Genomic DNA, 116,079 nt, shown 5'->3' on the forward strand with positions numbered 1-116,079 from the left:
ATATACCCATGAATGTGCCGCCCTCAGCACAGCCAGGGGTGAACCTGGAGGGGGGGGGGGGCGCGGAGAGGAAGGCAGCGAAAGATTAAAGAAGACAGACCAGAGAATAAAGCTGGTGCTAGGTGGGACACTGCTTTCAGATGGAGAGACAGTGCCACAGCCTGCAAGCCGAGTCTTTATTTTATAGCCAGACTCCATGAGGCAAAGCAAGGGCGTGGTCAAGATGTTTCCAATGTTCTTGCGGGTTTTGAATCTACTCAATTACATGCACCTGAACTCTATCAAGCTTTGTTTTGGCAGCACTTGCTGCACCTCCTGCGGCCCACATCACTCAGCCACCTGCACCTGGGATCACAGGTTTGGACCATATGGTCAAGCTTACAGCCATAGCCTTCGGCTGTAATTGTGCTGGGAGGGCTTTGTCTTCCAAGCTGGGACCTGCACGTGGCTTTGCCATGAGAGGACTATGCCCTCTCATTAGTCTGAGGCTTAAACCTGTCGAAAGGTAGCCGCTCTCCACACCTGAAATTCTACGCGAGCACACATCTCAGGAAACTCCTCCCACAGGTCCATAGGAGCCATGGATGAGGGAGTCCATCACGGCCCTCTCTGTGGTGCCTGCGAGAGGAGGACCTGGGCCTCCATCCCCAGGGAGTGAATGGGCACCACGGAGTCGAGTTCCATAAAGCAGAGGTGGTGGGGGTACACATAGCACCACGGGCAGGACCTAAAACCCAGTGCTGAGTGGAAAAAGCACGTGAAAATGTATGCACACGAGTAGCACTTTGCGAGAACACATATAAGCAGAAAATACACATGATAACACATTAGAGTGGTGGGAGGGGCTGAGGAGGGTTCTGGGGCATAAAAGGGAATAATGGAAAAGAAAGAGTGGCAGAAAGCTCACTCTAAGTGGAACGAAAGGACAGGCAGAGATGGTGGGGGGAGGAGTTGTGTGGACAAGAGCACAGGCGGGGAGTCCCGACCAGAGACTTCAGAGAAGGGCAGGGGTGCCGGGCTGCAGTGTGAGATGAAGAGGGTGAGCAGACGTGTGTGAGGTTAAGGGTAGAGAATTTTCAGAAGCTGGTGGTTGGTGAAGGAAGGGCAGGAACAGCAAGGTGCTCAGGTTTCTGGGTGGATGACTGGGTCAGAGGTGTCCCCGAACTGAGTGGTCCTTCATAGCAGGAGCAGGTTTGGGGAGAGGTGAGTTCAGGCTGGACCTGGTGAGCTTGATGGGCCTGTGTGCCATGTTAGCGGAGATGCCCACCAGGTGGCTGGCTGCACAGGGGTGGAGCCCAACAGAGGATCTGAGCTGGAAACAGACCTGAGACTCATCTGTGTACAGGGGTGAGGTGAGATCCCCGGGGTGAGTGCAGAGTGGGAAGAGACATAAGCCCGAGGAGCACCTATATTTAAGCTCCTGTTGCGGATAAGGAACCCAGGAAGTTGACCACACGATCACCCTCCAATAAATGGTAGGCTAAGGCCATCAGGATACTGGGCTAAAGGGAGAGTGGGAAATGGGATGGTTCTTTTCCATTGCCAAGAATGTTCACAAGCATGGCCTCCTTGGAGTTTCATAGCAGCCATACAAAGTTATGGGGAAGGTAGACGGGCTTCATTGCCTATAGTCAACATATGAGGGCGGGGCTCAGACACTGGGCCTTGTCCAAGGTCACAAAAGGGAATCAAAGCATGAGTCCCAGAGTTCTCCTTCCCATGCCTCAGCCCTTTCCTCCCGGAGACACCTCTGCTTTCACTGGCTAGAACCCAGGCTTGGGTGTGGCTTTGACAAATGGCAGCGACCATATTCCAGGTCTAGGTGGCCCCGAAGCTCAACAGAAGCTAATAGGCTCAGTTGCTGGCCAAAGCCCCCAAGTGGTCTTGAGTTGGAAGGGTCAAAGAGCACTGGGAAAGTCACTTCCCTTCTCCGAGTCTCCCCTATCAGCACCTTGGTTTTATAAGGATCAAATTTAAAAGTGGAAGCCAAAGGACTTAGGCTCTGTACTCAAGAAGGGAAAAGATAATGAGAAGGTCGAGTATGGGAACCATGGTTAGGGAGCAGGCTGCAGGAGGAAGTGTGGGAAAGATCTGGGTCTGGAGGAAAGGGACCAGGTGTTCTGTATGTGGGCAGGTTAGAAGGGAAAGACACAGTCCTGACCCTGGAAGGCTCATGGCCCTCCATGTGTCATCCTTAGCCCTGCTGTTTCTTGCATCCTCTCCTACTGGTTTTTAGATCTCTTCTCTCCCCTGGGCTCTCACTAAAAGTCTCCTTCTCAAGCTCTTAACCCAGCCTCCCCTGTCCATCTGTCACCTGGCAACCCAGGCCTTCCTGAGACAAATTTGCCCTTAGTTTTTTCCGTGGTTCATTATCCTCTGCAGAATGAAGGCCAATGTGCAATCAGGCCCTCCAGCCCTCTCCCATCTTGCTGGCCTTCCTCTCCCCGTATCCAGTATGCTGGCTGCTAAATACCTCCATGCCTCTCTGCATCCGGACTCCCACGGCCTGAAATGGCCAACTTTCCCTCCACTCTCCATCCATCTGCAGAAACCTTCCTCATCCCTTCATCGCCTCCTCTGTGAAACCTCCCCGAATCTCCCTGGTACCAGAAAGGAAACCTGGTCCTGAGTGGGTCTGCCTCTGGCTGGTCTGTAGTTTGTGGGTTCTTCATGCAGGAAAGATTTTGCAATACAAGCCCAAGTGACTTTGAGAGTACAGTATGTTTATTAAAGCTGGGCCTGGTGAAACAAGGAAGGGTCTAGGGTAGAAGAAGCAACAGGAGAGAGAGCCTAGGCTCCCTAGAAACATTATAGGAAAGAAATGAACGTAGGTGGGCTGCTTTGTCTCACTGGGAAGTCAGAGAAAAGGTGGCCTTAGAGACAGGTTAGGGGTAGCCCGGGACAAGCTGCTGCTGCCCATTGCTCCTCTGGTTGCAAGTCTCAGGGTCCCTTAGAGTCTGGGAGACGTGTGTCGGTGAAGGAAGAAGAGGGGGAAGGGAAAGATGCAGGTGTGCTCCCGGGAGGGAGAGCCTGTGCTCGGTTCTCTCTTTTGAGGATTTTTTAAAAAAAATATATTTTATTGATTTTTTTACAGAGAGGAAGGGAGAGAGATAGAGAGCTAGAAACGTCAATGAGAGAGAAACATCGACCAGCTGCCTCTTGCACACCCCCTACTGGGGATGTGCCTGCGACCAATGTACATGCCCCTGACCGGAATCGAACCTGGGACCTTTCATTCCGGCAGACCAATGCTCTACCACTGAGCCAAACCGGTTTCGGCCTCTTTTGAGGATTTTTAAAGGCTGGGAATTTAGGGGAGGATTTCAATAGAATATTCATCAGCTTTTCTAGGCGAACCCTTTCGGGTTGTGGTTTCCACTGATTGGTCATTAGTCATAGTAGCTGGTCTTGGATCACCCACCTGGTTTTGCCACTTTTTAAAAAAATCTTTTTAAAAAATATATTTTATTGATTTTGTACAGAGGAAGGGAGAGAGATAGAGATTAGAAACATGGATGAGAGAGAGTCATAGATCAGCTGCCTTTTGCACACCCCCTACTGGGGATATGCCCCAACCAAGATACATGCCCTTGACGGGAATCGAACCCAGGACCCTTCAGTCCCCAAGCTGACGCTCTATCCATTGAGCCAAACCGGTTTCGGCAAGTTTTGCCACTTTTCTGGGTCTGTTTGGAATACAACGGAGGCCTAGCTGTTACCTCTATGGAGATGACCTTTGGCCAGTTTGTTCAGCTTCCTGTTTCCTGACTCCCCTTGTCAAGGAATTTCCCTAGCTTCTTACTATCCTGCCTCACCCCCAGGTAACACCCACTCCTCTGTGCCTCCATGTGCAGGCTTGTAAGCAGCTCCCCTTGCCCTGGGATGCGGCTGCGGCTGGGCTGCCTTTCCTTCAGGGTTGGAAGCCATTTGCTGGTAACCCAGTGGCTGCAAGAAGGCTCACCTGGCCTGGAGACCTGCTTTCCATCTCAGCGGTGAGGATACGAGGTGGTTAATATTGGAAATTGACACATCCGATCACATCACTTCTTTTCCCCAAACTCTCCAAAAGGTTCCATTGCATTGAGGAAAACCTGGTCCTCAGAATCAGGGCCCATGATCCTCTCACCTCTCCTTTTTCATTCTGCTCAAGCATCCCGCCCCCAAAGCTCCCCTCGCTGGGGCTCCGCCCTGCCTCCGTGGGGAATAGTCCTCTTCCTCCCGCCCCCCCCCCCCCCCATCCTTTTCACTCCAGGCTTCCTCCTTTGCTTGAGTGACTGCCCACAGGTTTAAAACTGTTCGCCCATAGATTTTGCTACCACATGATAAACTCTCCCACTTTATTTTATTGTCTGTCCTCCCCACCACCTTATCACCTTCTACAGGGCCGGGATTTTATCTGCTTTGTTTCCCCAGCCACTGCAACAGGCCTGGAGCTCAGCAGCTCAAGAAATATGTCAGCCGGCTACACAAATGAGCTAGTGAAGCAGTGAGCTCGGCGGGTAGCTGGGTCTCTCCACCACCCAAAGCCTTGGGGGCGGGGCTGCGGCACCCGGAGGGGTGGGCGGGGCGCGCAGGTGCGTGCGCGGGGGGTGTGGCTGAGCCGGGCAGGCCACGCCCCCGGCGCCGCGGAACCCAGGCGCGCGGGCCGGCGCTGTCCAGCCCGGAGGACTTAGGGGAGGGCACCCGCCCCGCCGGAAGCCGCGCGGGGACCTCGGGGCCGTGGCGGTGGGGTCCCGGAGGTGCCATGGAGCAGCCCGAGGCGGACGCCGCCTCCGAGGACGCCGAGGACTCGTTCCTGGAGAAGTTCCAGAGCCAGCCTTACCGTGGCCGCTTCCGCGAGGACCGCTGGGAAGAGGTAGGCGGGCCACGGGCTCCGCGCACGTGTGGGCGCGTCGCGCGGGCTCCCGCCTCCCCCAGCCCCGGCCCCTGCGCTGCCGGCGGACGGTGGTCTCTACCCAGTGTTAGAAGTCAGCCTCGAGGGCTCGAGGGCCTTCTTAGCCTGCCAGTACATCTGGGAGTCCAGGCCTCGGAGTCGGACAGACAGACCTACCTGTGGCTCTGGTCCTGGGTCAGTTATTTAAGTTCTGGGAGCCGGCCCCCGGGTTATCAGATGCCGGGACTGGAGCACCAGCCTCCGAGGCTGGGGGCGAAGATGGAGTGAGGGCGGCGAAGCGCCGGGATACCGAGCGCTCCGTGAGTGAGTGAGGGTCACTACCGCGCTGGTAAGAATGTGGTAACCGAAGAGGCTTTAGAGATCATGATTCTACACGCGTTTTACAGTTGGAAACCGAGGCCTGGATAGGGAGCCATACAGCCAATCGTGATGCTTTGCAAATCATGATAAGTAAGAACATTTGGATGTAGAGACTTAGAGTTGGATCTGCTCAGTGGCAAATCCCGTGTGTATAGTTCATTCTTCTCTTAACCATCTCCAGGAATTTGAAAAGATCCCTCTCTTTATGAAGAAAGCACCGTCAGAAATTGATCCCAAGGAGAATCCTGACCTGGCTTGCCTCCAGTCAATTATTTTTGATGACGAGCGACCTCCAGAAGGTATATTCCATGACTCTTACGTTTGTTTTGTGTCTCCATAGAAGGGAGGTCAAGGGTGAGTCGTTCTGATTTATAACAGGTAGTAGTTAGCCTGAGATAACTTGTCACTACTTATTCCACCTACCGTTTCTTTTAGATACCTACCAAATGCTAGGCCTTAGGGATAGAGGGATGAAGACGACTGCCCTCAAAGGTCATGACCCAGTGGTAGCCAGATTGTCCTAAACTTTAGGACCTAAAGAATTAGGACAGCCGAGACCGGTTTGGCTTAATGGATAGAGCGTCAGCTTGGGGACTGAAAGGTCCCAGGTTCGATTCCGGTCAAGGGCATGTACCTTGGTTGCGGGCATGTACCTTGGTTGCGGGCATATCCCCAGTAGGGGGTGTGCAAGAGGCAGCTGATTGATTACTCTCTCTCATCAATGTTTCTATCTCTCTCCCTTCCTCTCTGTACAAAATCAATAAAATATATATTAAAAAAAAAAGAATTAGGATAAAACGTGTGTGGTAAGTGCTAACATGTAGCTACATCCTGGGTGCTGCTGGAATACTGAGGGCAGAGGTAGGAGTGGGCTCACAGTGGACCAGAAATTGGAACTGAATCTTAACAATTGTGTAGACTCTTACTAGGGTGAGGAGGGAATTTGTATTCTAGGTAATAAAAGAACATAAAGCAAAATGGGGGGGAGAAAGAGTATAATTTCCCCCCATTTCTTCTGTAACTAAAAAGAAAGTTCTTTAAGAGGTAGTTCTTTTTATATGCTTCTTTTTGGGTAAGCACTTAATAATAATCTCCCTTGTAAAATATTTGGAATTGATTGTAGCATGACACACACATGACTATTTTTCCATGTCAATACCCAGTTTTATAGGATTTAATTTTTGAGTTTTCTTTCCCTTTTAGTTTCTTTTATTTGGTTTATTATGTTTCATTGTTGCGTGATTTAGAATATTTTTAACATGAGCCTTTTAAAAAATAAATATTATTTCTTATTTTCTTTGCAGAACAAGCCAAGACCTATAAAGATGAGGGCAATGAATACTTTAAAGAAAAAGACTATGAAAAAGCTGTGATTTCGTATTCTGAAGGCTTAAAGAAAAAATGTGCAGACCCTGATTTGAATGTTGTTCTTTACACCAACCGGGCAGCAGCACAGTACTATCTGGGTAATTTATTTCATTGTTGAGTGCTTTCAAAAGAGTTAACTTATGATAAAGCTATCATGATGGCTAGCGGAGAGTTTGAGAGTGTCAGGGAAAAGGGCTACTTATCCAGATACCTTGGGTTCTTTACTCTAATGCAGCGGTCGCCAACCTTTCGGACATCACGGACCACCAGTGGTCCGCTGCATGGACCCTGATCTTCCAGGTAGACTGGTGAAAAGAGAAACCAGATAGAATGCATACTTTTTGCTATCTGAAGCAAATGAGTGGCATCAAATATCTTAATATGAGTTGATATGATCTGGGATTTTTTTTAGCACACATGCTTCTATTCCCTCAAAAAAATGTCTCCTCTTCCTCCTCTCTGGTCTGGCCTTCCCAAGGATGCTAAAAGGATTGAGATCTTTGTATGAAACCATATTATCTAAGGGAGAATTTCTCAGAGTATTCTGTGGGACTCTTGGGGGAAAAAATTCTTTGGAAAAGTTTGGAAAGTGCTGCTTCTCTGAGGGGGATTTGCAGTGTACATTAGTATGTTAAGGCTCTGAGGCAACTTACAGCAAAGAACTTTACCTTATGATTCTCAAGTTTTGTAAAGCCCATCTTCAAGTAACACTAATATGCAGTACTGTTCTGTAGGTGTGACTTTGGGAAATACTGATTATTTGCTGGTGGCTAGTCTTGGTCATTTTAAACCCATGTAAATAAGAGGACCGAGGAATGAAACCAGGCACTTCTGAGGGGATGGGAAAGAATAAGCCTTATAATATAGCTGGGATGAATCTGTTGGGACTCATCACCGTTGAGCAGTTTCTCCCCAACCATCATGTACTCAAACTATTTTCTCATTTAGCCTCTTTCATAGTAAGAGTAGTGCCCAGCCAGCATGGCTAAGTGGTTGAGTGTTGCCCTGTGAACCAGGAGGTCATGGTTCCGTTCCTGGTCAGGGCACATGCCCGGATTGAGGACTCGATCCGCAGTGTGGGGTGTGCAGGAGGCAGCCGATCAATGGTTCTCTCTCATCATTAACGTTTCCCTCTCCCTTCCTCTCTGACATCAATAAAGATAAAAATAAAAGTGGTGTAGAACTTTAAAGATTAGTTGGGTAGCCGTTGCCCTCAATTTGCATAGGCCCAGAGAGGGACCCTTTCTTCAGTGCCAGAACCTGGACCAGAAACCCAGCCTTCTGATTTCTGGAGGAATACCCTTTCTGCATTCAGTGTTTAATACTCTGTGCCAGGCACTGGCGTCATAGAGATGAGACCTGACTGTGTGTGTTAGGCACTGCACTGTGAAGAAGAGCTACATAGTTCTTTTCTTTGGGGAGCTTAAACGATGCAATTTATAGGGCTAATAAGAACAAAAGCCCCTTGCAAGGAAAAGAAAATGTGTGTGTGAGGACACCAGAGGAGCAAATGGATAAATATGACACCCATTCTTTAATATGTCACTGGTATGGCTTACAAAGCACATTTCACATTTAATTTCTCTAAATTTGTTACCCCTCTTGGCCTCATAGCAACTATGCAAGGTGTAGGATAAATTCTTAGAAGAATATTATTAGGTCACAATGTATCCACAAAATGCATGCTAACTTGCTCTGTAATTTACTATTAGAGTGCCTTTTTTTCATATCTGGATATTACGTAACTTCATTTTTACCAATTTCATGTTAATCTGAATTTCTCTAATTCCTGATGTTGAGCATCTTTTCATGTGCTTACTAGCTAGCCATCTGTAGTTGGTGAGTTAGTTGCCTGATGTTTTAAACGTTTCTAAGGCTTTTGATGAGCACAATTATATATTTTTTTCTAAAAACATTTGCTTTAACTATATTATTCAAGGTTGTACAAGAGTGTCTTTGTCTCTACACATAAAATTTTGAAAATATTTTGATGTTAAACCATGTTATTTTATCAGGCAATTTTCGTTCTGCTCTCAATGATGTGACAGCTGCCAGAAAGCTAAAACCCTGCCACCTTAAAGCAATAGTAAGAGGTAAGTCTTGTAGAATTATGATAGTAATTAAGGAAAAGTTAGCACTATGGTACCAGAAGTTGAGACATTTTAAGGTTTGAGACATTTTGTAAGGTTTGCTAAAATACTAATGAAATTACCTTATTTTTGGAATCTTGATGTTAAGTTCCTAGTCCTTATCAATAGCAACATGCCATTTAAAAAAAAAAAAAAATTCTCCAGAAAATAATCCAACCCTTTGTGTTTTAAGAATTAGTAGAGAAATTGAAATTCCTCATTTCGTATTAATAAAGAATAAAATTAATTAAAGCAGTTCCAAAAGTCACATTCTAATTTTTTTCCAAATTAGTTGATTGAACAGTGAAATCTTGAAATGTCATGTTAATGTTAATTAAAAGATAAGTTATGGAACCTTTGCTGATAACTCTGAGGCTGAGATGTTCCCGATTGTTTTTTTTTCTTGTAGTCTGACCTTTCTATGTAATAATAGTGCTTTTTATTACTTTTTATACTTAACCTTTTTAAAAAGAAGCTCAAAGGTGCTTTGCAAACTTTTTGATTCCTCAAATATTAATTTTCCCTGTATCTTCATGGACCAACTTAAAATGCTTTATCGAAGTTATGCTTCTTTAGATATTTATGATTGGGGGTGATAGATAGATTCATGTTTCTCAAAGGGAAAGAAGGTACTGAACAAAAATTGGCAAGTAAATTCAATGGAGTCCTGTGGGACTGTCATGTTGGAAGTCTATAATCCTCGATTGAATGTCAGTTTTACCTTACTATGTGACCTTGGCAAGCCACCCATTCTGAGTATCAGTTTATCTTTGGAAGATGAAGTTGGATCCTGTTGACATTTCAGCACTTATTGTTCTCATATTTAGAAGTTCTGTGGAAAGCCTAACTGGCTAACTGGAGAAAACTGAGCATGATTAAAGGAGAAGCAACTTAAACTGGTAGCCATCAAGAACAATTTTAGGAGAGACCTAATGTCTTTGGTCTTGGCACTGCTTTGACTAGTGGCTGAGGTAGATTCTGCTTTCTGACTCCATTTAGAAAAATGACCTGAGATGGACTTTATTCTCATTTGAACTTGAAGCTCAGAGTGCTCAGTCCTTTGTGTAATGCCTAGTTGGTAAATGACTGAGCCAGATTTCCAGCCAGATCTGATTCCAAAGCCTGTGCTTTTTGCCACTAAGCTGCAGCCTTCCCCACTTTGAGTCCTTAAGACTAGGGAGTCTCACAGGAGTTTTGAGGTGAGGGCCCTACAGACCTTTTGATCTAAGATACAAAAATGGTCTTCTAGCCTTGGGAATACAGTACAAGGGGCTTATCAGTTTTCTCTTCAGGGAGCTGGCTAGTGGCTGGTCGAGGTAGGGATTCTTCCTCAAGGGGCCTCTTTCCCTGCATGTTGTCCATGGGTCCTGAGAGTTCTGGGTTCTGCAGGTGCCTTGTGCCATCTGGAACTGAAAAACTTTGCTGAGGCTGTGAACTGGTGTGACGAGGGGCTGCAGATAGATGCCAAAGAGAAGAAGCTTCTGGAAATGAGGATTAAAGCAGACAGACTAAAGGTTGGTGGCAGACAGACTAAAGTAGCCACTTGGCATTTAATTAACATTAATAACAAATTTGCATTCTCCAGGTTGTGTCTTTTTGGACATTGTAAACTTTTTCTTCTTTAAAAACAAAAATCAAGAACCAAAAAGTTTTGACCAAGACGTACGTACGAACCCTCATCAGGCAGGTCTACCTTTCGGACCTCCATACAGAGACCCACTAGCATTCCTGGATGATAAACCACAGCAGGTGTTGACCCAAGGCCTATCTTTAGCTGCCATAGAAACAGAAACAAGGATGGAAGGAATGTCAACATGTACTGACTCTACAAATGACAAGAGTAAAAAGGAAGAAAAAGAGCCTCCTGGAAGTGAGTCAAGTGAAGAGACCAGAGATATATTAACTGATATAAAGGAAATCAGAGATCAGCTACTGGAGAGAATTGATTCTATCCTAAGTGCAATTGATAGGTTGGCCAAATTAAAGGAGGCTAAGTATAAATCACTAGAGACAAAAGTAGATAAGTTATAGACTGATATCTTTCATGTGTTCCAGAGCAAGACAAGGTACTCCTCTAACTGGGAGGTGGTATCCAAGTCTTCCAGGTGTAAGCAGCCCTCTGCTTGCTGTCACCATTCTTTTTGCTCCTCCTTCATGCACAAAGCAAGCCTCTTAACAAATGGGATGATTGGTAATCGTTCAACAAACAACAAATTTAAATGCCTAATAAGACACTATAATATCTTTACTTTAACTGGACAGTATCCTGCCATGAGATTATATCACCACTACATGCTGTGTACAGTACCACTATTATGATCAATAAAGTAAATAAATACATAAATAAGTAAAATAAGAATACATTGGAAAAGGAAGAACTAAACCAAGAGAAGAAAGGTGGCAGTTTTAAAAGGCCCATAGTGGTATGCATTTGATGTCAGTCTCTACCGAGAATGGTCTTTCTCCTTCGTCTTTTTCCTCATATATCTAAAACCACCTCCTCAAAAGGGCAGAGTCAGTTACTCCCTCTTCTGTGGTTCATAGCACTTGGTTCACGTTGCCAGGGTAACACATCACAGATCTTTTACTTGTCTGTCCACCACACACACACACACACACACACACCACACCCCTTCTCCCGTGAACTGAATCTTTGGGTATAGGAACTGTAGATTTTTAAATGTTTATTGAACATCCATCTTAATGTGCACCACTGGTATCCCTTGACATAGGAGCCTGTATTGGATAGAGAACAGAGGTAGTAATTTTATGAGCAGGCTGGGATAACATAAGGAAGCAAGTTCCTTAGAGCTGATGCATCTGAGTTTATTTTCAGCGGACTCAACAGAGGGATATAAGGAAAGCAAAGCTGAAAGAGAAGAAGGAGCAGAATCAGAATGAGGCTTTACTCCAGGCCATCAAAGTAAGTTCTCAAACTTGAGGCCCTTATGGTCTTGCTAAACCCAAGAATCCTGAAGTCTCTTGGGATCCTTCCTTGGGATGCTTTACCTGAATGGATTTGTTCATTTTCTTCCTGCTTTGATAAAGTTTCATGATGAAGGGGCTCTGGAGTCCGACTCCAAGTGTTTAGTCAGCTCTCCCACTTGTGTGCATATGTTGGTCTCGGGTAACCTATACTGAATAGTTGCTATGGGTTAAGCATCATTTAATCTTCACAGTAGCCTTCTGAGGTAGGACTTGCTCTTGCTTTGCTAGCTGATGACATAGAGAAACATCGGTCAGCTGCCTCCTGCACATCTCCCACTGGAGATGTGCCCACAACCAAGGTACATGCCCTTGACCAGAATTGAACCCAAGACCCTTCAGTCCACAGGCCGATGCTTTATCCATTGAGCCAAACCGGCTTTGCTCTTCACTGTGTTTTAAATGAATGTAGTCTGATCCAAATCCTGCTTTTACCTGGTGAGCAAGTCACCTGCTGAGTCTTGGCTTGCCCCTCTCCTCTTTCTTCCTTCCTTCCTTCCTTCCTTCCTTCCTTCCTTCCTTCCTTCCTTCCTTCCTTCCTTCCTCCCTCCCTCCCTCCCTCCCTCCCTCCCTCCCTCCCTCCCTCCCTCCCTCTCTCTCTCTCTCTCTCTCTCTCTCTCTCTCTCTCTCTCTCTCTCTCTTTCTTTTTCTTTCTTTCTTTCTTTCTATCTTTCTTTCTTTTTCTTTCTTTCTCTCTCTCTCTCCCTCTCTCTCTCTCTCTCTCTCTCTCTCTCTCTCTCTCTCTCTCTCTCTCTCAAGAACCTGAGTTTCTGAAGATATAATCATCCAGTTCTTTTAAAAATATATATATATTTATTGGTTTCAGAGAGGAAGGGGGAGAGAGAGAGAAATATCAGTGATGACAGAGAATCATTGATCAGCTACCTCTTGCACATCCCACACTGGGGATTGAGCCCGCAAGCCGGGCCTGTGCCCTGAGTGGGAATCAAACCGTGACCTCCTGGTTTATAGGTTGATGCTCAACCCCTGAGCCAAACTGGTGGGCTTCACTGTGTTTAAATGAATGTAGTCTGATCCAAACCCTGCTTTTTACCTGGTGAGCAAGTCACTTGGTGAGACTTGGCTTGCTTGGTCTTGGTCTTCACAATGGACATAACCCTGCTTTGAAAAGTGTGGGGTAGGCTCTTAGTTTCATTCTTTGGTGATTTGAATTGTGCACCCATTTAAATGACTTCTTGACTTTGAGAACTTCACACTATTAACCCTTAGCACTCCGCTGTCCCCTCTCAGGGGATATCGGAATTCTAGCATATCACTCGGATGTCCCCTCTCAGGGGACATTGCAGTTTATTAGTGATTACGGGGAATTGAGTTAATTCAACGCACGTTTCGCAAAGTAGCGTCGAGTAGCCGGTAGCCAATGTCCAGAATGGTTCGGAGTGCAAAGGGTTAAGATGCACTCCACTAGTCCCTCCTCACAATAAGCAATCTGCTAACATGTATTAACAGGATAAACAAAATGGAATTCTCCTGATTTGCGATCTAATCTTTTATAATGAGGGATTTTTAAAAAATACATATCTTTATTGATTTCAGAGAGGAAGGGAGAGGGAGAGATAGAAACATCAATGATGAGAGAGAATCATTGATTGGCTGTCTCCTACATGTCCCCTGGGGTTCAAGCCCACAACCCAGGCATGTGCCTTTGACCGGAATTGAACCCAGGACCCTTCAGTCCTCAGGTTCTATCCACTGAGCCAAACCAGCAAGGACCACAATGAGGGATTTGATCATTTTTTTTAAAAGTAGGATATTGGAATGCCCAGATATTTGTACACAGACCTTATTTTGGTTCTCTCCTTTAGTCTAACTCTGCATCTCAGAAACTTCACTGTACGAAAGACAGTTTATACACAAAGCCATACATACTGTATTTTAGCAATAGCTTAAAGTAAAGGTCCGCAAACTGCAGCCCTGTCTGTTTATGTTACCTGTGGCTGTTTTCATACTACAATGCCAGAATTGAGTAGTTAACTTCAACAGAGACCATTTGACCCACAAAGCCTAAAATATTTCTTATCTGACTCTTTAAGGGAAAGTTTGCCAATCTCTCATTTAGGAGATAGCATCAAAGGCAATTTGAATTGCATGTAATTTTCCCCTCCTTTGTAGTCTTAGGAATCTCCACACACACACACACACACACACACACACACACACATATATAAGAGGTGACCCCACTATTCAGACCTTAGATTTATCCTTATTTCCATAAGACAGTCAAGATTATTGACTCATTATTTTTAGTATTCCATGCCCTGGCTAAACTGAAGCACATGCCACACTCTTCTGCTCTTGATCTTTTCTGTGCACCTGTTCCTTGGGGTGGGATGCCCTTCCACCTTCCCCATTTCTACTTCTCTGCCTTTCAGGCTTTGTTTAGGCCTAGCTTCCCCCAATCACCTCCAGGCCCAGACGAATTAATTCTTCATGGTCTGCAGTTCCAAAGCTTTACCTTTTATTGTATATTGTTCTTATTTCCATAGCTAGCTCCCCACTAGACCCCGAGCTGGTCTTGAGGGCAGAAACCCTCTCTAGCCCATCTCTGTTGTTGGTAGATGTTCAGGGAAGTGCAGTTAAAACAAGTGATGCCAACTATGTGCTAGGCCTCAGGGATAATGACAATGCGTCAGGAAGCTTGCAGTGTTATGGTTTCCCTTTTTGTGAAAGGGGTTTGCATCCTTCCACACAATAAGGTTTCTGTCTCTACCCCAGGCTAGGAACATCAAGCTAGTCTCTGAAGCTGCCAGTGAGGATGAAGATTCTGCCTCAGAAGGTCTGAATGCACTCCTGGATGGGCTCAGCTTTGAGAACCCCTATGGCACCAGGCTGAGTATAGATGACCAGGGCAGACTGAGCTGGCCTGTGCTCTTTCTGTACCCGGAGTATGCCCAGTCGGACTTCGTCTCTGCTTTTCATGAGGACTCCAGGTACTTACTTGCCAGGAACCCTGTGCTCTTGCTTGCATGCTCTTTTCCTGTAGTCTGCAGGAGGGAGATAACATTAAAGGCTTTTTGGTTGAGGGAAGAGAGTAGTATAGAGGGTTTCAGTCTGGTTTGGCACAATCTGAATCCTATAGCTGATTTCTCCCTTTGCTAACTAGCTTTGCAATGACAGACACAGTCTCACCACTGTACTGATGGGGCTAATAAGTGCAACACCACAGTACAGTGTTTGAACGTATCTGGTGCGATATGAAATCATTGTAGGTATAATAGTACATGCATAGTAACTTAAGTGTATATTTATTAGAAAAAAATATAAGTAGCAGTTATAACATGTGATTTCCTAGGGTTAATGCTTAGAATGTGGCTAAATGTGAGGAATGTTGTTAAGCTTGAGTCAGGCTTAAATGTAAAGAAAATTAATTTAAAGAAATTTACTATGTCATATTAGGACAAGTAATACACATACACTTTTTGGGCACTGTTGTCAGAACGGCTTGCACCTGCATTTTGTGCTTTATACATTCTTGGTATCTTTGATTTGATGTGTGGGGACTGTTATGTGGGAAAGTGGATCATGAGTTATTGATACCTAGAAAGTGCATGTTATATCCTTAGGTTTATTGATCATCTAATCGTGATGTTTGGTGAAACACCCTCTTGGGACTTAGAGCAAAAATACTGCCCTGATAATTTAGAGGTAAGAGAAATTTTATTTTGTTCCTCTATGGCAGCGGTCACCAACCTTTCGGAACTCATGGACCACCAGGTGGCGACCGCTGCTCTGTGGGATGTTTTGAGGGGGAAGAGGGTTTCATTGCTCTCTCTCTCTCTCTTTTTTAATCTTTATTGTTGAAAGTATTATATATGTCCTTTTTAAAAAAATATATTTTATTCATTTTTTACAGAAAGTAAGGGAGAGGGATAGAGAGTTAGAAACATCAATGAGAGAGAAAAATCAATCAGCTGCCTCCTGCACGCCCCCTACTGGGGATGTGCCAGCAACCAAGGTACATGTCCTCAAACCGGGACCCTTCAGTCCCCAGGCTGATGCTCTATCCACTGAGTCAAACCGGTTTCGGCTATATGTCCCCTTTTTTACATTCATTGCTTTTTTAAAAAATTGTAAATATACAGAACATAAACTTTATCATTTTATATTCCATATATTTACCATAAAATGCCATTTTTAATTTTAGTTATTAAATTATATATGTAACTATTAATCATTATAGTTCAGTAGCATTAAGTACATTCACATTATGCAACCATCACCACTATCCATCTCTATTTTCATCATCCCAAACTGAAACTTTGTACCCATTAAACATTAACTGCCTATTTTCCATTCCCTTAGAAACCACCATTCTACTTTGTCTCTATTAAATTTGACTACTTTAGGTACCTCATACGAGTAGAATCCTACAATACTTGTCATTGGGACTGGCTTATTTTACTTAGCATATTTTCAAGGTTCATCCATGTTGTAGCATGTGTTAGAATTTCCTTTTTAAGGTTGAGTAATATCCCACTGTTGGGATTAAAAAATAATCACAAACGACAGTATAAAGAGTCTGACTTCTAACCATTTCAGAAAGATTCCAGCTCATCCCCCTTTACTCCTGAATACTTCAGTGTCCGTTTGTCACAAACAAGGACATTTTCCCTCATAATCCCAATCAACCATCAAAATCAGGAAATTAACTTTGATACATTGAATTGTTAGGGTAGGGAAGGCTTGTAGGCCTGTGCTTAAGTCTTGGCTGGTCTGTTTATTGTCCGGGTTTCAATGGTGAGTTATTTCCCTTCTCTGAGCCTGGTTCTATCTTTGGAAAATGGAGCCAGTAATACTGTTCTTCGTATCATTGTGCAGGACTGAGCGCTTTATATTGCACAGTTCTGTGCAGGAGGCATTCAGCTAATAACAATCACCATCTCTTTAACTGTTCCCTAGACTGGGCCTGAACATGCCTGGTGCTGCTGCAGCCATTGTTTGTATCTCACTCCCACTCCTCCGTTAATCTTGCAGGTCTACTTTGAAGATGAGGACAGGGCAGAACTGTACCGGGTGCCTCCTAAGAGCACCTTGCTGCAGGTGCTACAGCACCCCAGGTGAGTCTTCATGAGGCTGAATAGAACAGGGAAGATGCTCACCCACCATTCCAGGGATCCAGCCAGGATCTCATTCCACTGCTAATTAATTGCCTTGTACTTCCTGCCTTCTGCCCTGGACATAAAATGGTGCGATAGCAACCATGGAGACTGGTCCAGCCATTTGCCAAACCGGTGGCAGTGTGATACTGAGTCATTGCACTGCAGCCATGGCGCCCTCAGACTGGGACACCTGAGTGGGACTGGTCTGAGGAGGAAAAAGCTGTGTCGTTTTTGTATCTGAAGATAGCTGGGCTGGCCCTACTGCTCCCAATTGTGCCTTGTCCCCTCCCTGATTTTGTTGTAAGGAAAGAGCATTAGCTCTTGAAGTCAGACACCATTGTTTCATGGCTGTGTGATTCTAAGCACACACTGCCTGGGAATAATAACTCTTGCCTACGTACTTACAGGTATTTCAGAGCTGATGAGAGAGTAGGAGACAAAGTGCTTTTGTAAACTGTAAAGGACGGTCTTGCTCTAAAAGAGCACCTTCCTTAGCAGTGGCAGCCAGTTGGATTTGGCAGTTGTCGCTTTCTTCTGCTTTGGGGTGTCCCTAGACTATAAAGACTGCCCTCGGTAGATGTGTAAGTTGATTTTTGGACCAATTTCCCTGAGCTTTGAGTAAATGCTCTTGCATTTAGGTTCAAAGAGCCCGATGTGTTAGGGGAATGAATGTGGTTGGGTGTGGTGAGAAATGAGGCTGGAGAGCTAGGTTAAGGCCATGTGTGAAGGCCTTGAATGTTCTAAGGAACATGATCTCTATTCTGATGATGGTGTATGGAGCCACAGGGTAAAATTTATACAGGAATGTACAAATTTTTAAAAAATTTATATTTTTATTGATTTCAGAGAGGAAGGGAGAGAGAAACATTGATGAGTCATCAGCTGCCTCCTACATGCCCCCTCCTGGGGATTGAACACACAACCCAGGCATGTGGCCTGACCAGGAATTGAACCATGACCTTCTGGTTTATTGGTGATGCTCAACCGCTGAGCTACGCTGGCCAGGCAAGTGATTTATAGATTTTAAGTGTACTATTGATGGTGTGACCTGAAATAGAGGATGGATTTGAGAGAGGTTTAGGAGGCAGATTGGATGGGAATTGCTGATGTGACTGACTCAATAGGAAATATCCAGCTGCTCTTTATGCTTCTGTTTTGGGTTGACAAGCAGGAGGTGAATTAGTGACTTCTCTTGGCAATATTTTTTCTGGCCCTAAATCTCCTTTCTATTTTATTGACAAATTCTTAGCTGTTTTTTTTTTCTCTTAATTGTTAGAAAATTACTTAGATTCTTTAAAGGCCTGAGTTCTACTCTCCCCTGTCTCCTAAAGAAGGCAGGGGCGGGGTGTGTGTGTGTGTGTGTGTGTGTGTGTGTCCCGAAACAGAAAACAGACTGATTTGTGGAGAAGACCAATTTGATGCTTCTCAGAAAATGTAAATGCTGTTGGAAGTCATTGCTTTGTAAATGACTGGTATAGACAAGAGGCAGGACAGGTTTCCGGAAATTTTAGTCCCTGGACTGGAGCCAAGGTACAGGCCCCTCTGTCCAAATCCAAGCACAGTGGGTAATGCTAACACCCCTCAAGCTGGGAGGCCAAGGCCTTGCCTGTTTCTCCTACCTGCCCTACTGTTTGCTTTATGCCCAACAACAGCATTCTAGTGACCCACACTGCCTGGCTTTACGCCCCCAGCACAGCCCCTTATCCAAATTAAAGTCAGGCTCAGACGTGATATTTCCAAGAAACCTTTCCTGATTCCTCTTTCCCATAGAGGGAAACACACCTCACCAGTGCTTCCACAGTTGTTTCTTGCTGTCCTGGATTGATTATCTCCCTCCCTCTTGGGCTTGAGGGCATGGACAGTGGTTTTTGTTTGTTTTTTAATCTCTGTTTTCAGCACAGTGGCCTGGCTTAACCTGGGTATTCACTATTGAATGAATGTAAGATGTTCTTGTAATTTTTCTGTCATGTTTAGCCACCAACACCAATGCTAGAGGACTAGCCGAGGTTCTGGCTAGGTTATAAGGGGGCGGAATCATGCTAATTTGCCAGGTTTTTAAACAACCCAACAAATAAATACGCTAAACTTTCATTGTAATGTTGACTCACATCCAAAGGTTCACCGTGAATGTGGTTGAGAAAGCCCTTGGATGATTATGATTACAATTCAATTCACTCCTCTCTTTTATTGTATTCACTGCAGGTACTTTGTAAAAACCCTGACACCAGCATTTTTAGTCTGTGTGGAATCCTCTCCTTTTTGTAGAAATTATCTCCAGGGGAGAAAGGTGCACCAGGTAAAGTGACGGAGCCAGGCTGCGGAGCCAGGCACCTGCATCTCCTCCCATATCCGCCTCTGCCCGGAATACAGCATACTTGAATCAGCTGGACATAGTCCTAGAATCCAACACTTTTTTCTGTTACCTTGGAGACCGTCCTTCCTCACGTGGGTGGCGAAGAGCTGGTGACTTCCTTGAGCTGCAGCCGCTCTGATCAAAGTGATGGACCTAAGCTAGTCTTCATTCTCCTCTGTTGATACAAAACTGTGCCTTGGTCATGGCATCCTTAAGGACTCTGAGCTGTGCTAACTACCAGCCTCCCTCCCTGAAGGGACCGTGTGTTGCAGTTACCACAGCAACTGACCCATGGAACTCACTGGACTGACTCAGGATCTAGTGACCCGGTCTGAACCTTTGCAGAGTTAGAGGCTTTGGAGAAGCTACCCCTCAAACTGCATATATACAAACCATGTCTGTAATTTAAGACACTAAAGCTGAGACTGACCTCCAGTTATTTCATGAGCTTGGAGGGTTGCTCTGTGGGAATACTGAAGATACCTTGGAGTAAGATGGGGCCAGGAAAACTGGGTCCTGTTTCTACATCTGTAAACACCAACAATCTGGCATTCTCCAGAACCCCTCAAAGGTTTGCCAGTTTTCCTGATCTCTGCAGGATGGCGGACTATGATACACTTGGACAGTGAAGTCTGAATTCTTCCCCAGTTTTTCACATTTTAGGATTTTGTGCCTTTTAAACTGGAAAACCTTTTGGCATGTTGAGTCACTGTCATAAGTTGTACCTAGAGGGCTTTATATGTCCTTACATGTAGCCATGGGACTTTTTGCAGTGCCCCCCCCCCCTCCCCCGGGAGGAGTGTACTCCCCTGAAGAGCCATGGTGTGAAAGGTTCATGTTCTTTCTCCTTCGCCATGAAAACTTATTTCCCAGATTAGGGCTGTCCTTCAGCTTGGGCACCAGAATGGTAAGACAGTGGAGCAGAGCTGCAGCAGCTGCCCTCAGCCACCGATTGTAAAATGGAAGAGGAATAAATGCTTGTGGTAATGGTACCGAGATTTGGGGGTTTGTTACTACAGCAAGGCTAACTAATACATCATTAAACTGAAACCAGCTGCTATCCCTAAAATGAACTAATGTGAGGTTTTGTGCCATGTGCTGCCTTGTCTTTGAAGGGCAACTTGGTGTGGATTATTTACAAGGACTAGGCTGATTGTGGCCAGGAAGCTGATGTTCAGCTTCCATCCTAAGCCGGCTGAGGCCATGTTGAGCCATTCTTCCTTGCTTCCCAGCTAGAGGCTCCTGCTTGGTTCTCTCTGTAAGAGCTCTGCACTTTGTGGAAGAGGCCCGACACTCAGCAACAACCCATGGAAGCTCACAGAAGCCTTGAGAGCTGCTGGCCTAATAGGAGTGGGCACCAAAGTGGTGTCTGAATGTGGGGAGCCTAAAGGTGCCACCCCCTTCTGCCGGCCCACATGCGCTACCCACCCACCTACCATATGCAAAGGGCTAACTGGCCTAACAAGGACAGCTGCCACTTACTAACTGTTAGCCAGACACTGTTGTCTTCATTTTACTGACCAGAAAGGGCTGGGAGTATGAGGAAGGTCATACTTGCACAAGGTCACATGGCTATCAATTGGCCCAGAAGTCTGAACTGAGTATGGGTCACTATGCTATAAGCCATTATTTTAAGTCAAGTAAAGAACCTTGATTTTCTTCAGCTGTTCCCTAGATTTACAATAACATAAAAATATTTTCCATATTATCGAAAACTACCCATAATTATAAAAACTTTAACTTTAAAACAAAGCTTTAAGCACAGCTGGCGTGCCCAGTGGTTAAGCACCAATCTACAAACCAGATCACGGTTTGATTCCCAGTCAGGCCACATGGCCCTGGTAGGGGGTGTGCAGGAGGCAGCCAATCGATGATTCTCACCATTGATGTTTCTATCTCTCCTCTCTGATATAAAAATATATATTAAAAAAAAAAACAAAACACTTTACATACCCTTGGATGCATAATAACCCATTGAAAAAGCATTCTGGTGCCTTGGTGTAGAAATGGAAGGTCTGGCACTCAGGTGGTTAAGGAAATGATAATTTCAACATTTCTGCAAAGCTCTTTATGGAAAGCCCAGCAGGTGACTCTTCCATTTAAACACAGAATAATGGAGCCCTTGATTTACATCCTAAGCTTGATTTACATGATGGTTTTGTTATGCATCAACCTTTGTCCCCAAGTATTAATTCTGCTAAATATTTCCCAGACAGTTGCTTCTAGATCTCCCCAAGGAATGAGCAATGATAATACAGCCGGTACCTGTTATTTTGCCAGCATTTCCATTTCATCAATTTATGGTAAGCGGTAACACTGGCAACTTCAGGGAGGAGAAAGGTACACAATTTGAATATTTCAGTCTCTCCTCTAAGGAGAACAGTTCCACAGGTGCTGCTTGGTTCTGGCTGGCAGCATTCCCCAGGAAGCTTGTAAAGCATCACATCAAGAAACAAGATCCAGGTCTGGACATAAAGTTAACAGCTGCACTTGAGTCCCCATTGGGGTATTTCCTAAGTCATCTGGTGTGAGCGAAGTGTTTCCTGAGAGCACAGTAAGGGTTAAGCATTTCATAAGCTCAGCCAGACAACATGGGGAGGTAGGTACCATTATCATGAGGGCATCTTTCAGATGAAGAAATCTTGAGACACGCTAAAGGCAAGTAATTTGTCTAAGGTGCTAGAGATGGATCTAGGATTATATCTCTTTGGAACTTTCAACAAATTATACTGCTCCTGGCTACTGCAAGAAACACTGGCTTAGGAATCAGGACACCTAGGTTTCCAACTTGACCTTGGCAAATCACTGCATTCCCAGTTACTGGAAAGCAGAAGACAGATACCTACTTCATATCTACAAGGCTTCTGTAGCTCAAAGGTTGATCCAATCAGACCTCTCGTAATACAAAAGATCAACGGGGTGTAGCCTAACTTAGGGGATGTAGCACCTGGCCTGCAATCAGGCCTTTGCCAGTCAGATGGTATGTGGCAGGTGAATTTCTACTTTGGGCCTGTTCCCATCTGTTAGGTTCAACAGGCAGGTTCCAAGTGCTCCTCCCACTCTAGACTTCCTGAATTCTCTATCATCCTCAAATCATTCTATAACTCATACACTTAATGAGAGTTTAAAATTAATTGGTTTTAAAAAGTGCTTACAGCTGGTACCGGTTTGGCTCAGTGGATAGAGTGTCGGCCTGCGGACTGAAAGGTCCCGGGTTCGATTCTGGTCAAGGGCATGTACCTTGGTTGCGGGCACATCCCCAGTAGGGGGTGTGCAAGAGGCAGCTGATCGATGTTTCTCTCTCATCGATGTTTCTAACTCTCTATCCCTCTCTCTTCCTCTCTGTGAAAAATCAATAAAATATATATTTAAAAAAATAAATAAAAAGTGCTTACATTTGGCTAGCCTTCATTATAGAGTACAAATTTAAATATATATGCAACTTATAAGTACAACCAATGGACATAAAACTCTGGGGAGGGAGAGTATGTATGGGAGGGAGGGAGGGAGGCAAAAAAAATCAATAAAATATATTTTAAAAATAAAAAATAAATATATACTGTATGCATCTATTTGCACGAATTCTAATTTCTCGTTTATTTAGGCTAACTTGATTAGATATAAATAATTCAGCTTTATTTACTGAAACCACTTTTGCACAGGCAGAGGCCATGTGGTATGGCTGAGGGGCATAGGTTTTTACCAATATTTGGATTCTAGCTCTGATATTTAAGAGCTGTGCATCCTTGAGTAAGTTGCTTGAATTTCAGGTTCACTCCTCGGTAAACTGGGAGTAACAGCACTGCCCCTGCACAGTTTCAAAGACTGAAAACGGTGTATAAAAGGCCTCACAGCAAAATGGCACATGGAAAGCCCCCCAAAAAATAAAAACCAGACCATTTAAAGCAGTGAGCTCCCATCAGTCTGATAATGTACAACCGAAATGATTTAAAGAAATGCTCAACTACAAAGTGGGCTCAGAGAAGGCAGCTCCCCGCACACCAGGAGCTCTCAATGGACTTGTACATTAGAACCATCCAGGGGCTTTTTAATTCCTGACACCTGGCCACACCCTGCCCCACAAGCAGGACCTCTGTGTAGGACCCAGGTGATTCCAGTGTGTAGCCAAGGGTAAACTCCAGTGCCTCACAGTCCAGCCTTTCTAGGTTTGCTGTCAGAACCCGCATCTCCTGACCTACATGCTGGGCCTGAGCTCCGTGGTAGGCCTGGGAGCCATCAGGGCTTGGCATAGGCTTTACTGAGGGAACCTGCTGGTGTGTGCTTAGGGTGGGTTACTCCTGCAGTAACAAGCTGCTTGGAAGTTGTAGGACGGGTGGAACAGCTGGCCAAGACAAGAACTGCAGTGCACTTGGAATCCGCCTAGGACAGTGGTCGGCAAACTGCGGCTCGAGAGCCACATGCAGCTCAAGAGCCGCGGTTTGCTGCTCTGTTAACTAAAGAGTTTGCCAACCACTGTGATAAGGGCTTAATCACAAGGAACAACAACAGCCTGTGATTATTGGAATGGAGAGTCTAGGACCCTAGCCTCAGGGAGCTGACCATCAGCTATAGGAGGCTGGCCCACCAAACAAGAAGGGCTGAACAGAAGAATGCTGGGAGCCGAGGGAAAACCACTTCCAGATGTCAGGTATGCTTTCAGGCGGTGGTGGCTTTGAGCTTGTCCTTGTCAGATTGTTTGATTTGGACTCATAGAGACCCTAATCTGGTGAGCAGGAGCAATGGGAGCAGGTGGCTCCGCGGTAGCCGCTCAAGTCTGCTCCTCGTTCTCCACACAATTCACGCAGAGGCCTTAGTGTTCACCCCTGCCATGGCTCTAGGATCTAACTCTGCACTGAGGATAAGGTCATAATGGCACTCAAAGCCTGCTCTCCTTTATTTGTGAAAGAAAAGTTTAAAACATACTTTCCCAGGACACCCTCCCCCCCCCCACCCTTTTTTTTTTTTTTTTTGGAATGGAATGTAGACATAGTAGAAAAAGAAGGGAAAGACTCTCAAGACAAGGTACCGCATAATACTATTAAGATGGCAGATGTCACCATTGTTTCAAATGAGCATGTGCGGCTCATCCCAATAGTTTGACTTTATTCAATTGTCACAACATGATCTCCGTGCAGAGCCACCTCAATAGAGGAGATCTACTGGGGCCATTAGCTGATTATATCAACTTTCTGTGTAATGTAGACTAAAGGGGATCAGAGCAACCAGATCTGTCTGTCATGAACCTCTCGTGGAACCAGCCAGTGACAGACAGCTGTTAAAGACTTTACCGACCTATTCCATTTTCTCATGGCCTGCTCTCCAACTGTATGCAGCAAGCGCCCTGTGGTCAGACAATGGAGCCAGGAGGGCCTTGGCCATCAGCCACCCCCACCCTACACATGGGAAACAGCTGAGAGAAGGGAAGTGACTCGCCTCAGGGCCAGGACAGGAAGTCTGCTCTTTCTTGCCTCCCTGCCTCCTAACAGAAGATATCAAAGGAATGGTATGTGGCACCATGGCCAGTACAGAGAAAGGGGCCAAGTTAATGATTTTAAATACGAATAGTACCAAAAATGACTGGATAAAAATTGGTTTCCCTAACATGTGCTCATCATCCATGAGCTGCCCCGTTTCTGAGAGACCAGCCCCAGAAAGGAGTGCAGGAAAGGCAGCAGCGTTAGAATGAACTCCAAGGTGCCAAAACCAGTTTGGCTCAATGGATAGAGCGTCGGCCTGCGGACTGAAAGGTCTCGGGTTAGATTCCGGTCAAGGGCACGTACCTTGGTTGCGGGCACATCCCCAGTAGGGGGTGTGCAAGAGGCAGCTGATCAATGATTCTCTCTCATGGATGTTTCTAACTCTCTATCCCTCTCTCTTCCTCTCTGTAAAAAATCAATAATATATATATATATATATATATATATATATATATATATATATATATATATATATAAAGAATGAACTTCAAGGCGTGACATGAGGAGGGTGTGGCTGGGGCATTTAGACAACCTGCACGTGGCTCAGTAATTCTATGACTGCTTCTTTGGTGAGAAAGACCACTTCACTGGCGTTCTGGCACCAAACCTCAAAATGGGCAGGGTCCTCCAAGGCCCTCTTGCCAGCGATGATCACGAAGGGGTAGCCAAATTTGTTGGCATCCTTCAGTCTGTTCCCAATGGTCAGATGGGTCCTGTCGTCCAGTAGGATCTCCCCACGAAGCTGCGGCACGGCCTCTGAAATGTGGTCATACAGCTGCCCTGTGAGCTCTGCAGCCGCCTCTTCCTTACTGCCCTTCTTCGGGGGGATGAGGCAGACTTGGTAAGGAGCCAGGAGGCTGGGCCAGCGAATGCTGTCTTCTGTAGAGAGAACCTCAATAGCAGCAGCCAGAATCCGTGTCACACCTAAGCCATAGCACCCCATTTCAGCCAGGGAGGGTTTGCCATGGACGTTAATAAACTGGGCATTGAAAATGGAAGAGTACTTGGTGCCCAGGTAAAACGTGTGCCCCACCTCAATGCCTTTGGTTTCAGCCAGTGGTCCCTGGCAAGCAGGGCAGTTCATTTGAGACGAGTCTAGCGTCTCCACGTTGGCCGAGAAGCTGCAGCTGGTACAGACAGCAAACCGGTCCTCTCCGATCTCCCCTGGAAGCTGAAACTCGTGAGACATCGTGCCCCCGATGCTGCCCACGTCTGCCTGCACCTTGACACACCGCAGCCCCAGCCTGTCAAACAGGCTGCTGTAGGCATCACATACCAGGCTGTAGGTCTGCCGGGCGGCCTCTGGGGAGGAGTCGAAGGTGTACATGTCCTTCATGTAAAACTCTCGGCCACGGAGAAGACCAAAGCGGGGCCTGGGCTCGTCCCGAAACTTCCTTGTCACCTGGTACAGCAGGAATGGGAGCTGCTTGTAGGACAGTGTCTTCTGGGAGGCAACCAGGGCTGTGATGGCTTCCTCGTGAGTCGGTCCTAGGCAGTATTCCTTGCCGTGTCTGTCTCTAAGTCGTAGCAGCTCCTTGCCCATCAAGTCCCACCGGTCGGAGGCTTGCCAGAGCTCTGCTGGGCTGAGGCTGGGCATATTGACCTTCTGCCCGCCAATGGCCTGCATCTCCTGGTCTATCACCCGCACCAGCTTCTCCATGGCACGGACAGTATAAGGCAGGAGGTGGTAACAGCCGGAGCTTGCTGGGTGGATCAGGCCCACCTGCAGCATCAGCCGCTGGCTCTTACAGGTCAGGTCGCCAGATCTGCCATCCAGTGGGAGCACCTGGTCTTCCCGAAGGTTCTGGGGCTGGAACATGCGGGACAGCACCAAGCGCTTCCTTCTCCCTGGGGCGCAGTGGGGAAACCTGCGGGGAATGTACCCAGAGAGCTGGTGGTGGCAGGTGGCCAGAGCGGGCAGTGCTCTGCATCTTGTCAGCAGCCCTTCCATGACACCCCGGCACAGGGAAGCACTTGTGCCTGGAGAAAAATGAGCGGTGCAGAAATAAGTGTTAACTGACTATGAAGTAGCCAGCTCAGTTTGGCCTCCAACAAACTTCTAAGACAGCCACTGATTCCGCAGATGCAAATCCTTTCATTTTGAATACCCTAGCATAGGGGTGTCGAACTCAATCAGAGAAGGGGCCAAAATCTAAAATCCAGCCTAAATCGCGGGCCGAATGGTTTACTGAACAGTCATAAACTGACAATGTCATAAACTGACAGCGGAGTGCAGTGATGACAGCGCGGTGCGGGCCACATTGCAAGGCCTGGCGGGCTGGATTTGGCCCGCGGGCCTTGTGTTTGACACATGTGCTAGCAGATCCAAGTATACTTCTCTTCCCTCTACTGCCATGTAAAAAGTATACATGTTTTCCCACTTACAAAAATACAGTAGTGTACTGTGAAGAGAGCATGCACAGGTGGCGAACGCACAGGCTCTGACACCAGGCAGCCTGGATTCCAGAGGGCTTCCCACTGATGATGCCCTGTGTAGGTTTCTCTATGATTTTACCAAATATTGACATACTTCTAATGAGAGTACCACATTTCATCCATTGATTCTATTAAGAATGATTCTCCTACTACCAGCAAGTTGTTGGTTTTCTCCTTTATACACAGTCTATAATAAACAAAAGGTTTTATTTCGTAATATATTTGGAAGAGAGTTTTCAGGAATGAATGAAATTACTGAGTCAAGGGGTATAAACTTCCAAGGTTCTTGATTTCTATTGTCAAATGTAGTGAGCACCTCTGATTTTCAGCCCTGGAGCAAAGCCCTCCTGATCCCTCTTAGCACTGGGAAGCTGGAATTCTCACGTGGTTGCCTCCCGCTGGCCCCTCCAACCTCAGGCAACTTCATCCATTTCCCCTGCGCACCTGACAGATACTCTCGTTTTCTATGTGGCCTATGGCCTGAAAAAGGTTGGGAGGCGCTGCTACAGAGTCCTAATATGACTGCATGGAGAAGCGTGGGTCCTGAAGGCAAGAAGCGTGTGGTTCACACCTGACTCCATCATTTGAGATTCCACCTCAGGCCAGTGGCCCAGGCCAGAAATGCCTTTGCTCTTGGCTCCTCCTAAAGCAAGATTTCTCTCCAGTCCACCCCCTCCTTTCTGACCCTTACTGCCTCAGCCTTGAGTTAGCCTGTCAATACCACTTGTTACATTACAATAGACGAGCGGTTCTGAAACTTTACTGAGCATCAGAATCACCTGGAGGGCTTGTTAAAACACCGACAGTGAAGCCTCACACACACAGTTTCTGATTTCGTAGGTCTGGGGTTTAGGCAGAAAACCTGTAGTTCTAGCAAGTTCCCAGGTGGTGCTGATGCTGCTGGTCCGGGGCCACAATGGGAGAACTGCAGAAACCTAACTGTTCACCCACTCTGACTTAGGCTGTGAACTCCAGGTGGGCAATAACCATGTCCATTTGTCCCAAGTGATATTGCAACAGCCAGCATGGTGCCAGGATACAGCGGACATTCAATAAATGTCTATCAATGAGTGAACTGAACAATTCTTGATTCCTATCTGTCCAGTCTCCATATTTCAGATATACTGATTCAATCTCTCCTGTTTATAATCTATTATTTCTCCCCATCATAATGTTCTCAGAATGGTGCCAAAGCCTCTTCATATTTTGATCCCAACGCATCTCTTCCAGCTTCTTACCCTACCACTCCCCTAACATGCCCCAAATTGCTCATCATTCCAAGAATAGGCCAACTTTACCGCAGCAACTCCAATTCATCAAGATGCACTTATTGCAAGAAGCCTTCTCCAACCCTTCCAAATAGACATAGTTTTTCCTTCTCTGTGCTCCCACCACACACAGCTCTTCATAATAGACCACATTGGAACAATTTTCAAACATGGTTTTGAGAAGATGCTGTGTGCCAGGATTGGGAGTGAACAACGCTTCATGCTCTATTCCTCCATTAAACCACGAGTTCATAATGTTTTTTTTTATCAAATGCATTAGTAAAAGATCAAAGTGAAGGGGTGCTATCTGGACAATTTAAATAAGAGCCTTGCCAAAACCGGTTTGGCTCAGTGGTAGCGCGTCCGTCTGCAGACTGAAGGGTCCCAGGTTCGATTCCGGTCAAGGGCATGTACATTGGTTGCGGGCACATCCCCTGTAGGGTGTGTGCAAGAGGCGGCTGGTCGATGTCTCTCTCTCATCGACGTTCCTAGCTCTCTCTCTCTTTCCCTTCCTCTCTGTAAAAAATCAATAAAATATATTAAAAAAAAAAAAAAAAAGAGCCTTAAGCCCTCAGTCCCCAAACCCCTCAGTTTACACCAACAGGAAAATAATTATATCTCAATTTTTCCACAGACAATACAGTGTTTCTTGCACCCCAGACTCTGGTAGAGAGGCTGAGTCTTTGGATCATCCCATACATTTTCATTGAGCACCTACTCTGTCCGGCACATGCCTTTTTAAAGGTCCTCTGACTCACAATGGCCTTGCAACCCAAGCAGGGAAGTTATGCATGAAGTGGGTATAACAGTGCTTGGTATATAATAAGTGCATAAAGTGTTTGCTATTATCATTATGCCCAATTCACAGAGAGGGAGGCTCAGAGGTGTGAAGCCACTGTGTCAAGCAACCTGGCAGAGGAGCACAGGGCCACATCTGGAGGCTACGTCCCTGCGTCCAGTTTCCACGAAGTCTCCATCAGGGGCCGTGCTGCCTAAAACAGCCATGGAACCCCAAACCTCATTCTCAGAACTGGCTCAGCCCAGGCTGGCTGGTGATCGGGTCAAATGACTCCACTTTCCGGGCCGCAGTGTTCCCAGATATAAAACGGGAAGACTGGCTCAGTCACCAGGTGATCCCTGAGGGTCTCTCCATGACTGGCATATCTACCGTGTTTCCCCCAAAACAAGACATCCTCCGAAAATAAGACCTAGTGCATGGAAAGATAAGACATCCCCTGAAAATAAGACCTAACGCAACTTTGGGAGAAAATATTAGTATAAGACACTGTCTTATTTTCGGGCAAACAGGGTAGAGACACCATGACAGTTACAACAACCTGAGGCAGACAAGGGAGTAAGTCCTGACCTCAATTTTCCACGGAGGAAACTGAGACCAGGAAACAAGTATTAAAGGCGGGATGCACAAGGGAAAGCGGACACCAGGATCCTAGGTGTCCGCGCCCAGAGCCCTCTCCTCACTCGGCCGCCTCCCGCGGGCTCCTCGGTCCTCGCTGTCACCCACGCTCACCAATTGCAGGTCCAGCCAATTGCGTCCTCAAGACCGCCACGCCGGACCAGCCCACGTGAGCCAGGAGCGGGTTGGAGCGGGTTGGAGGTGGTGGTGGTAGTAATGGTGAGGGGAAGTGTCCTCCCTAGCCCCGCCTCCCTCCTTTCTAACCAATCACAAGGCGAGCTCATGGAACTAGCCCCACCCAACTTGTAGACAAGTGAATGGCTTTCCGGAAGCTCGGCTAAGGAGACATCACCATCCCGGAAGTTTCTCTAGGATGTAAGGAGGTGTAACTCTATGGTCAAAGACTTTTTTTTTTTTTTTTTTCTTCTTCCAGGTTTTGAATCTGGTGTTTCCTCCCCTGCCAGGACTCGCCCCATTCTCAAACTGCGAGAACCACGGGCAAAAGTGTAACTGAGGCAAAGTGTAACATTGTACATGTAATCCGTATACAATGGACCAGGTTGTTTCAAATCTACCTTATTATTTTACACGCTTTCCATTTAAAGAATTTTAATTTTTTTAAACAATTGGGAAAAGGCAGTCTTTACGACACTAAGTCAAACTTTCACTCAAAGTATTTTTTAAACTATATTTTTTATTGACTTCAGAGAGGAAGGGGGAGGGAAAGATAGAAACATCATTAATGAGAATCATTGATCAGCTGCCTCCTGCACGCCCCCTACTGGGAATCCAGCAGCAACCCAGGCAGGTGATCTTGACTGGAGTCAAACCTGGGACCCTTCAGTCTGCAGGCCAAAGCTCTATCCACTGAGCAAACCAGCTAGGGCACTCAGAAAATATATATATATTTTTTAATATATTTTATTGATTTTTCACAGAGAGGAAGAGAGAGGGATAGAGAGTTAGAAACATCGATGAGAGAGAATCATCGATCAGCTGCCTCTTGCACACCCCCTACTGGGGATGCGCCCGCAACCAAGGTACATGCCCTTGACCGGAATAGAACCCGGGACCTTTCAGTTCCCAGGCCGACGCTCTATCCACTGAGCCAAACCGGTCCCGGCAGAAAATATTTTTGAGCAGCTACCATGTACCAGCGACTGTTGTAGAAACTGGGAATAGTGAACAAAAACAAACAAAATTCGCTTCTCTAACTCTTCCAAATAGAGATAGTCCTTCCTTTTCTGCGCTCCCACTGCACACAACTCTTCATGGTAGACCATACTGGAACAATTTTCAAACATGTATTCAGTGTAGATCACATTCCAATTGATAAGCAAATACAGTGAAACTTAAGGGAAGGCCAAAAAACAGTAATCAAGAGAAGTGGTATTTTAATGCAATTAATTTAAAAACTAATGCAAAAAATCCATGATGAACAGCTTATCAAAATTTTATTTGAAGAGAGGATCCACCAGTGAGATGTTGTCAAATACTCTGGAGAAAATTTAATTAGAGAATGGCAGAGGTTGGAGGTCGAGTGGTTGCAATTTAAAATAGGATGATTAAGAAAGCCTCATTGAGAAGGTCTCATTTTAGCAAAGACCTGAAGGAGATGAGAGAGCTTTGCAGAAATCTGGGGGAAGAATATTCCAGTCACTGTGCATAACAAATGCAAATGTACTGAGGTGGGACCTATATATCATCTAAATAATAATGGCAATAGTTTATTGAGTGCTTAAAATGTACCAGAACCAATGCAATACTCTGGTGATTCTGATAGAGGCTCCGAGAACCTCTCAGCTCACCCAGGATCTGCCAGGAACAACACAATGTAATCAATGGTGTAATGGGAGCTGATAAACCGCCTATGGGAATGCCAGGAAGGAGGGCTTCAAGGAGGAGGTGAGCTTGGAGCTGAGCCTGAAGGATGAATGGGGTTTACCAGGACAAGAATGCCAGCGGGAGTGGAGTAGAATGTCCAGGCAGAGGGACCAGAACACTCACAGGCACAGAATCAGGAGATGGTGAGCAGGTGTGAGGTGGGCTTTACATCTTCTTCCCCACCACTCCTCCTTCAGTGCTTGACACATGGGCCAAAGCAGTGGTTCTCAACCATGTCTGCCCTGGAATCACCATATGCACCCAGGCCCAACCCTGAGAGGCTGGGTATTGATCTGGGTGGGCCTGGGGATCAGTACTGTATAGTCCCCCGGGTACTAGTGTGCAGCCAGGTCTGGATTTGCTGGCCTCAAGAAAAGGCACTAAGCAGCCGGGTTGGGGGATAGCAGAGATGGCGGAAGCATGTTATCATCTCAGTCTTACAACTGAGGAACTGCTATCGGTCCAGCCGGTTAGGAGGCTGGGACAGAGTTGGGCTAGACCTGAGCTCTTTTGAATGTAAGAGTGTGCCTCAGCCTCTGCAGCCCTGCACTGTGGTCGAGGCTTTCCCCAACGAGTGCAGTCCCAAAGGTTTTACCGAGGCAGTATCCCCCACACTTCCGCCTTGGAGGCAGGAGATGAATAATCTCTGGTATATTTCGGGATGCAAAGTGGCCCAATAGTTCTCCCTGCTCCCCGTGCACATTATTACAGCCCTTCCTATCCTGGAAGAGCCAGCATCCATCCTCTGCACCCTGAGGTGTTAATTATGTCTCAATTAGCAGTTCCCGGGCAATGGAGCATGGTGGTGCGGAGAAGCCTAATGACTGGCTGTGTTTATACACCCCGCATCTTCAGAGCACTTTACCAGTGGTGACTAATTAATGCTCACAACCCCCTTGGGAGAACGACTGCCTTTTGCTTCAAGTTTTCAGGAGGCTTTCCAGCCTGGAGCTGCAGAGCCTGCTCAGGCCAGCCGTGGTCAGAGGAAATTTGTTGCCCCCTGAGGAAGTCCAGGGTGGGGGAGACTCAGAATGTAGCCCTATCACTGCTAGCAACTGCCTGTGTGACATGTCAATCCATCAGTGGATCAGTCATTTATTGTGTGCCTTGATTTACAGAGTTCATTCATGGTTAAAACTCCACACGCTCCCTAAAAGAAAAAATAAAATCCCACAGAACAAATTATTCATGATCATTTAAAAGAAAAGGATCCTACACTTGCCTTGGTTTTCCCCACCCCCCTTTCACTTCCTCCCCCAGCCCAGCCCTGGGGGACACATCAGGCACTTAATGGTTTCCCTTGGCTCCTGGCCAGACAGGGAGTCCCTGGAACAGGCACAGATTTTGCTCTTTTCTGTACCTTCAATACACAGCCTGGTCCAGATGGGGGATTAGCAAAAGGTTTTGCTTTTTGCTTAATCGACAAATGAGTGAATAGTTTTCTCTCCCTCAGACTGGAGCTCCTCTGAAGACACCCTGAGTCATTCCGGCACCCAGAGTCCATGCCTGCCATGGAGAGGCTCTAAGTGTGTGCTGGATGAGCAAGTAAAGGCAGAGTTCATGGTGAACTCCCTGACCTCTGATCGCTCCGAACCTCCTGGAGAGGCTGCCCCTCAAAACGGCAGTCCCAGCAGCCTGAGGCCCGAAGCTGTGAAGAAAGGAAAGCAAGATGCTGAGGGAGTAGCATTCCAAGGATGCAGGTCCGGTGAGATCAAGGAGGGCTTCTTGGAGGAGGGGGCACGAATTGGACCTTAGCGAGGAGCTTCCCAGGCTGAAAAGGGCAGATAAAAAGACATTCTAGTCAGGGGGAGTAAGTTACAACTGGCTGTAAGTAAGAAGGCTTAACGGTAGCTCTGGCTGAAGCACAAGAACACTGGGTGTTGGGAAAGCACCCCAGTGTGGCGGGCCTGCTGGACCAGGATGCAAGTTTGTTTTCATCTCTGAGGCCAGTGAAACCTTTTCTGTGAAGAATGTCACTCCCCTCCCCACCAGCACACACAGTAGTAAGGAGGTCACTGGGCAGTGTGAGAAGCAGGCCTGTGGGCAGTGGAAGGGTTTTACACGAGGGAAGGACATGGTCAGCTGTGTTTGTCTATCTGAGTGAGGCGTGAGTGTGAACTCAGGAGGGAGGAAGAAGAAGAGGAGAGTCCCAATAGGAGCCTCCTCAGATGGCCTAGACTGGGGCAGTGTGCCCGAGAGGAGGGGACCGACTCCAGAGGGCCACTGGGACAGTCCATCTGATGGACTTCTGAGCCCAACCGCACCCAGATAGTCCAGCCAGGCCAAGACAGACTGGACTGGAGGTGGGAGGGTGGCTTGAACTGGAATCCTGCCCAGCTACACTCTAGCTATGTAACCTTGGGCCAGTGACTTCATCGTTTCTTCATAAGTAAGACAGAAACTATAATAGCACCATGTAGGGTGTTCCAGGGAGTCAATGAAAGATGTAATTGAAAGCAACTTGCCCATTCCTTAACCTGTTCTAATTCTGGGGACCACATGGCTCCTCTTGCCCACCCTAAGTGTCACCAGCAGAAGGGTTCTTGCTCTACCCCTCAGGATAGAAACCAAGAAAGTAGGTGAAACAGATTCAGAAGAGAAGAGGTTTACTAAAAACTGGATGAGAGGGAAAAGAGAAAGGGAGCTGGATGCACCAAGGGCGTGCACAGTGACAGAGAGTATGGCTCCCACACTGCGCTGGGGTCTGGCTTATAAATCTCTGGGTTTTGCTGAAACCGGTTTGGCTCAGTGGATAGAGCGCACGCCTGTGGACTGGGGGGTCCCAGGTTCGATTCCTTGACCGCTGGGCACATCCCCAGTAGGGGGTGTGCAGGAGGCATCAGAGGGGGTAGGCCTCTTTTTTTGTCAAGATTCCTCAGAATTGAAGTCTGGCTACCAGTCATCGTCATCATCACTGTTATAGAGCCCTTGCTATGTGCGAGGGGCAATGTTAAACACTTAATACCCATGTTTGATTAAATCCCTACAACAACCCCATGAGGTATAAACATCAGTCCTGTGTCCATATTACAGATGAGGCACCAAGGTTTGGAAAGGTTGGCTCTGACATGTCTGTGGCCAACACCACTAGTAAAAGGGGAGAAAGGACTCATCTCTGAGTCTGTTTGCTGCACAGCCTGACCGCTGCACTCACAGCCCCCAGGGTAACTTACTGTATCACACATGTGTGACCCGTAACCAAAACTGTGGGCGCCGTCCTGCCACAGTCTTTCTTGTTGGGTCCCCTCTGTCTGCAGGCCTGATCTTTAGAGCCCAGCTCAATGGCACCTTTAAAAAAAATTATTGATTCTAGAGAGGAAGGAAGAGGGAGGGAGAGATAGAAACATCAATGATGAGAGAGAATTATTGATCAACTTCCGCCTGCATGCCCCACACTGGGGATCAAGCCTGCAACCCAGGTAATGTGCCCTTGACCAGAATCGAACCTGGAACCTTCCAATCTGCAGGCCGATGCTCTATCCACTGAGCCAAACCAGCTAAGGCAATGGCACCCTTTTGGTAAGCTTTTCTTTTCTTTTTTTTCCTTTTCTTTTCTTCTTCCTTTTTTTTTTTTTTTTAACATATTTTTATTGATTTTTTACAGAGAGGAAGAGAGAGGGATAGAGAGTTAGATTCTCTCTCTCTCAGAGAGAATCATCGATCAGCTGCCTCTTACACACTCCCTACTGGGGATATGCCCGCAACCAAGGTACATGTCCTTGACCGGAATCGAACCTGGGACCTTTCAGTCCGCAGTCCCACGCTCTATCCACTGAGCCAAACCGGTTTTGGCGGGAAGCCTTTCTTGAAGTCCTCACAAGCAAGGACGCCCCTCTCCTCTGAGTCTCTCAGTTGGCCCATCCGCTCCCTGAGGAGTGTGACAGCTGAGTGTGTACATTATATGGGACAAACACACCTGATTGAAAATCCTGGTTTTGCCACCCACTGACTTTGTGCCCATGGATGAGATCCTCAGCAGCCCCCACCCCCCGGAGGCTCAGATGCCACATCTGTACAGTAGTAGTGACAGCTCCTCCGGGTGGTTGTGATGAAGATGCAGAGCTGGCCCCTGTAAAGGGCTCAGCACCGGGCCCGGCACACACTGGGTCCTGCAGGACACACCCCTGCAGACTGTGAGCTCTCTGAGGGGAGGGCCATCTCCAGCCCTGCCAGAATAAACCTGTTTTCTATGTAAAAAAGATTTTGCCTATGGTAAACCTCAAGGCCTATTTGCTGAATTAATGGCTTTCTACTTAATTTCCTCAATTCTTAAGAATGATTTGCTGAAAATGAAACCAAACGAAACCGCAGTAAAAAGAACAAAACGAAAGCCTCGGTAATGGTTCATCTGGAGACAACTCCCTTTCGAGCACCTGCTCTGGGTGAGCTCGGCGGAGCGCTGGGCACAGCCAGCAGCAGTCACTGATCATCAGGAAATGGTCAATGTGAGTTCTGGGCACTGTATCTGGAAGGATGATGGAAATTGAGTTCCTTTCAACACGACGTTGCCTTTTCTCTTTGGTGCAGGATTTGGGTGAGGTCTGGATGGAACGAGGTGGCATCCATTGCCGTCCAAAGCTGGTGGTTCAGAGAGAGGAATACGGCGTTTGGGTCCAGACAGACCTGGGTCTGCTTTCCGGCTCCAGCATTTACTGGCTGAGTGATTTGGGGCTAGGGACTTGACCTTCCTGGTCTTTGGCTACACTACACTGAGGCCAGGAACCTCATCAAAACGCTGTGAAGGGCAAGCAAAGGACATTAGAAAAGGACTTTATAAATGAGAAATTCTGTATGAATGTTGGAAATATATTCAGACTGTTCTTTTGTAAGATTAAGTGTATAATGAGATGAAGACTTTTAAGTAATTAAGTGAGATTATGCATGTAAAGCACCCGAAGGGCGCCTGGTACTTAGTGCTCATTATAAGATTAACTTGTTAATACTCCAGGATGGCTCTCACATCTGCCATTCTTCTACCTGGAGTCTCTGCTCTAAGGTCACCTTCACAGCCAGGACTTCCTGGCACTAAACTTTTCACATTAATCCCCACTCCTAACTGCCCTTTGCCCTTAGCATTCCTGATACTCCCTACCTGCTTTATTTTTCTTCATAGCACTTATCATTGTTTAATATACTAAATATCTTACTTAGTTTTGGGTTTATTGGTGTTCTCTCTCCCCCAACCCAAGAGGAATGCAAGCTCCATCCAGGAGGGTGGGATTTGTGTTTATTTTGTTCACTGCAGCACGCCCAGTGCCCCAGACCAAGGACCAGATAGTTATATTTTATGCTTTGCAGGACATACAGTTGCTGTCACAACTACTCAACTCTGTTGTTATAGCCTGAAAGCTACTGTAGAAGTATGTCAACAAATGCTCGTGACTGTGTTCTAATAAAACTTTATTTACAAAAACAGGTGGCAGGCTGAATTTGCCAACCCCTGCCACATTGTAAATGCTAAGTAAATATTTGTTGAATAAATTGATCAGTGATTAAATGGGTGAATGAGCACAAGATACCCGGTACAGTGCCTGGTGCACAGCTTGTACTCAATAAATGCATATTCCTTTCTATTTTATACTTGTCAAATGAACTAAAAAAAAAAAAAAAAAAAAAAAAAAAGGCTTTACTAGAAATAAATGATAAAGACTTATTCTAGGGTCTTATAATTTGCAAACTATGAACACAGCTAGGCAAAATCCTAGAAGTGTTTTGGAGAAGAAAGAGAAGAGTTCTTGTAGTAAAAAGGACATTTTTGAGAATTATCTGTCCTGCACTTTTAGCCCTAAGATTGGTCCACGATGGTTATCAGTCAGATGCCAGGGGTCTGGATAATCAATATCAGGTGGACCGGATATATGAGTCCTTCAGGGAGTAACCAGAGGTTTATCTGGAGGTCTGGCGTATGTCCAGATGTGTATCCTGGCATCGACACAGGATTGGAATGTCCAAAAAGTTTATGTTCCCAAGCTAGTTAGAACAAGAATAGGATAGCTTCCTCATCACTAACCTTCATATTTTAGCAGCTTGGCTAAGCGACTCAGTTTAATGTATTTCCTATATTCACCCTTTCCTCATACTTACTAAATACAACAAGATAGACTATGATGTATTGTATTAGAGTTGAAAGAAAGTGGCCAGGGAGTACTGAGGTGGGGTAGTCCTCCTCTTGGGACAAAGGACTCCAAGGCTGTCTCAAGCTGGGCTCCCCCAGAAGCAGACCCTGAATCAAGGATTCCAAGGCAAGCAGCTGATTTGAGAGGAGATCCCAGGGAACATCGATAGAGGAGTGGGGAAGCGAGAGAGGGAAGGGCCAAGAGTAAATACAGGACGTGACAATGAGCAAGCAGGTTACTGCTGTGGGCAACCGGCCTCCGTCCCAATGGGACCTCAGGGAGAGTGTGGAATTTGCCTCAGGATGATCCTATCTTCCCAACTCTCCAGTGAGGCTGGGCTGTTCTCCGAGGTCCAGCCCCCATTAGTCGAAGGCTGCTCTCAGGGGCATCAGCTCCCCAGTGCTTCCAGTCAGGTGGGCAGTGGCGGGTGCTTGCAGTAGGATGCCTTCAGCAGGCGCCTGGTAGGCGAGGGGGCTGGGAGATGGGCAGGCACTAACGTAACACTTGAGCTGCCTCACAGGATAACCTGCCATCTCCTTCAAGTTACCGTTTTCAGGTCTTTGATGAAGGCGAAGCCTAATCCTAATCGGGGCAGCTGCTAATAGCTGTTTTGGCAGACAGAGCATTTTCTGTCCCCGCACCCAGTTGGAAGACTCTCTGGGAAGGACTCATTTGCCTAGCCTGGGGCAGATGTCAGCCCTTGGGGTCTGGGTGTGGGTGGCAGCCCGCCCCTTCTATGCTGGTGGGGAAGGGGCAGTTCCCAGCCCAGGAAGAAGAGGGGCGCGGTACCCCACAGGGAGGGGCTCTGGGCAGGTGAAACGATACATCTCCCCCATACATATCGAGGTGCTTTTGTTTGTTTCTTTTACTTTGTGGACAACAAATACACTCACAGAGGAGCTGCAGTTTAATGAAACCATTTACATGCCCAAACTGAACAAGCCCCACCACCGAGCTATTGCTGGGCTTGGAAACATAAACATGAAAAATACATTCAGATTTTTTAAAGTTTATACGGCAACATATGTGGCAGAAGAGAAAGCAATCTAAGCCCCAAATAGTTAAAAAGCCACTCCTTAGTACTCTTTCTCCTGCCTGCCATCCCAGGCAGTGTGGAGAGACCTCAGGCAAGTTCCGGAACCTCTCCCAGCCTCAGTTTCCTCACCTGTACCGTGGAGATAACGCTGGATACAACATCGCTTATGGGCTTATGAGGTTAAGCGAGGTAAAGCTGGCTCATGGCAACTTCTTTTTTTTTTTTTTAAATATATTTTATTGATTTTCCACAGGGAGGAAGGAAGAGGGATAGAGAACTAGAAATGTCGATAAGTGAGAAACATCAACCACCTGCCTCCTGCACACCCCCTGCCAGGGATGTGCCCTCAACCAATGTACATGCCCTTGACCGGAATCGAATCTGGGACCTTTCAGTCCGCAGACCGATGCTCTATCCACTGAGCCAAACCGGCTTTGGCTCATGGCAACTTCTCGTTAATTGCTGTGATGGTGATGACGATGAGGATGAGTTTCTTTGTCCTCCCTGTGGGAACTTCCCCGCTCCGTCCAACTGTTCTTCTGTGGCCACCTAGAGGCCAGCTGGAGCTTCCCGCAGCTCCGCCGTTTTCTCTCACCACTGAACATCCCTCTCCTCCTCAAAAGCAGAGAGGCCACTTTCCAAGCAGACCTGGGTGCTTGGACTCCGGCAGGTGGACTAGGACATGGCCTTGCCAGTGACTTCAGCCTCCCAGAGCCAGGGGGGGGTCTCATGGAAGCATGCCTGCCAGGCTGGGGGTCGCTTTCCATCTGCCCATTTTGTTACTGAGTTGTAAAGTGCTAAACGTCATTATCCTCCCTTTCCTTAAACAAGAAAAGTTAACAGTCTGAGAAAAGGAGATATTTCACTTCATTTGGCATCCGGCCACCAACGTCCACAAGGGGCGCTGCTCCCTTGGCGCCCGATTAGGGCCGGGAGAGCCCTGTTCTGTTCTGCTTTCAGCAGCTGGCACTGAAGCCAGGTCAGAGCTGGGCCGGGCCGTCGGCAGAGGAGCCAGCCACCTTCTGAACAACTCAAACGCTGCAACAGGTATCACAGCAGAGAGAGGATGGGCCAGGCATAAGTAACTTGTTCAGGTCACCATGCTTATCAGGGTCTGTTCGGTGTGGCCTCAGCAGCTGAACTTGAATCAGAAGATAGAAACGACAGAAAAGAGGATTTCAACTAATAATAAAAGGACAAACTCAAAAGATAGGCCTGTTGAAAAATGGATTGGTTCCTTCAAGAGGTAGGGAGCTGTCTGCCAGAGGGTGCACGTGGCTTAGACCCTCCTTTCACGACAATCACTGCTTTATTTTTTTTTAAATGTATTTTTTATTGATTTCAGAGAGGAAGGGGGAGGGAGAGAGAGATAGAAACATCAAGGATAGAGAGAATCCTTGATCGGCTGCCTCCTTGCATGCCCCACACTGGGGATCGAACTTGTAACCCCGGCACGTGCCCTGACCGGGAATCCAACAGTGACCTCCTGGTTTATAGGTCAACACTCAACCACTGAGCCACACCAGCCGGGCAAGGAGTCCCGCTTTAGATGGAGAAGCTGGAAGAGGCGATGACTAAGGTTCTTTCCAACTCTGAGATTCTGGAACCCTGCAACTGAAAAATCTCACCTGCTTTCCTTCACCACGCCTGGCTCACACTGGCCCCACGGGCGTTTCTGGCTGCCTGAGGTTGGTGCTAGACGCAGAGGAAGGAGTGGGCAGGCAGCGCGAGGTGTGATTTATCTTCATGACTCCATTATGGGGTCATTAAGGCTTTTACTCTGCAGCGCTCCCCTAAGGAGCGCCTGCTGCTTCAGTTGTGTGACAGGCAGTTCCCCCAGCTGCCCAGTGGGCAGGGGTGTTTAACGTTGTAATTAAATAAAGATCACCCACCCACTAGCCTCCCCCAACCAGCCAGAGTCCTGGAAGCACAAGGTCTGGCGTCAGCAGTGGCTTGCTGGAGAGGGGTGGCCAAGGACCAGGTCCCGAGGCCCAGGGACAGCCCTACTCTCCTCCCAACTGGGCTGGGGAGAGGCTACTAATACGGGAGGATGCGTATGACTGGTGTGGAGGGGGAGGGCAGCCAGCTCTGCCAGCTACCATCTTCCACAGCTTCCTGTTCGTCTCCACAAGTTCACTGCAACCCACAAGGCATGTGTAACCTGCTGTGCAGGGTCCAGCCTTTGAGCTCCCTGAAGCTCAGCGCAGGTCTGTTTTGTTCTCATCTAGAGCCAGAGCTTGGCATTATGCTTGGCACTGGGCTGGTGCTTGGTATGTGCTGGTTGAGTGAAGGAATGGAAGGCCGGTTGTCCTTTAGACTTGGCAAAGGAGGCAGCCCCGAAAGGGCAGAGAACACTGGCCCACAAGTCTGGAAGTGAGGCTCCAGTCTGACTCTGTCATCAGTTCATGGCTTGACCTTGGCCAAGTCCCTGCTTTCTTGTCTCCGTTTCCCAGTGGCAGAACTGGATAACTGGCCTAAGGCTGGAGAGGAAGAGGAAAGAAAGCGCATGCTTTCTGGTTGGATTCTGGGCCTCAAAGGTCTTTGGGCTGCAGACCTGGCCCCATTCTCAGCCCTGGGGACCTAGTGATGGAAGCACCTGTTTGCAACTGAGGTAGTTACATCACTGCTGCGAGCTTACTCAGTCCAACCACCCAAACTGAGCCTGTCTCGTGTACCAAGCTCAGCGCAGGCCCTGGGGCTGAATCAGTTATAGTTCCTGCTGTAAAGAATCCAGAGTTGGGGCAGGGTGGACGACAGGTGTATTGGCACAATATGACCCCAGGAGAAGGAATAAACGCCACGCAGTGGGACACAACACCCCGAGAGCTCGCCATGCATAAAACGAGTGATTAATGAGAGCTGGGAGGGTTTGGTAAGACTTCTGGAGGAGGCATCTTTGAGCCTAGAATTTGGGATAGAAATCAGAGGGGAAAAGCCAGTGGTGGAAGAGGATGGACAAGGTCACAGAGGGAAAGCAGTTTGGGAACAGAGAGACCAGGGCCCTGGAAGAGGTTTGGGACAAAGGGACAACTCTAGACACAGATGACACATCTCCCAGGAAGAACTATGTTCCAAGAGGCAGCACAGAACTGGGCAGGTCTGGTCCAAATTCTGGCTCTTCCTATACTTACCCGAGACCTGGGTCAGTATCTCGTGTCCTCATCTGTAACATGAGGATTAGAATGTTACTCCCAGGGCTGTTGAGAGAATTACATGTGTGAAGTGCCGAGCCCATAGGATCTGTCCTAGAAATGGGGTTTCCCATCTCTTTTTGGCTTTTGGTCAATATGCAGATACCCTGAGAGAAGCTACACTAGTTAGCCGCTCGTATAACTGGTGTGAAAGAGATGATCAGAAAGGAAGTTTATTGAAAAAGTTTGACAGGAGGAGGCCGTGGGGGGAGAAATGCATTACCTCGGGGACAGGAAAAGCAGGGAAGGAAACAAACAGGGAAGCCTGGGGAAGCAGACAAACTGCACCAACTTTCCAACGGTGCCAGCATACTACTTTGGATTCAGTGTGCCTGCCTGAGGAAGCAGGAGAAGAAAGAGATGGTTTTCCATCATGGGTGGAGAAGGGACGGAGGAGGAGTGGGCAGGGCTGAACCTCTCAGTCTGTTCTCCACCTGCCACTGGACACATGAGAAGCAGTGTAGGGGCTGGCTTATCCCTGCTTAACATCTGAGGATCAGAGATATGAGGGAAGCGGTGAGTATAACTTTTTAGTAGGGGTGGGGAACCTTTTTTTTTTTTCCTGTCAAGGGCCATTTAGATGTTTATAACATCGTTCACGGGCCATACCAATTTAAAAATTAGCCTGCTGTATCTGGTCAGTCATTAATTAACTCACCCCTAATGCTTGGCAGGGCCAGACCAAGTGATTTTTGTGGGCCTTATATGGCCCTCCAGCCAGACGTTCCCCACCCGTTTTGAAAAAAGGAACAAATGCAAAACAAATCACAAACCATTGTGGGGGTCTTGCCATTGCAGTTATGTACAACTGGCTTTCCTGGGGTCTGGCAAGAAATCAATCTGGAATTTTAGGTTAAGCAGTTCTTGTAGGTAGGTCCACAAAAATCCAGGTTGGCCATTCTAAGATTTGGTGGCAATCAGAGTCTAAGTCTTTGACAATAAAATCGCACACCTAAGATTCCATGCCTACGATTCTAAAATTCTAAGACATTCTTCATTCTCTAGCAGAAGGCTCAAGATTGAGGGCGGGTGGTGTTTCCTGATGGGTGGGTCCCTGAGTTCTCAGAACAGGAAGTCAAGCGCAGGCGCTATTGATGGGCTTTATTCCTTGTCTGGGAGCCTGCAGACCGCTCTGTGCAAGGATGAGGCCTGCTGGAAGACTGCTAGCCAGGCAGTAAGAGCCCTGAGCACCCGGGCGCAGACCTCGGCCCTGCCCCTTTACTGCTCACTGTGCAGCTTTGCGCTCTGCTCCAGCCACGGCTTTTCTGGCTGCAGGACCCCGGAGACCCACTCCACTCAACCTGAGTAAGGGCTTCATTATAAGGACAGACAGTTGCTCACGGAAATCCAAAGACTCAGGGATTGTACCGCGAACTAGAGAACCCACAAAACCGAGACCATTTTCTTCTGCATCTCCTAGGTCCGCAGCCATCCTATTTTCTCAGCACATTTGCCCAATTTTGTCCTTCAATTGGCAAACTCTTGAACCAGATCCTGCCTCCATGGGCATAGTCAATCTGCCCTGCAGCCTCCCAGGCCCCAGTCCAACTCCTGAGAGAGAATCTGATTGGCTCTGTTCAAGCAGGGCCCAGACGTGGTCCAATCAGCTGTGGGCAGGGCCTCGGGGGCGTGGCCTCAGAAGGAGAAGGCCCGGCGGCCCGCGGCGCCCCGGCCCCGGCGCCGGCGCCGGCGCCCTCGCCCTCGAGCTCCATGGTCTCGAAGAGCAACCGCACCAGCGCCGGGCGCCCCTGGGCCACCAGGGCCCGCGCCAGCCCCAGCACCTCGCCCGTGTGCCCGCGCCACACGCGCTGCAGCTCCTGCCGCAGGCGCGCCGCCGGGTACTTGCCCTGGGCGCGGCGCAGCCACGCGTCCACCTCGCGGCCCAGCTCGCCGTCGCTCAGCTGCGCCTGGCTCCACTGCGCCAGCAGCGCCTCGAGCAGGCAGCCGAAGCCCTCGGGGTGGCTGCAGCCCGCGTCGTCCAGCTCCACCACGCGCTTGAAGCAGGCCGCCGCGTTGGCCTCCTCGCCCTTGATGCGCAGGCACTTGCCCCGCAGCAGCTGCAGCTCCGGCAGCGTGGCGCCCAGCTCCAGCTCGCCCGCCTTGGCCAGGAAGACCAGCGCCTGGTTCAGCGCCGCCTCATCCACCGCCAGCAGCTCCCGCATCGCGTCCACGCCCATGTAGTAGTAGACCTGGGGTGGGGTGGCCAGGGTGAGCCTCTCAAACTCCCATCCCCACCCTCACCCTCACCCCACCCCACTCTCCCTGGCTGCTCCCAGCTTCCACCGTTATTCACCGCCAATGTTGGTCCCTCTTTCCTGTGAAAGGAGAGGCAGCATTCTGATCCCAGTTCCAACCCTACCACTCTTGGCCACATAACCTTGAGCAAGGCAACTCGTGGGCCTCAGTTTTCTTTTCTTTTAAAAAAATATTTTAATTGATTTCAGAGAGGAAGGAAAAGGGAGAGATAGAAACAGTCATGATGAGAGAGAATCATTGATCGGCTGCCCCCCTGCAAGCCCCTCACTGGGGATGGAGCCCTTGACTGGAATTGAACCTGGGACCCTTCAGTTCGCAGGCGAGCGCTCTATCCACTGAGCCAAACCGGCTAGGGCCTCAGTTTTCTCATATATAAAATATGATCTTGCCACTTTTTGGTAATCATCCCCTGTGCACACTTCCTGAGTGCTTAGAATGAATCAGGCCCGGTTCTAAACGATGTACGTGCATTTAATCCTCACCCGTAGGAGGTGGGTACTGTTATCAGGTAGGGCGATGCCCCCTGTTACTCCCTGTGCCCCAGGATCCCAGGCTGGCCTGGCAGAAAGTAAATAGGTTCTGAGTAAGCCATTGACTAAGCAAGCAAGCCAAGAAGCTGCCTTACCTGGCCGATGTCCAGGTAGGTCTTGAGGCCGGGGCATACCTTGACCACTTCCTCCAGGTCTGCCTTGGCGCAGGCCAGGTGGTTCCTGTCTGGCATGCCTCCGAGCCCCATCTTGACCCGCTCCAGGTCATGAAGGTAGGCTCTGACATGGACCTGCCCGCAGAGAGTCAGCTCAGGAAGATGCTCCAAGCAAGGGCCCTCGGCCCGCCTTTCTGCCCTAAATGAAGCCAGTCTCCTTATCCACAGCAACTCGGGGAGCTTCTGTGGTGTAACAGAGAGCCCCGGAGGTTGGCACCCAGCAGTTCTAAGTTTTAATGCTGTGCCAACCTGGGCTCGCCACTCCCCTTCTGAGCCTTAGTTTCCCTGTCTGTGCAATGACGAAGAGCCCTTCACTCATGCACTCATTCATTCAACGTATATGTATTGAGTGCCCGCCATATGCCAGGCCCTGTGCTAGGCAGTGGGGGTGCAATGGTGATAAGACAGAGGAGGCCCCTGCCCCGGTAGAAGGTAACATTCTCGTAGGAAGATGATCACGAACAAGTAAACAGCGTCCTTTCCCTGATAAGTGCTATTAAAATCTGAGCACGGGGATGGGTCAAGGTCACTGGGGAGAGAGCTCTGATTTACTGCCTTAGGCTACCCCTGATCTACCCTACCACCTTTCACCAGCACCTCCCGTGCTCCAGGCCTGGTGCACTGGATGCTACCCCACTTAGTCGTCCTACCACCGGTCCCAGAGTGATGAGTGGAGATGTCAGATTTCAACCCAGGACAGTCTGACTACACTGGGTACCAGTCAAGAAGAGGCTGCAGGCCATTGACCACGTAGGTTATTGTGGAACGGATGCCTGCAGTGGGTGGGTTGGGTGGGTTGGGGGGGGGGGGTGTTCTTTATTCTTTCACTCAATGACTATACAGACCCTAAACCGTGTGCCTCGTGACTCCTAAGCTCCTTTCACCATGAAGGCCTCGTTATCTCTGAGCTCCGTGGCCCCGCTGTCTGGTTCCCACAGCAGGAGGAGGTGGCGCTGAGGGGTGACTCACCTTGGCCCTCGTGCAGTACGCCTGCCAGTTGAGCTCCGGGTCACGCAGGATATCCAGGGCCATGTTGCAGGTGCCAATGGCCATGTCCTGCTTCCCTAGGAAGTGGAAGATTTTGGCCAGGCGATTCAGGATCGGGGGCTGGTCCTTGGCAATCTCGATGGCCTGGGTGGGTAAAGGGAGGAGGGCAAGAGCAAACAATTGGTCTGTTTGTCTGCAAGAACTAGCTAAATAGTGCCTGACCCTCAGGAACCCCAACTCTGGACAGAGCCCGGTAGTCACAATGCTCATTGCCCACATCCACCCGCCGGGAAGCTCAGTCTTCTGGAGCCCAGCACTGGGGTTACAGCTCATTGCTGCCGTGCTCTCTGCCGTGATCATGGGTCGTGTGCAGTGAACCTCTCCAGAACCCAAGCAAACCCCTTTTCCTCAAGGCACAGCCAGTGTGCTCTTCCCCGTTTTCTCAGGGCAGCTGGCGAAGGGGCGAGAACCAGCCTCTGCCTCCCGTACCCAGTGCAGTGTTTCTAGCTCGGCCACAGCACTGAGCCCCCGATGTTACTGACGGCTGCCGTTGTGGGCCCTGCTGCCCTGAGAGGTGAGTTCCTGCAGGGCCAGGCCCGCTGCCCCAGCTCAGAGTAGGCACTCAAGGCGGGGGGGGGGGGGGGGGGGCGTGCTTTTGTTAAAGTGGACAAACTCTCAGAACACTCACGAGCCAGTGCTAATGCTCTGTCCTGAGATCTCTCATCAAGAAATTGCTCATCACCCACCAGCAAACAATAGGGCACAGTGCTCGTGCCCAGGGGAGTGGTAGCACAGGGCCGGCCTCCAGGGAAGACTTCCACACTGAGCTGAGCATAGAAACTGCCACTTACACAAGGTGCCAAGAATAAGGCTTGAACAGCACTTTACAGTTCATAATGAACAGTTTTGTCCACTAACTCCTTTGAGTTTCTCAATCATCCAGCAGGCAGTCAGGCCACATAATTAACAGATAACGAGCCTCAGAGATGGAAGTGACTCTTAGGATCACACAGCCTGTGGGCACAGCCGGCACTAGACCCTGGCTGAACCCATCCTCTTTCCACTAGGCCAGTGGTCTGCAAACTGCGGCTTGTGAGCCACATGCGGCTCGCAAGCTGCTGTTTGCCCCTCTCTTGACTAATGAGTTTGCCGACCACTGACCTAGACTCTTGATTCCAATAATTACTGGCTGTTGTTGTTCCTTGTGATTAAGCCCCTATCCCAGTGGTCAGTAAACTCATTAGTCAACAGAGCGGCAGTTTGCCGACCACGGCACTAGGCCTCTGGAGGTGGGAGGGACAACGAGAACCAAGGCCCTAGAGCAGGGGTCCTCAAACTTTTTAAAGTGGGGGCCAGATCACGGTCCCTCAGAGAGCTGGAGGGCCGGACTATATGAACTACTAATTCCTACTCTGACACCTTGGCTGCGCTCACTGCCCAAAAAACCTGGCGGGCAGGATCAGACTCCCCTGGGGGCTGCATGTGGCCCGTGGGCCGTAGTTTGAAGACCCCTGCCCTAGAGGAAAGGCCTGAGGGTGTATCTGGGAAGTGGTGAAGAGCATAGGAGACAAAGCTGGACACAGGCTTGGGTCACAGACTTGGGTCAGACTGGGTGTGTGTGTGGGGGGGGAGGGCCTGATTCTTCGGCAAAGAGGATCGATGACAGGGAGCCCCTCTGTTTTGTTTGGGATGGAGGGAAAGGCCTGGAGGGAGGGCACTTCCTGGGTGGGCACTCAGGGGGAGGTGAAAGTGGGGGATGACACCCAGAGATGCAGAGGGTTCCAGAAGAGGAGGACGGGGTGGTGGGCTCCGTCCCAGTTTGGAGAGCGGGTGTGGCTGGGGGCACATACCTTGCCAAAGCAATCCAGGGGGTCGGTCCCTGAGAACCCGCAGTCGTGGACGCCCATGGGGGTGGTGGAGAAGGTGTGCTTCCTCTCCAGCAGCATCCCGAGGTAGCACCAGGCCAGGGCTGGGGGGAGGGGGAGGGACAGGAGTCTCTAGGAGGCAGCAGGGAGGAGAGAGGGAGAGGAGCCACGAGGACGGAGGGCGCCAGCTGCACCCAGATGTTGGCTCCCAGAAAGACAAAGGGAGGGTCAGCGGCATGAAATCCCGGAGGGCCACTCAGGGACCCACCGAAAGGAACAGAGGCGGGGAGAGGGGACGCCTGAGTGAATGGATGAGCGCACGGTGGTGCCAGCCAGTGTTTACTGCGTCCCTCGGGGGACCTTGAAGGTGACAGTCTCTCCGGCTGCAGCTCGGAAGTTCTGGCCCCGGCTCCAGCCCCGTGGCCCTGGGACAATGTCTGCACTGCTCTCCAGCACGGCCTCCGGCCCTAGCCAGAAGCTGGGCTCAGAGGCCGAGGTAGAAGCTGTTTCTCCACGTTAGGCCTGAGACACGCACCTGAACACGTGCGGGCGTAGTGATTTGTGATGGGTGTGTTCACCTGTGCAAGGTGAGTGAGCTCTCAATGAACAATGGACATATTAGAGGGCGAGGGAGAGAAACAGGGTCCAAAAAAGGGAGACGGTGAGGGGGGAGGAGGACAGAGAGAGGCCGCTCTCCACCCTCCCCATGCCCTACCTCGGTGGTGGGGGTCCGAGGACTTGAGGACTTGGCGGAGCAGGGCCAGGGTGCGGTTGAAGGCGGGCAGCCTCGTCTGCTCCTCTCTGCCCAGCTCCAGGAAGATGCCATCGAGCCTGTGGCCGAGGAGGGGAGGCAGCTGGTTGGCACCCCCTCCAGGCTGCCCCCCGTGTGCTGTGAGTCCTCCCTTTCCCTGGCCACGGGCAGGGAGGGGGGCGTGGGGATCCCTTGCCATGCAGATGGGCTCAGCCACTTCTCCCCTGGGCTCCAGGCCACACCCCCCGCCCTCCACCCCGTGCCCCCTTCCCAGCCTGACCTGATGAAAAGCGTTGCCATGGTGAAGTACCAGCCCCTTTTCTCCTCCATGGGGATCTGGGGAAGCAGAGAATGGCCGGTGATGCTGTTACTGAGGTGCTCAGGCTACTGTTCGTAGGTCCCCACATTTCCCCTGAACCCCGAGACGCAGCCACTCGTACAGGGGCTTTGGCCTTAAACATTCCTGATCTGGTCCTGGCTCTGCCATTGACTGGCCGGATGACCTTGGGCAAGTCACTTCCCTCTTCTGGCCACAGAGGATCTGACGAGATGCCCTGTGCAAATGCCCTGCACGAGGAGCCCGGCACAGAGCCCGTGCGGGAGACTCTCCCTCCCTCCTGTCCTGCTCTCCAAGCTAAGCTCCCCTCCCTGGCCCCCAGCCTGTGCTCTGCACCCCCCACCCAGGGGCCCACACTCCGCTGGTCGCCTCTCCCCGCCGTCCACCTGCTCTCCCCCTGGGCGCCCCCCTCAGCTCCCACCTTCCTGAGAAAGCCCCTTTGGGCCTGCTAAGTGAGCTCAGCTGAGGCCCAGGACCCCCCGGAACCCCCTCCCATCGTTATTCTTGCCAACCCTGCCGTGCATTTAGACTGACTTGGGCACCAGATAAAATATTTATGCTGTTATTTATGGGAGTAGCTGTTCCTGCCTCGGGAAGGAATTTTAATGAAAACCAATAAAACCCCCGGTGCATGTCAGCAGCTCCGCTCGGGCTCCAGCCCCTCCCTCTGCATTCATCTCCTGTCGACGAGCTCCAGGCTCCATTCTGCACTCACCCCCACCCCACTGTGGCTTCCTCCGCTCAGACCCCATCCTCCCTCTCTTCTCCCCCGGCTCCCAGCAGCTGGGGGGAATGCATTCCGTGCAGCCAGCATCTCTGGGCGTCTGTGGTGGGAGGCCCGTGCTGGGTGCGGTGGGACGTGGAGCTGAAAGGGAGCCGCACCCTGGCCCAGATGGGCTGGCAGCCTGGCCGGGAAGCAGACCCAGGCGTAAATAACAGCGTGCGGGTGTGGAGTGCCTGCCACGTGCCAGGATCCTATCCCGATGACCTCAATCTCACAACGCCTGGGTGTCATCCCATTTTATGAAGGGACATGGTAAGGCTCAGAGAGGTGCCATTACCGGTTTGGCTCAGTGGATAGAGCATCGTTCTGTGGACTGAAAGGTCCCAGGTTCGATTCCGGTCAAGGGCATGTACCTTGGTTGCGGGCACATCCCCAGTGGGGGGTGTGCAGGAGGCAGCTGGGTGATGTTTCTCTCTCATCGATGTTTCTAACTTTCTATCCCTCTCTCTTCCTCTCTGTAAAAAATCAATAAAATATATATATAAAAAAAAAAGGCTCAGAGAGGTGAAGCGACTTGCTCACGTTCACACAGCGTGCGATGTCAGAGCTGGGATTTGAACCCCTTTGGTAGTCTCCAAAACCCATGCTCCCCTCACCACACCAGGCTACCCGTAATGATAGTACAAGGCAGAGTGTGACCGAGGCCCTGAGAGGGATGCAGACAAATTCAGCAGGACGGAGACAAAGTCTAGCAGAGGATGGGCCGCGGGGTGGGTCTTGAATGGCAGTGGTATTTCAGAGGGTGGGGTGGGGGACAAGGCATCCGAAGGAGGGCTAGGCATGGAGATGTGTGGACAGCCTGGCGAGCGGAGCATGGCGTGTGGAGGTGTGGTGTGGGGGAGCTAAAGCTCGCAGTTACGTTGCAGCTGCTCCGGGGAGGCCATGGATGAGCTTGGAGGGAGGAGAGGAAGGGAACCTGTGAGTCAGATCCCAGTGAGAGAACCAAGACAGACAGACTACCAAGAGGAGGGCCCACTGCGTGCATTTCTCAGCCACTCCTCCCCAAGTACCTTCCGGTGGGGCCCAGGCTGGGCCATGGGGATGGGAGAGGAAAGAGGCAGGTCCTGCCTTTAGGAGTTCCTGGTCTGTGAGGAAGTCAGAACCAAAGACACAGAGTAAAGGAACATCAGGGGTGTGGGAGGAAGTACCCTACAAGATCCAGGGATACCCCCAAGGCTTCCAGAGGAAGGCGAGCTAGAGCAGGGTTCCCAAGGACAAGTAGGAAGCAACCCAGCGGATGTGATGTGAGGAGGCATTCCGGACGGAGGGGGCACATTTGTGCAAGGGCTGAGATGAGTGAGCATGGTGTGTCTGGAGCTGCATGCAGCCCCAACTGGCTGGAAGGAGGGTGGTGGTGATGAGCCAGCAGGGCTACACCAGGAGGAGCCTCTGAGTGCCAGGCTTAGGACCTGGGGCTCATTCACAGGGCAGCAGGGAGCCATAGAAGGAGTTAGAGCTGAGACTTCCAAAATCCAATGTGTTTTTACATCCACCTGGAGAGTAACCCTGTTCTGTATGAGGGGATATGTGTAGGGGCTTGAGCTGGAACAGGGCTGTCCGGAGGGGAGAGAAGCAGGTCTCAAGTGGTAAAGGGCATCCTTGAGAGCTCAGGGGGGAACACTGGCCAAAGCCACAGCTGAGGTCAGCTGCTGGGTAACCTTGCCTGCGGCACCTGCAGAGGACCTGGGATGTGGGACGGGACCTCGGATTCATGGGGACAATGACTGTGGGCCAAGCTGGCTGAAGACCTGGACATCAGATCTAGTCCTGACCATGGAGAGATTGAAGGCATGTGTGCCTCAAGCTCCCTGGCTGCTGGAAGGTATGACCTCATGACCTCTGACCCCAGGCCCACTTTGAGGTTGGCCAAACTGAGTCATGGCAGGTAGAGACAGAACCTGTTCCCCGTATCAGGCTCCTTATAAGGAAGTGTGGTCACAAGCGAAAGCAGGGGTAGTAGACATGGGGGCTGTAACACCAAGAGCCGAGGCCAGGTGGCCGTGGCTGGCACTTGCCTGAAGAGTTATACCTCGGGCTGTGTCCTTATCAGCAAAGGAGGATAATAATACCAACCGCAGAGGCACGTGAAGCCTAGCCTGGAGTACTTGCTCCATTAATGTTTGCTCCCTTTCTCCTGGTTTGGGTTAAAGCTGAATGGAGCTAGGGGTATAACTCATGTCTTCATAGTCCTAGCCTCAAGCCTTGTCCACAACACTCAGTTATTTTGATCAACCTCCTTATTATATCTTGGAGGACACTGAGACCACAGAGATGAAGCAACTTACCAAAGGTCACACAGAAGTTAGTGTCAGGGCTTAAAAACCCAGTGGTTCGCCACCATTCCGATATGCTTGAGTAATTCAAGAGCCTGGTTATGGTTTGAACTAAGCAAGCAATACTACCACCTGGTGGCAGGATGCCTGAATTGCAGGGACAACTCAGGTGACCCTCCTCCCCTTCAACCAGAAGGCTGATTTTCAGAAAAGTAGCTGGATGAGTGACATCTGTACGACACCACAAAGACAGTCCCTTCTTAGATTCCGGCTTATGGAAGATACGGAATGGAGTTAATTGTTTACATGGATCTGGTCTGAAACCTTGCTGTGCCTGAGGTTTAATCCTCCAGCTCTGTGATGAAGCTGGCAGATGCCACGCGCTCTGCTGTGCAATTCTGGCCCTGAAATGGGCTGTCTCTTTAAAAATTCTTCTGGTTGTAACTGAAGCAGCAGCTGAAGCTGTTGCCAGGGGCAACCTGGCAAGCCATCTTACGTTAAATTAAATTAAACAGGCCTCTGACTGCTCCCTCCCTCCTGGAGGAGGGAAGGGCTGTCCTACCTCTCTCCTGGAGAATAAAGTTGCTGTGAAACCTCTTACGCTGCAAGGAATTCACTTCCAGAGTTGATGGCTCCCAGAGGCAAGATGTTTGCAGGCAGCCGGGGAGGGGCTGTTTATGGAGGGCCTGCCTGGCGTGGGATCTGGGCAGGGCGGCCCACCCTTTCTCCTGTCACAGCCTTATCACGCCGGGGCTTCTGGGGCCTAGAAGAGGGGGCTGGCCGATGTGTGAGTCAGCCCAGGCTTCAAGCTGGAGGGCTCTCCAATATGGCGGCTCCTCGGGGCAGACCTGTGGGAGGGGACTGGGCAAGGTGCAGGTGCCAGCACTGAGCCTGATTTGAAATCCTTAGACCCTGGTACTCACTGAAGGTGAGAGTGAGGAAGAGACCGCAGGAGAGGGGTTCTCAGGACATCTCCCAGCTCCTCCGAGGCTCTCACTATCCTGTCCCTCATTTTAGAGATGGAGAAACCGAGCCTCAAGGAGGCAGAGACGCTAGGCCAGATCTTCAAGTAAATTAACGTTTTCCCGTAACACCTAGCTGCAAGGGTTCGTACAATGCCTATCGTTTAAAAAGGGCACGCACACAGATCCCACCCGATCCTCAGGACGCCCTGTGTGGAATGGAAAGTGGGTTATCACTACCCTCTTAGTACAGATGGGGAAATGGAGGCAAGATGATGTCCTTAAAGTCACACGGCCAGTAGGAAAGCCTGGACTGAAACCCAGGAATGGTGCTTTTTTTTTTTTTTTGTCATGCTGATGACAGCATGTTTTATGGAGCACTTGCCATGTACCGGACACACAGTCTGCATGTGTTAACGCTTCTCGCCCTCTCCAGACTCACCTACGAGGGAGAGACTGCTATTATCCTGATTTTATAGATGAAGCAGCTGTGGTGCAGAGTGGCCCCGCTACAAGGCAGCAGAGCTGGGAGCTCAGCAGCTTAGCCCCAGAGGCCCTGCACCCAACTTCCCTAGACTAACGGTTCTCCAAGTGTGATCCCGGGACCCACAGCAGCAGCCTCACCTGGGACTCTGATAGAAGTGCAGATTCCTGGCTCATGAAATCAGAGACTCTGGGGGGGGGGGGGGGGACCCAGCAGCCCATGTCTTAACAGGGAGAAACCTGGGCAGCCTGGTGAGGACAGGCTGGCTGCCGGGTCTTTTGAAAATGAGCCAAAGGATCAGAAGCTGTAATCCTCTGGAAAGCCTGAAGACCCTGCCGTGTGATGGGTGAGTGACAAAGGTGGGTGGTTTGGGAGAACCTACAGAGACTAGTAGGATGAGGATAAGCTATTAGAGAGCAGGTTTGTGTTAACTCGGGGGTACAGGATGGATCTTAGCCATCCTATTGGCTTTGAAAGGTGGCCCTCCAAAGAAGGAAATGCAGGGGACTAGGCTATTATAAAGGATCTCAATAGGAGGTCGGTCAGTCTACCAATGGCTTACGATTCTATGGGCATCTGAATAGGCTATAGAGGGACCTTGTTGGTCCTTAAGGGAAATATTCGCCTTGCACTTTGAACTTTGCCCCTGCTGGCTGCTGTACTCTACACCTGCCAGTTCGTTCTTGACAGCTGACTCACTTTCTCTCGGGGAAGGGGCAATGACCAGGAAAGGGAATGAACATTTCTTGAGCGTGGACTATCCACCGGGCATTCGGTGCATCGTGGCCCCGGATCCTGCAGTGCATCCTCCTCCTCTTACAGGCGAGGAAGCAGAGGTTGAGAACAAGCCATGGACCAGCCCAGCCCCGCAGCCCAGACAGGGCAGAAGTGTCAGGATCCAGTTCAGACCTGCCTCCCTTCCATGTCCCTGTTCTTTCCGCCTCATCAAGCCAACCCTGTGACAGCTGACACGGCAGAAAGAAAAGTCACAGCAAGGTGGCAGGACTCGGGAATGTGTTCTTCCTGCACAACCGGAAAGTCCTCTGTGATGACACAGAGCAGCCTCCCTGATCTGCACACCGAGCCCTGCCCCCCTCCACCTGGGTCTTCCCTGCCACCTGCGGGGCGTGCACAGGAAGGCAGAGCTGGGGTCTCTCCCCTTCAGTGAGTGTGGGGAGCAGGCAGAGGGAGGGGACTGGAGGCCACCCCTGCCTAGAAAAGCTACTGGCTCAATCTGGGCCTCAAAATCCACCTTTACAAACTGGGATGGTCCAGTTGGCTGCCTGACCACAGGTGTGCTGGTGGTGGTCAGTGTGACTGGTGGAGGGGATTTGCAGGATGGATGCTATGCCATGGAAGTCACTTGTGCATCCCTGTCTCGTGTTCCCTGGAGGGTTCTGTGTGAATCTTAAGGTCCAATCAGATCAACCGCAGCTCCCTGTTGTCACCCTTTCTGGTCCTACCCAGGTCTGTCCTGCAAACCCAGGCCTATGGGTCACCAGGACTTTGCACTGGTCCCCCAGACTTGCAGAACTGCCTTGAGCCACTTCTCTATTTCACTTTCCCTAGAAAAGGGATCCTGTCTAGTCCTGGGTCCAAATCCCGCTCTGGCACCGGTAGAGGCTGGGTGGGTCTAAGAAGAGCCTTGCCCTCTATAGGGATGCCTGCATTTTCTCAGCTCCTCTCATCGGTCCCATAGTGCTGTGTGCAGCCTTAAATAACTTTATCATTTCTCCTGTAAAAGAGGCAGTTGGGCCAGATGATGCTAAAGCTTTGGCCCCGGGTCCTGAATCAATGAGGAGGGGAGACCCAGTTCCCAAACATTGCCCGGTAAGCAGGGAGAGAAGCCAGCAGCAAACTCAGAATATACTAATATGCAAATGTGAGTGACAGCAAGGCCATCCGAAGGATGGAGCTAGGAGCCTCAGGAAAGCTGTCCCTTGGCCTGGGCTTTATGTCCCAGAGACCTGAATCCACATCTTTCTCGTTGCTCGTCTATAGAATGGGGTTAACACCAGTTCCGATTTCCCAGCTAATCTGTGAAAAACACACGAGTGCAGTGCCTAGCTCTTCACCCAGCAGTCATACATCTCCTTTCCCAGTGGAACGAAATCAAACCACTCAGATTTATGGAGTGAGTGTGTGTGTGTGTGTGTGTGTGTGTGTGTGTGTGTGTGTGTAGCTGAGGTCCCATCTTTGCAAGCACCGTGAGAGGAGAAACCTGCCCATGAGCTCATAAGTTGGAGATCAACTCTTAAGCCCTCAGAATACTGTCCCCACATTCCCTAAGCTGAGGTTTCCCACCTCCTTGTGTGTTCATGCATTTTCTTCTGCCAGGAGGTTCATTCCTTCCCCCACTTCTGTGCTTCTCAGAGTCCTTCCTGTCCCTGAAATCACCTACCCACTACCTTAGTCCAGCCCCTCATTCGACAGAGGAGGAAACAGAGGCCCAAGGAGGCGAGATGACTTGCCCACTGTCTCACAGCCAGGGCAGGGCTGGGGCAAGTACCCATATCCTGGCTCCTGACCCCTAGTTGGGGGGGGTCTTCTCTAATATCTTTGTCCAGGGCAGGTTCTGGGCCGGGATGAGGGAGGCCACAGGAAGGGCAGGAGGAAGCAGAGAGGGAACAGGCTCACTAAGAAGCAGAGTCTGTGGCTCTCGTGTGTCCTCCAGGCGGCCCCTTCAGGGATGAGAACAAGCAGCCTGTGTCCCTCGATGCTCCCCGGGGCTGGGCCTTCCCTCTGTGACCCCAGCTGTACCCATTGGGCTGGTACCACTGTCTCCAGTTCACAGAGGAAGACACAGACTCCCCTGCAGCCTGCAGACTCCCACACTGACTGAGGTCACACCTGCACCTGTTCTGCAAAGAGCGTCAGCACCTTTGGGGCAGCTCTGATGTTGGGGGAAGAGGGGAGAGTGAGAAAGGAAGACTGGAGTAGAGAGAGGGGCAGAGCTCTGTGTGTGTGTGTGTGTGTGTGTGTGTGTGCGCGCGCGTGTGTGCGCGCACACGCGCACGTGTGCTGGGGACCTTGAGATTGCTGACTGGCTGTGTCCTTGGCCTTCCTGCTGGGTTCCCACCCGCTGGGTGTGGCGATGGGAATGTCCACACCTTTGTTTGTGAGGCCAGCCTGCCCGCACTGCCTGCCTCCCCACCCGCCCCTGCTGGCCAGGTGAAATCTCCTACAATGGGGTCACCTTGGGCAAGTTACTTCCATCCCTGATACAGTGGGAACCACAGTACTCAGCTGGCAGAGTGTCTGTAAGATTTGAATAAAAATCAAATGCACCAGCCGAAACCGGTTTGGCTCAGTGGATAGAGCAGCGTTTTTCAACCGCTGTTCCGCTGCACACTAGTGTGCGCGAGATGTTGCCTGGTGTGCCGTAGGTGCAGACAAGACAAGAATTTTATAATTTTTCACTATTTTGTTTACTTAATATTTCATAATAAAGTAATTATAAAATACTTTCTTTGTGTTTATTTGATTCCTATTCAAGAGAATTACTTTATATATAGTCAATATAGGCACAGAGTTAAATTTTTTAACATTTTCTAATGGTGGTGTGCCTCGTGATTTTTTTCATGAAACAAAAAGTGTGCCTTTGCCCAAAAAAGGTTGAAAAACACTGGGATAGAGCATCGGCCTGCGGACTGAAAGATCCCCGGTTCCATTCCGGTCAAGGGCATGTACCTTGGTTGCGGGAACATCCCCAGTAGGGGGTGTGCAAGAGGCAGCTGATAGATGATTGTCTCTCATCAATGTTTCTGACTCTCTATCCCTCTCTCTTCCTCTCTATAAAAAATCAAAAAATACATATATATTTTTAAAAAATCAAATGCACCAGTGAATGTAAACTTCTGAGCTCCATGCCTGGGCACAGGCTGGGCGGAGGGCACCCACTACCGGGCGGGCCTGCCCTGAGCTGGGTGCAGGGGTGGAGAACCTGCAGCCCTGCACGTGTGCATGTGTAAAGGGAAGGGAGACATGTGCATGTGCAGGGGAAAAGGAAGAAACTCAAGTAGCTGAGTTAGCTTGGGATGGGGATATTATTATTTTTTTTCTTTAAAAAAAAATATATTTTATTGATTTTTTACAGAGAGGAATGGAGAGAGATAGAGAGCCAGAAACATCGATGAGAGAGAGACATCGACCAGCTGCCTCCTGCACACCCCCCACTGGGGATGTGCTCGCAACCCATCGAACCCGGGACCCCTCAGTCTGCAGGCAGACACTCTATCCACTGAGCCAAACAGGTTTCGGCGGGGGATATTACTTCTTTAAAAATTATGAGTTTGAGTCACCTTATTTACAAAAAACATATTTACAAAAAATAGGGATTTTAAGACTTAAAATTCAGTTATTGAACTATATTAAACTTAACAGCAGTCACAAACTGCTTCTGGGGGTCCAGCTCTGTGCTAGACGGTAGTTGGTGGGGGAAGATAGAGGGAGGCACAGGGGGCAGATCCCTTGGAGATAAGCCAGGGGCTGGGAATGGCTCTGCTCACAGCAGCAGCAAAGTGCTGTGGGGCCAGAGGGTGTGTGGGGAGGCGGGCTGGGCCCCTAATCTGCATCCTGCCTGAGGCCTTTCATGTTCTCTCACTTCACCCGCACAGCAATCCTGTGAGACAGATGTTAGAGTCCCATTTTGCAGATAAGGAAACTGAGGCTTAGAGAGGTGACATGATTTGCTGATAAAGACAGAATTTTAACGTGGTCTAATTCCAAAATATTCTTAAATATATATATATTATTGATTTTTTACAGAGAGGAAGAGAGAGGAATAGAGAGTTAGAAACATCAGCTGCCTCTTGCACACCCCCTACTGGGGATGTGCCCGCAACCAAGGTACATGCCCTTGACCGGAATCAAACCTGGGACCTTTCAGTCCACAAGCCGACGCTTTATTCGGCCAAAGCATTCTTAATACCCACTCAACCTTGAGATTTGCCCCCCCCCCCCAAAGAATCCATCTGTGCCTCTGTGTGTGTGTGTGTGTGTGTGTGTGTAGGGGGAGGGGAGGAGGGGAGGAATGACAGATGAAAGCAATCTGCCTGATCATATTTTTGTAACCTGAGAAAGAGGGAAGGGAATGAAGAGCTGGGGAAGGAGGTCATAAACACTCACCCACCCGCACACACTCGGCTTGTTTTTGGATTATGGGCCAAATTATTAGCTTTTGTAATGTTTTCTCTTGCAATTTTCTTAGCAGACGAGCAGCTGTTCATTGGTTCTTCAGCTGCTCTTCATCCTTTGAGCGGCAGGGGCTCCTCCTGCCGGGGACAGCCCCACCCCCTTAGGACGGGGTCCCTTGGAGCTGCAGCCCTGGTGGGTCAGACCACCAGCTGCTCACCCGGCGGTGCTGCTGTGGGTGGTGACCCTCTCAACGGGGTCCCATAATGCTGCTCTGTGGTCCCATCTCCTCCTCCCCGGGCCCCAACTCTGACTTCATCTCTGCCCTCATGCTTCCAGACCCCCAATGATACATGGAAACCCACCTTTTCTCCCTGGATACTTCCTCCACCCTAGATTCCCAGTGTTTTTTTTTTTGTTTGTTTTTCTTTTTGTTTTAATATATTTTATTGATTTCTTTACAGAGAGGAAGGGAGAGGGATAGAGAGCTAGAAACATCGATGAGAGAGAAACATCGACCAGCTGCCTTTTGCACACCCCCTATTGGGGATGCGCCCGCAACCAATGTATAATACATGCCCTTGACCGGAATTGAACCTGGGACCTTTCAGTCCGCAGACCAACACTCTACCCCTGAGCCAAACCGGCCTCGGCTCCCAGTGGTTTTTAAGGGGTCACGCTCATGACCCGCCAGCCATCTGCACGGCACTCATCACCCCCGCTCCTGCCCACCCCCCAACTTCTCTGACTTCTCCAGAAAGAGCGGAGGCTTTGAAGTCAGGCAGAGGGAGGTGGGTTCACCTGCCACTAACAGTGACCTGGCGCAGGTTACCTAGCCTGGCTGTGCCCCAGTTCCCCGGCCTGTACAAGTGGATCGGGGTTCTCGTGAGGACGGCCTAGGATCACGTCCGGAAGGCACCCACAGATCTTCATGAACCTCACTGTGCGGAGCTGTGTGGGAGGAAGGAAGGCTTCAGAGGGGTGATGTTTGAGCTGGTCTTTATGGGCAGAGTCTGCCTTCTATGCAGAGGGCACCTAGCTGTGCAGGGAGGGGTGAAACAGCGCTGCGTGTTCGGAGAAGGATAAGAAGTTTAGACTGGCTGATAAGTAGGTTCCAGGGGAGTAGGAGGAACTGTGGCAAAGAGGAGGGCGGGACCCAGATTCCAGGGACCCAGATTCCTGGGAGCAGGCTGTCCTGTGCTCCTCCCCCTGAAGCTTCTGGCTGCCCCTTTCCGGGCCTCCTCTCCTGCTCCCGTTTGGGTGTCACCAAAGCCCTGGGGCTCTGCAGGTCCCCCCTATGCCCTCTGCTGGGCGTGCCCTCACCTCCTTCCTGCCAGTCAGCCCACTCCTGCCTGTTCCCAGCGGCCCTCAGCCACTGGAGCCGAGAGGGAGTGCTCCTCCTCCAGACGCAGGCACCCGGACTCTCAGGGCACTGCTGACTCCACATTGGCCCCATGTCCCCCGAGGACACGTCCCTTGTCAACCTGGGGGCCTATTTTTGGTTCAGAAACTGTGGGCTTTGGCGTACAGCACTCGGAGATGACTGTCACCTGGCCCAGGCCATGTCATGAGGCCTGTGACCTCAGCCAGTTGTGGGTACTTGTCCCTTTGGCTTCTGCTCCCAGAGGATAGGCCAGTCAAGTCTAGTTAATGAAGAAACACTTCCTCCCTTTGTCCACGAGCTGCTTAAAGACAGGGCCTGGCATGCAGCAGGTGCTCGGTACATGTGAAGATGCTGAGTACATGCCTCTCGGACATGCCCAGAATTGACCGGTTTACGCACACTTTCAGCTTAGGATTCAATCAGGTAATCTGTGAACCGAGATCACTGCTGTTTAATGTTCACGGAGCAGACACTGAGGCCAGAGACAAACGTGACAGCAAAATAATGAGAGCTGAGCCCCCTTCCTCTGACTACAATGAAGTCATCGTCATCATGCTGATGGTAGCTATTTCTTGAGCGCCTACTCTGTGCCAGCTGCTTTAAAAGCACGATCTCTTCCAAACCCCGGATGATGGAATGGGAGCTCCAAATTCCCAACTTTCTCCTAGGATTTGTTGGGGGGAACTGACCACAGCCTCTATGGCCAGACGTAGGGAGCAGCGGCTGGGCCAGGCCTGAGGACACAGCACACAGGCTGGTGGCCACCTCCTACCTATGCAGTCAGCTCTCTCCCGGGGCCCTGGGCAGCGCCCTGCTCCACACTCCTCTGGGAGGTCCCTCACCAGGTAGGTGGCCCCACCAGGGAGGGAGGAGCCAGCCTCCATTCCATCCCTACCCCCAAACATCCTGCTCCCTAGTCCCATCTCCTCCTCCCCAGGCCCCAACTCTGACTTCATCTCTGCCCTCATCCTTCCAAACCCCCCAATGATACATGGAAACCCACCCTTTCTCCTTTATGCTCCCCTCCTCCAGGAAGCCTTTCCTAGGAGCCCCCTCCGGAGAGCAGGAGGGGACCTTGGAGCCCCTTCACCCCCTCCGTGTCCCCCTTTCATAGATGGGAAACCACAGCCCAGGCGGGAGAAGGCCGTCCACCCTTCCCACCCAGCAGGCCTCCTGGCTCCCAGCCCAGGGCGTAGGCCCCACTCTGCTGCCGAGACCACACTCAACACAGACATGCTGGCCATGCCTTCCCACTGAGGTCAGCTGCCATTCGGGGCTTTGGGCTTTAAAACAGGAGACCTGGGCCCCTATTGGCCCCAGCATGGCCTCAGCTGCACCCAGTGTGGGGTGGAGGTGACCCCCTCAGGCCGGGAGAGGCAGGGGTTGTCTGTGATCCTGCAGTCTCTGTGCAGGCTCTATTCCAGGTGCTTTCCAAATACCAGCTCTTAGCTGTGGCATCAACCAGACGAGAATGTCCCCATTTAACGGAGGAGGAAGCCAAGGACATCAGGACCATTTTACAGAGGGAAACCGAAATCGGTGATGCTAAGGATGGACTGGAGGAGAGAGCATGGGGGAGCTGAGGTTTGGACTGAGTACCGTCTTCATCTCCACCCTATCCTGCTTGCTCCCCAAGTTAAAGCCCCGTGCTCCGCCCTGCACCCCCTGAGGTCTGGACTCCACAATTCCTTGCTGAAGCCAAGAGCTCTGGCGGAAAATGCTCTAAGGTAGGGGTGTCGAACTCAATCAGAGAAGGGGCCAAAATCTAAAATCCAGCCTAAATCGCGGGCCGAATGGTTTACTGAACAGTCATAAACTGACAATGTCATAAACTGACAGCGGAGTGCAGTGATGACAGCGCGGTGCAGGCCACATTGCAAGGCCTGGCGGGCTGGATTTGGCCCGCGGGCCTTGTGTTTGACACATGTGCTCTAAGGGGATGTGCAGAGGCTTTGTGAGTGGAGTCCTGAGTGAAGGCGTGTTGTTATTTAGATATCACAAATCTAAACCATAATAAAATGTCACCGTTATCAGTTCAACTCTGCCTGTGCTGTGCCTTCACAGAAAAATCACGATACCTCTCCGAACTGAGGTTCCCTCTTCTGTAGGAAGGAGGACAAGGCCTCTACTCATCGGTCATCCAAAGCAGGTTGCCTCTGAGATGGCACCCAGTGATCCCTACCTCCTGATATCCGTGCCCCATGGAATCTCCTCCTTTCAGTATGGATTAGACCTACCAACATGCTTCTACTGAACAGAACGTAGTAAAAATGATGGTTGCCCACATGGCAAGGATTTGAGGGAGGCCTCTGGCTGCAGCCAGTGAAGAACTGAATCCTGTCAACAGCCATCGGAACGAGCTTGGAAGGAGCGCCAGCAAACCTTCAGATGAGACCACAGCCCAGAGGCACCCAGCTGAGCGACCAAATCCTGTGTTAATACATGCTTATTGCTTTAAGCTGCTAAGTTTTGGAGGGTATTTGTTATGCAGCAATAGGTCACTAGTATTTGTCTATTTAGTGCCAGGCCCTGTGCTGTAACTACATTCATTCAAGATACATTAGTGCGTCCGCTGTGTGCCAGGTATTGTGCAGTAAGCCTGGCAAATATTGTCCTCACTCTCAATGACCTCGAGGTTGAGCTGGGGAGACAGACTTGCAAATGGACGGTGTGAGCAGTGCTATGGGAGCCCAGGGAGGCACCTGACCCCGCCTGGAGAAGCCAGTGGGGGGATGTCCGAGACTGTGGAGAGCCTTCCAGGCAAAGGAAAGCAGAAGGCACCTCAGAAAGAGGCCGAGAGAGTGGGTGTAAGGAGACCTGGCTCAGGGGGGACAAGGGGAAGTAGACCACAGGAAAAGCCTGGCTGGGAGGGGGACGTGGCCTCAGCAGAGCCTTGGACTTTCTGCCAGGCAGTGGGAGTCACTGATGGTTGTAAGCAGCGGAGGATCATGGGAAGAAAGACTGAGAACATGAACTGGCCGCAGGTGGAGGACAAGGCAGAGGGTCAGACCAGAGGGCAGGAGCCCAGGGGGGATGATGGACTGGTTCAGGCAGGGACTGATGGAGGCTGGGCTGGCGGAGGGAGGCTGGAGAGGAGCTGACAGACCTCAGAGATACGAGGAGGCAGAATGGACAGGATTGGAGGTCTGAATGGATGGGGATAAGGGTGAAGGGGAGAGAGGAGGTAAGAATGCTGCCCAAGTGTCTGGCAGCCGTGTCCCGTGGCATCTTTTCCTTGGGTGGGTGGGCACGTGGACAGTTACTTGCTGGGAGGGGCGGGATGAGAGGGATGAGTTTAGTCAAGTGGAGTTTGTGGCGTTGCCAGAATAAAAATCTGCGGCAGGCTGCCCCACTAGGAAGAGAGCCCACCCCTAGCCCAGCAGAGAAAAGTCCCAGAGTTGGCCTGGGCCCCACGGGGGATGCTGGAGAGGAGAGGGACATTGGAAAGGTTCTCTGGAAGCCAAACGACCAGGGTTTGATTTGTCTAGGGGGGTGTGGGAACAGCCTTGCAGACCTGGGGGAGCACAACCTCAGCCCTCCCAGCCTGGGGGGGGAGTCACCCACCTGCTGCCCGTAGCTCAGCGCCTTGTCGTAGAGCGTGATGCCCGCCGCCAGCACGCGCGCGCGCTCCTCGGGGCTGGCGCAGCCCACGTCGAAGCCATGGGCATAGCCCTGCTCCGCCAGGCAGCGCGCGGCGCGGGCGTGGGCGTCCCCGTTCGCCTCGGAGTCTGCATCGGCCCCCAGGCCCATGAGGCCGGCCAGCCTCGCGGCGCAGGCCTCCTCCTCTTCCTCCTGCCCCAGCCGCCCGTACACGTGCGCCAGGTTGGCCCAGGCGTTGAGGTTGCCCGGGTCCTCGCGGGCCACCTGCAGGAAGCTCTCGCGGGCCTCGTCCAGCTCCTCCAGGTAGAAGGCACAGGCGCCCAGCAGGTGGCGCACCGCCGAGCGCCGCGGGAGGGCGGCCGCCAGCGCCAGCTCCTGCCGCAGGCCCTCCCGCTGCAGCTTCAGGTCCCGGGCGCGCAGGGAGGCCGGCGAGCGCGGCTCAAAGTTCAGCTGCATCTCCAGGTGGAAGTGGCCCGGGAGGTAGTCCAGGTCGTCGATGAGGGCGTCCAGGTCCTCGGCCACGGCGTCGGGGTCCGCCATGCCTGCCCCGCTGCTCCCCGGGTCCGGCCCCTGTCCCGGAGGCTGCGGGAGGCAGTGGATCGGGCGCCCCGCGAGCCAGCCTGGCGCCGGGAGCTGAAGGTCAGGGCTCGGCGGTGCAGGGCGCGGCCACCTCCGGGTCCCCGGGCGCCTCCCGCCCGTGGGTGGGTAGGTCCCTGTGGGTGTTTCCGCTTTCACCACTCAGGTGCACAGCCAGGTGTGCCAGACAAACAGGTGCATTGCCAAACGCGGGCGTGTAGAGCCCGGTGCATGGCAAAGGCGTGTTTTCACTCTCTCTGGGGAAGACACGGAGGCTCGGGAGGAAAAGGACATGCCCAGGTCACAGATCTGAGTGGAGCTCAACCAGGCCTGGAACCCAGCCAGGCTCTTCCTCCGTGGGCACCGCTCCACCCTCCTGAGAGAGCTCCCTGACTGGGGAGAATCCGGACTGGCCCTTTCAGCTCCCCGCACGGGCCTCTCACCCCTGCTGCTGTCCCATCGCCACCGTAGTTCCGCAGTGTTCTTCCCCTGCACAGAGCTGCCACCTCCCTCCGCTCCTCCTTTGACCTCATTCACCAGGCTTCTCCGCTTGGATTTCCCTGCCTTCTCTGCCCGCAGCTGGCCCCATTGCAAAGACAAAGGGGCTCCGTGTGTTGGTTCTCCACTGCTATTGTGCGACCTGCATCATCTCACACTGCGGGCTTCCCTCATCTGAGATGAGGGTGACTTTCCCTCCCCCAGGGCCAGGGCAGATCTCCCCGTGGCCTTGTAGGGCGGGGGTGGGCTCCCCACCCTCCAGAAGGCTGGGCGGTCGCCACCATTCCCCCTGCAAGGCTGTTTGTCCTCCAGCGCTTGGCTTTTGCGGGCAAGCCTGTCCCTTTTCACAGAGGCCGGGCTCCTGAGACTCAGATGCTTCAACTTTTCGAAAAACAGAGCATCATCTTCAAGAGGAAAAATAGAGCCAATTAGTAAACTGGGGGAGAAATATTTGACTTGAACAATAAAAATAAAAAGGTAAATTAAACAACAGTCTGGTGCTATTCTTCACCTGTAATTTTAATTTTTTTGTTTGTTTTGTTTTGTTAATCCTCATCTAGGGATATTTTTTCATTGATTTTTTTTTTTTTTAAGGGAGTGAATGGCAGCCAGGATGCCCATCACAGTGACCTTGGCTGGTAGCCTGTGGTCACTCCTCCATGAGGCCTGCAGCCAGGAGGCTCAGGCAGGGACAGAAGCAGCCCAGGCAGGTCTGGGACACCTGAGCAGGCCCAGGGCTGGTCACAGGGACTCTGCTGGCACAGGACTTGGTGGTGTACCCAGCCACCCCTCACTGACACCCCAAAACAGCTCCTCCAGGAGGCTGCGGTCCTCGGTCTGCAGGAAAGGGAACCTTGGCCAGGGTCACTTGCCCAAGGCCACCCGCTGGGAAGCAGCAGGGCCAGGACTCACACCGGAGTCTCTTTGAGGGTTTACGGATTCTTGGGAAGCCAGTCTAGGTTCGTTTGTTCGTTCGTTTGTCACTCAGCAAAGATTTACTGAGCACTTACTACGTGCCAGGTACTGCCCAGGAGCGAATGAGACACAGTCTCCGCCCTGGACCTTCTGCAGGTCCCTTTCTGAGGGCAGTCTCGACCTCTTCCTGGGCTTCTGCTGCATGCCAGGAGCACACCTACATCAGCCCCGTACCTCACAGCCATCTGGAGAGGCAGAGACTATTCGCTTTGTTTTACGGGAAGGGAGCTGGGGATCAGAGAAGGAGGTGGCTTGCCCAAGGAAGTGCAGCTGGGCAGGGGCAGCACCTGTGCTTCGGCTCAGCAGTGCAGGGTGGACACGGCCAGCCATGCCGGCGCCTGCCTGGCCTGCTGCCGGAGCGGCATGGCTGTGCCGGGCGTTCGCCTTTCCTATTGAAATGCCGTGTTGGGCCGAAACCGGTTTGGCTCAGTGGATAGAGTGTCAGCTGGCGGACTGAAAGGTCCCGGGTTCGATTCCAGTCAACTCTCTATCCCTCTCGCTTGGTTGCGGCCACATCCCCAGTAGGGGGTGTGCAAGAGGCAGCTGATCGATGATTCTCTCTCATGGATGTTTCTAACTCTCTATCCCTCTCTCTTCCTTTCTGTAAAATATCAATAAAATATATATATTTTTTAAATGCTGTGTTGGGATGTCAGAAGGGCATCGGGTGGGGCCGGAAAGACCACTGTCCCAGCAGTCCAGTTCCACGAGGGGCTAGATGCAGAGAAAGTCCTATTTCTGACTTCAGTCCTGTCATCAGAAATGATTCCTTAATGTAGGAGGGGGTGTAGTTCTCTGCTGTGCCCGATAAAGGAGGAGGGAAGTAGAGAGCATATACTCTCAACTCCTTTTTTTCTTTCTTTCTTTCTTTCTTTCTTTCTTTCTTTCTTTCTTTCTTTTTTTATATAGTAAGTGCTCAATAAACACTAGCTCTTGTTCTTTCATTTCATTTTTTTTATTATTGATTTTTTTTTTTTACAGAGAGGAAGGGAAAGGGATAGAGAGTTAGAAACATTGATGAGAGAGAAACATCGATCAGCTGCCTCCTGCACACCTCCTACTGTGGATGTGCCCGCAACCAAGGTACATGCCCTTGACCGGAATCGAACCTGGGACCCTTCAGTCTGCAGGCCGACGCTCTATCCATTGAGCCAAGCCGGTTTCGGCATCAATTCCTTTCTTTACCTCGGAGGTCACACATATACTTCAATGAGGAGTTTGGAGTTCTCCTCCTCCAGGAAGCCTTCCCTGATCTGCCCACCCACAGGCTGGGGCAGCGGCCTTCCTCTCTCATGGGCCTGACCACACTTTGTGGTCATTGTTTCCCCTGCCAGCCGCTCCGTGCTGGGACCTCATGTGAGCCCCATGCACCCTGCACAGCCTCTGCAGAGTGTGCGTGTGTGTGCGTGTGTGTGGGGGGGGAGGGGATGTCTGAAGGAGGATGAGTCCTGACTCCATTCTTGCCATCCTTCCTCCCTCTCTGCAGCCTCACTCATGCCTCTCGCTGGCCCCTCTTCTCTCCCCAAAGGGGGGGAGGGGAGGGGGAAGGAACCAGGTGCCCTCTTTGCCCAAGTCGAGCCATCGTGGGTTCCCATGGGCAGAAGGGGAACACGCAGAGGCATTCCCTGAACTGTGCTCTCCCTAACCCGTTGCCGAGCCCGGGGACAAAGAAAGAAGTAACTAAAACCCGACCATCGACCATCGACCACCGACCATCGACATCCATACTGACCACCAGGGGGGGCCATTAAGCCTGCAGGGCTCAGGAAGGATCTGTGGGGAGGCAGCGTGTGAAAACGTGCCCAGCGCCAGGAAAAAGCCGGGGGCAGCGCGGGCAGGCCCGCGGGGGCGCCACGTGGGCACAGACGCGCCAGGGTTCTCTGCGAATCACAAATCTCAGGCCCGGTTGCCGGGGCAGCAGCGGAGGCCGGAGGACCGGTCGCGGAGGAGTCCGGGGGCAGGGGGAGGCCCAGCCCGTCAAGGACCTCGCCGCTGGGGCCGGCAGCGGAGCGGGGCGCCTTGGCCTTGAAGTGGTTCAGGGGGTGCCTTGCCTTTCGGAAAACAGAGAGCCACAGGTGGAGCTGGGCTGGAAGGTGGAAGGAGAAAGGGCCACCAAGGCAGGGGAGGAGCTGTAGAAGGAGGTGGGGATGGGGGGGCAGTGAGGGGTGGGAGACTGGATACCTGCTGCACTTCCCTGTTCTAGAGTCTGGTTTTTTGTGTGTGTTTTTAAACTCTTTTTTATTCTATTTTTAAAATTATTTTGTTAGTCCTCACCAGAGTATTTTTCCTATTATTATTATTATTATTATTATTTTATTTTTAATGTATTTTATTGATTTTTTTACAGAGAGGAAGGGAGAGGGATAGAGAGTTAGATACATCCATGAGAGAGAAACATCGATCAGCTGCCTCCTGCACTCCCCCTATGGGGATGGGCCCGCAACTAAGGTACCTGTCCTTGACCAGAATCGAACCCGGGACCCTTCAGGCAGACGCTCTATCCATTGAGCCAAACCGGTTTCGACTAGAGTCTGTTGATCACTGTTATTAAACTATTTAGAACCATTTCCAAAGCACCTACAAGGTGCCAGGCCCAGAGGCCAAGTGCCCTGGCCAGGACATAGCAGGTCGCTCAGCTGAAAAGTGGTGGGTGGAGTTTCAGCCCAGGGGTCTCTCTTCATTCACACGTACATATGACGCTGAGGTATACATACCGCCTACGCTGTATGTGGTAGCACCTGGGGACACAGCAGTGAACAAAACTGCAAAACCTTGTGCTCAGGGTCTGCAAGCTTGTGGGGCGGGGTGGTTGGAGTGGATAATAAACAAAAACAGGACACTATATAAAATGTTGGGGTTCAAAGAAAGCTGGGAGAAGGAGGAGGAGGAGGGGAGTGCTGGGGGGTGGGGCGGGGTTTGAGGAAAGGCTCCCAGTGGTGGGAAGGGGACCAGGCCAGAGCTGGGAGGTGACCAGGAAGGACGAAGGCCCTGAGGTGGGAGCAGGGCAGTCCCCCTTCACGGACTGGCTCCAAAGCCACCTTCCCTGCCCCAGCCTGCTTGTGCTGGGGCGGGGGCCAGGTGCTGGGCTCTCCCTGTCCTTCCCCAGGTTTGATGTGTCTGCTGTTTGTCCTGAGCAGAAGAAGCTGAGAACCTTCATGAAGGCCCAGGTTCATTCCATGAACTACGTGAGTCTCCCAGCTTCGCTGACCCTCCCACATGGGCCGGCCTCTGCCCTCTGAGTCCCCCACCGTGGTGGGTGCGCGGAGCCATCTAGGGATAAGCCTGACCCCTCTCCCGGCCCTTAGGCCTCAGCACAGAGCGTGTGGAGAGCCAGGGCAGGACTGCAGTGAAGACAGCGTGGGTGGGGGCCACAGAGACCTGGGTTCCAGCCCCGCCTCTTTGCCCTGGCTGGCTGTGGGCTCCTGCACCAGTGACTCCTCCTCCCTGAAGTGTGAGGAGGCCAATGGCAAAGGGATTCATGTTGGTTCCTTGAGTACCAGGCCCCTCGGTGCCAGGCGAGGTGTCGGGGGTGGGGCAGAGAGGGGCAGGGCACGCCCAGGTCAGGGGGCAGCTTCGTGAGGACTTGCTGTGGGTGGACTGGGTGGGTGTGGCTGGCCCGGCGCTGACTGTGCTCTGACTCAGACCTACCTAGGACCCGGGACCTATGGCTGCAGGGAGATCGGCTACGGCAAGAAAAATGTCAAGGAGGTGGGTACAGGCCGGGCCCAGGCCCAGACAGCCATCCGGCTGCCCCAGCTGCCCCAATGCTAGTACCAGGCCGCCCCGGGAGAGAAGCTGCTGCAGGTGAGGTCCCCGGGCCGCGCGGCCCCCCGCTCCAGGGGAGGCCTCGGTGTCCTCCCAGGCCCGGGGGACCTCGTCCGCTAAGGACCACCCTCATCTCCCTGGGCCCCTTCCCTGTGGACATCCCCAAGTTCAAGGTGTTCACCTTCTCTCTTTTCTTTTTAAAAATATATTTTATTGATTTTTTACAGAGAGGAAGAGAGAGGGATAGAGAGTTAGAAACATCCATGAGAGAGAATCATTGATCAGCTGCCTCTTGCACACCCCCTACTGGGGATGTGCCCGCAACCGAGGTACACGCCCTTGACCGGAATCGAACCTGGTGGACCTTTCAGTCCGCAGGCCGACGCTCTCTCCACTGAGCCAAACCGGTTTCGGCCGAAACCTTCTCTCTTTTCCTAAAGGGGCAGAAGGACAAGCTCGGGCCTGGCTCCTACAACTTCAAAGACTTCTTAGAAGAGCTGCAGCAGAAACCACGCAGCAACCGGGGGCTGCTCAGCTCCGGGGAGCTTCGCTTCCAACAACTCATCGGGGTAGGTGCCCTCCTGGAAGGACTGGGCGCCCTCCCACCCTCCGCTCCTTTCAGAGCACGGTGCCTGGGTGGGGCTGGAAGCCCCCTCTTGTCCCATTTCCTCCCCAAGCCCACGGGTCCCCACACCTCATCCCTGGGAAGCCTTCTTCTTGCCTTGCTCAGGGGTCAAATACCTGCATCTTCAGGTTTAGATGCTGTAATGGCAACAGAGAGAGGGGTTGCCTGCAGGCATTTAAGAATGAGTTGCTAGCTTCAAATCTAAGGTAGTAATAGCTGGATCACTTACCCAGGCCAGGCACTGTTCTGAGCATTTCAGGGTAGTAATTAATTTAATGATAGCAACCCTATGAAGCAGTCACTGTCGTCACCTCCACTTTCTAGATGAGAAAAGCTGGCGTTCAGCGGGTTTCAGTAAGCGCCCACGGCCACAGAGCTCCTCCGGGACAGAAGCAGGGTTTGAGTTCAGGTGTCCACGCTGTGCTGTGCCCGTCGGCGTGGCTCACTCGGATTTTGTCCCCTAAGCCACTGTGAGGACGGGGTCTAATGTCAGAGCCTGTTAGAGGGCGGAGGCGTTGGGGAGCACATCCGATTCTGTGTGTTTCCTCCTGTGTCCCCAGGCCCCAGCGCCAGGGCACCTGTGAGTGGTGGCCAAGCAGAGTGGCAATGCCCTGGCGTGTCCCTCCCCTCTGGTGCCCACACCTGCCCTGCAGGCACCTTGGCCAGGCCCTGCAGGAGTTCCCGGAGTTGCTCTCCTAGGCTCTGCCTTGGACAACGAGTTCAAAGAGGTGTCGCTGCCCTGGGGGTGAAGGCGGCGGGGAGCTCACGTCTGTCCGGGGCCTGCTTTCCTCAGTCATTGCCTTGCTGTGAGGCCTGGGCTGGGAACCTGATGGCTCCCCTGTGTCTGTCCCCGCTGTTGTCCCCCCACCTCTCAGGTCCATAAACACCGCCTGCCAAAGCTGAGGGGCCTGCTCTGGGGTCCCATGACTCCCCCCCCTCCATCACCCCCAAGAGGATGGGGCTGTTGAACCCTGCAAAGGCCATGCCTTCTCCTCTGTTTCTGAGCCCCATCCCCCACTGGCACTGGGAACTGCCACCACCCTTCCCTCTGCATTCTCCCCGCTCTTGGCTTTGGGGACACTGGGCTCTGCAGCCCTGAAGTCCCTCTGCCAGCCTCCCTCCATGGCTCTTCTTCCCCAGCACCCCCTCCCTCCGCCCCCCAACACACACACACACACACACACACACACACACACACACACTTTGGGGGGATCCCCTTCCCTCAGCCAGGCTCCCTGCAGATGGCTCCAGATCCCCACCCCAGGCTCCCTCAGGCACCTCAAGCTCTGTACCCACCCCCCACTCCCCACCACATGCCAACATCTCCCCCAGGCCTGCTCTTCCAGGGAACGGTTCCACCCAGCTGCCAGAGCCGGGACCCGACTCCCGTCCTCTGTAGTCACTGGGGTCTGTGCTCTCGCCTCCTGTCCTCCTCTTCCCAGCCTTGCTGCCTCTGGCCTGGCCCAGACCACTGCCCCGCCCCACCCAGGGGGAGCCCCTGGCGGATTCCCTGGTCTCCTACATGGCCAGCACCTTCCCCAGCGCCTCACACCTCAGAATCAGGTCTCAACGAGCCTCAGGCCCCACTGAGGATTGGTAGCCTCCCGCACGTGCCCCGACCAGGGCCAGGGATGGAGCCTGCCACTGGGGTACATGTCCTAGACCAGACTGGAACCCGGGACCCTTCAGTCCACGGGCCTATGCTCTATCCATTGAGCCAAACCCGTCATGGCTGAAATAATCTTATAAGTGCCAGTTCCTCTTCCCTCACACCCCTCTGGACCTGAAAATCTGAGGGAAGGGCGAGGCTCTGCCCCAGAGTGCCCGCACTGGGCTGCAGAGGCCGCGGCCACCTCATCCTCTTCGGATTGTGGGTCACCTTGAAGGTCATGGCACGACGTGGCTCACTGCCCTCCCGCCGCAGTGCCTGCGTGGTGCCTGGCAGACAGCAGAGGCTCAGAAAGATGGTGGGTTTTGGAGGTGGGACCGTGGACACAGGTTTGCCTCTCTGCGACTCCATTTCCCCACCTGTAATTGCGGACGGCACTGATTTGATCTCAGCGGTTGCCTCCAGGACCAAGATGCCAGGCTAGTGAACATCTACCGCAGGGTGCAAGGACCCACCTTCCCGCCCTGGGGCTTTCCTCCCGAGCACACCGGGAACCCAGGCCCTGGGAGCGGCAACGCTGAGTCCTGTTCCTCTGAGGGCAACAATTCAGGGGCCTTCACAGGCCTGACTCTCCCAGCTGAGCTCCCGTCCTCTCCTCCCGCCGGGTGGCCTGCTTCTGGCTGCTTCCCCACGGCTTCTAGGGACCAGAGGTGGGAAGGGCTGAGCCATCGTGGAGCAGTGGTGACCCCTGGTGGCTAAAAGATGCAGAACAGCAACAAACGTCCCTCTGGGTCTCTGACTAAGGACCTCCACCCACCCACCCACCGGAATACACTGCAATGGCTCTTCTCATTCCACCTACAAAGAACATATTTATTTTAAAACATATGTATATGTTTTTATTGATTTTAGCGAGAGAGGAAGGGAGAGGGGGGAGAGAGATAGAAACACCGATGAGAGGGAAACATCAACATCGATTGGCTGCCTCCTGCACACCTGCTGGGGATGGAGCCCGTGACCTCTTGGTGCATGGGTCAACACTCACCCACTGAGCCACACCAGCCAGCTGAAAGACTATTTCTGAGCTTGGCAGTCAAGGTCCCAGATGGTCATCCCAGCCTCTCTCACCCCCTCACCACAGCCACCCCACCTGACGTACCATGCGTCAGTGCTCACTACGTGCTGAGCACCGTGCAGGACGCCTTGTGGACATTTAAACATTTTATCCTCATCACCCTGGGAGGAAGTGTTACTATTCCCACGTTACAAAGGTGGGCCATGAGGCTCAGACCGATTAAGTGGTCTGCCCCACAGGGTACCGTGCGGTGGCTATTTCAGGGGTTCACTCAGCTAGGAAGCAGCAGAGGCAGGATTCGAACCCAGGACTCCAGGTCCATCCAGGTCACGGCACAGTATGACCCTCATTCACGCGAAGGCAGGGCTGTGACGTGGGTGTAATAGATGGCATTTGCGAGACCGCCAAAGCAGGCGGCTGTCTGGGCTGACGGGGGAAGGCAGGCTCCGTTGCGGAGAGAGGACACCTGAGCTGGCTCTGCAGGGCTAGAGTAATTCTCTGGGGCAAAGGAGGCAGGAAGGGCGTTCCGGGCAGCAGGCACAGCACCCGTAAGCACCGGTGAGGAGGTTGGCAGGATGGCATGTGTTTGGGGACCAGCAGAGACCCACGTAGGCCGAAGTGGGGATGTCAGAAAGGAGCGGCAGAAGGTAAGCTGAGAGGCAGCAGGGCCCCGGTGAAGAGTCTGAATATGGAACCGAAGGTCTGGTCGGCGGTGGAGGCTCCTAGGTCAACAGTGCTGTGTGTTGGGGGGCGGTTGGCACCCCGGGGCCCTGAAGATCCTGCTCCCCCCTCTTGGGGGCATCGCTTCCTCGGGCGCGCTTAGCACAGAGCGTGGGACTGATGGCCGCCGGTCTCCCGCTTTCCCCACAGAACTTCTATCCAGGCCCCGGCAACTATGGCGAGAAGGGCAACCCGTACACAAAGCTGGAGGAGAAGGCCTGGAACCGGTCCCACCCCGACGGCCTCATGTGCCGGATGACCAACAAGCCGGCCCCCCTGAGTCACGAGGTAGCCGCCTCCCCTGGCCACACCTGGCCGCCTGCCCCACAGTCCTGGGAGCGGACTCCCAGGGCAGACAGGGACCCCGAGGCCCCCCGAGGCCCCCCAAGGCGAGGGGCCTGCTTCGGCAGCCCTCCGCAGAGACGGCGTCTGTGCTCCGTTGCAGGGCAGCGGCCTGGCACCGTGCACCTACTCCTTCAAAAGCGGCATCGAGGCCTTCGTGGAGCGCTCCATGGGCAACCGCGGCCCCTACGACACCTTCTCCGGCGACCGGAGCAAGCCCCAGCCGTACGGACACTTCTCTGCGCAGGTGCGTGCCCTCCCGTGGGGGGGATTTCCCCGGCAGGATACCAGGCCTCACGGCCATCTGGGGCACCACGGTGCGCCAGGCTCCGTGCTCTTCCCACATCCTGCTCATGCCACCCTCGCAGCAGGGCGAGTGTGGCTCCCTGTGTTAGATGAGGAAGCCGAGGCTGGCCACCCCACTCGTAAGGTGCAGACCTGGGATTTGAACCCCCGCACGTCTGTCTGACTTCACTGCCAGTCCTCTCTCCTCTGCACTGGCATGAGTTACAGAGGCAGTGCAGGTGGCCACCAGGCCGTCTGGTGGGGAGACTGGCCACAAAGCCTGCAGGGACTCCGACAGCTCAGGTCTGGGTGCTGCTGTTCTGGACACACTTATTTTCCGGGCACCACAGACCCAGCTAAGCTGGCCGGGTTAGTGGCACAGTTAACTAGGCAGAGGACTGGAGGGCTGGGAGGGGAAACTGAGGCATAATTTTAGCTGGAGCCTGGCCAGTGTGGCTCAGTGGTTGAGTGTCGACCAGGAGGTCAGGGCTTGGTATCTAGTCAAGGTTCCATTCATGGTCAGGGTGGCTCGATCCCCAGTTGGGGCATGCAGGAGGAAGCTGGTCAATGATTCTCTCTTATCATCGATTCCTCTCTCTCTCTCTCTCTCTCTCTCTCTCTCTCTCTCTCTCTCTCTCTCCTCTCTCTCTCCCTTCCCCTCTGAAATCAATAAAAAATACATTAATTAAAGAAGAATTTTAGCTTGAGCCTCCCTTTCCTGTACCCATCAAGTTCCTGTTGTGTGATCCATCACACCCTGTGCTTTGCTATATTCATGCTCATAGCAACTGGACTTCAGTATTTGTGTAATTACTTTTTTTTTTTTTTTTTTGTCTCCACACCACTCTGTGTGGACGTTTAGGCCAGGTAAACCTGCCCCTTTGGCGGTTACATTCTAATGGAAATGGAGACATAGTCACGAGTAAAAAACAAGCTAGAGTGTTAGCCGGTGGTGAGTGCTGTGGAAAGGGCACCGGAGTGCTGGGAAGAAGGAGGGTGGGGATACATTGAATACTTTTGGGTCAGTTGGTAAACGGCCATTGAACTGAGCCACCTGATGCCAGCAGTCCTGTGTGGAGCGCCTGCCCCCTGGTGGTCAGTGCCCATCATGGCGACCAGTTGATCTGCCATTTGGTTGATTTGCATATTAGCCTTTTATTATATAGGATGAGCCTGCATTGACACATCATGGCCCAAAGTCCACAGCTGACATTAGCTTTTTGGTGATGTACATATATGTTTGGTCAAATGCATGATGATGATACGTACCCACCAGTATAGTATCATACAGAGCAGTTCTCTGGCCAAGTGTCCTCTCTGCTCCCCCATTAGACTCAGTAAATGCTCATGAAACAAGTGACAGAAAGAAGGAATGGATACCCTCAAAGTGGGCCTGTGGGTGGGGGTGCTAGAGACTGCTGACTGATCCTCCCTCACTGGGGCTGCCTCACTGCCTCGGGGCCTGGCCCCAGGGTGTCCTGGCTGCAGTGGGTGGGGAGTGGTGCCACACTGGGTGGCCACTTGCTTTTCTCCGATTGCTGGGGGGTGGGGAGGGGGCTCAGAGGGGGACCCTTGATTCCCCTGGCTTAACAGATAACCTTTCCTCCTCTCTGTTTCTCAGAAAAAAAAGCCCAGTGAGCTGATGAGTGTCAAGAGCTTCGTGGAAGAACTTACCTCTCCTTGCAATAGGAATCGTGGGGTGTTTTCCAAACTTTCCCGATTCCCAGCAACCCCTTCAGAGAGGATTTACTGGAGCACCCTCAGCCAGTGTCCCCGAAAACTAGTCAGTTCCTCCCCCACCCCCCATCCCCGCCTTCCTCCCTCCCTCTCTTGGAAAGTACTCCCGAGGGCCAGGGTCCAGTGTGGTGGCTGTTTCAGGGCTTCAGGGGAAGAGCTCAGCCTCGTGTCAGACCCATCTGGTTCCCAGGCCTGGCCTTGCACTTCCGGGTCACGCTGGGCGAGTCCCTCTCACGCTCTGAGCCTTGGTTTGCACCTCGATCTAACCAGGAGCATGCCAGGTGGCTGTGAGCATTGAAGGAGGTTAAGGACTGGAGCCCATAGCGTGGAGCCTGGTCTGAGAAAGTGCCCGGTCAGCAATGATCTGCACAATCCCCCCCTCCCCCCCCACCCTGCTCCTGGAGAGAAAACAAGGGGACACTGGCGCAGGGCAGAGGGCCAGCAAGGGCTCTGCCCTGACCAGGACTGCACGCCTGTCCCCGCTGAGGGAGTCTTGGCCTCCCTCTGTGGGGTGATAGGCTGTCATCTGAGCAGGCCCCCGACTTCAGCTGGGCGCCCCCTCCCCAGCAGGGTGCGGGGAAGGAAAAGGGTACCAGCATTTCCCGAATGCACGCTCTGGGCCTGGCTCCTTCCAGCATCTCCACCCACGGAGGGTTTCCATTTGGATTCCCCAAAGGGAAACGGAGCCCCAGAGACAGGAAGGGCCTGCCCAGGCTCCCCTAGCGAGGGCGAGGCGGAGCCAGTCAGACCCAACCCCTCGAGCTCCACAGTCTGGAGGCTTCTGCTCCCAGTCTGGGGTCTGTCATCCCTCTGAACCCTCCGAGGCCTTGGGGACCCTGGAAACCTGGAAAGAGGTGTCAGGCTAGAGGGTGGGGATAGGATGGGGGGCATGGATTTATGAGCCATGCACCCCTGGGAGGTGGGCTCCTGGTGAGTTGGGAGGTGGCTGGCCTCCCACTGTCCTTGGCTCAAGGCCCAGGGCTATCGGGCGCCCTCCCCTGCCCTGGCCCCAGGCTGACCACTGCCAGACCTCCCCAGCGTCCCGCCTCTATCCCTCACCCCTAGGCCACGGCTGGGCCCGGCATGTGGCTACCTCCGGTGAAGGAATGCAAACGTGGCTTCCAGCCGCCATTCCTGCTGTCCTCCAAGCGGGCCAGCGGACGGACCAACCAGATGGTCATGGGGAGCTGGGTGAGTGGGTCCGCGGGGGCGACGAGCAGCCCCAAACCCCTGCCCCCCCACGCCGGGAATTGATGCTCTGAGTGAGGCCTGCCCCCCACCTCCTCTCCCCCAGGGACTAGCACCCACTCCCACGATCCTATTTCTCTAAGACCTCGGTTTTCAAACTGGAGCGGGCACTTAGCATCCTCGTGGAGGGACTTGCTGGGCCCCACTCCAGAGCGCCTGGTTCAGAGCCTGGGGCGGGGCCTGGGAATTCCCACTTCCAACAAGTTCCGGGTGATGCGGAGGATCCTGCCCCGGGGACCACGCCTGGAGAACCACTGCGCCCAGGGACACCGCCCAGAACCGTCTCCTTCTCTCTTTTCCTCAGGGCCGCGCTCCCTCCCTTCTCTCTTTGCATTTGTCTTGCGGCCTCAGGGGCCCCTGGTGGCGTTGGCCTGTTTCTCCTCCCTGGATGAGCCAGGACTCCAGTGTCCCCCCTTTTCCCATCCCCCCCCTCCCCAAAGGCAGCCAACCCCACGTGTGTGACGTAATCTTCCCTGTCCTGACTTCCAGCAGCACAGGTTAGCTGTGCCTGGCTTCGAACAGCTGTATTCTTAAAAAATATATATTTTTATTGATTTCAGAGCGGAGGGTGGGGGTGGGGGGGGAGGGAGAGAGAGAGAGAGATATGCATCAATGATGAGAATCATTGACCCTCTGCCTTCTGCATGGCCCCTCAATGGGGATGGAGCCTGCACCCCGGGCATGTGTCTTGACCGGAATCAAACCATGATCTCCTGGTTCATTGATCGATGTTTAGCCACTGAGCCATGCTGGGTGGGCTGAACAGCTGTACATTTTCAAGGCCTCTCCTGGTTTTCCTGGGAGCATCTTGCTTGTAACTCACTTGTCTTCTCCTTATGCTCCCACTGCCTCATCCCACCCCACCCCTGAGCTCCACTCCCGAGGACAGCAGCATGCCAGCCAGCCCACCTCCCACCTCCCACCTCCCCCCTCCCACCTCCCACCTCCCACTTCCCACCTCCTCACCTCCCTGCAAGATGGCGAGGTCCCCAGTGTACCTACACCACCCGCCCTTCCTGCTTCTCATGGGACCAGCTGGTCAGTTCCCCTTCTCCTTCCTCTTCTACAGCTGCTGCCTGCATCTCCTGCAGGGAGGGGGTTCTTCCCTCCAAATCAAATGTTAGAAAAGAGCCAAATGACCATGCTGCTGCTGCAGGGCTGGCCAAGTGGGAAGGCCCGAAGGGAGGGAGGCCCGGGTTCTAGACAGAGGCTGCGCTCGCCCGCACATCTGGCTGGGAGCCTGCTCCCCCACGAGACAGGCCTTTCTCTCTCGGCAGCAAGTTCAGCTTCACACTGGACGAGGGTTTGGTTCCCAGCACCTCCCAGCTCACCCTGGTGCCATTCTCCGCGGACGGCGGGCCCCTGCCCTGAGGCTGCTCTGTCCTCACTAGGCCCCGGGGCAGGTTGATCTCTGCTCTGAACCTCTCTGTCTTGTCTCTCCGGCCGACCCAGGTTTCTGGGTGGGCTGGCACATTCACTTCCTAGGGCTGCCGTCGAAAAGCACCACAAACTAGGTGGCTTAACACCACAGGGACTTATCCTCTCACAGAGCTGGAGGCCGGAGGACTGACATCCAGGTGTCAGCGGGGCTGTGCTCCCTCTGAGACCTGCTGGGGGGATCGCTCCTCTTCCTGGCCTGTGGCGGCCAGCAACCCTTGGGCTTCCTTGGCTTGTAAATGTATCACCCCAATCCCTGTGTTCTCCCTCCCCAACCCCTCCCCCGGCCCATCTCTTTTTCTGTACGGACCCCCGGGTTAAGAGCCTACCCCACTCCAGTGCAACTTCATCTTAACTAACTGCATCTGCAACTGAGGTCACACTCTGAGGGGCTGGGGGTTAAGGCTTCCATATCTTTTTTGGGGGGGACACAGGCCATCCCATAATAAAGACAGTAGGGAGGAGCCTGGGGAGGGAGGAGGCCTGAGATCAAGTCTCCAGGCGTCCACCTGCTCACAGCCTGCCTCTCCCTGTGCAGAACCCCGTAGGTGTGGGCTTCTACCTCAACACCTGGCTGCTGGAGACCAAGGACCAGCGGCAGCGATACCGGTCCCTGTTCATGGGCGGAGCCAAGCGCTACCCCTCAAACCCGGCCAGGGACAAGTTCCTGCAGTGAGTGCCCCTGGAGCTCCAGCAGAGCCAACCCTAGGGTGGGCGGGGCCGTCCCCCAACTTGGGCTCCTTTCCCGAGGGAACACAGCTGCTGCCCCCAGAGCCTGCCGAACAGCTGTGGCCTGGCCGTGGAGAGAGTTCAGATCCCGGCCCTGCCGGTTACTGGCTGTGTGAGGTGGGGCATGTCGCTTAACCTCTCCGAGCCCCATTTTCCTTAGCTGTCAGGTGGGCAGAGGGCTGTGGAGACGCAGGTGAGGGGCTGTGGTGAGGAAAAGGAACTCATCAACACCAACTCCTTCACCCACCACCCACACCGTCCAGGCTCCGCCTCCCAAGGCTGCACCCGTGGAATCTCTGGTTCCTAATGGGGTTGGTGAAACTCGTTTCGGGGCACTGTTGTGAAACCAAAAGAAAAGGCGCTTGAAAACCAGAGCTGGCTGGGAAACGGCTTGCGAGTGTTAGCGGCCGCCGCATTTTATTGACCCAAGAGGCCATCGGTGACAGTGTGTTCTTAGTTTCAGGAATGTGAAAATGTGAAGCATGGACTTCAGTGTTGCTTGTTCTGTTGTTGGAAATCCCGGGGAGGCCGAGACCGGTTTGGCTCAGTGGATAGAGCGTCGGTCTGCGGACTGAAAGGTCCCAGGTTCAATTCCGGTCAAGGGCATGTACCTTGGTTGCGGGTACATCCCCAGTAGGGGGTGTGAGTCAAGTGGTCAGTGTTTCTCTCTCATCGATGTTTCTGGCTCTCTATCCCTCTCCCTTCCTCTCTGTAATAAAATCAATAAAATATATTAAATTAAAAAAAAAAAAAAAAAAGGAAATCCCGGGGAGGGTGTGAGGTCCAGGACTGCTCAGGGAAAACTAGTTTTCATTGTTTGTATCATGGTAGTCCCGTGTCTTCCTTGTTTTGGTGGCTTCCTCGGAAAAAGGAATGGGAGGTAACATTTTTGATAGACTGTGTTCCAGAAAAAAAAAAAAAAAATTATACTCCTTACCTGCGCAACTGATTAATACTTTTTTTAAAAATATATATTTATATTATTGATTTTTTTACAGAGAGGAAGGGAGAGAGATAGAGAGCCAGAAACGTCAATGAGAGAGAAACATCGACCAGCCGCCTCCTGCACACCCCCTACCGGGGATGTGCTGGCAACCAAGGTACATGCCCTTGACTGGAATCGAACCTGGGACCTTTCAGTCCACAGACCAACGCTCTATCCACTGAGCCAAACCGGTTTCGGCCTGATTGATACTTTGATTGGATATAAACTTTTAGGTTGGAAATAGCCTTCCCTTGGGCTTTTGAAGGCTGGTTGTTGAGAATTCTGGTGCCATTCCGGGTTTCTGTCCTTCGTATGCAGCCTGCCTCTTCCTCTCTGGACCCTTGTAGGATCTTCTCCTTGTCCCCCGTGTTCTGGAATTTCATGGCCATGGGTCTTCGTGGGAGTCTGTTTTCATTTATTGCTTTGGGTGCTTCGTGGTCCTTTCCTTCTGAAAACTCAGGACCTTCTCTTCTGGGAAAAGTTTTATGTTTTTGTCTTTGACGATTTCCCCCTCTCTGTCTTCTCTTTCAGATGAATGGTTTGACATTGTAATTTTCTTGTCTTTTCCCCTTTATTTATCTTATCTACCTTTTCTGTCCCACTTTCTGGCAAATTTTCTTTGTCCTTGTCTTTCTTCCTTACGATTACCCTTTTATGTCTTGTCATCTTTTTTCATTTCCAAGAACTCTTATGTGTGGTGGTTTTTTAAAAAAATCCTCACCTGAGGATATTTTTCTATTGATTTTTAGGGAGAGTGGGAAGGAGGAAGGGTGGGAGAGACATTGATGTGAGACATAGATCAGTTGCCTCCCATATGCGCCCTGGCCATGTGCACTTGATCTGGAATGGAACCCGTGAACATTCCGTGTGCTGGAATGCCACTCTAACCACTGAGCACACCAGCCAGGGCCTCTTGTGTGTTCCTTTCTCTTTAATAGCACCCTGCTCTGTGTCATGCATGCAGCATGTCCTTTCATCTAAGGATAATGAGTTTTCTGTAGGTTTCCTTTTACTCTGCATTGTCTCCACTTCCTCCAAGTATTTTTCTTTCACTCGATTTGTAAAAATAAGTAATAAATAAATAAATAAATAAATAAATAATAAAGCAGGAGCACAGAATTAACAAAAACAAATGGGGACTGAATGGCTGGAGGTGCTCTCACTGGCTCCTCACAGCTGGTCGCGCAGTTGTGCATCCCTGCCTTGGCTCCAGGGCGGCGCTCACAGTCAGTGTGCACAGCTGTGGGCGAGAGCAGGCAGACAGCCACGGGCTGTGCAGCTGCCCAGGAGAGGCAAGGGCGACAGCAGTGCTACCTTCCCCAATTGCACCAGAGTGAGTGAGGCTTGGAGGGGTGGGTGATGGGAAAGCCCAGGGTCCTGCAGCCCAAAGGAGGTAGGGCAGAAGAGGGGGAGCTGGCTCTGACTCCGCCCTGTGCTTCAGCCTCTCTCCTCCTAGGCCCATTTCGGGGAGGCTGTGGGTTGGCAGGACACAACATGTCTTTGTACAATTGCTGTCTTCAGTCCGGCAAGGGAGGGCATGTGTGGGAGCGTTGCGAAGTCACCTTCTGGAATGCGTTGTTACAGCTAATCTTTCTCACCTCTCACTCCCAAGCCTCACCTCCTCCTCCCTGCCAAACCACGCCTCACTCAGCAGCCTGGGATTTCCCTCCTGCCTGGGAGAGGCCGCCTTTTGTTAGTGCTTCCTTAGAGCCGTGTCTATCGGGGCTGACACGTTTGGCTGACTGACCCTGTGGACCAGGTTTTCCGCCCGCTCCCCTTTCTGGCTCCACAGCCAGGTCTCTTTACTCCGTCTGGCCACCTGTGGCTGTGGACGGGCTGTGGACACGGCTCTCTGCTCTCCAGCCAGCCTCGCTTTGTACTACCCCTTGCTCTTCAGCCTGTGGCCACACCGTGATCTGTGCTTGGAACAGCCTTCTCCTAGTTTCTGGAAAACTCCTGTCCATCTCTTCAACTGTGCTTATACATGAGGCTTCCGAGATTTCTCCAGTTAGTCTCTTCATTCTCAGCCTCTTGTGAGTTCTCTGGTTGGAGCACTGTCCCCGTTATATTGTAGTATTAGTTCATATGCTTGTGGTCCCCAATGAACAGAACTTCTCTATTGTCTGGCACGCGAAGCAGGAGCTCAGTGGATGTGGGTCAAAGGAGGAGTCAGTAAATTCATTGATAAAATGGCCCTGCGCCTGGTAGCTCCATGAAGGAAACACCTGGGAACTCCCATTTAATTAGGGAGAAATTCATTTTTCCTTAAGATTATTTTTAACCTGACATCTTATGAATTTTTTTCAAACATACAGTAAAATTGAAATGATTTTACAATGTGCCCCTATTCTTACCACTTAGATTATATCGTTAATGTTTTATTCTTCTTGCTTTATGACACATACCACCTATTCATCTATTAATCTACTAATCATTCATTCCTTCTCATTCTTCTGTCCTTCTATTATTCATCTTATAATTTGATAAATTTCAAAATATATGGCAGACATCAATATACTTGCTCCTAAGTACTTCAATATGCGTACTACCTTTTTAGCCATATTCCTTGTCCAGAAATCTAAGATTGAAATAATAAATATCCATTCTTTGTAATAATAATTATAATTGAAATATATATTCATAATGGTATAGTGATTTTCTTTCTCCTTTTAAGAATATTTTTATTGATTTCAGAGAGGAAAGAAGAGGGAGAGAGAGAGAGAAACATTAAGATGAGAAAAAAATCATTGATTGCCTGCCTTCTCCACACTCCTACTGAGGATTGAGCCTGCAACCCGGGCATGTGATGTGACCAGGATATGAACCATGTCTTCTTGGTTCATAGGTCGACGCTCAACCCCTGAGCCATGCCGGCCAGGCTGTATAATGATTTTGTATGTTTTTACTGAATATAGTAACTTCAAAAGGTAGGTATTACTCTTAGTGTTTTTCAGTTGAGACAAATCAGTTTGGAGAAAGGGTTTTTCTAAAGTCTCTGCTAGTCAATGGCATTTGTGTGTGGTCTCCAAAAATTAGTTGAGCACTTACTATCTGCTGGGCAAATCCTGCCTCCTGGGACACTGCAAAAGAGAACCAGTCAGCTGTTCGGCACCAGGGAAGGCACTCACTCCCCTTTCTAGTTACAGGGCAGCGTGAGAAGCAGGAGGAGGGCAGATGGGACCCAGGGCCTCTCTTCATGAAGGACACTTTCCCCACTTTCTGGAGGACGAGAGCAGGAAGGCTAAGGCAGAGCCAGCCTTCACCATGACTCACCTTCATGTCCTCATCCCACCTGCCCTCACCTGATCACTTCCTTTTCCTCCTGGGCCTTTGTGCATGCTGCTATGATGGAAGTTTAGTCAGGAAGTAGGGACTCTTAGGCAGTTCAGCACAGAGTTCCTGCTTCCTGCAACACCCACGACGCATTTATTATCGAACACAGAAGTCTGGTGATTACCATGGAGACAGCATAGGGCCAGGGAAAGGCAGGGCCTTAGCTCCAAGGCAAGGCCATAATTTTGCCCACTCTTCTTTCCTTTCTCTCTTTCTCCTTCCTTCATCCCCTCCCTTCCCTCCTCCCTTCTTTCTCATCTATCTTCCTTCCTTTATTTTTGGTGGGGTAAACACTTGAGCATGTTTCTGGGCTGATGGGTTGGGCTAAATCTTTCAGGTGCTTGGATTCTGTATTTGAAGTTCTGACAAAGCAACTTGGGGCCCTGATGAGCTAAACTGGGTGCAAAGTAGAGGGATCTCCTCCTTAGAAACAGGCTGTTTGGATAGGAAAGTTCCGGAGGTCAGTTTTGGCCCCCCCACCCAATGTAGGATCTCCTGGGAAGCACAACCAGCGGGTTCTGGTTCATCCTGTGGGCATCCTCCAAGGATGGGGGGCCCACACTTGCAAGGGGCCAGTTCCATTTTCTTTTCCCTCTTTCTTTTTAAAGGGAACGGATCACACCTTTCACCAAGGGGAAGTGCCTTACAACAGTGGACTATAACTCGGATCCTACTCCTTGAAGCCACGTGCGAAGGACGGCCTGCAGTGACCAGAGGGCCCAAAGGACTGAAGACAAATCTGGGGACCGGAGGGTGGAAGTGGGGATGGAGGGTCTTGGAGAAAGGACCCGGGAATGCCTGGGAGAGGGGAGAGATGTGGTGATGGGATCACTTCTGTCAGAGACATCTACTTGGGGTCACAGTGTCTGCGGGGACATCGGAGCCAGGCACCTTTTGATATGGGAGCTCAGTTATCCTGAGAATTCAAACTGGCCAGTGACATGAACATGGGAGCCAGACAGGAGATGGACCGAAAGGGTGACATACGGTGGACACTTTTGGGACCCCTTCTATCCTAAAGCCAAAATCCTCGACCCCCTGCTCATTAAAATCCAACAGGCGGGGGCGTGTGGCATGTCATAAGGCAGCTCCAGGTCCCCAGCAGGAGTATTCCGTCTCCATCCATGTTGTAGGTGAGGGAATCGTCTTCACAGGGTTCACCTGCCAAAACTTGTTAGATCACAACCTGGTGACAAAGCCAGGACTGTAGCCTGGAGCTCCTGACAACCAGGTCTGGTGCCTTAAAAAAGGCACCATTAGCCGGGTTGGCTCAGTGGTTGGAGCGTCAGCTGGGAATTCAGCTTGCAACTGATGTACATGCCCTTGACTGGAATTGAACCCACAACCCTTCAGTCCATGGACTGAGGGAAGTAACCAATTGATGTTTCTCTTAGATTGATGTTTGTCTCTGTCTCTCCCCCTCCCTTCCACACTCTCTAAAAATCAATGGAAAAGCATCCTTAGGTGAGGACAAATAAAAAAAGATAAAAAAAGAGAAAGAACTCGTGGATATGGACAACGTGTGGTGATTGCAGGGAGAGGAAGGTGAGGTGAAAGAGGGTTTGGGGGGAATAAAAGGTGATGGAAAAATCAAACAAAAATAAAGGGGGGGGGGGAGAAAAAAATTCTCATGCTTAGAATGATTCAGAATTTATATATATATATAAAGATACCCCTCCCCCATTGCCTCACCTGGACTCTTCCCTGCCCCCCCCCCCCCTTGCAGTCTGCTGTCCACCTTGTGGATAGGAGATCCCATTAACACCCACACCAGTTCACATGGTGACAAGGATAGAATTTCAAAAACGGGAAGTCACCCATGAGCCCCCTTGCCCTAAGGAACAAGTCACGTCCCTCCTGTTCTTTCAGTCCTCGCTCACGGCGCACAGGTTCTGACCTGGGACACTGACCTGGTGGGGGCAGAGCCTGCCCTTGAGCCAGGTCTGACTCCACATGGTGGTCCCCAGAGCAAGAAACAACAAAGGCCATGATCCAGGTCACACTTTTATTTTTACAGAAGCGGCGGCCACACAGCCACAGGGACAGGAAGTATTCTGGACGGTAGTAGGCGCAGCGGCTGCTGTGTGAGAGCCTGCCCGGGGAGACTCATGCCTCTCTCCTCCGGCCCCGGGACCAAGGAGGGAAAGATCTCTCACACCCCCTCCCTTTTAGCAACACTCCATTAATTATACATCCTTCCAGCCGAAGAAACTGGCTACGACTGACTTTACAGAAAACCTCCAGGCAGCCAAAACCTCACAGCCCCGTGGGAAGGGGCCTGTTGTTCTACTTTCCACACACTGGCTCCAGTGCAAAGTTCAGCTCCACCTGGAACCAGCTCACGATGGACAGGGATGGGACTGGCTGCGAGACAGCTGGCAGCTCACCATGCTGGCAGACTGCCGGTTCCAGGCAACATGTTATTGGAATAAAACATTAATGTGAGGCTGGTGCAATCCCAAGACCTTCCCCGCCCAGCCCCAGGTTCGGGGTGAGATCTGTGAAGGACAGGATTTGGTTTGTAGGACTAAGGACAACAGAGGCTGCTGGCATCTCAGGCCACATTCCCCGTGGCTTACGGATGGAGGTCTCACCAGTGACATGACGGGCGAGCCTTAGCTGCTGGGTTAATCTGCCCAGGTGAACCATTCCCCTACACCAAGTAGGATCATCAGTTCGACTTGGTGCACACGGGCCCACTGTGAGCGCCAAAGCCAGAATTCATGTGCTTTGCATACAAGCTAGAGAACGGGGTTTTTATATTTTTCCTATGCCCCCTCACAGAGGCCCGAGGAAGGGGGTCCCTCTGTCTTCTGAGGGCCATGCTAAGGTACTTGGCAGTGTGCCAAGCCCTTGGGGGAAGGGGAAATGGGTGTGTGTGTGTGTGAGCGCCTGTCAGTCAAAGCGTGACTCTGAGGATTCTGGCAACCTGCATTGACAAGACCAACACTTCCTGCAAGCCTTTCTGAAGATGGATGAGAGCCAGCCTTGGGCTGAAGGAAGGATTGTAAATGACAGACCACCCCCAAGGGTCCACTTGATCATTTATTTTTCCTCTGACTTGCCACACAAATGAGGCTTTCCACGGGTTTTGCAACCATGGGGTCTGAGATAGCCATGCACGTCCATAGCACAATGGCCCCCAGGGAGGTCTTGTCTGTGCCGATGTGATGGATGAGGAAAAACTAGTTCCGAGGAACAAATGACTTGCCCACAGCTGCACAGCACAATGACCACACACCTGGGGCTGAAACCCAGGCCTCCCGACTCCTGCTACCCGGTGCGCTCTGCTCTCAGATGCCACTGCCTGGCACGGCTCACTCAACTCCAGCTTCCCTCAATGGGCACAGTTCCCTTCAGATTCTGGGTCTTTAGCTGAGGCTGGGCAGGTCTTAAGATGGAGTTGCATAAACAACCAAGTTTTAGTTAGTGGGGAAGGCCCTAGGGAGGGTCCCTTCCCTCTGGAACGGAAACGGAGCTAACTTTTCTCTGAGCTTAGAATCTGTAAGGCACTGAAATTAACTACAGCTGGGAGTGGTGGGGGAGAAAGAAAGGAGATGAGTGGTTGGAGAAATCAAGTTGATGGTCTGTTCTATTCCTTCAGCCCCACAGTGAGGATCCACACGGAACCTAACAATGGGGGGCTCCACTCTCCTGCGAGTGTGGTCCACCCTCCACCTTAACCCCGATACCACAGAGTAACAAAGACGCACCCCCATCACTAAGCAGGTGCTGGGGATAAGAGGCATGGGGGGCTGGAAAGCAAAGAATGAGTCCAGACCCTCTGGATCCGGTTCAGAGCAGAAGCCACTCGTTCCACCAGTGCGGGAATCCCAGGCCTGGGCCGGGATTGGATTCATCCCTGAAAGGTCTTCCCCAGGGACAGGGTCCACTAGGAGCAGACTCGGTGATGGCCGGGGCATGCAAGCCTGAGCATGAAGGAGGGAGGGGCAGGACCACCGAGGACGGCAGGGAAAACTTTGGGATCTGACCTGGCTTTGGCACAGCACTTCCTGGGCCTGCCCGCCCATCTGTTGCCCTCCTGAGACCCCGGGGATGGAAAGGAACCTTCCTTCTCCCGTGAGGAGCAATTCTAGCCGACTGAAGCAATAGCGGTGACACTCCAGGACAGCCTGTCATCATTCAGCCATGCCTGTGCCCAGGTGACCCGACATGGAGCTCTCGGGACTCAAACCACTGAATCCGGAGCACTTCAGTCAGGTGTGATGCTGAATGGGAAGCAATGACAGCTACCACAGCCGGTAGGCAGATACTGTTACCCTCTGTCCACAGATGAAGAGCCAGGCTCAGAGGGTTGAGTGACTCAGCAAATGAGTGGCTGAAGGGGAACTGGACTCAGGTTTACCTGACTCCAAATCCCAAGTCCTTCCCACTCCACTGGGCGGCCCCTGGAAGCTGGGAGCAGTCGGTCGAGGCTGCCTGCGTGGGATTTCTGGTGGGTTTTGCTTCTGCAAGTGTGGATCTGGGAGAGCAGCCAAGTTTGAGTAAAGGGAAGATGCCTGCTGGCCCCGGGGCCAGCGCCCACCACACGTCTGTCTCTGCGGGCGGGCTCGGGCTCAGTGCCTGGCGGCCTTGCAGATCTTGTCATACACCTCGGGGAAGGCGTCCTGGCAATTGAGCTGCTCCCGCAGCTTGTGGTACAGGGAGCCGTCAAACATCTCCCAGAACTCCTCGCGGTTCATGTAGCAGTCGGCGTACAGCATCTGGAACCTGCAGAACAGAGATGAGGGCGAGGACAGGGAGGTGATGTCAGTGGAACAGGGAGGGGAAGCGGATGAGAGAACCCCAACTGCTCTTCTGTGGAGCGCACTTTGCAGGCAGGCAGCACTTTTGGAGGATTTCCCTTGTTTAATCCCCTCATGACCTAGTAGTGGAGGGTGGTGTGGGAATTCTAATCCCCATTTTGCAGAGGCTCAGGGTCCTAAGTGGCTTGGCAGTGGAGGCAGAGTGAGGAACAGAACACGAACTGCTGGCTTCCCCCATGCTCAGTGCACTACACAGCGGCTCCCTGACAGGCTGCTGATTGCTCTCTCTTAATTTTTTTTTAATGATGTTCCATAAACTGCACATATTGAAAGTGTGCAACCTGCTAAGTGCCAGAAGCCAGTTCCAGCATGTCATAATTGCAAGAGTTTCATCAAAAGGTTGATGGAACTTGGGGACACAATAGGGGGCTGAGTTACATATGTTACTGCCTATTGGGAATGGCTAAAGGCATTTCCCCAAACCTGAAAAGGATAATTGTTTGCTGCCAGACAGCTCAGGGCATTCTTAATCTACATGTTATTGTGTCCTACTGGCCAAACACCTGAACAGTGTAGGCTATTCACCAATCTAACAATAGACTCTGTAGACAAAACCCTACCCTTTGAAGTGTATATCTCCACCTTGCCTTAAGACAAATTGTGTTAATAAAAAGCAAGGGGTCCTGAGACAAGGAGAACTTGGTTTCTTTAGCCAGGCTCCTCTGACCCCCAATGCCTTTCGAAATTATCTTTCGTCTCTGGACTTTTATTTAATCTTTGCATGGCCCTTTTCCAGATTTCTGAACCCTTTTAGATGCTGGATCAAGACCTACTAGCATTAAATGACGCCCAACATCTGGCAGCTAAGTTTGACATATGTATACAAACTAGAAACCATCACCCCAGTTGAGATAATGACCACCCCTCACCCCAAAGGGTTCTGGAATTTTACATAAATGGAAACACTGGTACTCCTTTTTCCTGGCTTCTTTCACAGTCATTCTGAGATCTGTCTGTGTTGTGTAGATCAGGAGCTTGTTCCAGGCTGTTTTGTGAGCACTGCTCTGATCCAGGCCTCTGTGTAGCTTTCAGTCATGAATTCCCCCTCCTTAGCTTAGCTTAGCTTTTCTAACCCGGAGTGGCAGACCCTGAACATAGGGAAACCAACATCATCTGCCCCAGGGCGAGGAGCGGGGCAATTCCCGGGTTTCTGACTCAAGCAGCAAGTGTGCTGACTGGAGGAGGGGATGCAGAGAGAAGAGGGGCAGGAGCCCCCACTCCCACCTCATCTTTCACAAGGTACTTCCCGAAGCACAGGCTGCCACAGGGAGGGACAGAGTCCCGCAGCGACCAGCTGGTCCTGCTCCAGAGCTGGCCACCTGGGCCCTTCCCCGCCCGCCCGCCCCTGCAGCAGTCCCCTGGGACTGCCGACGCCTGCCCTCTGCGCCGCTCACCCATGCACGCTGCGAACGAACTTCTCCAACTGCCTCATGCAGGACCTGGCTTCAAAGTGCTTCACGCGAGGCTCCCCGTAAGCTCCAATGTCCACGTAGAGCTCGGTCTCATCTCCCTTGGGGTGCACCAGGCCAGGCTGGCTGGGCAGGATGAAGGGGCACAGCCAGATGGGGTAGACCTGGGTGGACCAGGGAGGAAGGTATTGATTGGTGCTTTTTCTCCAACAGGTGACATGCTCATAGTTGGCCCACACCACCCCTACCCAAATGGAGGCTCTGCAGAACTGTCCAGGGGCCCCTCCTCTGGCTGCTCACAGCTTCACCCCCATCCCCAAGACTGCGCTGGAGCACCCACTCCACCACACTAGAGGGCACAATGTGAGAGTTCACGGCGTGCTCGTCACTGGGCCCTGCTACTTCTCTCCCACCAGGGCCGTGGCTGAGCAGGTCCATTTTGCAGTTGGGGACACTGAGGCCCAGAGGGCAGGCATGGGCAGTCCCACGGTTCGGGGAGAAGACCATGGGTTCCATGGGATGGCCCTCGGTCCGCCCTGCCCTTCCTCAGCTCACGTGGATGTCGTTGTGGAAGGTGTGCAGGGCCTGCATCAGGCACTTCATGGGCACCAGCATGTCCTGCACCACGTGGTGCTGCTCGTACAGCTTGCGTAGGGTCTCGCCCTGGGTCAGCTTCAGGAGGGAGATCTTGGGAGGCACCATCCATCCAAAGAGGTAGCGGAAGATGGGGTTGTTGCCGAAGGGGATGATGTCCTGAAAGACAGAGTTTGAAGATGGAGGGAAGAAACCAACAGGGGCCAGGAGCCAGGTCCTCGTTCAGTGCTCGATATGTATGAGGATCAACATGTATGGTGCTACCCCAGATTCACCCAGTTGGTTAGGGTTTGATTCTCAGCTCTGTCATTGATCAGCTGAGATGACCTTGAGATACTTAACTTCTCTGAACTCACTTTCCTTAACTGTAAAATGGGACTTACAAGGATAGTGACATGCCAAATGCAAGGCACTCAGCCCAGTGCCTGGAACAAAATAAGGCAGCTATGACTGCTGTTCTAGTTGCTGAGGTCAGAGTGGCTGGCATGAGCATTTGAGAAAAATGCTGTTTAATGTGAAGAGGAATCTTCGGAGAGCTTAAGCAATTTCTTTTCTTTTGAAAAATGTATTGAGAAAGAAACATCAATTTGCAGTTCTACTTATTTATGCATCCATCGGTTGTTTCTTTTATGTGCCCTGACCCGAGATCGAACCTGCACCTTTGGTGTATGGGATGGCACTCTAACCAACTGAACTTCACGGCCAGGGCCTTACACCACTTTTCTGAGGTCATACACCCAGGGACAGCTCTCACTGGGGTGGGCAAGGTCTGGCTCAGGTTCAGAAATGAGTCCACTGGTTTACAGAATCTCCTGAGTCTCCTGGGACAAATCTGGCCCACCCTTTGGTTTTGTAAATAAAGTTTTATTGGAACACAACCATGCCCATTTATTTACACACTGTCTATGACTGCTTTCAGGCTGTAAGGGCAGAGTTGCTCCTAGAGAGACCTCACGTAGAGAACTCCTACCTGACCCTTTACAGAGAATGTTTGCCGACCTCTGCTCTACTGTATGGATATGGCCTCATTTATTTCATCAGTTCTGTACTAACGGGCGTGTGGGTCATCTCCTGAGCATTCTGACGAGTGCCCTTGTGTGCATGTGCCCTGCCCATTTACACGTATGTTTACCTGAAAGCTAAGTTCCTAGAAGTGGAAAATTCTGCTTCAGACAGTGTATGCAATTTTAATGGGTCCTATTTTAAGGGCCTGCACCATTTTATACTCTCCCCGACAACGTAGGAGACGCAGTTTCCCACACCCTGGCCAGCACCCTGTTATCACACTTTGGCATCTCTCATTCAGAGAAGCAGAAAATGTGAGACTCCTGTAGTCTTGTTTCACCTGCCTTTAGTTCTGAGTGAGACTGCATCACCTTTTTTATGTTTAAAAACCATTGGCATTCAGAAACATGAACAACCTACCTACCTGTCCTTACTTCCCTGCATTAGCCAACCACGTACACTGCTGAGCACGAGGACAGCAGAGGGAGGGAAAGACAGGCTGCCCAGGGCCCCTCTGCTCTTCAATCCTTCCTTCCTCACCAGTTGCTAAGGTGAGGTGTTAGTAGAATGTGAATGTTATCAAGAAGAAAAATATTTATAATAAGAGAGAGACCATGGAAGAAAGGAAGAAACATAATTTAAAACCTTTGATGGCACTTTTTCCCGGCTTTTTACACTGGGTCCTGAAAATTATACAGCTAGTTAGCCCTGACCTCATATATTGCTGATTGACTGGCTGGGTGAGAGGAAGAAACTGGACCAGCTAGGTGAGGCCCAGGTGTGACAGGAATGCAGGATCGTCTGGAATGCTGATCACTCCCACACTGGTGTGTGCCACCTCACCTGCGCCCTAGAGTCCCGACATGGAGCCAGCTGCCACTCAGTCCTACCTAGATGTCTGAAAGGATCTCAAACTGACAACCCCAGACCAATCTTCCCATTTCCTTCCCAGACCTCCCCATGCTGCCCATGGCAGTCAACGGCACCTCCAGCTTCCCAGGGGCTTGGGCCTCCAACCTTGGAATCACACTCATGGCCAATATGTCTGGAAGGGGTCAGCCCCACCTTCGCAGACTCTCCCAATCTGACATACTTTTCCTCCTCCCGGGCTACCACCCGGACAACAGGAATCTTTCTTCTACGCTTCCACTCTTGTCACCCTCCCTCCCCATCTACCCTCCATCTAGTTGTAACAATTATTCTTTTAAAACAACAATCAGGTCAAAGCACTTTTCTGTGCAAAACCCTCCACCAGTGTCCTGTCATTCTTGTAGTAAAATATAATGTCCTTCCTTGACCCATGAAGACATGCATGATCTAGGCTCTGGCTGCTGTGTAACCTCATTTTCCACCAGGGTTCTAGCTCTGGGGCTTTCCTGCTGCTTTTTAAAGGCATGCAACCCGCTGTGACAACTGGATAACCATATATCTTCCACCATATACAAAACTGAACTTTGCCCGGCCAGTGTGGCTAAGTGGTTGAGGTCCAGTTCGATTCCCGGTCAGGGCACATGCCTGGAGTCTCGATCCCAAGTGTGGTGTGTGCAGGAGGCAATGATGGATGATGTTTCTCTCTCAATGATGTTTCTATCTCTCTATCCCTCTCTCTGAAATCAATAAAAATATGTTTAGAAATAAATATAAAAAACTTAAAATAAATCAATAACCTAAACATAAAAGCTAAAGCTATAAGCTCTTATAAGAAAACATAGGAATCAATCTTCATGAACTTGGATTTAGCAATGGATTCTTAGATATGACACTAAAAGCACAAGTAATGAAAAATAGACATACTGGACTTCATCAAAACTAAAAACTTCTGTGCATTAAAAGATATTATTAAGAAAGTGAGAAGTCAACCTGTAGAATGGGAGAAAATACTTTTAAGTCATCTATTTGGTACAGTAAGGGTCTATCTAGTATTCAGACTATATAAACTCTTACAACACAGCAACAAAGATAACCCAATTAAAAATGGGCAAAGGAACTGAATAGACACTTCTCCAAAAAATACGCAAATGGCCAATAATAACGTGAAACACCATCTGTCATTAGGAAAGTGCAAATCAAAACTACCATGAGATTCCACTTCATACCCACTAGGATGGATGGCTATAACCAAAACCCAGAAAATAACACGTGCGGTGAGAAGATAGAGAAAGCGAACACTCTGCTGGGAGTGTGAAGTGGCTCAGCCCTGTGGGAAAACATCACTGTGGAAAAAAGCTTGGCAGTTCTGCAGTAAGTTAGACACAAAGTTACCCTGTGAATCAGCAATTCCTCCCATAGACATAACCCCCAAAGCATGGAAACCTAGTACTCAAACCAACACTTGTCTGTGAACGTTCATAGCATTATTCACAATGCCAATAGGTGGAAACAACCCAAACATCCAACCGCAGAGGAACGTGGTCACCCTTATAATGGAGTGTTAGCCAGCAAGGAAAGGGAATGAGTAGTGATACATGCTGCAACATGGATGGGCCTTGGAAACATCATGCTAAGTGAAAGCAGCCAGTCATCAAAAGCTATATATTGTATAATTCCATTTATATGAAATAACCTAAAACAGGTAATTTATAGGGACAGAACAGACTGACGGTTGGGAGAGGCTAGGGAAAGGGAGAAAGGGAAGCATCTAATTAATGGGTACTGGATTTCTTTTTGGGGATAAAATGTTTTGGAACTAGACAGAGGTGATGGTTGCACAAGATCATGAATGTACTAAATACCACTACATTGTATAATTTTATCTATCTAAATTATATAATTTTAAATAGTTAATTTTATATGACTTCACTTCAATTAAAAGCAAAAAGGAAAAGCACGCATGCAGCCCCTTAGGAACTGTGCTCACTTTCTTTGCCTGGTGAGCCCTCTCCCAGAGCTCTGCATGGCCTGTCCTACGACGTCCAGGTCCCTGCTCATAAGCCATCTCCCAAGAGGCCTTCCCCGGGGCCCTTATTTAACCAGCTCCTGCTCCCCACCCCTCCTCGCACAACAGCAAATTCTTGCTCACCGGTCAGGGCCAAGCTTAGTCTACCTCCAACCCTAGACCGGCTGTTTCCTCTTTACAAGGTGATGTCTGTCTGCTTGGCGAGGCTACACCTCCTCAACGACGGAACAGGTCAGTGTTCCCCAAATTCCCCACCCAGCGCCCCGTTCTCAGGTGCTCAGTGACAGCCTGTCGCTTTAGGTGAAGATGGTCCGATCCCTCAGAAAGAAGCGACTGTGTTGCTGTGTAAGAGGGTGTTCCAATTCCCCAGGACAAAGCCATGCTTCTCCCCGAGGGAGAGAGTGTGGCTACAATGTTAACCACCCTGGTTCCCTGCCCGGCAGGGCGGGAGGAGCCAGGGCCGGGAAACCCGAGCCTCACCTGGAGCTCCCAGAAGATGCTGCGCGTGTGTCGGTGGTAGTAGTGTCTCAGGGGGATGTACTCCAGGCCCTCTCGGTTTGTCTTCAGGTAGTTCTCCACGTGCTTGAAGAACCAGGGCTTGTAGTAATTGCCGATGCTATTCAGCTGAAATGACAGAGGGCTTTGTGTCAGCCCACAGACAAGAACCAAGGGCCATCGGAGCGTAACAGTGATACCCGGCTTCTGTTCGGCACTCCTGGCCTTTTCAAAGCTCTTTCATGTCTATTATCGCCTCTGAGACTCTTGACAGCCTGGCAAGGTTAAGCACAGCGGGAATTTGCTAGCGGAGCGGGCAGAAGCTCAGAGGGTAAGTGGTGTGTCCAGGCCCAACAGCTAGTTTCTGACAGTCTGGTGAGCTTGCTGACCCGACCTCGCCTGCTGCTCCTTCTCAATGAGAAAATCAAAGTGCAAATGTTCTCATAAGCCAGTGCTCCATGCCGGGGAATCCCTCCCTCCCTGCCTCCCACCAGGCAGGCGTTGGCACAAACACTGAGCATGGGTCATCTCCTCACTGGCTCCCGGGGCCCACAGCACTAATTAACCTCGGCCTTTCCCTGCCACTGGAGGACCAAGCCCCACGACCCTGAGCATAGAGCTGGCCCCAGCAGATCATCAGTGGAGGGAGCTCACAGAGTAAGCCAGAGTGTTTCTCCAGCACAGTCCCTGTGGCCCCAGGCCTCCATGGTCTGCTTAGCAGATGGTTCCTTCAGTCCTAAATGGTTCAAGACTTCATCTCCTTCCTGTGTGCCCTAGCTTGTCTGGACCCTAGCTTCCTCATCTGGGAGGTGAATTTTGGGCAGATGGTAGAGGAGAGCAGCAGGGCGGCACCCTGCAGGAGCACAGGCTCGTCACCCACCAGCTGTGCGACCGCGGGCGGGCCACGCTCTCAGCCTATTTCTTCACATGTAAAATGGTTTAAAGATGTATGCTCTGGCCCTGGCCAGCATTGTTCAGTGGATAGAGCATCAGCCTGCACAGAGGTTGTGGGTTCAATTCTTGGGTTGCCGATTCTCCATCTTGGTTGGGGCGCCTGTGAGAGGCAACCAATTGATGTGGCTCTCTCACATCAATGTTTCTCTTTCTCTCTCTCCCCCTCCTTTCCACTCTCTAAAATTAATGGAAAAAATATCCTCCAGTGAGGATTAAAAAAAAAAATAAAATAAACAAAATGTATATATACATATATATGCTCTTTGGAAGTTTCTTTGGCACCTACTGAAAATCACACACACACACACACACACACACACACACACACACACACTGCAGATGCTCAGGCCTCACACAGACCAGCTTCTCGGGGATGAGAGCGGCACCCTGTCTTAGGGGCAGGTAGATCACACCAGCTGGGTGTGCTCGGCAAAGGGTAGGAAGAGAGAGTGGAGGCCACGCAGGAGAGGAAGAAGTTGTCAGGGGACTATCAGGGAGGGACAGGCAGACGCACAGTGAGAAGTGAGCCAGCCCCAGAGTAGCCAGGATCAGGGCAGCGTCAGGGCACACAGCCAGTCTATTCTTTATCTTCTTCACGACCTTGCAGGGTGGACTGCCCCTTTTTCATGGGTGGGACTGAGAATCTTCAGGGTCAAACAGATTGGCCAAGGCCACAGGCCCAGAAGCAGCCCAAGGACGCACCCCATGTTACACAACAGCAAGATTAAGAACCTTGAATAGTGGACTCTGGAATGTGGGCATGGTCAAAACAAAATAAAAACCTAATTTCTTTCCTGATTCTAAAAGCAACATGCACCCTATAAAACACTGAGGAAATATATGACTTGGGAATTCAGCTTTGTAGCCTCATCCCTGTAGCTTACTACTAAAACTAACGTGCATTCATTAGGTTTTAGTTTCTATGTACCTGCATAGATTTATAAAATGGTGTAACACACCAGGTGACCCTAGGTAGGTTACTTAGTCTCTCTGGGCCTCCTTTTCTGGGCAGGCAAACGGGAGGCATTTCTGCTCCCTGGGTGGTTGGAAGACTAAAAGGCAGTGTAGGTGCCTGACCCCTGTGGGGGGGCGCGGGGCACAGTATTCAGTTCCTGGTCCACGTTGGCCTTCCACTCCCACATCCACTTGCCAACCCCCTTCACTTTGAAGCTAGCCCTCGTGCTGGCCGCTCTGCTGGTCGGCCACCTTGCAGGGAGGAAACCGGGGCCACAATAACCAGGAAACCGGGTGACAGGGCCTGTTTGTCCAACTGTTTCTGAGAGGACAGTGTGGGAGGACACCGTGCGCTGGCCTCTGCCTGCTGATGGAAAGGAGACTGAAGCCCAACGGGCGCACAGCAACCTGAGCTACCTCTCCCCTTCACCCCCCCCCCCCCCCCCAGAGCCCTGGCCACACTCCTGGCAGGGGCTCCAGCTGCATAATGAAACCGAGACTGGAGGGGACCTGGGAGACAGGTGCTCTTCGACGGACTCAGCAGGAACCCCCTGTACCAGAGAAGCCAGATGGCCCACCTCTCCCAGGGCACACAGCTGGAGCAGCCAGGTGGCCGCCTGAGTTCCAGGTCCAGCCCTGGCACTTGGATAAGCCGCTTCCTGTCTCTGGGCCTCCCCTGTGCAAAGGAGGCGGCTGCCTCCTCCCAGGGCCACAGAGAGGCTGCCACAGCACGGCGTCTGCAGGGGCCATGGCAGTGCCCGGCCACAGGGACACAGTCTTGAGCAGCCCCCCACGCAGGAAGAAACGTTCCTCAGAGGAAATGTCCACACATCTGAGGGCATCTCTCACTCCCCTCCCAGCCCTCTTCCCACTGGGCTTCAAGGTCTTGCTCACAGGACACTTTGCCCAAGGGGCCCCCGTCCTCTGCCAAGGACACTGGACGGGCCTCTGGGTGAGGTCTCGGTCTTCTCCTTGGGAGAAAGGGTCGGGGTGCTCAAACCGTTTACAAGTTGTACAAACCCCCTCTGCCCAATTGTAAGCTTAGGTGGCATTTAACACATCAAACGGGTGACAGAAGAACTGATAACAGTGGCGATGGGGTTCCTCAGAACCCCTATCTAAGCTTCTCACCACTGGCAGCCTCTAAGGGAAAGGAAGCTTCAGAGAAGCGGGACAACCTCTGAACTAGACGGGGCTCGGCCTAGGAAGCACCGGGCCACGTGGGCTCCGTGTCTGTGTGTCCACTCCTGGTCCAGCTCTCCCCGTCAGTGCTCACCAGTGTCCCACGAGGAACGGTGCACAGCCAGAATGTGTGGATGATGCCAAGTTCTAGAAGCTGAGATGGTGGGGAAGGGACTCGAAGCAGGAGTCAGAGACCCACATTGCTATCTGCCCTGTGCTAGGTGTGGGTCCTCAGGAGTCTCTTTTCCGCCCTGGGCCTCGTTTCCTTATTTGGAGAGAGAATTGTACCAAATGGTTTTTGAGTCTCTTCCAATTTTAAAATGTTTTAAGTATATTTAGGTGTCAATCAAGCACCTTAAGAGTGACTATCCTTCAATCTACTAATTCTACTTTAAGACAGTGTTTAAATTACAAACGAAAGATGTTCAATAAATTAAATAGCGAAAAACTGGGAGCAGCTTACATGTGCAACTGTGGGGCGGGGGCTTAGTAAACGACAGGGCATTCACTCAGGCAAAGTTCCACAGACATTAGATATGACTGTTTTTGAAGACAAGGTAAAAGCACGGGGAAAAGCTCATCACACCAGACAAGGAAACACATCGGAACAGGTGATCACAGCCGAAGAAAACAGAACCGGAAAACCGTGGGTGCAAAGAGATGTTCAACCTCACAAGTGACTTGGGGGCTGCAAACCAAAACGAGAATCTATTTTTAACCCTATCAGATTGGCCAAAATGAAAGAGCGATACCACCCAGTATTGGCAGGAGGGAGGGACAGGTACGCTCACGGCCCGCTGCTGGGAGTGGACCGGCTGCTGCCGTCCTGACTGCTGTTTGGTCGTAGTTATCAATTAACATGCTCAACCCCTGGAGTCAGAAACTCCACTTTCCGGACTCGATTCTACGGAAGTGCTCATACAAGAGGCCAAAGACGGCTATACCAGAATCTTCAATGCAACCTTATTTTTAAGAGCAAAACATTTTAAGCAATATAAATACTCATCAGTCAGCAGTGAGGTAGGTCAATATTTACATGCAACAAGGGGGTCCTACGGAACGAAATGAGGGCATGTACATCTACACATGTACGTACGTACACACACACACACACACACACACACACACACACACAGAAATAGGTCCTAAAGAACACACACCAAACTGTCACAAATGGCTTGTGTGCCTGAGGGTGAAGAGACATATTTTAATTTTTTCTTTATATATTTCAACATTGTTATATTATTATTTTTTTATTTAATTAATCACCACCTGAGGAGTGGAAGGGAGGGGGAGAGACAGAGAAACATCAATATGAGAGAGACACATCGATTGGTCACCTCCCCACCGGGGCTGGGGATCAATCCTGCAACTGAGGTACTTGCCCTTGACTGGAATCAAACCGACCACCCTCAGCCTGTGGGCTGATGCTCTCTCTATCCACAGAACCAAACTGGCCAGGGCTGTTATACTACAGCTGGCTTTGGGTTATGGTTATAGGTAGAGACTGTTCTTTCCGACTTGCTTACACTTTCCAAGACTCTCCTAATAAAACTCATAAAAGCTCTTATAAAACACTGCTATTAAAAATTATACAGCAAGATGAAGAAGTACCCATTTGGATTGGGAGACATCCAATCAATGACTAAATTGTGGCTTTGCCATCTTGTGGCAGTTTATATGACCTCTTAGAACTCGGTTTCCTCGTCTATAAAATGGGGTTGCTGTGTGTATCAAAGCTTACACTTAGCAAGAAATGCTTATCACACTAGGCAAGGAAAACACATTTGAACAGGTGCACATATCTGACAGTTGGTAAGGGCAGAGGAAACAAAGCTTCTGTCACTGTGTAAGACAGCTCTGACTACAGATGCTGTTGCCCAAACCCCAGGTGTGCTGGCCGAGTGCAGCCTTGCAGAGAGGGTGGCTGTGAGGGTCAGCGTGGCTCTCAGGGTCAGTCCCAGCCCACCCGGCCGCCATCCTCCCAGGCCTGGTCCGCAGCAGCTGATGCCCTGGCCTACCTTGCTGGGCTCCACCTCGTCTGTCATGACGCCCGTCATGATGACAGCCTCATCCAGGGAGTAGAGCAGCCCTTCCACAAAGTGGTTCTCCTGCTGCTGGGACACGTGCTTGAACCTGTCACAGATCTCCTCCAGGCCCCGCACGGGCTCAAACCGCAGCTTGACGTACTTCTTGGCGGGAATGATGCGGATCTCGGCGGCGACCAGGAAGCCCAGGGTCCCACACGACCAGGGCACAGCGTAGAACAGGTCTGAGTTTTCTGACTGTGAGCAGAGTTAACACATGCTGAGACCTTTAGCCTGGGTCCCCCATCATAGCACGTTGTCAGCAGCAACACAAAGAACCCGGCCTGAACTAACTCCTGTTCTGTCACCATCCTGTGTAAACCCACAGGCACTTCACAAACTGCATTCTGGCCTCAGCTTTCCCTCTGCAGCCTCCGCGTGACCTTGGCCTGACACAGCCCTGTCGGGAGGTGCTCACAGAGAGTGCCTCCTCCCTCCTCCACCGAGGCGCAGCCCCCAGACCACAGGCTACCCAGGAAGAAGCCAGGACCAGCACTGCCCCAAGACCCAAAACACGGGACCAAGGGCCAACCCAGGCTAAACAAAGAGCAGAACCCTTACTGAGGGTCATGGTCACCAGAGGCACATTACAACGCCTCCCTTCTGGGCCATTATCCACATTTACAAAGCCTTTCCCAGGCCATTAGCTATGAACTCCCCCACAGCCTAGAAAGAGCATTAACACTCCAGTCAAATAGATAAGGAGAACGTGTCAAAGGTCACCACTATGAGGCTGAGATGCCACCTAGATTTGAATCCACTCTGTGCGATTTACTAGCTGTGACCTAGAGTAAGTTTATTAACCTCTCTATGCTTACTTTCCTGTCTGTAAAATGTGGATAATAATATACTTAACCCATAAAGCTGTTGAAGGATTAAAAGCCTTAATATATGTAAAGCATTTAAACAATGTCTGAGCACATAACGGGGCTATTTAAATCTTGGTGGTTGTTAAGAATACAGACCCAGAGTGAACAACGGTATTTGAGGTGAAGCACCCCCACGGCGCCACCTCCCCAGTGCCAGGCTCCTGGATGCCCAGGGCAGCAGGTGGGGAATCGGACTCTGAACTCACCGGGGTGCATCGCACAAAGCTGCCATCCGCCAGGACCAGCTCGTAGGCGGTGCAGACGTGCTGGAACAGGCCATACTTGTGGGACGATGACTCGATGCCCGTGCCCATGATCAAGCCCCCTGTAGAGACACACGTGTTAGCCAGGAGGAGCTACGGGGTGCAGGGTGCGAGGGGAGGCAGGGACTGGGTAAAGGGCTCTTCACTGGAGCTGGGGAGCTCATAGCACAAGGATATGACAGGGCTGGAAGAACGGGCTGTCCACTCAGGGGTGATTTCCCATGTCTGTGGATCTGGAGAGCGGGAGAGAGAAGGGAGGGCTCCGATGGGAGTGTGAGGGCTTGTTCAGAGGAAGGGCATACACACCCTCACCTCTAGCCAGACCCAACCTACAAACCTGTGTGAATTCACTGTCACAGGGACCTTAATGAAAAGGGGGGCTGTTTGGGTGGCAGGAAGCTGTGTCCCATGGGAACAGTTAAAGGGACGGAAGGTGTGTCCCCTGAAGAGAAGGCTTTGGGGACCCCAAGTCCTCCAGAAGAAAAGAGACTAGACATATTCTGTGTGCTCCACAGGGCAGAGCTGGAGCCATGGCTATGTCACCGGGAAGCAGATTTGAGCCAGAGATGGAGAAGTGCTGCCCGATCATTTGAGCTGTTCAGAGGCTCCCTGGAACTGGGGGAACTTCTGTCACAGATGGAACAGTGGAGACCCCTGCACTGCAGGGAAGGGGGGCCAAGATGCCTTAGCTCTGATCCTAACACCATCTGAGTCCTCACCCACGGTGAGATCATCGAGCTCGGGCAATACAGGCAGGGTCCAGCCAATGGAGGTCAGCAGGGCGGTCACCTGACCCATAGTCACCAAGGGTTCCACACGGACAATCTGTTGACACAAGAAGATAAACCCTGAGTCACAAGGAGGCTGCGGGGCCTCACAGGGGCTTTGCATGCAGAAAGCGTCCTTCAAACCGCCCCAAACAACCATGCGGACGTGCCTCCTCAGCCTTTAGTCTCCTTCCTTCCAGTGAGTGGGGTTTCTGGCTCTGGGTTTGCTACGGTTTAATCTTATCCTTTCAAATATTTTCACTCTTAATACCTAGTTTACTTTCCTTCTAGATTATGGGTTTGGAAGATCATACATGAAGAAAATAAAAGTTAAGCCACATCAATGCTTATCCCAAAGTGTATATCTTCAGTCTTTTTCCACGCATGTTTACATTGATATTTTGTATGTTTTAATACAATGCATACACATACAAATATACACACACACATTCTGATCTTACTTTAAAAATTTAACACAATATGATAACTATTGTCTGTCATTAAAAACTCTCGGAAAATGTGATTTTTAGTGGACACATTAATCTGCCACCATGTGGACTTCAGCTGAGATGGAACAAAAGGACCAGATTTACCTTGCTGCCTGGAAACCAAGAATGGACAAAATATATAAAACAAGAGTTTTAAACATAGTGGGCCTCAGGCAATGAAGTAAATGATGGCTGAGAGGGGGAGTGGAGAGAGGGGGAACACAGGGGCTCAGCGGACTCCGAGTTGAGAGCCCAGCAGACTGAGGTGAATAGAATTTGCAGGACAGAGTATGGAGAGGAAAGTGTGCAGAGAGAAAACTGAAGGGCTGCAAAAGGACCCACTGAGTATTCAACGGAGTACAGTCCAGTGCATACACATGAGGAGGTTACCTGAGGCTGAGGCCGGGACAGAGCCTCCGGAAAGGACAGCAGGTAACAGTGCAGCGAAGAGAACCTGTTCCCACCAGCTGACTGGAAACCTCATGCTTCACACAGCATTGGGGAGAGGACTCAGAAGAGTCTTGCCTCCCAGAGCGGAATAGCTATCCCTAATTTAACTGCTCTGACCCCACCTAAAAATCAAGACCAAACAGTATCAAACTGTTTTCTAGTAACTTAGCTATATCCCAGAACAAAGCTCAAGAAGGGTTATAGGAATACAAAAATACCTAGCACCCAACAAGGTAAAATTCACAATGCGTAAAAGCCCTAACTGGTTTGGCTCAGTAGATAGAACATAGGCCTGCAGACTGAAGGGTCCCAAGTTCCATTCTGGTCAAGGGCATGTACCAAGGGGATGTGCAGGAGGCAGATAATCGATGTTTCTCTCTCATCAATGTTTCTAACTCTCTATCCCTCTCCCTTCTTCTCTGTAAAAAATAAAAAAAAAAAATCAATCAATCAATCAATCAATCAATAAATAAATGCCAATCTAAGTTTACTAGGCTTGCAAAAGGGCAAATTCAACCCACAGTGAGAAAACTAATTAATCTGTTTTGATAAAACGGATCCAGATTTGACAGATATTAAAATTAGCAAATGATGGCATTAAAATAACTACTGCTATATTCCTTATGTTCAAAAGTTAAGTAAAGACATTAAAAAGATAGTAAAAAAAAAAAAAAGACCCATATTAAACTTTTAGAAAACTACAATGTCTGAGATGAAAAATACACTGGCTGGGATTAACAGAAAATTAGACATTGCAGAAGAAAAGAGCAGTGAACTTAACACACAGCAATAGAAACTATTCAAAATGAAACACTCTAGGAGGAAAAATTAAAATCAACAGTGTATCAGAGTGAGCTGTGGAACAACTTCAAGTGGCCTAATATATGTGTGATGGCAGTCCTCAAAGAGGAGAGGGAAGCAGACAGAAAAATATTTGAAGAAATGAAGATCCAAATTTCCAAATTTGATGAAAATTATAATGAATATCAAGCACAAGAATTATGAAGAAAACTATACCAGGGAATATGATAATTAAACTGCTCAAAACTAGTGATAATGAGAAAAATCTTAAAAACAGCTGTCGGGGGGAAAAGACATGTAACACACAAAGGAACAAAGGTAAGAAGTTTCTTGTTGGGCTCAGCTGTGGACTGAGCATCATCCCGAGGACCAAGAGGTCCGGGTTTGATTCCCAGTCAGGGCACATGCCCGGGTTGCAGGCTCGACCCCCAGAAGGGGGGGATGTAGGAGGCAGCCAATCAATGAATCTCTCTCATCATTGATGTTTCTATCTCTATCTCCCTCTCCCTTCCTCTCTGAAATCAATAAAAATATATTTAAAGAGTGAGAGAGATTTCTAGTTGGAAGCAATGCAAGCAAGAGGATAGTGAAGCTGGAATTCCATACCCAGTGAAATATCTTTCAGAAATGAAGGCAACTGCATATCCATTAGGATGGCTACTATAAAAAACAAACAAACAAACAAACACAAACACAGGAAATAACAAGTGTTGGTGAGGATGTGAAGAAACTCAAACCCTGCACACTGCTGGTGGGGAGTAAAATGATACAGCTACTGTGGAAAACAGTACAGTGGCTCCTCAAAAAATTAAACATAGAAATACCACATGACCCAGCAATTCCACTTCTGGGTATATACTCAAAAGAACTATTAAGCAGGGTTTGAAAAGACATTTGTACATCCATTCGCAAAACACCATTATTCATTATGGCTAAAACAAGGAAGCAACCAAGTGTCCATTGATAGATGAATGGATAAGTAACATGAGCTATATATGTACAATGGAATATTAGTCAGCCTTAAGAAGGAATGGAATTCTACAATGTGCTATAACATGGATGAACCTGGAGGACATGATGCTAAGTGAACCAAGCCAGCCACCAAGAGGCAAACACTGTATGACCCCACTTACATGAGATACTTAGAGAAGTCAAAACCATAAAGACAGAAAGTACAATAGAATGGTGGTTGCCAGGGGCTGGAGGAAGGGGAGAATAGAGAGTTATTACTTAATGGGTATAGAGTTTCAGTTTTGCAAGACGAAAAGAGTTATGGTGATGGATGGTGGTGATGGCTACATAACCATATGAATATAATTAATGCCACTGAACTATACATTTAAAATGGTTAAGATGGTAAATTTTATATTATGTATTTTAGTACAATAAAACCTGGAAAAGAAATGAAGGCAAAATAAATGTTTTCATATATACAACAGCTGATTCATCACCAGCAAAATCACCATATAACAATGTTAAAGGAGGTCCTTCAGGCAGAAGGAAATGAAACCAGACGGAAATACGATCTACACAATGGAATGAAGAAATGGCAACTATATGGGTAAGTATATAAGGTTTTTTCTTATTACTTAAATTTCTTTAAAAGATAAGTGATTATTAAAAAATAATAATGTCGCCCTAGCCAGTTTGGCTCAGTGGATAAAGCGTCGCCTGTGGACTGAAGGGTCCCAGGTTCAATTCTGGTCCAGGGCACATGCTTGGGTTGTGGGCACGATCCCTAGTAGGAGGCGTGCAGGAGGCATCTGATCAATGATTCTCTCTCATCATTGATGTTTCTACCTCTCTCCCCCTCTCCTTTCCTCTCTGAAAACAATAAAAATAATAAAATAATAAAAATAGGGTGGGTGAGAAGTAATAAAAAGAAAAGAAAAAAAAAATACTCTATTTGTCTATCCTGTCATATAAGGCCTATTTGCTGGAGACTTAGAATTATGACTTTTAGTCTACAACTAAGCAAAGTAGCAGATACCATTTTGATTATAAGTTTTATAAAAAAAATCAATGATAAAATAATACTGTAGTGTGGGCTTCATAACATACATAAAAGTCTGACAACAGTAGCACAGAAGCAGGGAGAAGAGAAATGGAAGTACATATAATTACAATAAGATTCTTTACTATGCATAAACTAGGCTATAATTTGAAGGTAGACTGTGATAAGTAACATGTATAACATAAATCCTACAACTACGGCTATCATAAAGAGTTATAGCTAATAAGCCAACAAAAGAGCTAAAATAGAATCATAAAAATTATTTGGCAACCCATGTGAAACTAAAACAAAAAATTTTTAAATTAGTTGAAAACAACAACAACAACAACAAAGAATAGTCAATAAACACTATTCTGTCTTAAAAAAAAAAATATTTGGTAATCCAAAAGAAGATAGAAAAAGAAAAAAGGAACAAAAAACAAATGGGAAAAGTAGAAAACAAAGAACAAGGTGACAGAGTTAAGCCAAACCTTATCAATAATAACATGAAATGGACATGGTCTTACCATCTCAATTAAAAGGCAGATTGTCAGACTGGCTAAAAAAAAGCAAGACCTAACTAAATGCTGCCTATAAGAATACATTTTGAATATTTAAAAAACCAAATAGATTTTAAAAAATGATGGAAAAGATACACAGTACTAGCATAAGTCAAAGAAAAAAGCGGAATGGCTTTATTAATATCAGATGAAGTAGATTTCAGAGCAAAGAATATAACTAGGAATAAAGTAGATCGTTTCATATTATAAAGGCTCAGTTGATTAATCAAAAGAACATAAAATTCCTAAACACTTATATACCTAATAAGAGCTTCAAAATACATGAAGCAAAAACTGATGAAACTGCAAGAGATATAAACTAATCCATAATCGTAGGCAGAGATTTCAATAGCCCTATTTCAAAATAATCAGTAGAGAGAAAATCTGTAAGGATACAGACTTGCACAACACTATCAACCACCTTGATCTAATTGACATTTATAGGACCAACCCAGAACAACAGAATACACATTTTTTAAAAATGTGCATGAAGTATATGATTATCTAACCACTATGCTTACATCTGAAACTAATACAAGATAAGATTGAATGTAAAACAAACAAACTCAAAAGAAAAGAAACAACAACAAAAATGTGCATGGAACATTTACCAAGATATTCTGGGCCACAAAGTAAATCTCAATAAACTGAAAAACATTCTAATCATAAAAGTATATTTTCTGTCAACAACTGAATTCAATTAGAAATGAGTAACAGAGCTCTTGAAATCTCCCCATATTTGGAAACGGAATAACATACTTCTAAATAACCCCTGGGCCAATGCAGACATCTAAAAGGAAACCTGAAAGTATTTTGAATTGCATGAAAATGAAAAGATAACATATCAAAATGTGTGGATTGGCTCAAGGGGGAAATTTATAACAGCATTAAACATTTATGTAAAATACTGCAACCACATTAGAAGGCAATTTGGCAGTTTCTTAAAAAGCTCATCATACACCCACCATATGGTCCAGCCATTCCTCTCCTGGGTATTTAACCAAGAAACAGGAAGGCATATATGTCCATACAAAGTGTGTCCATAATGTTCCTAGACACTTTATTTATGATAGTCCAAAGTTGGAAATAACACAAATATCCATCAATAAGTGAAAGGATAAATAAGCTATGATATATTCATACGATGGGATACTACTCAGCAATAAAACAGAATATACTTCTGATACATGTTTCAACCTGCATGAATCTCAAAATAATAATGCTGAGTGAAAGAAACCAGACAAGAGTACATAATGCATGATTCCATTTATAAAAAACTCTAACTGCAAACCAATTTACAGTGACAAAAAGCAAGTCATTATTTGCCTAGAGATGTGAGGGAAGAGGCAGAGAGGGCCTGCAAAAGGGATTACCGAGGGGCAAGAAGAAACTTTTGGTGTGTTCATCGTCTTGATTGTGGTAATGGTCTCACAGGTGTTCACATACATATGTCAAAATGCATTATCAAATTGTACGTTATATGCAGTTTATTATATATCAAGTATCATTCAATAAAGCTATTTAGGGAGGAAAGGCACAGGAGATTATGTAATTTGGCCATGGCCTCAAAACAAAATGCCATCATGTGGATATATATCTAATAACTGCCTACTATTGGATATTGTGTTGCCTTGGATTAGAAATGAAACTGTGATTGAAAGAAAGGAAAAAAGCAAGCAAGCTGTGATACAGCCTTGCTCTGTGTTGTCTTTGATTAAAGCTTACTTCCTGTTTCCTTAGCCAGGTTTTAGAACAGAATTACTAGATAGGCCAAAGAGTATGCACATGTCTACAGCTATTAACAGGTGGGTCCCCAGAAGCCTGGGACAAGGCCCACCCTCCCGGCTACTTCCACACCACTGTTGGCCAGCATACCTCCTTACCGGCAGAGGCTAAATAGGCTCCCTTGGCCGCTCATTCTGCCCAGGGTTTACCCATCTGTCTTCCTGTGGAACGACAGACAATCAAAGAATCCCCTTGAACCCTCAGTTTGCCAACCTGTGAGATGGGGCTATAACTGATTTCTTTCAAAGCTGTGAGGCTTCTGAGGCTGGCAATGGTCAGTAGGACCTTCTGTGATGACCAAGGTTCTCAGTCCTATCCGCTCCGGGATGCCCCTGGCTGAAACCATCTCTCTGCAAGTTACTTATACCAGGGGCAGTGCCCCGCCCACTCCCAGAGCCAGGGAACCGTGCCACTCTCACCTGCTTCTTGGTGTCCACCTCCAGAATGTCCATCAGGTTGATCATAATGTTTTTGTGGGTCTTCTTGTACTTTCCAACCCGGAGAGAGACGGTGAGCCAGCCAGGGCGCCCTGTGCACATGAAGGTCTTGCTGCCTTGCTCCTTCCATTCTCGAACCTGCAACCAAGGAACGGAGGCTGAGCTAGCTCCACCTGCATCCCCACAGCAACTCGCAGCCCTGCTCTCAGGAGAGGGAGCTGGGAAGAACAGCTGCCCTTGTCAGCAAACATTTACAGAGCCCTTGCCTGCTTCTGGGCCCTGGGAGGCCCCCCGGCCTTAACCCTCTTGGAATCTTCCTGGTGAGGGAGGCAGACAGGAAAGCTGAGGAGCTGCCACACCACAAGGCAGAATGAAGAAAGAGCTAAAATGCAGGTTCAAAGTGCTTTGAGAACATTGACTCTCATTGGGAAGGTAAGGAAAGGTTTTGTAATGTGATAGCAGCAACCATACAAATGATAACCACTTACTGGGTGCTTGCACTGTGCCACGCACTGTCTCATGTAATTCTTACGACAACACCAGGGGTTTGGGATGATCTCCGTTTGCAAATGAGAACACTGAGGCAAAATGACGTGCCCCAAGTTATACAACCAGGAGGGGCAGAGCCCAGATTCACAACCAGGACTATCAGACTTCTGGAGGACAGACGGGCTTGTATTAACAGTCAACAGAGCAACAGCTAACAAGTTCAGAGGCTTGTTAGGTGCCAAGCTCTGTTCTAAGCATTTGCCTGGGTTAACTCGGGTATCAGTTGGAGGGGAGAGAAAGGGCAGGGAAGGACCATCAAGCCAATGGAAGGAAGAGCTCTTGCAAAACCTCCACTGTAAGTGACCAGAGCACAAAACAAGGAGAATAAATGGCCCAGGAGATGACAAGTGATCAGGAGCTTGGAGGAAGTGCTCCCTTCCTACTGAGATGGACAAGGATGGGGGCGGTGTGTGTGTGTGTGTGTGTGTGTGTGTGTGTGTGTGTGTCGGGGGTGCAGGGGGTAGCTAGCTGTTTTTGTAACCTGTGACCATCCATTCCTTCTTTATTTTCTTCTAACACTCCCATCTTCCTATGGCCAGGGTGATGCTGATCTCGCCCTGCCCAGGAGGCAGGCATATGAGTCCATTCTCCTGGCCTTAGTGACCAGTTTAGGGATGGGGCCTATGACCCAAGTCACGCCAATAAGACTGGTTCCAAGAGGGGACTCTCGCTGTATTGGGGCTGCTAAGCTGGTTAGATGTAAGCCAGAAGCTGCTGGGGCCTCCACAGGGCGACAGCCTCCCTGAGAATGAAGTCAACCCAGAGGAAAGCAGAGCCAAGAGATTGCAGACGGAAGGAAAAGTGGAGATGAGGGATCTCGATCCAGTCATGCCCGAGCCAGTTTTACTCCTGGACTTTTCAGGACATGGGCCAATAAAATCCCCTTTTTGCTCTTCAGTCTAAGCTGAGTTTTTATCACTTGCAACCAAGAGTCGGGACGGAGATTGCATTGAAGCTGATCGGGCACAGCTCAACATGGGGAAGAACTTTCCTACGATCAGAGGCCAGGGTGCCTCAGGAAGTAGAGGTGTCCGAGCGGAGGGGAGTATCCAGGAAGGGGATTGGGGGTGCTATGTTCAAGCCGGAGGGTGGGCCACAAGGCATGAAGTGGATGTGAAAGCCATAAAGCCTGAAACATTGGCTGAATAGGAGCTAACCAAGATTTCTGGCAGGGAGGCCATGCTGTGGGGAGAGTACATGGGAAAGGAAAGTGGTGAGGCCCAGAAGAGGGGCAACTAGTTCGGTAGCTATTACATGCCAGGTGTGAGGCAACAGAACCAGACCTACAGGGTGGAATGGGATGGGATGGGATGGGAAAGAAAAATATGTCAGAGTTCAGGCTCTGAAATCAGCTGACCTGGTTCCAGCCCCATTTACTAGCTGTATCATCTTGAGCACTGACTTAAGAACCTCAGTTTCCCCATCTGTAGAATAGGTACAAGACCTACCAGGGATGCTGTGAGGATTAGAAAGTATGCACATTGCAGGGCCAGGGTGGTGCTCCAGGCTGGTCGGGCCCCTTTGGTTTAGTTCAGTGGTCGGCAAACTCATTAGTCAAAAGAGCCAAATATCAACAGTACAACGATTGAAATTTCTTTTGAGAGCCAAATTTTTTAAACTTAAACTTCTTCTAACGCCACTTTTTCAAAATAGACTTGCCCTGGCTGTGGTATTTTGTGGAAGAGCCACACTCGAGGGGCCAAAGAGCCGCAGTTTGCCGACCATGGGTTTAGCTTAAATAAACGAGCTCAGGGGGCTGTTCCGGGCCAGGTCCCATGAGTCAGAGGTGAGCTGGCTAACAGTCCCTGCCCTCCAGGAGCACACACTCTGATGTGGGAGAGAAACAGTTAAATGGAGAATCTGAACACATGGAAAGAGCTATGAAAGAGGGTACAGCTGGGGAGGGAAGGTAGGCAAGGCTCTGGAGCCATGACTGTGACCGGCAAAACCCAGGGCAGCCCAAGCAAAGCACTGGCAGACACTGCCCTCTCCCACTCCACCCACGGGTTCTCTCTCTCTCGTGGGGATGCTCTGAGCATCCATCTTCACATTCTTGCGTGCGGCACCCAGAACATGGAGGCTGCTACACCTGTGGCGAGGCGAGTAGCAGGAAACAGAAGCTCTTTGCAACCTGACGCTAGTAAGAGAGGAACCTAAGGACGGGCAGAGGGAGCCAAGAACCTGCCCGGGCCGGATGGCTAGGCCAGCCCTGGACGCCAGAAGGAGCTCAGCTCTGGGCAGCAGCAGGACAAGGCTCTGTGGGTGCGGACACCCGGGAGGATGTACAGAGGTACTGGAAAGTGGGCAACTGTCAGTGTCCAGGAGTGGGCATCTGGCCCAGAGGCTGCAAGGCCCCTCACCTTGGCTACATGCTACCTTGTCACTTTGGTCCTTTATTCGAATGTGTCAAAAACTCCTTGGTGGTACAGAGTCATCTCTACATTGAAGTCGCCTCCATCACCTAACTCCAAACTGACTTTCCTTCCCCACCCAGCCTTCCTTCACACCCACTCACACCTCCAGCCAGCTCCACTTCCTGGAAGTCCTCCCTCCTCAGAAATTGCTCCGGCCTGGTGACAGCTACCAGCTGTCACCCCCCAAAAAACAAACAAACAAACAAAAAAACACAACGCACACCATATCTTATGATTCTTTATATTCCTCCTGGTGTTTGCAAGTACTCGCCCATAATAGTGGGAACTCCATGAAACATCGGAGCAATGTTTTAGTCTCTCCAAGCCTTTGTTTACCCCTCCCGCTTTCTCCCCGGGAAGCACCCCCCCCCCCATCACATTTCTGAGTTCAAACCCCCCCTGGAACGCCATCCCCTCGTGCGGGCTGGGCGCTCCCCCTGCGCCGCCGAACACTCCGCTCCTCGCGCCGCGCCGCGCACGCACACCGCTCCATCCCTCGAGCCCGGGCCCCGCACGCCGGCCGGCCGCGCTCACCTGCTTCTGGATGTCCCGGACGCGCTGCTCGTGGAGGCGCGGCGCGCTGCTGAGCTTGAACACCACCCAGGCGCGCACGTAGTAGTAGATGTCGAAGATGAGCGAGAGCGGCAGCAGGAAGAGGCACACGAACACCCAGCGCTGGTGGATGAGCACGAACTCCAGCCCCTTCACGCGGATCCAGAGCAGGAAGAGCAGCGCGCACACGGCCAACGACACGGCGGGCTCCATGGTGCGGCCGACACGGCGCGCCTCGCGGGGGAGGGGAGGTATCGGCTCGCGTCGCCGGTCGCCGCCGCCCGCCCGGTGCCCGCCTGCGCCCGTCGCCGGCTCCTGAAGAGCGGGGACGGGGGTCGCCTCGTTGCCCCCCGATTGGCTCGGCTCGCTAAGGTTCGGTGGGCCGAGACTCGGGTGCCGGCCAATGGCGAGCCGCGCGGGAGATCGGACCAGGAACCCGCTGCTCCTATTGGCTGCAGGAATCAGGTGGCTCCACCCTCTTTGCGCCGACGCACGGGGAGGGGTTGGCCAGGGACCCAGACGCCTGCGGGTCGACAGTGTTGTGCGTCGCGGAGGTGGCGGGGGGTGTGGGGGGCGGGATCGGGGCTTCCCGTCTCGGGGGCTGCGGGGACCGCTCCTGAGCCGGCGGGCGCGGCTGCTTCCTTTCCCATCGCCTTTGGGGGGCGCCTTCGCGAGAGGCGGGCGAAGCAGTCACGTGTAGCGTTACCTTCCGAGGGGAGGGTAGAGGTGGGGTGGGGCGCCCCTAGGCCCTCTGTAAATCTCCCCGCAGCTTGGGGATTACGGGCCTAGCTAGCCGTCTTCCCCCTTTCCCAATCTGTTGAGGCGGTTGGGGAGGGCCGAAGTGGGTTAGGATGATGGAGGAAACTAGCTGTTGGGAAGCCTCTAGCGCCCACACGGTGCCAGGCTGTGTTGCAGGCCCTGGGACAGGGTGGTGAGCAAAGCAGATGGCCCTGCCCTCATGGAGCAGCCAGTCCAGAGGAGCGGCGACTGTTACCGGCCAAAGCCTAACTATGGTGTCCTTTACATCTCGTCTCTTCTGAGATTTTAAGAAGTGTCAGAGGTTTTTGTTTTAGAAACCAGACAACTTGCCAGGTGTGTCAACTGGCGCTACGTAGCTATCTGCTTTCTCCTTTCATCTTTGCTTTAACATGCATTCTTAGGAGGTTCCCTGGGCCTCACTCTCCCTTGGTTGGTTCAGAGCCTTTGCTCAGGCTGGCACCTCTGGAATGCCCTTTCCCATCCCTTTCATAGAGCTACCATCACACATCCTGGAAGGCAGCTCAGGGCCACTTTTAACATTAATTACACTCTTGTCACTTCCTTCCCCCTTCAGGTGCCGCTAACATAGTGCATCTATGTCAGGCATGATTCTTTCACAATTTTTTTGGCCTTTTTATTGGTTTCTCACATTCACAAACTGAGCTTTAGAACAATCAATGTCTGATTCACTTCTATATTTCCAGTTTCCAGCATAACGCTTGGTGCATAATAGACACCCTAGTGTTTGTTGACCAATGAATGAATGAAGAATGTAGGCAGAGGCTCACATACTCAGTAACGACCAAAGTCCAAATAGTGAGAGGCTGTTTGCATTGGGCTTGGCAAGTGACTAGTCTAAACTGTGATGTACTTAAAAATCTTTATTTTTTATTTTAGAGAAATATTGATTTGTTGTTCCACTTATTTATGCATTCATTGATTGATTCATCTATGCTCTCACTAGGGATCAAACCCACAACCTTGGCACATTGGGATGATGCTCTAACCAACTGAACTACTGGGCCAGGGTCAAATTTTGATGTGTTTTAAGTGTGAAACACAGTGGATTTCAAAGACTTTGTACAAAAAAAGAGAATGCAAAATATCTCAATAATTATATGGATTGTGTGTGAAGTGATAATATTTTGATATATCAGGTTAAGTAAAATATAGTATTTAAATTGATTTCACTTGCTTTATTTACTTTTTTTACTCTTTTTTTTTTTTCTTTAATCCTCACCCAAGGGTATTTTTCCATTGATTTTTAGAGAAAGTGGAAGAGAGAGGGAAAGATCAATGTGAGAGAAACATATCGATTGGTTGCCTCCTGCATGCGCGCTGACCAGGGCCTGGGCTGAGGAGGAGCCTGCAACTGAGGCACATGTCCTTGACAAGATTCGAACCAGTGACCCTTCAATTTGCAGGCTGACGCTCTACCCACCGAGTCAAATCAGCTAGGGCCAATCTGAAATTTTTAAATTTTTTTTATTTTTTATTTTTTTTTTCTGGCCACATTTAAAAAGTTAAACAATAACTGCCCATTATCTGGCAACCACAATTCTACTTAGTGTCTCTGGTTGCGACCACTCTGAGTATCTCATAAAAGTGGAATCATGCAGTATATAGCTTTTGGTGACTGGCTTTTTTCACTTAGCATAATATCCTCAAGGTTTATCCTTGTCACAGCATCTTACAGAATTTCCTTCCTTGTGAAGGCTGAGTAATATCCCCTTATCTGTACTACATTCTGCTTATCTAGTCATCTGTTAATGAACATTTGGGTTGCTTTTGTTTTTTAGCTACTCTAAATGATGCTGCTATGAACATGGATGTACAAATATCTTTCCAAGACTCTGCTTTCAATTCTTTTGGGTATATACCCAGAAGTGGAATTGCTGAATCATATGGTAATTCTATGTTTAATTTTTTAGGAACTACCATACTGCTTTCCCATGAGCAGTACAAGGACTCCCATTTCTCCATCTTCACCAGCACTTGTTTTCCGTGTTTTTAAAAAATAGTAGCCATCCTAATGGGTGTGAGGTGGAACCTCATTGTAGTTTTGATTTGCACCTCCTCAATGATTAGTGCTTTTTTTTTTTTTTTTTTTTTTTTTTTTTTTTTTTTTTTTTTTTAATGTTGAGCATCTTTTCATGTGCTTTTTGGCCAATCATAAGTCTTTGGAGAAATGGCCATTGAAATCTTTTGCCTATTTTGAACCAAGTAGTTTTTGTTGTTGTTGAATTTTAGGCATTCTCCATACATTATGGATATTAATCCTATATCAGATAAATGATTTGCAAAAATTGTCTTCCATTTTATGGGTTGTTGGGCCCATTAATTTTTGCCCAAGTCAAAGAAACTTCCTTCAAACATAAACTGTGCACCTATGGATGAGGACAATGGGGGATGGGGAGGGGGCGGAGGGTGAGGTGGGAATCTGGTGGAGGGGGGAAGAAATGAGGAACCTTTGTAATAATATGAACAATAAAGATTGATTTAAAAAAAAGAAGAAACTTCCTTCACTAGGGAGTCTACTCACAAATGCACATATTTTTAATAAATGTACATCATGTACATGAAAACTCAGTTAGGATCCTTAGGAATAGGATGTTGTGGTTAACAAGTTCTCAGGTTAACTGGAAATTAAACAAATCCCCTTTACAGTTTGACCATGTAGCAATTTTTCAAAAACATGAATCCCCATTTTTTCTTAATAAACAGGGCCTAATGAACACAAATAATTCTTTTATCAAGGAACTCAATAAACACTAGAGTTCTGACAAAGAGCATTTTCTTATATTTGAACAGTACATCTACTGAAATTATTTGGTCTTTACAATCAGTTTGAGGGGTGACAATGCAGAGAACTATTAACCTTTGTCATTTTTAATAAATGGGGACATTTAGACATAGACAGCTTAAGTGACTTGTCAGATCACAGTCTAATTCTGGTGGATAGATAAGCCAAAATATGGCCCCCATCTTTTGGATCTTTCTACCAGTTGAGCCTGCTCCCTTGATTATTGTGTGAAACATCACTTCTTATGGTTCAATTCCATAGATACAAAGTGGAAGGTTTAGATAAGTCTTCTTGAAGTGTGTGTGATCTGCAGACCAGCCACACCCCAGTGCTGGATAAACGCAGATCCTTGGACTCCTCCACATCTCACTGAATCTAAGTCTCCAGATTGGCTGTTTAAAAAAGGTCTCCAAGTTAGGCTCATGCATGCTAACACTTAGGAGATTGGACTGGATGGGTTTTGACTCAGACACTTCTTTAAGAACGTTATCTTTGTTTTTTTAAATGACACCCTGATAAGAGATTCTTTTCTCTTGCAAAGTGCAGCTTTCACCTGCGTGCCCCCAGACAAAATTTATCCAGAAAACTGTAATATGCGAAACTTCCCGATAATCAAGCTTTTATTGATTATCGGGAAGTTAAGCCTTAAGTCTTTTAGGAATAGTAAGCAGTTTTTGAAGTCTCCAAGACAAGACCTT

General features: G+C 50.4%; 5 protein-coding genes across 5 annotated transcripts; 2 read left to right on the top strand and 3 right to left on the bottom strand.

Moving 5' to 3' along the window:
- Positions 1–4,621: 4,621 nt before the first annotated feature.
- Positions 4,622–20,201, top strand: TTC4 (tetratricopeptide repeat domain 4). The gene is made up of 10 exons (XM_084874660.1): positions 4,622–4,855; positions 5,436–5,553; positions 6,559–6,720; positions 8,638–8,715; positions 10,141–10,265; positions 11,588–11,674; positions 14,473–14,687; positions 15,321–15,402; positions 16,732–16,814; positions 19,059–20,201. Exons 1-10 carry the CDS (start codon positions 4,745–4,747, stop codon positions 19,159–19,161), a joined length of 1,164 nt encoding a protein of 387 aa, XP_084730786.1. The 5' UTR covers positions 4,622–4,744; the 3' UTR covers positions 19,162–20,201.
- A 923-nt stretch (positions 20,202–21,124) lies between these two features.
- On the bottom strand, positions 21,125–30,020 carry PARS2 (prolyl-tRNA synthetase 2, mitochondrial). The gene is made up of 2 exons (XM_084874632.1): positions 29,919–30,020; positions 21,125–26,666 (listed from the first exon to the last, which is right to left on the bottom strand). The coding sequence occupies exon 2, from the start codon at positions 26,635–26,637 to the stop codon at positions 25,210–25,212; it is 1,428 nt and encodes a 475-aa protein (XP_084730758.1). The 5' UTR covers positions 26,638–26,666; positions 29,919–30,020; the 3' UTR covers positions 21,125–25,209.
- A 13,588-nt stretch (positions 30,021–43,608) lies between these two features.
- On the bottom strand, positions 43,609–64,117 carry TTC22 (tetratricopeptide repeat domain 22; the record flags this gene model as incomplete). The annotated part of the gene is made up of 7 exons (XM_084871296.1): positions 63,515–64,117; positions 48,874–48,929; positions 48,558–48,673; positions 47,828–47,946; positions 45,960–46,121; positions 44,913–45,065; positions 43,609–44,220 (listed from the first exon to the last, which is right to left on the bottom strand). The coding sequence occupies exons 1-7, from the start codon at positions 64,088–64,090 to the stop codon at positions 43,609–43,611; spliced, it is 1,794 nt and encodes a 597-aa protein (XP_084727422.1). The 5' UTR covers positions 64,091–64,117.
- Positions 64,118–68,292: 4,175 nt separating this feature from the next.
- On the top strand, positions 68,293–84,170 carry CIMAP2 (ciliary microtubule associated protein 2; the record flags this gene model as incomplete). Its single annotated transcript, XM_084871302.1, is given in 11 exon segments — positions 68,293–68,303; positions 68,706–68,784; positions 69,242–69,367; positions 69,371–69,403; positions 69,811–69,933; positions 73,544–73,681; positions 73,839–73,982; positions 75,642–75,803; positions 76,823–76,948; positions 78,981–79,114; positions 84,098–84,170. Coding segments are annotated over 11 exon segments (1,149 nt in total).
- Positions 84,171–85,480: 1,310 nt separating this feature from the next.
- DHCR24 (24-dehydrocholesterol reductase) lies at positions 85,481–112,239 on the bottom strand. The gene is made up of 9 exons (XM_084873319.1): positions 111,802–112,239; positions 108,287–108,442; positions 101,743–101,848; positions 100,967–101,085; positions 99,826–100,089; positions 94,700–94,843; positions 90,280–90,477; positions 89,710–89,888; positions 85,481–88,220 (listed from the first exon to the last, which is right to left on the bottom strand). The coding sequence occupies exons 1-9, from the start codon at positions 112,030–112,032 to the stop codon at positions 88,067–88,069; spliced, it is 1,551 nt and encodes a 516-aa protein (XP_084729445.1). The 5' UTR covers positions 112,033–112,239; the 3' UTR covers positions 85,481–88,066.
- Positions 112,240–116,079: the final 3,840 nt, after the last annotated feature.

This window comes from Pipistrellus hanaki, assembly GCF_964339955.1.
Source record: "Pipistrellus hanaki genome assembly, chromosome: 2".
In the NCBI taxonomy this organism is placed as follows: Eukaryota; Metazoa; Chordata; class Mammalia; order Chiroptera; family Vespertilionidae; genus Pipistrellus; species Pipistrellus hanaki.

Coding starts and splice junctions, on each gene's coding strand:
- TTC4 (XM_084874660.1), top strand. CDS start 4,745: ATGGAGCAGCCCGAGGCGGACGCCGCCTCCGAGGACGCCGAGGACTCG. Junction 6,721..8,637: donor AGCAGCACAGTACTATCTGG/GTAATTTATTTC, acceptor TTATTTTATCAG/GCAATTTTCGTTCTGCTCTC. Junction 16,815..19,058: donor CAGGTGCTACAGCACCCCAG/GTGAGTCTTCAT, acceptor TATTCACTGCAG/GTACTTTGTAAAAACCCTGA.
- PARS2 (XM_084874632.1), bottom strand. CDS start 26,637: ATGGAAGGGCTGCTGACAAGATGCAGAGCACTGCCCGCTCTGGCCACC.
- DHCR24 (XM_084873319.1), bottom strand. CDS start 112,032: ATGGAGCCCGCCGTGTCGTTGGCCGTGTGCGCGCTGCTCTTCCTGCTC. Junction 108,443..111,801: donor TCCGGGACATCCAGAAGCAG/GTGAGCGCGGCC, acceptor CCTTGGTTGCAG/GTTCGAGAATGGAAGGAGCA. Junction 101,849..108,286: donor AGGTGGACACCAAGAAGCAG/GTGAGAGTGGCA, acceptor TTGTGTCAACAG/ATTGTCCGTGTGGAACCCTT.